The 124,012-nt window shown below is 42.6% G+C and overlaps 1 protein-coding gene across 12 annotated transcripts; it reads right to left on the bottom strand.

Moving 5' to 3' along the window:
• Window positions 1-6,265: 6,265 nt before the first annotated feature.
• Window positions 6,266-78,330, bottom strand: mef2cb (myocyte enhancer factor 2cb). 12 transcript variants are annotated; one of them, XM_050050599.1, is made up of 13 exons: window positions 78,075-78,330; window positions 69,778-69,907; window positions 68,924-69,034; window positions 45,859-46,072; window positions 35,804-36,007; window positions 21,071-21,214; window positions 17,988-18,177; window positions 17,083-17,130; window positions 11,580-11,752; window positions 9,994-10,123; window positions 9,474-9,609; window positions 6,451-9,154; window positions 6,266-6,324 (listed from the first exon to the last, which is right to left on the bottom strand). In XM_050050599.1, the coding sequence occupies exons 4-12, from the start codon at window positions 45,910-45,912 to the stop codon at window positions 8,809-8,811; spliced, it is 1,425 nt and encodes a 474-aa protein (XP_049906556.1). In that variant the 5' UTR covers window positions 45,913-46,072; window positions 68,924-69,034; window positions 69,778-69,907; window positions 78,075-78,330; the 3' UTR covers window positions 6,266-6,324; window positions 6,451-8,808. The 12 variants fall into 12 exon arrangements, with proteins under 12 accessions (XP_049906556.1, XP_049906555.1, XP_049906566.1 ...); XM_050050598.1 differs by lacking the exon at window positions 68,924-69,034; XM_050050609.1 differs by lacking the exons at window positions 68,924-69,034; window positions 69,778-69,907; window positions 78,075-78,330 and adding exons at window positions 20,741-20,878; window positions 67,563-68,160 and having other exon boundaries at window positions 17,988-18,174; window positions 21,155-21,214.
• Between the last annotated feature and the right edge of the window lie 45,682 nt (window positions 78,331-124,012).

Raw genomic sequence — 124,012 nt, 5'->3', positions numbered from 1 at the left:
ACCTAAAATCTCAGATTTCATATTCAAATTGTCGGGTAATGTGATTTTTGCTGCAGTGACGCGGCACCGGCGCTGCTGTGGTGTTAATTGATAAGATTTGCTTTAATCTGAATGATGTAAATCGCCGAAAGCCTTTGAATACTCATATGCAGCATGCATGAACAAAGAGCTGTGTGGTGGGCAAACAATAGAGGAGATTCAGAGGTAACACTGAGGAGGTGATAGTTTGAGATCGACGCGTCTGGCTCGTAACAAGAGCATGACGCGGGGCTGTGAGAAAACTAATAACCAAAAAGTCTCCTGCCCAGTTTGTAAGGAATCCAGTGACGCAGCGCTGACATTTAGGCTACAATTGCTCAGGCTGTCTCCTCGGTGTCCGTGCACGCGCGCAGTGATGCCAGGGAACGAGCGCGCGCATGCAAGTGCAGTGCGCTTAGAGAACTATATCCACACTTATCACCTTATATAAGATAGATAGAAGACATTTTCCACCCAACTATACCTGCTTTTTTTTTTTTTTACTCTTTTACAAAACTGCATCTGTGTGATCTCCAGCTCTCAATCAAACCTTTTTACTTACCTCCAATTAACACAATCCAGAGGCGCTGCTGCTGTTACGCGGTGTCTGGTTACGTGCCATGTTTCACATCGAGTTTGTGGGACGTTTTCCAGGAGGGCAAACTTTCTGGTATCAGCCCCAAAGCAGATGCAGTCCCCATAGGCTACTCCCCTCGTCATTGAACCTCATGTAAACTGCTCGTGGCTCAACACCAGTGGTCAGGCTGGTTCACGTAAATATATTCAAAGCCACAGGAGTCCGGTACCCCACCTATGCTGGGCTCCTCACTCTATAAGAAGTCATATTTGGTCTGTATTTGTGGAGAACATTTAGAATATTGGAGTTTAAATAGCCCACGTTTCCATCACCAGTACCTAAAATAGAAAGGGTACACACACCTTCGTTTACCTTAAAAAATGAGAAGGTCGTGAGGCATTAAGGGTGCGTGGTATTTCACAAAATCAAGCTATAATAATAGTTTATTTTTAACGATAGAGCAATGCAAGATTTTTTTTCTTATAGAAAGGAATCGAGAAAGTTGGTTGTTTGGAGACGATTTATTCAGCTAATGCAACCTGTTATTCTTTCAATAAGTTAGTGTCATCTTCTTATTAAAAATAGTCAATTCCAGGACCTTCAGCTTCAGCAGGATGATTTACGTGAGGACATTTATTTTTTAAATACCTCTCCTGAGCATAGGCTGCAAGAGTCCAAAGTGTGTAATGGGAGTTAGAGAGGAGAGGAAAGAGTTTGCGCTCTTCAGTGATCCTCATTTGAGTCATGTAAAGGAGGGACACAATTTATGGACACTGTACTCTTTCTGTGCGTGCTAATTAGAAATGACTTGGTGGCGTTTAATCTAACGGCGTTTTGTGAATACACAGCCACCAGGCCGCGTGTTCGAGTCCCAGCAAAACTTACAGACTCCAAACAGATGAGTTGATTTGGTTGACAATGGGGACAGACAAAACAGGACATCATTTATGTCTTATTCATAGCCTATTTGCATTTCTATATTGAAACGAGCTCATATGGAGACGCAATGTGAGCCATCATTTTGCAAATATTTTATACAACACGAGGATAGCAAAATACTTATGGGCCGTAATCCTCCGTCCATCGACACTCACCACTGAGACAAAAAGACACATAATAAAATATTTTCTGTCCCTCCACTTTGAGGCCAGACATCATGTAACGATGCAGATGTAACAGGCGAGCCTTGTCTGCCACAGGAGACATTATTTTAAAACTAGTGTAATGAAACACCTCCAAGTTAAAGAAGCAGCCATGATATTTTTTAAAGCGTACCTGTAGTTGTTAAAAGGTGTGAGGAGCCTCGTGCACCGTGCACTGATGAAAACTTTTCCCGCCTTTTGGTAAAAGGGGACAAACAGAAGTGCATGCATAAGGCTATATGTGAAATATTTTTATTATTATTATTAATAATTATCATTATTATTATTATTATTCTCATTATTACCTTCCTGTTGTTTTTACCTTTCATTTCATCGTATCCTTCTTTTTAAAATGTGGATCTTAAACAACTGTGTGTTTAACTGATGAGGGAGAAATATTCATATCCCATATTGGCACTCGCAAAAAGAACTGCTCGTGCTGCACTTAGTGGAGAGTACACAGGCTTTTTATGTCTGGTCGATCTACATGAATAGCTTTGGAGACTGAGGATGAGGATGAGGAGGGTGAAGGTTGAGGGGGATTCGACTACACGACTAAATGGTGACATCTAGTGGCGATTCTGGAGAATGTTAATGAGGAAGCTGTGGCCAGCCTGCACGGTCACTAAAGTGCATGTACACCTGCTGCTGGCCCGCCACCCCACCCAAATTGAAATTTCATACACAGTGCATGCACGTGCACGATCATAAAATACAGTTTGTGTTTTTGTTAGAGCCCAAATTACGTCAGTGAAGTTAGATAAGATGCTACACCTGACTGACGTTACAGATCCTGCAAAATGCGGCACGTGTAGCCTGAATTGGGACATTTTTAATGCATGGCCACTATGTTACTGCACTGATAAAACATTATTTAAATCTACTTATTTTTTATTTTATTTTTCCAGGCTATCACTTAATTTAAATATGTTGTCTTGTTTTTAATTCTTATTTAGATCGAGACTTTGCTTTTTCTTTCATATTTTCTAGCCATACTCTTGTTTTTTATTCGTTTTTTTATTGCATCTGTAGCGTTTAACACGATGAGTGGGATCAGATTGAAGCAACCTGTTTGCCAGCTGAAACGATGACGTGTTCTGCATCAGTCTGACCTTTTGAGAAACTGTGAGAACTGTTGTCACAATCGATTATTTCTGACAGATAATAAATTATATTGCGCCTCCGGTGACTTTATCAGCCTCCCCTCACCACAGGCTACTGGAATTAACCCTTCGAGTTCACTAAAAGCTTAATGCTGTGAAGCAGTGGAGGGACTTCATGGAGTGCGGCCTAATTAAAAACTGCGCAAACGCATTACAGCAACCCACAGGACAGTTTTGAGGAACTCATAAGCTGCAGGAATACTGTAGAGATTTAAAAATATATATACTATAAACTGTAAAGCTATAAAACTCGCTGCTTAGCAGCAGAGACACACAGATCCCTGTCGGAATATTGCAGTAATACAGCAAATAAAATATACCGTTACAGTAATGTCATATTAACTACTGAGTACCGTAAATCACAGTGTTATGGGGCGTTTTAAACAGAATCGTTTCTATACTGCAGCCTGCTGTAGACAGGATTTCAACACAATTATGATTTCATAATTTTCGATTTTGTGCGCACGTGTAATGATAAAAGTACGTGTTTGTGTTTTGTGTTTGTAGTTACATTACTTGTGAGATTTAAAAAAAAAAAAAAAAATCCAAATTTTAATCTGCTTCTTTGAGGCAACATTATTACACAGCCTTATAACACGTTTTCCAGTTTTGCGTGTTTAAAAAACATAAGAATTATTTAGGATGAATCCATTGGATGCTAAATATATATGGCCATTTACGTTCTTTCACATGGGAAATTTAACACCCAAATTAATAGTTTAATACACAAAAAGGCGCAAATACACAAAATAAAGATAAGGGTTAATTGGAATATATCGAAAGAATTACATTCCCACATGGTGGTGCTTTTACAATTAAAATCTGAAACGAATCATTGATGGTGAAACGTGTGTCCTCATCCTACAGGTAGGCCTCACAGGTAGCCTACTTTCAGTAAACGCATCATAACGCACTTTTCTTTTCAGGTTATTTCATCTAATTGATGGGCCTGACTTAATTAGAGAGTACACAAGTCTTTCTTTGTTTCTATATTTGTATTCCGGACCTGACATGATTTGATTCACGAAAAGATGGACGAATATTTAGAGGCTCTGCTTGACTTCTGGAGGACTCAGGCTGACAGGAAAGATTTGGTTTCGATCGCACCTTTTATGACCTGAGTGACCCTGGGCTTTTAAAAGAGTGTGTCAGTCCGAGTCTCTAACGAAAAATAAAATGAAACGAATTCCCCTTAAAATTATAAATATTAAATTAAGTTGCAACAGGGACACTTTGAAAAAACAGAAAGGGTTCGCAAAGCTCGCTCTGGAATTTCAAACACACTGGAAGTCTCCATATAAAACAGATTTTGTCTAACTTGCTTGTTAATGCCTTTATCCACTAAAAGAAATAAAGGAAAAGAAACACTTGATTATTTTTAGAGAAATAAAAATGAGCAAAATGAGCAAAACGCGAGGTATGTTGGAGATGGAAACGCAAAGAACAGAAATCCGCGCCAGCTGGACTCAAATGTGTCTAATATTTAATATCAGTGTTTGCGTGTACAATCACACCAACATCTTTTAAAAGACGTGCAACTCTTGATTCGGATTACTGTATTTCCAGAAACCAAAAACGGCTCATCTACTGCCATTATTATTAAACACGCAGCTCCACTGTGCGTCAGACATTCCCACATGTAACACGAAAAAAGAAAAGGAAATCGCTGATTTAACTGAATTCCTTCCTTTTCTATTTTTTTTTCTTTTCGTCTTCTTTTTTTATTCAGGAGTGTAAGATAGTCCTGGAGTAGGCCTGGACCATTATGTGTGTGTGTGTGTGTGTGTGTGTGTGTGTGTGTGTGTGTGTGTGTGTGTGTGTGTTAGGGGATTTTTTTTTTCTACATCTCTTATTTGTAGGAGCAGATCACTGTGTTTGCATTGTTTATGAATATGTGTTTTTCCCTGTGAATGTAAGGTCCCTATGTAGTGTGTAATGTATCACTAAGAACGATGATGCCACTGTGATGTTAAGTGGGATAAACCTTGGCTTTGAATGTCAAATAAATGTCATGAATACTTCTGTCAGAATGCCACATTTTTAAAAAATGTAAATGTAAAATGATGATGCTATTGTCATTATTTCAATGTCCTATATACAATGTGTTGTTTTAAAGTGAAGCTGCTGTATGGCACCATGCACTGACTTCATGTTGATTTTTTTTTAAGCTCTGCACAGTATGAAAGTATAGCCAGCATTTGGAGATGCATGCAGAAACAAGTCAAACACAATGAAATCACACCAAGTCACATCAGGATAACTAAGAAAGCCAGTAACTTTACTGAAATCTCTGCAAAATACAAATAGCCTTTCCCTCCAGCAGAGGAGACTTTTTTTTATTTCATCCCCATACGTTTTCACTACATACAGCTGAATCAAGTCCCTTGAGTTACAGAGATGTGGATTTAATTTAATACCATCTTAGTCTCAAGTGGCGACAAAGGCCAGCTTATGCCGCTGAAAGCCGCTCTTGCGTTCCAGAAAACATTAGTTCCAAACCTCCCCCATTTCTCAGGTTTATACAAGCTACATTTGATACTACAGACTGACTTTTTAAGCATTTTAACATATTACTCTTTTTTTTAAAAATCCTTTTTTTTTTCAGCTTTTGAATACAACTTAAATAAACCACAAACACGGTGGAGCAACAAAGAATCCCCCATGTGAATGCAGGGACCTTAAGCAATGGTATTACATGGTTATTACACATGGCTGTACAGGTGTATGGTCTCCCCTTTTTCACTGCAAGTGACTTATCAACACATCAGCTGAGGTACTGCTTGGGTCAATTTTGAGGTACCAACATTTAGTCTATTATAATAATGACAAAAGAACAACTGATCAACAGGTGATGAAAAAGAACGCCTTTCAAATTGAACAAACACAAGAAGAAGAAAAAGAAACAAAAACAAAGATATAAAGACAAAGTTTTCTCCGTGTCTTTGGTTCAAATTATTGTCAAAAAACTACAGCACTCGAATCAACCATCAGGACATGTTGGCATTATTTCAATCAGTGAGCAAGTAGCATGAGAATTAGTGTGTGTGGTGTGTTTTGATCTAGTGGACAGCAAGCATGCCTGATTCTGAGCGGATAACAAATTGTAAATACAAAAAAGGGTATTTCAATGCACAGGGGGGACAAATGAGCAACAGGTGAATTACTGTGGTTATTGGCATCTAAAGCTACATTTGACTGACTGCAATTGAAATGTGAAACCAATTGTACATTTGAGCAAATTCTTTTATTGTCTTGTTTCAATGCTTGCAAAAACCATAAATGAATGTGAAAATAAAAGTTGGGTTTACAACACAGAAATGCCACTGGCTTTGGTTTCTCCACACTTTGCTGCCTGAAACATCATGTTTATTTTCTCCACACTTTGCTGCCTGAAACATCATGTTTATTTTTTATTTTTCTCAACCTTTTTGTATTGAATTAAAAAAAAAAAAAAAAAAAAAAAGAGAGAACACCATTATAGANAGAAATGCCACTGGCTTTGGTTTCTCCACACTTTGCTGCCTGAAACATCATGTTTATTTTTCTCAACCTTTTTGTATTGAATTAAAAAAAAGAAAAAAAAAAAAGAGAGAACACCATTATAGAGGCTCTGCCCCTGTTTTACTACACAGACTGTATACAGTAACAACATAGTGAACCTGCATGAAATATGCACATAGAAATATTATAACACTTAAGTGACAGCAGATACGGGAAGTGGGAGGCAGAGAGAGAGAGATATGTGGCTAGTTTCATTGTTTAAAAAAGAGAAAAATCAAAACAGCTATTTATTTAAAATAAACAATTGTGCTTCTTCCATACCAGCATGATCAATTTATCCTCGTGTGTCTGACTTCTGAACTGTCGTGTGACATGTGGTAAATGATGTGGAACCCTGTTTTGAAGAATGGAACATGAGGAGCCACAGGACGACGACGAATCAAATTAGGTTTGCAAATGATCGGGGGGGGGGGTAATTAATCACAATGTACAAAATTATATTACATAAATATGATTCGATAGAAAAATCGTATAGATTGGCTCTGGGCTTGTGCAGCATCTCGAACACAAGCTATGATTGTGGTGATTGGAAATGGAGCTGAACGTCGCTAATGTCAAAAACATGTTTGATGAGATTAAGTGTATTAAATTAAATAATTAAGGTTAAGGATGAAATATCTGATGCATTCAAATGCATCCAGGCATGGATTGAGGGTCAGTCATATTTCCTCATCAGTGTGACAATCATGTACATCATGTGGCAACATTTATTTCTGTGTCGTCCCCAGTTCCAGTCTCGTGACATTTTCCACTAACAGGTTGTGTTCTCAGCATTCAGGCCTGTCTTCCCTCCGTCACACAAACCCTGGCAATGCTTTCCAGCTGGTTTTTAAGGTTAGACTAAATACACGCCCGAACAGCACTGTTCCAGGCTCAAATGAAACAAACCAGACAACATGTGCAACTGCACATAGAAACTCCACTAAGAAACCAACAAAAATCATTAGTATATATATTTATATATTAGAAAGCTATACACAAGCATGTTAATTTCACAGATTTTTTTTTTAAAGAATCTTAATATTACCATTATTATATATAATTAGAAATACACGTTTAAAAACAAACCTCTACAAAGATAAAACAGTTCAGCAAAGCATTGGATCTCAGTCTGTTTTTCATGGCTTAGGGCTGCAAAGTCCTTTCATTTCCCCTCTGGGCGAACTATCCATCTCTTATTAGCAAAGCTATCAAAAAACACATTCTGGCTTATAGAAACTACAAAAAGCCACAAAAATGCTTTGCATTGTATTCCTTTCATATGAAAATATAAGCAAGTGTATCGTACAATTGTTTTTTATTTTTCCGTTTTTTTTTCTTTGTTTATTAATACTGAATATTAATACTAGATCCAGAGTTTTCTTGATTACACTAACGTAGCTCTTAGATCAAAGGGTGGTCCTCGCTCGGCTCCGTTCTTTAAGGGGAGCGCTAACGTCATCAAAGGTTCCACACGTCTAGCATTGGGTCTGCCTGTTTACCTGTACAATCCTTCAAATGTTGCATAATAGCTTTTTCATTTAGTGAGTAAATAAATCTTGTAATGTCTGGCAACTTTTGACCCCTGCCCCTTCCCCCCTTGACCCTCTATTTACATAAATACGTTGAACCTGCAACATGACATCATCTAATGTTAACACACATTTTTGCAAGGGAGAACTGCAGAGAAGGTATATAGCAATGAAACCGACACTGTACACATGTATTGTTTGTCCAACTCAAGTGCTAAGGTGTTTTCCATTGGACACACTCACTCTCATGTTAATGTTTTTTTTTTGTTTTTTTTCTTTTTCTTGTCTCTAGTCACTGATATATCGCTGAGGCAAAGTTTAAGTACGTTTTATGAAACAGAGTACCTGACTATTTTTTTTTTGTTTATTTGTTGATATGCATATATGTACACATACACACACGTGTAAAGATATATGCATACGTGATTCTTTTTATCCACACACAATACAATTTATGCATAGTTCCCCAACAAAAATACCCCCGGATCCCATTCCAACCAACACCCACCCTCCCAAACCCCCATTACAACACCCCACTGGTTTATAATAATGTCAATATGTATAGCACACACACTCAGCAAAAAGAAAAAAAGGAAATAATAAAAGGAAAAGAAATTACAAACATATTTTCAAAAAGGGCTGTCCCTTTTCTTTCCTTCAGCGTTAAAGAGATAAAAAGGAGAGAGGCCATGGGGTTGGGTGGTGAGTGACTCGTGATATCGAGTGAGAGGAGGAAGAGGAGGGAGCTGACTTGGGTGGGCATCGTAACGCTGCGTTGTCGGGGAGGGGGGGGGCTCAGGGCAACTCGGGGCACTGCCGGGGAGAGGACAGAGCTATCATGTCGCCCATCCTTCTGACAGGCGCACCCGTTTGATGGAGGGGCTCTCGCGCTCGTCCAGGGCGGGCCGGGCCAGTCCCAGAGGTGAGTGGAACTCATTCCTGTGCTCATCGCGGTCGCTGCCCTCGTGGGAGCTGCTACAACTGCTCAGGCTATCAACAGGGGAGCGTCCCGAGTCCTGGCGGGACGAGGGGTTCTGGGGAGGTGGTACTCCACCGTAGCCCCCCGGTGTGCTGCTGGTGCGATCTCTAGGAGGAGAAACAGGTTCGGACTTGATGTGCAGGCTTTGAGCAGAGGGCAGGGAGAGATTTGAACCCTGACATAAGTGAGAGCTAGAGCAATTTCTGTAGGAAGGAAAGGAGACGCAAGGGGGTTACAGAATTACAGAGCAAGAGACAAAGTCAGTCTGTCACACGCAAACATGCATGCGAGCACACACACACACACACACACACACACACACACACACACACACACACACGTACACACACATTTATGTACATGAAAACAGGGAGGTGTGATATTTGTGTTGGACCTTGCAAGTGAAAGTTGAAAACAGTGAAGGACTCTTGGCATCTCAAAAAAATAATCTCCGGTGATTTATGTGTTACATCATGCATTTCACAACAACACAACACCTCAAATTAAGTTCAGTGCACTCACCCTAGCTGGCCGAGGGCTGAATGCTGCATGTTCTGAAGGTGTTGCTGTTGCCACCCGCTCATTGAGCCGAGGTGAAGGGAGCTGCCGCTGTTGAAGCCAGACAGGGAGGACAGGTCTGCACTATTCAGGGAATACTCTGTGTACAAAAAACACAGGAGATGGAAGAGGAGGATGAAGATCATAGGTCGTTCAAAGAAGTTCAAACAAAGTTGAAAAAAGAATGCAGCTCTGATAGATGCTGCTGCAATGTGCTCAGTGTTGGTTGGTGTGACAATAGCACCCTCTGCTGTTGGAACTGTTGTACAACACTTACATTTTGAGGTTTCAAAAGCAACACATGTACTTGAAATGAGTCAAATAATTATTTTTACTGATGCACCAAAGCTAAAACCAAACATGTTTGAAGAGTACTGGGCAAGTAAAACTATATTTTACAAACTGACATGTGTAAAAGGGAATTATTGAGAGTGTGTTAATGGACAAATGAGAATTTAATGTATAAAGATCACACAGTACATACCGGTACCATATGAAGTAGAGATGGCAGATGGGTAACCGCCCATGCCTTGTCCTGGTAGAGTGGGAGTTGCTACTGATACCACTGGGGTGGCCAATGACTGAGCAGACTGGGAGTTGTTTATTCTCTGGTTCTGTGACAGAAGACGGGAAGAGACAGAGAGCAAGAGAGACAGGAGAGCAGGCTTGAGAACATGAAATCAACTCCCAGACAAAACAAACAGAAAACTGCCATAAACCAAGAAAGTTTTTTTTCCCTTTGATTTTCTTTCATTTCTTTCTTTCACTCAACAGATGCTGAGAGAATGAATGTGATGCCAACTTCTGGGGAAATTAATCACTTGACATGCGGCACGGCTGAACCCTGCCAACCCTATCATTTACCACCCTTTCCGAGGGCCCACTGTCGCTATAGTAACACCATCGGTCTCCAAGGCAACGCAGGGTAGCGACGGCAAGGGAGAGGCACTTTACTGTAGCAGAGGGGAGGGCTTGGCAGAAAATAATGGAGGTTTGATGCAAAATGAAAGAGTACTCTTTTGTTGCCCTTCATTTTTACATTCCGGGTAATAAAAGCTGTGAGCTGTACGTGTGCGGCGCAAGACTCAATGCGCAAGCGAAAAAGATAAAAGGAAGGAAGGGAGGGAGGAGTAGATAAACAAGGGCTGAGGCGGAAAAGAGGCCAGGCAGCTTTTACTCTGACGCACCACTGGATGGCACTATGTGCTCTCACAAAATGTCATGAGAGGTGACATTGGAGCCTTCAGCAGAGTCAGCAACAATAAAGGTGAAAGTTACTTTGGAGTCTCAAAACGCTGTATCTAGCTGTAATAATCTCAGCAGTGATGGCAAAAATTGAATGCAAATCAAGACGTCAGACTCAGGTGACTGAAATGCTCTCAGCTCTACAAGGCACATTATGCTCTCAAGAACTATCTGGTAAGAAAAGCTTTCAAGTTTCAGATTCTTAAGGCCCGTCTGGGTTGTTTTTGAATTCTAAATCTAAATCTGAGTGGCAGTCTGACTTACCAATAGCAGATCGACATCCTCAGACTGATGGCATTGAAAGGGGAGGGTGATAAATTCAAATTAGTGAGTGTAAGTGAGAATATAGAGGTGGTGACTACGCGTGGATCTAGGGATGGAGCTGCTGTAGGATCGAGCCAACGGACACAGAACTAATGTGACAAAGAACTAAGAACTACTGTAACTTTACTAACTTAACACACCTTATCAGAGAGAGAGGAGAAAGAAATATCAGGGCTTCATGTATCAGCACCCACATTCAGACAGCGGAGGAAATACGTCTGACAGTATATCAGACTTGGGCCAAAAGTCAATTTTAAAGAAGGGTTTTAGTTTTAGAAGCTGCCAAGGCACCAGAGAAAACAACAAAAATGCCATGTGCCTAAAGTCAAGCTCATCACAAACATAACCTCATCAACCCAAGTCTGATATGAAGAGATGAAAGCAGCAGAGGGGACATGAAAGGAAATCAACAATAGCGAACCCGCCCCCCCCGAAGGACCCCCCTATAGATAGGAAGATATACAGTAGGGAAATGAAAAGAGGGATAGAGAGATTACTCACGATGGAGGGCATGTTGTTCTTGGCGCCAGGGGGGATGAGCACACGTAGGTCAGGTTTGCGGTTGTTCATGCCTAAGTTCATGGGTGGGGGAGACTTTGCCTGCATGTTCTTGTTCATGCCACCTGGAGAGACCAGCAGACCTGGCGAGTTGCGGTGGTTCCCATATCCGTTTCCTGAGAGAGCAAAGGAAAATGGGAGAGAAAAAAAAGAGAAACATGAAATATACTTTTATTTATTTATTTATTTATTTTTTATATACTTTATTATGGTACTTTATTTATGGTAATTGAACCAAAGACAGAGCTATATGGTATTAGACCTGTTTCTAAAGTTTAACGAATCTTGGAAATCCTGCTGTTCATGATAGTGTAGTCTAATGAAGAACAACAGGAATCCATTTTCACCTCTTGTTCCTTTTCTGTATTTCTGTCTCATCTCTACTTCCTGTGGTAGATATTTAATAGCTCAACAATCTGAAGAAGACACTTGTAAATGGTGTTTTATGAAAGTGGTGCACACTGGTGGGGACAGATAGTCAAACACCCGTACAGTTTTTTTTTGCTTTTGCTCTTGATGATCACCACTGTTTGCTTGGCAGTCATACAATGAAGGCACCCACTTAAGAGGACCTCACCCTCCACCTCTGTCACTGTCAGTTAAGGCTACATGTGCCCTGCAACAGCCAGCGAATCGTGTAAAAACATCTAATTACGGGTAGCAAGACCACAGAGGGATGGGACCCATCATTTGGCCATCAGAGCTAAACACATGTGTGGTTGTTCCAGACAAAGACCCTGCCTTGGGGTTGCCACTAGATCTGCGTTCCCTAAATAAGGAGGGCCAAGTGCAGCACCCATTTCCTCCTTAAAAACCGGTGGGGCGAAATCCCAGCAACATCATTAAAAAAACGGAGAGTGGAGCATTCTTGCAAGCAACATAGTCTTTGTTTCTAACCCAATCCCGCAGGCTGTTTTCCCCCTTACTTCTCCTTCCTTCTTCCAAGGGGTAGAACACAGGGCACTGTGTGGACGTTCCCACTTGAAAGACGGGCAGGAATTATACGTTAGACATAAATGAATTTCCTAATCATATACTCCAGGGGAAAATGAGTCGCAGATGTCTTCCTGGGCAATTTCCCTCGCTGATCTTTGTTTAATTTGAGAGCGAGGTTTTTGTTGTTTGGAAATGAAAAGTCTCAAAAGCTCAATTTGAACAATCTGAAGAGTAAACGACCGCTAGCGGTGAGAGAAAATGAGGCCGTCTGACAGAAAACGAGAAAAACAGTGTGTGTGACGGCTGGAGTGTGTGTGTGTGTTAGTGCCTCCGCTGGTATGTGTGATCATGTACAAGTTGATGTTAACAACATAGACTTTGTGTGTTATTGTATGTTTAGCCGCATACGATTTTGCCATGTGCATGATTCTACATAAGCACCATTTTTCTGCCACACTGAGTGTACATAAGCACAGCGCGACTTGAAACTTCATGCTGTACGACTGCTTATGCGCGAGCCATGCATATGGATGCACGTGTGTGTTTTGTATTGGACCCTCTTGGTTCCAGTGTCAATCTCACATTAGCAAAGAGGCAGCTGCCTCTTCAGTTTTCCCGCTCTCTCATTCTCATGGCTGGCCCTTTGTGAGATTGAGTGGGTGCATGTGGAGATAGATGAATGAGACCTCACACACACATAAAACACACACACCCAACACACATACGCACACTTTAGTAAATAACCCAGCAGGAAGTACATCAGTGTTTCTGTACAGATGAATGAAAAAAAGAGACGGAGCTATAGAGAGACATTAATACACACTTTGGTCAAGATGACACGGACTTCATCTCGGTGACAGTTAATCAGACATCTGTGTATTGCCACCCTGTAGAGATGGCTGCGGTCCAGTCAATTATCTGTTAGATGACTATGATCATGAGTGGCATAGGCCAGTCCTTAAGCACTTCAAAAGTAAAATCATTGGCTAATTAAGCTAATGAAGGAAGAACTGCGACTCAAGTCTCTCTATTCTGTAGCTTCATCACCCTGATTTTAGGACAGTTGCATTCAATGGGGACTAAGGGATGAGGGCTCGACTATCATATGAGCTGAAGACGTGATATCCAGAGTTCATTTCCACTCTGCTCTTCTAACGCTGCTTTGCACGGTCGAGCTGCGGTGCAGGCTGGCGTCAACCGTTTACAGGAAGTACCAAAATTAAACACAGCCCAGCCAGGAGTCTGTGTTGCTGCTGTACAAAACTCACGTAGAGAACAACACCTGATTTGAGATTCAGATAAACAGCTCTTTGCTATTTCTGAGGTGTGGAGGGGATAACTGAGGTCAAAGCTGAAGGATTGCAATCTGTCTCTAAAGGTGCCATGGTTACAACTTAGCGCACTTCGAGATCCATGTGTTTGACAAGGCTCCCCCAGAGTGTTCGCTCTCTCTCTTTCTCTTTCTGTCTCTGTCTCTGTCTCTGTCTCTGTCTGTCTGTCTGTCTGTCTGTCTGTCTGTCTGTCTGTCTGTCTGTCTGTCTGTCACACACACACACACACACACACACACACCAAGGAGAGGTGTGGTTAAACTCATGTACATTTTACTGTTACTGAACAAATTTCTGATGTCCTGTTGTGGTCTAACAGGCGTGCTCCATTCTATTCCCCATACACACACTCTTCCGTTGCGGTTTGGCCAAACGTGCATTCAACCCTGAATTCTCCAACTGAACTAAGGTGTCACACTCACGCTTACAACTTGTACAGTTGGTGTGAGGTGCTGCCAAGAATGAGACAAGCATTGTTTGATCTGCTGAACCTGGCTTGTTGTCAGTTCTTGTACGTGTGCTTTTTAAGCTTGTAGTGCAGTGTGATTTTGACCAGAGATGTCTTAAAGATGTAGCTGGTATGCAGCTCATTTGAGGGAGTAATTGGGGTGTGATCAAGGTGAGAGGTGACTCGAGTTTCCGTGTTAATTCCTCGCAGTGCTTTGGTGAGCAGAGTGCTGATCGGAGCATAGATGACAGCTACATAATTGCACAAATGGAGGTGGGAGGTTTATACAAGCTGGGGCCTCGGTCCGGAGCTCCCTTCATCAGCTCTCTTTCTCTCCTTCGCTCCTTCACGTTCTGTCTCTTTCCTTGCTTCGCACTCGCTCCTCGCCGGCGAAGGAGTTGACAGATTGAACACATACCATATATAAACGAGCGGATGTACGCATGCACGTGCACACTTCACACAATATTTCCATAGAAGAGACATGATGACTCAGCCTTTCAGTGGCGTGCCCTATTTGCACTGGACTAGCTGGGGACCCTGTGTGATTTAGACTTCACCCCCACGTCTGGGTTTCATGCGGCATATTTGCACAGGATAAATAAAAAGTCTGGGTTTAAATTAAATGTACCGGCCAGATCCCAAGGATTATCTGCAGATATGATTGGAACATAGTGCATCTTCACGCTAACGCTGCAATGAAAGGGAACTTTCAAGTTTGTATTTTTGACAAGGGAAGACGAGTGCACGATATGCTTGAAGTTCAAGTGGTTTAAGTCATGACAACAGTGTTGCTAGGCGACTAACAACAAAAATGGACTTTGCCTTGTTTCCTTAATATAAAAAAGTGAAGGATTTTGGGTTTATTGCAACTTCACAATTGTTATAACCAGTATACAGTATTTTTTGGAGGCAACTCTGGCATCTTTAAAAATTTAGACTCCTCTCAGAAAGGTGAAAACATACAGCTACATGACACTAAAAATGCTATCATATCTCTTATTTCCACTGTTACCCTCATCATTGTTTGTCCAGACAAGGCAGTTTACTGAGATGACAATTCACACCAAATTCAAAATATCTGAAGAACTATGCTTGGTAATATATGTTAGGTAAGCAGCAGTGGCAAAATAACTTTTCAGACTTTTATGGGATTAAGACTCAAACGACTTCTGCAATCTTCCCAAACTGCAGAAATAGCATTAGCCCAGGTAATACTAATTCCATGTGAGAGTGCTGTTTAAAAGCTGTCATTTTCTCTCGTCAGTCTCTTTACAGACAGTGGAACCATGACATCAGAGGCACAAAGGAGGTGTTGTGTTTATGTGCATGTCAGAACCACACACACACACACACACACACACACACACACACACACAAGGCACCTCCTATGTCACTTAGGCCACACCACTTAAGACACTCATACACGGGCCAGACAGCTACTTGTACAATCAGCTTATCAAAACGTACGGTGAGGAGAAGAGGAACATTAAAACAGCCTTTGTGGTGCCACAGTGGCTGGGCCACCTCACACTGAGTCACTTAGAGGAACATCATTAAAATGGCTGACCAAGTTCACAGAACACTTCCATCTGTGTTCCCCCACTGTTTCTCCTTTGCACACATGCTTCCACCATCAGTGGATATTCATCACTGGGGTCCCCCCCCCCACCTCCTTACACACACTCTTTCTCTCTCCCCCTAGTCCCCCTAGATGAGATTTAAGAGAGCTTTGAATGGAATCTTTTAGCTCCCACATGACTCTCTCTCCACGTCGTGTTTTTCGCTGCTGCTGAGCGACGCACAGCTCTCACAGAGCGCCTCTGTTCCTCCAGCGCGGTGACACAAAGGCTACATTTGAAGCATGATCTGCAGCACGCCGTCGACGGAACACACGCCACAACAAATGGTCCTGTTGTGTGTGTGATGAGTGACCAGACAGAGAAACCAGGCATTGACCCCTTGTGATGGAGCCCTAGGGGCCAGACAAGGCTGCCCAGCTGTACCCCTCTGACCCCCCCACTCTCCATTTTTACACTCTGCACTGTACGTCCAGGCTGTAAAATTTAACCCCTTAAACGGGAGTCTCTTTGCCATAAACTTGTCCTCAGGGACAAATCCATTGACACACAGAAGCTAACACATAAGATTCCTTACACATGTTCCTCAAACATGGGTCGCTCCACTCTCCACGGGATCATTATGGCATGGTGAGCCACTCTAAACATTAAATTAGTTTGGTTGCAGACATGTGATAGCAGTTACAGTGCAACAAGCTTATATGTGCTCCAAATGGGAGCTATGGGTGTTGTCATTTTGAATTTACATCCAAATCCAGGAGGCAGCAGAAATGAAGACACGACTCATTGTACAGAGGAACAGACAAAAGCCCACCATCCCTCCTGACTGCCCGTCACTCAATCTGCTGCTTCAAGTATTTAGTGCGATTTTATTTCTGTTTCCTCACACTTGTTGTACCGTTTTATAGCTGAACGCAGGCAGGATGTGTCACAGCCCCAGCACTGGGCAAACATTCCCAGATGAACTCCACGACCACTAACATCAACACATCATGGACAAAATCTCCACTTGGGGTTTGGGTTACTATTAGTCATGCATTTTATGGCCCAGAGTGGGTGAGTGGGTGCCATGTAAGTGTGTATGTGTGGGTGTATGTGTGTGTGTGTGTGTTAGCAGACAACTGTGAACGAGAAGAGGAGGCCATTCTTACCAGCACTGGTGCCTGCGCCAGTGGTGAGGTCAGCACCCATGAGGCCACCTGAAAGATGAAAGAGAGAGGAGAGCAAAAGAGAGAAAACCATTAGAGGATAGACACCCACATAACATCCACTATGCCTCATGTCTCTTACCTTGCTGGCCTTTCAGAAGCTAACTCAATTTAATCACAATCCAACTGTGTGTGTGTGTGTGTGTTTGTGTCAGTACGTCACATGTGTACTGATACCAGAAGTAATACTGCTTCCCACTCAAACCTTAACACTCTGAGCAACTGGATACTGCGAGTGGATGCATTAAGCTGCCGTCCAAGAAAAATGACACATTATTATTTTTAAGCCATGTGAGGTGGAAGAGTGGGAGGGTCCAGAACGTGTGTGGTTTGGTGTGGATGCTGCGAGCGCCAAAACTCATATTTAGTTTGTGCTAGCGCTTCTAGCATCCAGTTGTAATGACAGGGTGAGGGTGTGGGCAGCAGCCTTCAGACCAGAGGGACAGAAAAAGGACTTTGGACAACAATAACAAACCAACAGGCCTGATTTGCTTATGTCACCAGCAACTAAAAGCCTATACATAGGGCCAGACATCCCATGTGTAGAACCTCACACTAAATCAACGAGACTGTGGGCTGGGATTTAATATGATTTAAATCTTCAGGTTACTTTGAACAAAAATCCTGAGCAGGCATTATGTGAAAATATATGGGAGGGACTTTAGATCCATTCACTGCCTTTAGGTGGAATATTGCGGGTAGCCGTCATAAAATAAATCACACATTTAATGTGTGTGTGTGTATTAGCTTGACAGACGGGCACACACACACACACACACACAGTTGAGAAGATAGACAGATGGGATAACAGCATGTACATGGGTGCATGAGTGCGAGTGAGACCCTACCTGTGTTACCTGCACTGGGGGGTCTGTGTGTGACTCCGGGAGACATGCTGTTTCTCTGTAGGCCATGGTGCGCCAGTGGCAACAGGTTGTGGTTGCCTAGGGAACCACCTGGATGGCTGTAAATGAGATTGTTCTGGTTGCTAACGGGAATGGACACAGGCATGTCATAGTTTGATGGGGGCACGGCCTGCTGAGAGAGAAAGAGAGGGGAAAAGAGAGACACAGGCAGGAGTTTGATTAAACTAAAGATGCTAACGACTGCAGTGAGTGAAGAAAAAAAAAAACAAGGCCTTCGAGTAAAGGATACAGAAAGAGAGACAGACGTGACAATTCAGAAACACTCCAGGAACACAAAGGAATTTAAAATTGTTTGACTACAGTCAAAGCAGAAGAAAAAAAAGACAGAGACAGCCAAGTTCAAAAGGACAAATGGACAGCTAACAATAGACAGCCATGCATAGATGAATGGTACAACTTCCTAGAACAGAAGACTAAAAATACAAGACAGTATGGATGGTGGAGGGGAGCACTGAAATTAAAGGGTAAGCGCCTAGAAAACTCCTCTCAGAGTTACTCAAATTGCCCCCATGATGATAGATGGGTTGGAAATACTTTGTCACTCAAACTTGATCCAGCATGGGCAGGTTGCTTCGGAGGCTACAGAGAACTCTCTGTGAACGACTTGTGCTGCTGACATGTTGCAACATTTGTCATTGTGATGGCAAAAGGTTGACCTGAGGAAATACTATGTTGCGGTCATTACATTTATATTCCCTGAAATACATTCCTGGTTTATTATATTAAAGAAATAAGGAGGCTATGGTTTACTGGGAAGAAAGCCAATGGCATCCCACTGTTCTAAAAGAGCTAAAGATAATTCAGTCTGTCTTCACCTCACTTAAGAAAAAGTCTGCAATATTTCTTGCAAGAGTAGCTTCAAGACCGGAGAACTGAATGCAATTAGGAATAATTTATTTTTCTGCCACATGGAGCTAATGCAAAGTGTTATTAAGGGGTAGACTCAGATCAGTCAGCAGTCTCATCAGGAACATGAGTTGAGGTAGCCTGTCGGCCCCAGGCGTCTAGTTTGTCATGTTTATTGTGTCACTTGGCAGAGTGGCTTAACCTTGGGAGTGCCCTGGAAGTGGTTGATCCTGCATGTTAGCTTTAGGAAGTAGAAAATAGGGCCCTAAATTACTGCCATGTGTCTCAGCGCCATGGAGGAAGCGCATCAGGGGGATCATCGGCCTGGCTTACGTGGAAGTGGGATGTGTGCCCCGGCACTGCTTTGTCTTCTTCAATTTTATCCCCTTTGCTAATGTTCTTTTTGCAGGCCAAATATTATTTCATTGTGGGCCTCTGAACGTTTCGCTTTTACTGCAACTTTACACAGGAGTGGGCTCGCCAAAACGCCATGGAAGCTTTCTTTTATAACCAGTGAGGGACTGTCTCTGGTTCTGTTTTATTTTTTGAAGGCTTTCAGTAATTTCTTCCATCTTGGATTCCTTATTGGAGTTTTTATACCTCATGACTTCCCTATGTGGTGTTTTAAAGAGTGGGGGAGCTGTCTCTGTGCTCACATTTGCGTGTACACACATCCCTTTGCTGGGTGTAAGGGCCCCGTCTGTAAGCTGTCCTTTAACTGGTGCCATCCTTCCTGTTTTCACTCATCTTCCTCCTCCGCTTCTCTCCCCTCAACAGTCCCCTGCAATCCAGAGGCCCAGTGCTTGGCAGCCACCCTGACCACACACTGAACTGCCACTTGTTGTGTGCAGAGTACCCCCACCCCCGCTCCCCGAATACCACCACCCTTGCTGTTCCACCCCCCCATCCCCACCCAGCTCCGATCCCAAACCCACCCTACACCGCCACGCCATCCCAGCTCACCAACCCCAGCCTTGCTACTAACCACATCTCCCCCTGCTCCACGCGGCTTAGACACTACTGTTCTTCTCTAAATTATCTACCATGGAATTATCTCTTTCTCTGAAAGGCCAGAGCACTAACCATTCCAAGATGGTGCTTTCTGAACGAGGGGGCAGGCTCAGTTTACATAGAGAGCAGCTTTTATTTTGTGGTTTCTGGCAGCTGACTATAGATTAGATCCTTTTGTAAAACGAACACTATATAATATAAATCCAGCAGCTGACATGTCCTGACACATCTTTGTCTATTAACAAAGACGCTGTGAGGCTACCGAAGACTTTGCCTTCGATTATTTCGGCGAGGAGGAGAGATAATTGAGTTTTGTGAGGAAGGAGATATGCTTATGAGTTTTTAAATGTCTGCTGCTGTTTCATCGCCACAGCGCCTGTCCTTGTTGTTGCGGGTGACTGAGCACTGTGTTTTGGGGCAGGAAAAGGAAAAGCGCATGCAGACCACACCTCCCCCGAGAGCCAGGCAAGGCATTATGGGTAACGGGTTCAAGGAGGGAACCCAGTAAGGTTAAAATTTGTCATGAGAGAAAGTCTGCAATTACTACAGCAGAAATGCCTGCTAGTTATGGTTACAGTAATGTCAAATTAGAGGACCGTTCCTCAACTGTAATCAAGCAAAATCAAAGAACTGTCTTTTTTCTTTTTTCACTGTAAGTATACAATATCATTTCACTCTGGTCTTACTCTCACTCTCACTTTGTGTATTTAGTCTAGTGGCAAACAATGGTGGTTAGCTGGGTTAGCTCAACAGTTACTGGCCAGTCAGCATTTTGTTAGCCTGCTGAGGATGCGGCGTAGTGTCAACCCAGTACTTACAGGTATCTTATGAGTTTTAATCATGTGATCAAACTCCTCGTTAATCTGTTTGTATTTCTCCTCAGTGCGTGGGGTGAGGATGAGAGCAGACTCGAGCTCCGGGCTTTCGCCGCCTTTGTTCTCCTTCTTGCTTAATGCCTGCCAGGTCCCACAACCACAGAGACGGACGGACGGAGGGAGACACAGATGACGGGACGGAGAGATGGGTGGAGGGAACAGATGGCAAAAACGAGGAGATGAGGACGAAGCGACAGAAAGCATAGGGGAAAAAAGGGAAAGAGAGGAAAGAAAGGTGAGAGGAAGGTTCAGGGTTTAACAAAAGGTACTTACACACAGTCTCTGTCTGCTGATCATCAGATCAATGTCCTCGTTTATTTTCCTGTACTTGTCCTCGGACTCGGGGCTGTGGCCGACCGAGTCGTCTGCGTCGGGGTCTGGGCTGTCACAGCCGTTTAGGCCCTTCTTTCTCAATGTCTGCAAACAGAGTAGTTGCACAACATAGTTGAGGGGCTTTGGGGTAGGGAAAAGTGACCCAGGTGAACAGCTTGGGAAGGACAAATGGTGATGACCGGTGAGGAGGTACCCTTTAGAATCGATCCTGACAAAAGACCAATTTGAGGAAAGTCTGGAAAACCATTAAAAGGTTTCTCACTTTATTTAAAATGAACAGATTTCCAAAGTCATTCTCTTTTCTGTGAAAAAAATTTGGTCTGTTTCTGAGAAATTGTTCCACAAAAGAATTTAATCATTTTGGCAGGCTCCATTCTAACCTCCGTCAACATGGGGTGACACGAGGATACACTGGCCGCTTTGTGCACAAGAAAACATGCAGCTAAACATTCAAGATGGCACAAAGGATTTCATCGCATCCAATAACGAGACATAACAAGTGATCAAACTTTTGACCAGATGACAAATCATGGGACCTTGAAACCTCATAATTACACAGGAAAAGGAAAAGTCATAAAAGTAAAACACATTTTATAACCATAATCATCAGTGTGTCATGATTCATGAAATAGAATTAAAACTCAGTTGAGGTGCTTGAGTTCACGACTGTGGTATGTGTGCAATTAAATGTGGTAGTTTCTGTTTTGGCCACCTGATGGCCACCTGCCCCCATTAGAGTGGCCAGAAAACAGCAGACAGGCGGAAAAGCACACTCTCCACTGGCTCACCACTCCCTCTGAGTGGAAGAGAGACACAGACAAAGAGAGCGTGAGAGGGAGAGAGAGCTGCCTCTGTCCTTTTTTAGATATTGTTGACAACCATAACAACAGGGATAAGTTTCAGAGCACATTACTGTGTGTGATAGCACGAGGGTATGTTTGCTTGAGCAAGTAGGCATGTACCGATAGGTGCTGTGTTCATTTGCCTCATAAAGTGAGAGACAAAGACAGAGCGGAAGAGAAGAAAAGTACAGTAGCTGACAGTTAGAGATCTCATCAAAGGCACCCCACTCCCTCCTCCTCTCCACCCTGCTTTCACTCTCTTCTCCCACCCCCCCCTTCCCTCTCTCCTCCTGGCTTTAATAAAGGGAGATTAGTCTACAGGAGGAATATCACGGGCCTGCTCCTGTCTGTGCAGTCGTCGCTTCACACTGCGCTCTCCTACTTTCATCTGAAGCTCCATATCAGACAGACGTAATTAAATTTACTTTAGCACACCCTGTATTTGATGCTGATCAAGTGTGTGTGTCTCTCTCTGTATATGTTGTAGTGTGCGTACGTGTCTACTGGTGTGAGTGTGTGTGTGTGTCTCTGTGTGGGAGGGAGGGAAAGAGGGGAATGAGTCTGTGTTTGTGTGTGCATGTGTGGGTGTGTGAGAGTGGGTGTTAGCGTCAAGAAAAAAGAAAGAGAGACTGAGCAGGAGCAAGGAGGAAGATAGATGCTAAGATAAGTTAATCTCAGTGAACTTCTTCCTCTCATTTGTTTGTCTCCGTCAGTACTCACTCACGGAAGAGATACGAGTGCTAGCTACTCCATCACAACCAGCAGCACAAGTGACAGGGAGCGATCTGCCTGCTTAGAAAACAAATAACAATCCAGTCATCTCTCATGTCAGCACAACAAAGGCCTGTTTTGAGTGTGGTTTTAGTGAACTTAGAGGGCTTCTTTTGTGTGTGTGATAACTGTTTGATTCCTGAGGCGTCTCGTGGCGAGGCAGCTACTGTAAGCGTGTCAACATTTGCTGGCTCTCCTCTTCTCTCTCTGAATCCTCACTTGGCCCCCAGAGTGGAAATCTGGAATTCTGAATTTGAAAGCGTCTCTCACATCTTTGACAGTCTTCAGGAAATCACACCAAACAAATCAACCAAGGCGGTGCAGGAGATCTGACTTCTAAAAGACCTACAGTGAATCAGGCACTCTTGCTCTATCAGAGGTGGATGAGTCAAAAGAACAAAGGGGTTGCAGAGGTTTAGCATGCTGTCTTTTTTGGCAAAGGCGTGAGATGTAAAACTTTTCGCTATTTCTTTTGTGTAGTTTCATTCTGGCCTTGGCGATGCATCATATCGAACTGACAAGAGTTGAACCACTGGCCTTTTTCTGTTCACATGAGAATGCATGCGGAAAAAAAAAAACAAAAACAACAACAACAACTTTTCTTCCTACTTGCACAGATTTCTACCACCTACCGCCGCCAGCACAGAGTGCATGAGAGATTCACTTCCATTCTAGGAAGAATAACACTGGGGGCAGCGCTGGAAGAGGAGAACGAGGGCTGGGGTAAAGGTGACACCCAAATGGGGCGACTGAGCTGGTGGTCTGGCAGGGGGGTGGATTGGGTGTTGACTGGGTGCAGGGAGCCAGGACGTGAGTGTTATATGACTATGAAGCATGTGGCAGAGGCTTAGCTTTCCACCAGGGCTCAGCACATTGAGGGTGCGGTACAAGGACGGTATGCCGCTCATCCCAGTTATGCCCACCTGTTTTAAGACATCACACCTGTTGCCAAAGGCTGACACACAACCCAACAACCAATCGGATCTGTTGGAGTGCTCATATAGCCATAGAAGGGCCTCTCACACTTGCCGTCCTACTGCCACCTACTCTCGTCATCCTATATATTTTCCCCTTCTGTCATAGCCCATTGCTTAATCTCTGCACTGAATTTGTTATGAATTTCATGCCCCTGTGTCACAGATTCATCGACTGCTGCTCCAAACAAGGCTCTGAGTCTCTTCTTCAGTGACATCATCACTAAATAAGACACAACAAAGACATATATTTCAAAATGATGTAGAGAATAATGATCATTGGAAAAAGTTGCTGCTACCCTCTCACTGAAAGACACAGGAGTATGGGTATGAAGAGCTGGCATGAAAATAGAGTCTTTGGGGAATATGCTAATAGGATGAGGATTAAACAAAAACACTTTGGTGCAGTTCACTTGTGCCAAGAATTCTATGCACACAATATTCACTCAAATTATCATTCTCACATTGAAATTATTCAATTTCACAAGTGACTCGGATTTTAAGTTTCATGAAGAAATGCTCATTATTTTATTCTTACAAAATGACTGCTGGCATAAAATGAAAACTTTTCTGAGAGCAATATTTAAGTTTATTGCCTTTGTTTATAACATTTTTCATCATCATTTAATTCATTTAACTTAATATATTAAGATATATAAATTAATTAATTATTTACTTATCAGACATCGGTTTATTTCGAAATAAAAAAGGCTTAGAATAAAACTAAATTTTCTTTCATATTGCTACAAAAAGAAAAAAGTAACCATATGTGGACATATTATGAAGTTAAGACAGACTGATGGAGAGAGGGGGAAAGAACGAGACTACAGCGTTAACAGTCACCAGGCACGCTCCAGAAAGTGAGTACATTAAATGGGAGAAAGAAGGAGAGGAGGAAGAAAAAGTATGACGGAGAGGAAAGACTGCAAAAAAGCTGTGTATGCTTGCTTGGCTCTGTGTCTTTCTCTGTGGCCCCTTTGGAGGCTTGCTCCTAATTAAACTCCTTCTTCATGATGCTCCCTCATGACTCGACTTGTCACAGGGCCTGTGTGAAGCAGGCACAGCATAGACACGGCGTCCTACATATTTAGACACCCGTCTCATCAGTACCCTTCAGCTCTGCACCCTCAGCTAGGCTGGCCTAGACTGGGCTGGGCTACGACGGGCTACAGGACTACAGCGAGAAAGACTAAGTGAGGCGACTTGGGCTCGATCAAGATCATCGGGGGCTAAGTGAAGCAGGCGTGAGCTACAGGGGAAGTGATTCATATTGTATACTGCTTGGTGTTAGGACATCTGTCAGAGATTTGAGTCCTCTGATGTTTTAATTGCAGGGGAAAAAAAGTCCAGCCTTATATTCATTTCATAGTTTGGGGTGTGGATAATAACTTCACGTTGCTCTTGAGAGAAACTGTGGAGGGTATTTGGGTGTGAATTCTGGGTGGCCCCAGGGGGTCTGCTAGGGACAGCTGACGCCTGCCCAGAGCTCCTGCCATACCAGGATCCGTCTGCTCGGCATTCTGCCACCCTGTTCACCCTCTCTTTTCCTCTATCCATCTTTCTACCCCCATCTTTCTGTCTCAGTCTGCTGCTCAGTCTGTCTCCGTCTCCCTACCTCTGTCCTCTTCCCCTCGTTTCCTGCAATACTACCACGTCTCGACAGAAGCTTGAGTCAAAACACTGTTGGCTTGATGGGTACATCTTTATTTCTGATAGACTCGGGCTGGTTGATGGGTTGTGTTTGGAAAGAGCTCTGTTGCTGACCATTCCCCTCTGCAGTTATCTTGGCAGTGGCTGAAGGGTACGACACATTCAATATTGTGTTTATGGCTATTGGCGACAGCCAGGCCAGTGAATGTATTTCAATGTCTTCAACCCAATGGCTGACAGCATCCATGAAAAAAAACCTTCTACAAAAACAACCAGTTTATAATAGGCCTTTTATATCTTTGCCAACACTGTATGGTCTTCGGAATACACATACTATTGTGTGCAAAACCAAGACTTATGAAAGAAGATAGTATAGTACCAGAGTACAAAGAGCTCTCCCCAATAAATGCAGCAGTTTATGGTTCTGCAGTATATCTCAGCAGTCGATGGAAAACAAGTCGCTGACAGACGAGCACAATATAAAAGCATTAATAACTGTGCCACTTATGGTTAATCATGTTTGCTGTGCTGTTAAAATATAATAAAATTGTGCTGGAATAAACAGCTTTGCCTGGCAGGGTCTCAGCCTCTGTTTGTCACTATGTTAAAAATGGTCGAGAACAGATTGATTCACTCTGACTATCAGAGACATGACAGTATGCAAATTATACAGACCTGCTTTCAGGATGTGTGAGACTGTGTGTAGGTTGAGTGTGACCACAGGGTGCACCTACAGTATGCACTACAGTCTTTCCAGTAACTGGTTTAGGATCCAAAAGTGAATCACAATGGGATTTAAAAGGGCTCAAATAATCTGCGAGAAAATGTCATCTAAAGCTAGAGGCTGCAATAATTAAATAGGCTGTTTAAAATCAGACAGTGAAAACAAGTTTGAATGGAACACAGCTGGTTTAATGGTATCTGTGTACTGGTCTTGCACACTAACTCACAAACCCAATATTTAGATTATGTATTAGGGGGAAAAGGTGACTAAAAGTTTGGAAAACCACAGGACAACAGGGAGCTCCCTTGCTTTTACCAATTGACAAACTCAATTTCGTCAGAGCAGATTGGTAAAGAGCAATGTGGCTCGGTGTCAGTAGGGGTGAGGCAGTGGGGAGAAACACTGTCCCTTCCCATCACAAATAACAAGATGGAGGTGGTCATGAAGTGGACCCGCTGTGGATTAAGACCCCCCAGCACCGCTGCACAATGAGCACACTCAGGGTGGCCTTGCTGGCGGCAGTGATGGGGTAATAGTATGTTTGAGATGTGCTCTCATTCCCTTTATTTCTATTTCTTTTTCTTTTTCTGTCTGTCTGTCTGGCTTATTCTTACTTGCTCTCGTTTTTTTTTTTTTTTTGTCTCTCCCCCTCACTCTCTCTGTCTCTCTCGCTCACTCTTTCTTTCTCTCTGCTTTTCAGAGTGGAGGGAACATCAGAGGGATCAGGCTGGCTTAGCTTATTGGAAGCAGATGGCAGACCAAAGGCAAGAAGGCCACAGTTTCATGAAGCGTGGTTTGAACATGCCAGGACCATGTCGAGGGGCATGCCCATGGATGATGGCTACATGGTGTGTGCGAGTGTGTGTATGTGTGCGAGGGAGTATTTGGGGGGTGGTTGATTTTGTAGGTTACCAATCTGAGGAATGGGACCCCCAAATCACAGCCTGCCCCTGCCTGTTTTTTTTTTTTTTTTCAGTCATCATCTGTGCATCCCTTTGCACTGGTTGAGGCGACATTTGAAAAACTATGCATCAATGACTTTTCAGTGATTTGGTGGCTTTGAAGCCCCTTACTCCTAGTGCCCTGCTGCACTATAATCAAGAATCAAAGGCTGGCGCCTGGGATCCATCATCCCTGGCAAAGTGGTCGTGTGTTCAGTAATAACGCTGGCTAACTGTGTATGTAATTACTAGCTGTCTAGGGATTACTAGATTGACTAGACATAAAAAAGGGGAGTGAGAAGTAGAGCAAAAACTAGAGGAAAGTGTTAGGAGTAAGTGAGAGCGATAAGGTTCCTCCATGTGGCATTGCGATGGTGCATGTGCTAAAATCGCCATTAAGAAGAGCCCGCTGCAGACGAGAGCCCACTCACAGACAGACAGTCTTCGCTAGCCAGTACACAGCACAATACCAGATGGTGCAGTGTTTCCCATATGGAATAGACAAACACTAAGCACATGTCAGAATCCAACACTGTTTGCTACAGCAGCATCCCGGCCCTGGGAACAAAGTGGTCATTCACACTAGTCACTACACTGTATAATTACCCAGATAGACATTATGAGACACAATGCCAGCTCAGTGAAACTGGATAAAGAGGGCACTTATGTCTGCACCCTCAACATACCCATCTTTCATCCTGTCTATGCTCCAGTTGCATAATTTGCCTCTATTCAAATCAGAGAAATGAGAATGTGTCTTTATGTATTTTTGATTCAACATAAAAATCAATTTGCAAAATTGTGTGTGGAAATCACTTGTTCTTGCTTTGTACATTGTGATGCCACATGTGTGGTGTATTTCAGTTATTCACACATGTCCCCATGTGGCTGCACTGTGACATTATCAATAAAGGCTTTAATTAAATACTTTAAGTTATGATCAGATAGCAACAGCGTAACAGCCTCAGCAAAATGTCTCTTTCTCTTAGGGTGGCAAACTTGTAAAACTTCAAGTCCCCCCTCCAGACACCCTCTATTTCTTCTTTGTCCCCCGCACCAATCGTCACTTATCGTCTTTTGTCTCTCTGTCTCTTATCGCGTGGTGCCACAGCAGGAAAAGGGAGCCTGAGGGAGGCCTTGAGTAACAATGACCAGCCGGTTGACCTCTATACTGTGACCTTGAGTTTCCACACCCTGTCCAAAGCAGCAATCATGGCAGAGGAGGGGCTGAGGCCAGGGGGGAAGCTCCAGGCAGGGCAGGGAATGCCATCTATAAAAATAGATCTTCATTATTCTGAATTTTCCACAAATAGTTTCAAAGAACAAGGCATCATTTCATCTTAATGGCTGGCGTGAATTGTTTTGGGCTGTGTAGTGGAAAAGCCTTGCCTTTTGGCAGCGCGGCCTTAGAAGTGGCCTGCCTTTTTCACCGCTCCACACCACAGGGACCACATATTGGCACATTTCAAACATCTATTTTTAAAACCTCTTCTTGTTGTTGTGTGAGTACCTCAGACTTCCGCTTCGGCATATTGACCTTAAAAAACACCTCTGACAGAGATCCAAGTGCTACTTAGTTTCTTGTCTGGGGGTTCTGCTTTTCTGGGCAGCGGGCGTCTGATGTGGAATAAAATGCTAAGCCTGTAGATCATATACATTATCTGTCATCTTGCTTTTAGCCACTCTTAAGAAGTGGAAGAGGCATATAGTCTATAAAATAGGAACTCAGTAAACTTGGTCTCTTTATGTCTGAGGCTGGCGCCGCAGACAGATGTGTTCCAGCGTGCCAGCTTCAAAAGTTAGAGCAGATTGTGTGAGGAGACGAACTTGTTTGTGTGACAATGACACCTCTCAGGGTTCGTCTCTTGTAACAGAGGTAGATCAGCTGATTAAAATGCACTTAATTCTACTGACTATTAAATGTAGTTTCACTGTAATAGAAAAGTTCTCAAAAACACCCAGACAGGAAGCCTCTGTTTGGTAAAGTGTGGGGGTATAAAAACCAGTGAATTAAATAATAGGCTTCTTTATCCAAGGGATCAAATGTTTATAGGCACAGCAGGGCCTCAGATCAATGGTCTTATGCATGTGGTCGCCGAGGGCAACTCTTCACGGTCGGTCCTCAGAAGGAGAGACGGAGGCTGAATGAATACTCTGACACTTCGCTTACTCACTCCTCTGTTTCAAAAACAACCCCCACCCACCCTGTTTCAAACACAAGAAGGGGGGGAGAGAGGGAGAGAGAGATTCCATGCCTATTCTTCTACCCTCTCCCAGCAAGGACCGCCAGCAAGGCAACTATTTTTAGCCTCACCACACACTATTTTTAGACCACTACCACTTTTTGAGCCATTTATTAGACAAAAAAAAGAGCACATCAAATAAAAGAGCGTGATGGCGGTGGTTGTTTTGGGGGTGGTGCTTTATTTCAACCATCTAACGAACTAGTTTTATGTGAGTGTGTGACGGAAATGCAGAGACTAAACGTGGAGACTTTTTTTCTTTTGCTCTCTGCTCTTTGTCTCACCACGCTTCCCTATGCATTAGAACAACAATTTTCTATCTGATGCTTTAAGTCCACACCGAAGAGGACGGAGACGGGTGTTGACAGGAAAAGGAGGAGGACAAAGGCGCGCCTCTGTTTGTGGATTCACCACACTTTCAACACCGGAAAGATGTTACACATATGTATCATATGTGGTTGCTTGTTTGTTTTTTCCACCAACCTTACAGCTCGTCTGTAACTCTGCCAAAGACTTCCAGAGCCAACTTTCCCATTGTTAATAACGCATTAAGTATAAAGTGTGTGAAAAGTTATTGACAATTTCCCTCGCCCACTTGTTAACGTGTAATTTTCAACCCCATATACTAACTAGCATCGTTTTTTTTTTTTTGAAGATGCGCTGTGCACGACATGTCACCACTCTTTGTTTTAACAAACTGCGATGCTGCTAGCTTTCCAATGTCACAAGGTTAATTTACTTAGTCAGTCAAAGCAGCTTCAGACCTTAATCCTCAGCTCACCAGGAAAAACAAGCCGTGTTGCTGATCTCTTCGTCACTAGTAAACACTGAGGCACTGTGATCGCTGTGACAACCCCGCCCCTCACCTCCACCCCATGTTGCACCACACGTACCCTATCCTAAAGACCCTCCGAAAACGACTCCAAAGCAAATTACTGTGGACAACTGTGAGACAGGAGATATGATATGACTCCCTTATTTCTCTTGGATGCTGACACATGTCAAAGTCGTACAGGATAAATTAGTGAAGGCATTCAAGCCAGAGTAATTATACAGTATTTGAGAGCCATGAGAAGAAGTCATTCAGTGCGCTGATCAACACAGAAAACTCCTTAAGGCTAATGTTCTCCATGCTGTTTAGAAACCAAATAAGCACATAGAATAGCACACATGCTGGAAAATATTTTCACAAGAGCGAGGCAGAACATGAGCACACTGGCACTTCAGAGAGGGAGATCACATGTCCTGTTGACTTGAGAGAATATTATGAGAAAGCAGAGAAAAAGGTGTTTGAATTAATAAAGACAGGAATTTTTGAGGTAAATGACAGTGAAATCCGCCAAATTAGTCTCTGTAGTATTTGGAACGTGTGAAAAATCATGCGTTATTGCCAATTGAAACATTGTGCGAGGCATGTAATGATATGCTGCATTCGCTCGTTTTCTTTTTGCCATCTCCCAGACATACCTTCTTGATTTACTTTCTCTTTATGTTTCTTCATCTCCAACTCCACACCCCTCCTTACTTTCCCTCCCTCCCTCCCTCCCTCTCTCCCTCCAGTGGACTGTCACTGGGCTGAAATCACACCTGTGCTTCTCACACATCTCGGCACACGGGTGAAACATACGCAGGGTGAAACATGGTGAGGGAGCTTTGCTGAATCTCATTAGCCAAGCGGGTAGTCATTAACAGAATGACCTTTGGAAATAATTACCAGCCTTCCTCCCTCCATCCCTCTTTCCCTCCCTCCTTCTCTTCTCGCACTTATCCATCCCTCTGTCCCTCCCCTTCCCCCCCTCATTCAATAGTACCGTCTAGGTAAGGACAGAGGGAGAGAAAGGAGAAAAGAAGGGAGAGAAACGAGTTAAGGATGGGTGGTGAGGCAGGTCCCTGCTGCTGCTGTTTAAGATTACAGGGTGAGCTGAACTTTCAGATTAGGTTAATCTGCTGGAAATGGGATTGGCCAACGGCCTTTCCTCTGGCAGGTAGGCAGGCAGGCAGGCAGGCAGGTCAGCACAGCACCAAGAGGCATGTGCCATTCCATGTGATACTTGAGCCAATGGCATCAGAGTGTGCTGTGCTGGCTGAGGTCATCACAATGCCGTCAGCTCTGCAGGGTCCGAGCCAATTGTCACCGTGTATGTACACACGCATACACCCATGCAGTGCAGCCATTGCGAGCACACACTTAGACCAAACACACTTCCGCTGGTGTGTATATAAGCACAATACCGTGCATGCACATGGTACACACAAATATTACAGCAACCTTGCCTCTTTCCACTCAGGTATATCCAGGCATTGAGGGGATATAGCTCCCTATCACAGCTCACTCACTAACCCTTTAGTTGTTTCACAAACCTGTGTTCTTTGTTTCGACAGAGGGGAAAACAAACACATTGTGGAACAGGGATTTGGCACGGCCCAAGTGTGTTGTTGGATTTGGGGCCGTTCAATCACAGCAAGAACCAGCCAGCGCCGCTTAGGTTTGGGCTTGATCTGCAGTCATCGGGTGGGGAAAGAAAAGACTCTTTCATGTGCTATTGCAATTAACAACCCCCATACTGGCATAATAAATCACCAATAAGAGCTGCAAGTGATTGTTCTTACGCAGGAATAAAAAAGAGAGGAAAAAGCAGAGATAGATCTGTTCTCTTGTCATTTCCCAACACGGCTTCCCATTTCTCCTCTAATGCTGTTCGCATGTCCAGGAAACCGGCCTGGCAGACAGCAAGTATAGGAAATCTATCTGCATGTTTGACTGTTTTATCTGGAGCCAGACTCAGAGTGTACTGTAGACCTGCCAGGACGACACATTTGGACCCGGCTTGGACATCCAACGATGGGAGGATCCGCTTTCTGTGTTTGCTTTCATCAAGCTACGAGAGCCTAGATGAGCTTACATGTCTCTTTGAACAATTAGCAATTAATTAAGTGGACCTCCCCACTTGTTTATGTAACAGCTGATAACACCGTGTAGTGCATGTTTTATTACCATCTCTTGGGGGATTCTCAGCCACTTTAGATACCACTGTATCCTGCATGACTTACATGGAAGCATTCAGAACATTAAAAGTCCTACATTTGTTTCAGATTGCCACCTTCTTTTTGTAATTATTATGGGTTTCTGGATGTCATTTGTTGTGGATGTGACAGTAATAACGTGTAGCCATTCTGATTAGCAATGCTTCTTTTGTTTTACCACTTGTGCTCCGAAGAGGGTTAGCTTTGGTTTCTTCGTCTTTTGCTTTCACAGATATTTGTGGAAGTGTCATTCCCAGCTGAGACTGTTTTCAAGTGAGTCATCAAGACCTTCTTTACCACTCCTCTCGCTCCCTCTCTCTCAGTATCTCTTTCTTTCAACCCCCCTGTTTCGGTCTCTTACATGCATACACCCGTTGACCCCCACATAGATTCAACCTAATGCGGGAAAAAAAAATATCTTAGAGATTATACACGTACAAAAGAGAAGAGTGAGGGAGCGATGAAAAAAAAAAGCCCTCCAGCCTCTAGTAAACATGCTGTAGCTAGAGAGGCTGTGCAACGCTCTTAGTGCCACTCTCTCAACAACGCTAATTATCAACCAAAGACATGCTAATTACATAGAGCTTTATTGCTAATGTAGCAGGCCTCTATGCCAGCCGCCCACACTCTGAGCTCCGCTCCCCTACCTCTGCCTCTCCTCCCACTACACCTTCAGGCACAGCAGCAACAGAGGGAGAGGGATGCATGCAGTTTGTATACTTCTAAAGACAAGAGCTTTCTACAGATTTGAAATTAAATATGTCACATATCACATGTCATATTTAAAACCATATTGTTCCTCTGTGGGGGGATTTAATCTACACCCCTGAATCCAGCCCTTTATCTTGTTCTTGACCTCCTCCTCATCATCTTGCTATCACAACAGGAAGTCCGCTTCGATCCTGCCTCCCTCCAAACTCAACAACCCACCCACGTTCCTGCACCTGTGACGTAGCCTAGCAGCGGCACACAAGGCTCACAAGTCCCCCCCCACCCCCCCCCCGACACCACCACCGCCGCCGCCGTTCCCCTCACTCCCCCTCCCTCTCCACGCACCCTCCTCCCACCCCATGCTAAACGTGCTAGTGTCAGCCCTGTGGCCAATCCCGTTAGCACGCCGCAGCTAAGGCTGAAGGCCTCTTCAGATCGATTTCTCCCGCTGTGAGTCGCTCCGAGTCCTCCAGGGATCACAGTGTAGGTAGTGCTCCGCAGCACTCTCCCCCACTAGGCTCTTTAGCGTCTTCCCCTGACACGGCTGTTTACACGTTAGCCATCCTCTGCTCTCTAATGGAGACACAGTTAAAGAGAGAGCTTCAAAGCAGGGAGCTCTCGTCACAGGCACTTGCTGAAACATGTGACAACTCTCTTCGTAGGTTCAGCTGGGGCAGGGTAATACACTGACTACACAGTGGCTGAAGGGCTTGGTGCATAAAGGATATCAGTGCTTGCAGGCGCACAAGGGATATGAGTGGATGCTAAATGGGTTAATGTAAATGATATAATGCATAGAGGATTACTTTTTATCCCTTCTGATATACTTGGATATGATTAATTTTGCACAAACTGTGGCAATTCATATGGAGTTCTAATAAGACTCCAACTAAGCTTTGGGGACGCCGCATAGATGTAAACAGCTTTACTGGTTATTTAATGTTTTAGGCTTGCACATACTATTATAACTTTGACAAAACTGATCTCATGTTTTAAAAAGAATCCGAGTCTCAAAGCCTCAGCAACATTAACAATTCAAAAAAAGGCTCAATAATATGAATTATAGAAAGGGAATAAAAGCACACGCTACGCTGCAAAAAATAATAAGCTGTTATGCTTTATCTAGTGGATTTATTTGTGCTTCTAAATACTGTCCACGATAATGCACCCAGTCCATTCCCTTTGTTTTTGTCATTAAGGTTAGCCATACGTTGAGTGCTGTATCCCTTGATGTATGAGCTGCATTAACACACTACATATCTGACTGCACCGAACGGAAATGGCGATGGAACAAAAGCAATAATGACATCAGCGAACCACATTTATTTATGGTGGGGGTTTTTTTTAACCTCCAGACATGATATGAAGGAAGAGGTGATTATATAAAGGGATGGGAATAATGTAAGACGAAATCTATTCCAAAGCAAAAGACATTTCATACCAACGCGAAAATGCAAAAGGTTTGTAGTCAGGTGCAGAGTGCCATCTGGAATAGCAGGACTGTTCCCGGTGGGCCTGTCCACCCGTGGGCGGGCGACAAGCCCAGCAACACCCATATGATATAAAAACATGTCCCATGCTGTTTGATCCTGTGTTAGACTGGCCAGCCAGCTCCATAGGTACCTTGCTAACGATATATATTCATTATTTCTCACCAGGTCCCCACTTTTTCTTTTGTTTTCTTTTTAATCCTTATCTTACAATAACTATAGCGCTGCGCATGTTGCCATCAGGTGCCTGTTGAATTACCAATGTGCATGCACATATGGACACAGTAAAGGGTTTTCTGTGACCTTTAAGCTGCCTAAATTATACATGTTGGATTTATTATCATTTTTCTTTTATAACCATATATACAGTAAAAAAAATAAATTACAAAAAAACCTTCTATTAAATGTAATGTCGCAGGAATAAAAAATGCCATCTGAATATGCATTTTATCACAATACAGTATAACCATCATATTGCTTTTGTGTGTCCATGTAACAAGCAGACAAAGAATATTAAATGTACTGTATGTGATATTTTTGCACCGTTGAAAAATGTTATGTATTCAACACGACTTTGTGGGACAGGTGCAGTTTAATCATCGAGCACGGTGTGAGTGTAAATGTGTGTGCGCAAGAGAACGGGATAAACTCTGCATGAATGCATGCATGTCTGTGTGTGTGTGGCCCACCGGGTTTGCCAGAGCTACAGTGTGAATGTTGCATAACAGGTTCATGTTGAGAGCTTAAGGATCCTGGAGGGTGCCAGCGTCATTTCCTGCTTTATCTACCTGCCTACTGGCTGGCCTGACAGCGCCGTTTAACATCGCCTTGAGCCACACGAGCGACATGTGTCCAAAGCAAGTCAGATCAACATCCTCATCTAAGAGGCACATCAATGGTGACAAGACACCAAGGGCAGGGGTTGGTGACTATACACCGTAGGGGATAGTCTGAAAGATCCGGATCAATGATAAGCTACCACTTTTGCGTCACAAAGAACACACAACACAAGGAGGCAATTTAAATAGACATGTTTTCTTGAAACAGATGATACACTGTGAGTATTCAAATGCCTTAAAAGTGACTGATATTGGGAATGCATCTTCGGGGAAGACTATGAGAGCATTTCTGACACTATGTTAGGTGTAAAGACCAAAAGAGAGAAGTAAGGGTTGCTGAATGAGTCACAAATGCTGCAACCATCTGTCTGCTTGTGTGTTTGCATGTGTCTGTGCATGCCACCGTCCTCCCGTGCATCTGTGAGCGCATGCATGTGCGCCGTCCGCGTTTTCTTGTAACTCACCTCCACAATATCAGAGTTGGTCCTGCTCTCGTGGGGCTCGTTGTACTCGGTGTATTTAAGCAGGACCTTGTCCATGTCTGTGCTGGCGTACTGGAACAGCTTGTTGGTGCTATTGAAGATGATCAGGGCGATCTCACAGTCACACAGCACACTCAGCTCATACGCCTTCTTCATCAGGCCAAACTTTCGCTTCGTAAATGTCACCTGGGTAAAAGAAAGGAGACAAAAGATAATTCACAATGAGGGGGTGAGGATTTATGTGTTAACATATAGTGTCACTGAACTGAATTTCACCTACGTATCTACAAATCAATAAATCTTCCTGACTTGTAGTCATCATTTATATATCGAAAAAAAACATCCCCCACCCTCGACATAAATAGGAGTCTGACTGAACGACTTTTCCTTTTTAAAATGAGTAATTCACAGGGAATTAAACGAAAGTGAAGTCTGCTGATGGTTCAACGCCCTCTGACTGTACCACCCCTCCACCATACCAGGGAAAAAGAGAAAAAAGAAAAAAAAAGCTGGGCTTGTTTTTAAGGAACTGAAAATACTCTGTCTCAGACAGATAACGGTAAAGAAGATCAGTTGTTGCTCGTACATCAAAGAGCACAAAGGTTCATCATGGAACATATGTCACAATAAATCGGCCCTTTCATTGTCTCACTCCTACGTTTTTTTGCAAAAGAAATACACACACCTATTACTATTGTAATCTAAAAAAAACCAGCTGAGGCATTTTCTCAGAGTGACATTAACACACATTGTTCAGTTGTTTTGTTGCCCAATTAACCGCCTCTCATAGTGAATAACAAGCGATTGATATAAATAACGGATGGGTTCCCTGACTGTGCTTGAAGCTATTTGTGAGTGCTCAGATAGTGACGATGCACTCAACTTAAACCACAGAAACTGTCTTCTCTAATGGGGCCTTTTCTCTCTCTCTCTCTCTCTCTCTTTCTCTCTCTCTCTGGGTATCTCTAAGTGCGTGTGTGTTTGTGTGAATGTGTGGCCCAAGACTGGTACCTTTAATAACACACGCATACAAGTGCCCACATTGTCAAAATAGAGCAGCCTCTATTCCTCTATTGTTTGGATCAAAACTAGAGCAGTGAAAGTGAGTTAATTCCAGTGAGCTGCACCTGGTTTCTTTTCCAAGCCATGTGTGCGAGCTCTTTGGCTGTATGGGAAAACGAAAAAAAAAACCAAAAAAAAAAACCTGCCACTGCCAGCTTTCTTCTCTGAGCAACACTGCTTTTTTTATATTGAACTTTCTTTCATTTCCTTCTGCGAGTGTGTGTATTATTTACATTGGAGATCTGTATTGACAAAGCTTTTTTTTTTTGAACAGAGGGGAAATACTGCCAGAACTGTGCCCAGCTGGTAGCTAATGATCTCAGTTTGTTGATTAACTGCATGTTTGTCTATTCTCTTCTGACACTTAAGTGGGCCAAAAAACACAGAATGAAAACCTCCCAACACTCAGTTAAACATGCTCTGAATACAATTATAAAGGCTTTAACCGTGGGCTATAAAAACCTTTACAAAGAAAGCCTGTGTGTGTGGCACATCGGGGTAATGCATGAATAGATTTGCGGCATAAATCTATCACGCATTGCCCTTCACATTTTCTCTTTACAACTGCGAGGTCTGAAAGGGGAGATAGGGTTGAATGGATATTGATAGATAGTTTTGGATTTCCTGAAATCATATCTCCCAGGATGCACCAGAGAAACTGAATATCAAACTATCCCTCACCTCCACCCTGTCTTTCTCCCTGTCTCCCTCACCACTCAGAATGGGTGAAACCTTGCATGAACTGCTGTATCCTGGACCAGCTTCCCCCCCTTAAAAGTTTTCCAGTGATGTCATCGCGTCACGCCGAGCTGTGTGTCAGACAACGAGGGCTGAAACCAGAGACACGGACGGCATTCTAACTCCTTACAAACAAGCGTATGCAATGTCAGGTTCTGCACCTCGGTACAAACACGCATTTGATTCACCGACGACATCAGGAGAGAAAACTCCCCTGGGCTTTAAATACCATGCTGACATTTACACAGTCATACTGAAAAGTGAAAAAAATAAAACAAGTCTCATTCTTAACACTGTAGGATCAAAAGGCATCTTGTGACAATAAGATTAATTGTCATATCCAAGCCCACTCTGAGATGTACCGTCCAAAACTGAAACATGTGCACCCTAAAGAGCTCTGCCTGCCTTACAAGCACAGCGCCACAGAACAAATCGCACATGAGCGAGTGAATAAGATGACAGGACTGTAGGACATAAGGTCAAAGCAGACTGTTCAGGAACAGGACATGTGGAGTGTTGTCTTCCCCTGGTGTTTTGATGCAAGGGGCACCGGGGCGAACGCAGGACACAGCTAGCTGCCGGCCCAGCTCCGTTATCACCCACTCACTCAGTCACACACTCTGCTGGGGCCATTAATGTTTCAAAAGGTGGCACGTGGCGCACACAGTGGGCTGGGTGTGAGTCCCAGAGGTCCAGAGCAGCTGGTCTCAAAGGGGAGGTCCACAAACGCTGGCTCGGATCGCTCGCATATTAGCGGACCACTTGCAAACATCAGCACAACCACACACACACACAAACGCAGCAGTGTTTTTTTTCTAAGTTTTACTTGGAAGACACTTCTTCGCTGCTTCTCGTTTCAAAAGAAAAGCAGAATCCAATCAAAGTTGTCTCGAGCCTCACACTTTAAATGAGGAACTTTGCGTTCCCACATATTATGATTCGCACATAGACTGACTTTAACAACACCACAGGAAGAGAATGAGTGTGATTATGAAAAGCCTTAACTGACCAAACAATAACACCTACATAAATATCACACCGCACCCCCACATCTCAATCTGACACGTACAACCTGCTACCTCCAAATCACATATATTACTAATGCTATGCACATACATCCATAAATACACGGGCATGCATATACAGTGCAAGCTCGCCTGTGCAACTACACACATCTTAAACGACAGTTGGCTTGCACATAAATGCTGTCCTGATGGTAAATACTGGTGCAAAACATCATGTGGGATGTGCTAATTTGTGCTGTACCTCAGCTATGCAATTTTTATGTTCAGTGTTCAATTTCACTGCTTGAGGTTGCTCTGTCGTGACTCCGTGGCCTCACATGATGCCGTCATGTGCCCATCCACATTCAAGCTGGTGTTGTCACCACTGGCCTTTCCTGTGCTTGCTCAAAACAGCTCTCGGCCCACACAGCAAACTACTGTAGCGTGTTGGACTCATATTCGAGGAGTGACTGCTCTGCACTCTGAGTGGGTACAAACAGATGCTGTGAATGGCACACCTGAACCACAAACATTTACAGTTATCTGACAGTGAAAGAACCCGTGTTTCTGAGATTGTGTAAAGGAGCTAATTATTTTTTATATCTTATATCTAATTATACTTCGAATATGCTCAAGGCCCTGTTATTCTGATGTTGGTGTATAGCCTTTGGATTTACTTTGACTCTATCTTTTCTTTCACTGAATGAGGCCTCTGTCCTTGTTCAGAAAAAAAAAAAAAAAAAAACTTTGTAAACCACCCGTATGTCAGTGTGGGTGTAATCTTCCAGTTTCCTTGGTCGGTGGGTGCTGTTAGCCACACCACTATGTTAATAACAGAGAACATGACGTTACAGCACATGTGCAACTGTGCGTCCTGGTAATAGGGACCAGTGTAAGTGTGTGAGTGTGAAATCAACTGTGTCTTTTCACAGTAAATTGGTAACCAGGGTGTGAAACCTATCTTCACACGCACACACACATACAGACAGGAAAATTTTGTAGACCATTTTTGGCAGTCGCTGAGGTAAAGACCAAATCATGGCATAATGGGACACTTAACTTTCAAACTGTCATTGTTGTACGCGTCTCGGACAGTCTCTGTGTATTCCTGTGAAGTGGTCGCAATCTAAAATTCTCAACCTCACACCCACTCTGTATAAAAAAAAAAAAGATGCAATACATGTTTAACACTATGCATCCTGGCTCTGTGTCTACAGCAGAGGAAACGTTGAGAGTTTTGGCCTGAATTTATTAAAGTGTCCTTCAGTTTTTGTGCTAGGAAACATCTTAAACAAGCAACACAAAACAGTTTAACCTTCTAAGAGAGTACTCAGTTTTGGAAAAACTTGTAGCAACAATAAGAGATAGCACAAAATTTTCTTTCAAAATTTGAGATCCTTTCTTCGACCAAAACACCCCCACCCTCCCACCACCACATGTCTACTGATATTATATACATAAATGCCTTCTTTTTACATGCTACACAATGTAACTTTCACTTACTTTGGCACACACTCAGCACTCACTCATAAGCAGAAGCATCGTGAACATTCACTGTAGACTCATAGTGACACAAAAGCCTTAGTCGTTCACCCCTATCCTCCTCCACAACCCCATCCCAAGAGAGATTCAGACTCATGCACACACAAATGCACTCAGACACACACCCCTGTAAACACCTAAACGTGTTATCATCACATTTCCTTTCACAGCGTATTCCTCTTTTTTTGTAAATTTTCATTCAACCCCGTTTTTAATTAATTTCTTTCATTCTTTCTTTCTTTGTCTTCTCTCTACATGTGTAGTTTTTATGTGTATGCTATCACTGGAAAATGACCAATAAAAAAATATTTATAAAAATTAAATGATCAGTTTTGGGAGAAAAACGCCCAGGATAAACAGAGGGACAAAAAGAAAAGGAGGGATTGTGGCCGATTCTCTGCCACATGGGTGAGAGGGGAGAGAGAAAGAGGGGAGGGAGGGAGGAGGAGGAGGAGGAGGAGGGAGGGAGAAGAGAGGGGGCGGACGCACAGGAAGCACATTTGTATGCATTTCCTCTCATAACAGGAAGAGGCCAGTGGCTTCCCCTTCACAATGGCTTCGCTTCTGCTTCCCACCTCCTGCCTGCTTCCCTGGGGGAGGAGGAGGTGGAGGAAGAGGAGGAGTGGAGAGACAGGCACCAAAAACTGCTGGTTAGCAAACCAAACATGGCCGTGTGGGGACACACACACACACACACACACACACACACACACACACACACATGACACACACACACACACACACACACACACACACACACATGCAAGCGCGCGCACATACACACATAGATGTCAGTCAGCTATGGAGCAGCACGATTTGTCTTGAGACAAACACTTATCCCATTGTCAGGGGCCAAGCAGGAAGACATGGGCTTACGCAAAAGGAATAAGAGGAGCCCAAGACCTGGGTCTGAACTCTGCCTCACAGCCAAAGAAGCTGTTAAGAGGGGCATTACGACAAAAGAGGCTTTGTCCCACCTCTATGCTTTGCTCTTCTCTCTCCTCAAAACCCCACTTATCATCCTTTTTCAGAGAGCCTTCATTATACAGTAGGAACAGGAGGCAGCATGCTCCAAACATTTCTTCGTCCGGCTTCTGATTCAAAAGCGTCCACTTTGAGGAGTTAAAAGCTAACCTACGGACCTGATTGAGCGGTGTCTTAATTGTGCCGATTTTAGTTATAGGTGTCTTAAAATACAGTTTAGATTGTTCTTCTTAACAGAACTTGTAATTACACTTCAGGACATCACTGTAATGGCTGGCTAGGCTCCTTCTCTGTATGCTCCTGTTTATGCTGAAAAACCGCAACTGGAAAAGGATATGCCCACTGACTGAAGAAAAAAAAGTGGATGTTACATCGCGAGGCCCAAGTTAGTGGCCGGAATGACAAAAATAACTTTGTTGTCATCCATGTGAGGTGGATTCACTTTTGTCGTGGCACTGAGGCTGACACTGTATACTTAAGGCACATCATTTTCACTTTTTAACAATTTACACTTAAAAAAACAAAAAACAAAAAAAAACAAGAGTAGATTGGTTTAAACTGATTTTCACACAGATTGTATGTCCCCGCACATCTAATTGCTTCAGTAATTTCTGCTGCAGGAAGACCCTATTAACCCCGGTTTTCACTAAATGAAGTCTTCTTATGACAAGCACAGCTCAGAATTAGTTTCTAGTAGTAAAAAGGGAAGAGCAATGTGAAGGGGAGATTTAAGCGAGCTGTAGTGCAACAAATGTTTTCCAAAAGTTTCGGAAATTTTTGCTTTTTTTTTTTCATTCAAAATACACGCTGATAAATACCTCTATTTTGAAAATAAAAGCAACAAAATGAGCACTATACAAAGGAAAGGAATGAGAGGAAGCTATACAGACCATTAAGACTTGCAGTGAGAGGAAATTAGAGAGGTGAGGTGAGAGAGTGAAATGAACCATGTGAAAAACATGTGAATGAGAAACGAAACAAGCCATACGTTGAGGAGGCAAAGGAGAGTAAAAATACAGCAGAGAGAAGGTGAGAGCTTAGTGAGCCCTTTTCAGGTGAGGTCTCGAAGCGCTGAACATATGACAGAGAGGAGCGCCGCGCACCGTGGTACAAGGAGGAGATGGTAGAAGGTGGGAAACAGGGAATTAGAGGAGGGGTGCAGGGGTGAGGGAGCTACCCTGTGGGCCTCATTATTTTCCTGCTGTTAATTTCACTCGCACATTTTCTCACCCCGGTGCTGTTGATTGGAGAGAAGAATGCTTCGTCGCAGAAACAAAAAGACCCCTTATTTCAGCTGCAGCGCTGCAGTTAACATGGTGAGGGGAGAGAGAAGCGGCGCATGCAGGAGGGCAGGAAGATATAAAAAACATGTCTTTTTTTTTTTTTTTTAATCTCTTCCAGCCAAGTATGTGTTAGTGTGACTGTTGTTGGTGGGAGCTGGGAGATCCTGTTGTTTTACTTCCTGTCACTGATGACCTGATCCATGTTTAACCTTTGGCCCTGGGTCCCTTCCCCATTGGAAACCACATGTCCCACACAAACACACACACACACACATACACACAGATTTTCACAAACAAGTCATCCTAAATTAAGCCCACTGAGTGTACTGGCTGGAGAGGTAACACTAATTAGAGCCAGTTGCAGTAAATTAGTCGATCCCCAAGACCGACTCCAGAGAGATAGATGCGTTTTCGATGTGTACATGTGTTTACGAGCATGCATTTGTCTACGCTGCGGAAACAAGACACTAAATATACCATCTAAGTATGTGTCTGAGTGTATAATCTGCTATGTCTCAAATCTATGCGCACACACACACACACCTGTGCATGCATCTTGTACTGTAGGTGTGTGCCTATCTGTGTGTGTGCTAGCTGGGGCAGGAGAGTCCGCTCTCTGTGTGCAGCCCAAGAGTTTATGGCACAGGGGGCTCTTTCATGTGCCCGAGGCTGGGAGAGGGTCTGAGTGGTCGGGGGGCTTGGAGCCAGGGCTCACACACTACTGCCCACTGTCCAGAGCTCCGGGCAGCCAGTCAACGCCAGGGAGGCCTGGCCCTTCTGCCCCTGCTCTGGGGAAGTGTTTCGGGGCCTGGGGGTGGCAGCCCAAAGTGGCCGCCCAGAGAGAGCCAGGCCCTGTGCCCACTGTGATACTGCTGCTGCAGGGAGGGCAAGGGTGGGGAGGCAGTGTGGCCCTGTAGGTGGCAAGGTAGCGTTGACAGCCACACAGAGTGGTGCCACTCCAAAGTGGACTGCAATATGAAGAGTGGTTGTAGACATGTAAGAATCAGGGGGAATGTTACAATAGCTTTATACTGGTATATTCTATACTATACTATATTCTGTTTTATACATCTTAATGAGCTGTTGGATATTAATGTCAAACAACTATCACTGAAAACTATATTTATATTTTTAAACATCATAAAACCAATATCAATCTTTAAACACAGAGAGAAGCTTTAAGAAGACTTAATGCAAACCTTTTTAGACATAAAACAGTAAAGTATGTAAAGAATCTGAGGTTAAAAGCAACGCTATACAAATTCCTCTGGTGTTTATTTGGCTTGGGCTCTGGGACATTTCCTCAAAAAGGAAGTGAAAATATGCAAAGCCAAAGCTTCCGTTTTTTTGGTTTTTTTTTTCTTAAGAAGAAAATTTTAGTTTCTGTGTCTGTCTTGTGATGTCCGCCTCTACAAAATGCGGTGATGTCACTTATTTAGGCCTTAGGTTGAATGACACCGAATAGCATATGCTCAGCGTGCATGCGGTGCTTTCCACATGACTGGGTGACATCATCTCAGTAGGGATCGCTATTCCACTAAAACAAACAACTAAATGAGTAATCTATCATATCAGAGATCAAAACAACAAAATCCAGTGATATATTGATTTTCCTTTCCCTGAACCCTTTCTCCCTCCTCTCCTCTCCTCCCTCCTCCTCCTCTCTCTCTCTCTGTAAGTAAAGCCCGGATATCTCAGGCATCGATTCCCCTCAGGTGTCCTTCCTGTCTCCCTCTTTCCCCTCCTTATCCGCAGGAGCCGGAGTGCCTGGTGCAACTGGCGGGCCCAGTCTAAGGTGGGATGAGAGAGAAGGGCTGAGATAACAGTAAGGAGGAAGTGTGGGTGCTGCAGCAACACGATAGCTTTAGTCCTCATCTGAAACTCTGTGACCTCCTCCTTGCTCTTGTCTCTGTCTGTCTGTCTCTCTGTCGGCCTGTCTCTCTTTCAATAATAAATACATAAATCTGAATACAGAGCGTATAGGCGCACGCTGTCACACACCTTCCCTGCCTGTCTACTAAATATTTCCTCCTATGTATCTTCCTCACTTTGCTCTTTCTGTGCTGCAGTTGTGACTCAAAAGGCACCCAGTTTTCGAGACGAGCTCGCCGTGTATCACAGACAGTAAAATCACGATTACTGGAAGTTTCGTCTTGATCTCAGGCTCACTCACATCCTCACTCCCCTCTCACTATCCTCTTGTTACTTGCAATCACTCTCATTGAGATCAGTCATGACAAGGGTCGCAATCTGCTTCAATTACTCCTCCAGTACTGCCCAATCGATTCCTCCAGCCTTTTTATGTCACTTTACTCTGGCCGTAAATGACTGGTGTTTGATAAAGCGCGCTGTGAGAAACTGTTGTGGACTATTCTTGTGGATGTCAGACGATAAAGATGTTACAAAAGCGATGAAGTGGGTCTGTGTGCTCAGACAAGAAGGTGTGTGTGTGTGTGTGTGTGTCTCCGTTCATGTTTGACCTGTGATCCAGGGGCCACGTTAGCAGCGTATGGATCCAATTGGGCTGCCAGGAAGCTGACAAAGTGTCAGTGGTCAGTCGTGCCACAGGAAGTGATCAATTGTGGGCCTCGGGGGCAGAGAGAGAGCTCTGTCTCTATTTCCTGCCACAGACGGTAGTGTCTGCTCGAATCACGCTGTCTACAATTTATTATGTCTCTTTCTCTCTCAAGTGATGCCAGCTGTTGTTCAAAAATGTCTTGCAAGAAATCCATTGTTGCTAGGTTTACTTGATGAGGATTTTTAAAATGTACATCTTGTGCTATGCAAAGGAAAGCTACTCCTGGTAAAAGTACTGTTAGTAAATTAGCTCAGGGAAAAATACGGTTTCAGTGTTTGTCTCCCAGGCTGCCCTTCATCTCCGCCCTGTTGGCCCACTACAGTGTGTCACTATAGACCATCCCATCTCTGTTTGGTTGTTTGTTTATGTTTTCTCCCACCCTGACTCTCCGACACTACCACCCTCTTCCCGGTAATATTCCACTGCCAGTGAGCTAAACTGGGTGGCATGGTGTGAGAGGTTGGGTGTGTGAAGGGTGCTACAGTTGCGTGTAGGCCACAGCCCTCAGAGCGGGCAGTGATATGCAGAATGGTTTTGGAGAATTACAAATGTTCTCATGCAAATCCTTTTTTTGGAAAAATCCCAGTGCCCTCACACTGGTTTGTTGGATTGAGGGGAAACAAACCTGCCATTATAACCCAATGGAACTCTTCCACCCAAAGCAATAACTGTGCTATCCCCGCATACACCTCTCTGTCGCCCAGTGCACATATTGCCCAGACTCCCAGAAGACCTTCATTGTTGAGGGCTATGTGGGGTGTAGGGTGTTTCTCCTTCCTCCATCCTCCACCCCTCCTTTCCCCCCACCCTCATACTCATCCATCCTCCCATCCCCCAGGGACTTACCTGTCTGTTGCGTTCATCCATAATCCGCGTGATCTGAATCTTTTTCCTCCCCATCGTCCCCGTCTCTTTCTTTCTCTCCTCTTTCTAAAGAACTTTATGCTTTCTTCTCTCCTCTTTCTTCTTCTTTCTCTTCACTCTTCTGCTCTTCCTTTATCTGTCTTTTTTTTCTGCTTTCTATTTGTTCCAATCAACTCAAAGATTCCAGCATCTGTACCTGCAAGAAAGAAACAGGGAGGGGGGAGAGGGGAGGATAAGCATTAAATGAAATGAAATATGGCAAAATACTGAGAGAAAAAAAAAATAAAAGTGGCATCATGGCAGCCACAAGGGAGGGTGAAGAAAGACAAAGAATCTGTCAACAATGTTGTGAGAACCGCTGTGTTTTTCACTGTCGATATCATGCAAATCAGTTTTTGCATTTTTTTTTTCCCAGGCACCGACTATGAGAGGAGACAGCGCTGTCAGGATCTCGCTTCGTTCACAGAGAGTTTGACAGTGTTTTGGAAGTGCCGCTAACTTAAACGCTCTAATCACCAACACTGTAACATTACCTCCAGACTGAGAAATACATTTTGTTTCTTCCCACGAACTGCACTGTATTGACAGTGGAACTGCCAGACACAGCTTTTTCTACTCTATCCGCAGCTCATCTCCAAAATGGCAGACATGAGTCGCGGGATAGAATACAGATGTAAAAGCGAGCTCAGTCTTGCCATGTTCTAGCAAAACAAAGCCGAAAAACAAAAGAAGAAGAAAAGAGGAAAAAGTGCCAAGAGTGATCTTTTGAAACACGGTAAAAGGACGTTTCTTAGAGACAGAAATCAAACAAAATTCCAACATGAACTTAATCCAGCTGGAGACATTGCATGTCAATGAGAGCATCTGAGGAGCATCTGAATGAACGCACTTGTGCATTTGCTTGTGAGTGCACAGCGGAGAGTGTGTGTGTGTGTGTGTGTGTGTGTGTGTGTGTGTGTGTGTGTGGTGTGTGTGTGTGTGTGTGTGTGTGTGTGTGTGTGTGTGTGTGGGTATGTGCCCATATTCGAGGAGTTGAGGCCAGCAGCTGATGAGCTGGACTGCATGTGCGATGAAGAAAGCTGCGCTCCAAAAAGTTTGCGTGAGTGAGTGACTGTGTGTCCATGTGTGCGTGCACGTGTGTGTGAGTGTGAACATGTGTGAGTGTGTGTGTGTGTGTGTTCTTGTGTGAGCTTGGCTAAGCCAGAGCTCCAGTGCATCTCTCCAGAGTGCTAAAGTAGGCCAACCCAATCTATCTCAGGGAGGAGCAGAAGAACTGTTGTTGTGTTTTCTTTTGACAGTAGAGGTGATAACGTCCCTCGTTATGCAAATGAGCATCCCATTATTTAAGCTCAGTGCAATGCAGGGGAGCTGTCAGCGCCGTCACATAAAAAAAAAAAAAAAAAATCCTCCATCTACCCTGCCTTTTTTTCTCTATTTTCCCCTTCTTCTCTCTTCTCTCCTTTCTGAACCAGATTTCCGGCACCTGGCAGCACAAGCATCAGACATTGATGTGGAAGACGACACCGCTTCACCAAAAGACATGTCAGTCTCAGTCTCTCTCTCTATCACTCTCTCTCTATCTTCTCTCATACACCCATGCTCTCTTCCTCACTCTCTCATATTCTCTCCCGCACACACACATGCACATTGTAATGCACTTCCCCTTCTTTTTCTTTTTTTTCTTATCTTCCCCTAACCTGAATCCATGTATTTATTGAGTAACATGCATGAGAAAGCACAAGAAAGCTCCAAACCCCTGAGGTGAGCGCAGCACATTGCTATGCACTTGACCTCTTTGTGCTAGAGAGTAGGACATTGATAATGAAAGCGCGTAATAGGGACATCCAGGGATACGGTGTCTCTTAGTGACAGACGGAGGCCTGTAGCAGTAGTGCATAACTGTAGATCTTTTCATTTGCAACAGACAAAAAAAAAAAAGGCTGTGCACAACCTGCTTGGTTCTTTTAAAATCTATGGTACAGTAGTGTTTAGTTCAGTGAGACCAGTATGATGATGTGAGCGAATGTATGAGATTTTTAAGGCTAACGTCACATTGATTATTGTGTATATTATAAGATTCTCTGCCAAAAACTTCTATCAGGCAAAATGGAAAACAAAGTGAGACAATGCAATCTGAACAATGATGAAATGCATGACAAAAAACTTCCTGAGTTGATGGTTTGGAATACGCCCACCTCATGGAAGAAATGAAACACAAACATAAATGCATCATTTGGCAGTTAGGACAACAGCCGGACTGCACCATCATAATAATAACAAGATCTAAAATAACTCTGTGGCAGCTCTGAAGAGGCTATCCAAAACATTTTAGCATTGCTCTGCGCAAACACACCCATCCATAGACAGAAAAACAAAGAGCTGCCCTCTGGAAGAAAACAAAGAAGGATGTTGTCAGACAAACTAGGATTACAAGCCAACACTAAGGCGCTTGGCACAAGACAGCCAGACAAGGATATCAATCAAGCCGGCGTACTTCAATCACAGGCTGACAGCATCATCCCCTCCCAGTCTTTGTGCTCAACACTACCCAGCCCGGGCATCGCTCCAAACAAGGAGGCGTTACCTCCGTGATCCCTGCCTCCTGGCCTCCACCTCCTCCTCGTTCCTCCCACAGCCCACTGAGCAGAGCTGAACCTCTCAATGTCAACAACCGCTGGGGCAACACCTTAGGCCTTACGTAACATTAACGCTAAGACTAAGCTCGTGTCCTGAACATTTAATCCCTGCTTTTGGCTCCCAGCACCAGCCAACGCTCCCTGAGGTGAGGCTCTGCTGCCGCTTAGCCCCGTGTCGGCGCCTCCCCGCCTCAGCCTACCTCCCCCCTTCCCCATCCCTTCTCACTCTTGCCTCCTTTACCTCCTCCTACACAACCAGGCAAGTTCCCTTCCCTCCGTCTCCACCTCTACCCCCCCNAGAACTGAGTGCCCACCTCCTCATCGGGCTCCCTTCCCTCTCCTTCCCTTGTGGTGGATAGAGCATCAGTTAACTTAACAGATTACCACTGAATCACTCAATCCAATTTAGCCTCATGACGCCAAGACGGCGAAATGGAGCGAAATGCAGGAAACAAGCACCGCTCAGTGAACATGGTCAAGTGGCACAGGGCAGTAATCCGCAGCAGGAATTTTTCGCAGGGGACTGACACCGACACCTGACCTTGAGAGGGCAAATGAGGTGAGGAGGAAACGAGAGGAAAAAGAAGACACACAGAGCGAGACAGAAGAAAGAACTAACAAAGCTTGAGCACATTAAGCCAATTTACTAATCCCAGAGTAAGGCGCAGGGGGAAGAGGGAATGAGCTGGGGAAAATGAAGAATACACAAAAGAGTTTATTTATCTTCTCCGTAGAGTCTGACTAATGGTATGCCTGCATTCACACTAGCTTGGTAACTGGAAGGAGGCTGGAGCGAGCAACTGCTAGGGTCAGAGTGCACGCTGGCACCAAGAAGACAGAAGGACAACGGTTGCTCCTCTGCTTGTTTTATATCCTGGGTCCCAGCTCTCTGTGCATTTGAGTTGAGGAGGTGGCAATGAAAGAGAAGGAGAGTAGAGAGAGGGAAACAGAGAAATGGAGAGAAGAGAGGGAAATGGAGTGAAGCATAAAGAGGGATCTTTTGAACAGGCACCAGGCCTCTCCAGGGGGAGGGGAAGAACTGTACCCACGACCCTCCCATCTGTTAAGCAGACGGACGGAGAGAGAGAGAGAGAGAGAGAGAGAGAGAGAGAGAGAGGGATGAAGGTTGGGGGAGGATAGGAGAGATGGAGAGGGAGCAGCGATTCAGCACATAGATCTAATGAGCATTCTCTCTCACTCTGAGTCTCAGAAGTGGAGCTGAGAGGACGATGAGAACATATACACTCAGTGCACCACAAGGCTTGATTCTAGGTCGCCTCTCTCCCAAGTGTTTAGTCACTAAAAACTAATATACAGCACACGGCGCTTTTTCACATTCTAATAGACGGTCTGTAGGGTGCTTGTTAATGTGGCTTTGTTATTGAGGACAGGCACTGAAGACGACTTCTTTAAGTCGAGGTGGGGGTGACAAAAAGAGGAACTTTACCTTGACTCATGCCCGGGACTAATTCGTCACTTTGAAAGACAGCTGCAGAGTTTGTGAACGGGGTGAACCTAGAAGAAATGTATACCAGTCCAAGTTCCAAGAACAAAAGTTTCGCGACATCATCAGATTGTTTCTTTGAAATTGATTTGTGAGGAAATGCTCAAGTGAAACCGGCGCTCCTGTAAATGCAGCGTGTGTAGAATTTTGCTGATGCCGGTGTTCTTGAATCCTAATTCTACACATGTTATAGCAAATTGGGGAAGGTGATTTATCATGACAGGATTGGTGATGTTTTTCCAAGAAACCCCACCTCGGCAGCACAGCCTTGGCTCATGATACATCTGCAACACATTTGGTAATAGTATGTGTCCTGAAAAAAAAAAATACATATATATATATATATATATATATAACGCCAGTATCCCCTATCCTCCTAGGAAATGTGGTTGTGAGGATTTGAAATAACATATTACACTGCAGTAAGTAAACCTTTTAGGAGGTGTATGGTACATTAAATAAACGCTCTCTCTTTTTAAATAAACTCCCATTTCCTTGAAGAGGAGGATGAAAAAAAGCGCTTTAATATGGTTTTCCAAATACAATCTGAATGTCAGTACACACTCACACTGCTCCATTTTTACTTGAGCATTTCTGTCATGTAGAAGATTTTTTTTTTTTTCCTGGAGAACATTTAAGTTGTTTTTTTTTTTTTTCAGATGTGTAGATTTTCAGGTTTCGTCTTTGTGTATTTGATGTAGCTATTTACGCGCGTGCCGGTGTAAATGTGAATGTGAGCACATTCATGTGTGTGTTTGTGCTTTATTTGGAAATAGTGGTACACAGCACTTTATCTCCTGTCAGGATGGATGGAGATGTACCAGCAGAAATGAGAGGAGGGGAAGGATCAAGCAAAGGAGCGAGTCGATGGCCAGGCAGGATGGGAACAGAAAAAAAAATGTGTATCAGGTCTCATTGTGCCTCTAATGTCATTACAGGCAGTGACTCCTCTATGTGGCACGCCGCACTCCCCATCTGTCAGAGCGAGATAGGCAGGGTGACGAATGGCTATCACTGCTACTTCCCTCAGCACCCACCACCCCCACCCCCCACTCTAATGTCTGTATCTTTGTTGAGTGCTGGGGGAGAAGAGTGACCTAAACCTGGGCGGTAGCCCACGCGTAGGTGGGCCTCTATGGCTCTGAATCTCAGCAGATATTAGGGCTAATTTAACATGTTAGCGGCTAAAGAGATTAGCAACATGTACATCTGGGGATTAGAGTGATAGTGGTGGATCATCTTATAATGTGTTCCTTTTTTTTTTTTTTTCTTCCACTGAGCGTTCAAGCTAAACTTGAATTTGAGAGGCTGTAATGTGTGTGTGTGTTCTTATGTGTGTGTTGGAGGATATGTCTTCACCTGTCTCTCTCTATTAGCTCATGATTTAGTCGGATCATTAGTGAGACAGAGACGGTTTTACATGTATTCTATTTTCAATCTCCATGTGCCTTAGAACTGAGACACCTGTCTATTGATGAGGGGGGAAAGTGAGCCAATAGCCTGTGGTTGGCACAAGTTTCATACACACTGTCAAGTGCTCATGAGTCTGATTGACATCACGGAACAACGTATATTGTTATAAGTAGCAGCTCGAGTGCTACGAGATGAGTTCTAAAATTTCTGGCCAAGCCCAGTTCAACCAATTTCTCAACTTAAAACTTCATACTTCAACTTTAAACTTAATTGATTTTCATACTAATGAGACTCTGCCAGCACTTTCCCCTCTTATCCTTCAATCCAACAGCTCTGCCCCGGGGTCTTGGAGGACAGAAAGACAGGAAACGCGCACACACACATACACACACACACAAAGACAGCTCAGCGGAAGGATGTGACATCAGCAGGCACAGACAATCAAAGGTGCTAAAGGTGCTTCCTTCCCTAAATCACTCTGTTTAGAGAGCAGAAATTGGGAATCAAAATACAATCAGCGACAGCAGATGATAAGTGCAAATAAACAGAAGCAAAGCAAGCACTTTGACTTCCCTAAAACGTTGAATTCGCTTTACGTTGCCTATACTGACACTGACTTATGTATATTTATAAGAGAACGCCTCGATTAAATTAAACTTATCATAGAAACCCTAACTTTTTCATATTGCGGAAAAAACTGACAGGAAAACGGTGTTGAAAATAACAACGTAATAAAGTGCCTCAATATAAATTATATTAACTTTTGAATCAATTTAAAATATTAAACTTTGTATAAATTATATGTTTGGGTGAATATATCCCTGTGATAGTGGCACGATATGAGATCAAAATATCAGCATTAACAGAAGTAGTTTCATACTTTTTTATTTACTACCAATTGATTCAGCACGTTTGCTGCTCTAGCTTTTCATCGCAACAGCAGTCAAACTGAAATAGGATGAATATTTCCTAAATAAATTACATTGCTTCCGGTTAGAGAAAATTAACTTGTCTTTAAAATGCATAAGAAATAAAAGCACTAATACGGGAAAGATTATGGGTCCACAATTAGCTGTGATGCAACAGCTTTTCATGTAAAATCCAATCTAAAATTCTACATTTTCATATACTGACTGTGCAGTATATGTTTTTAAATTGTGAATTCAAACAGTCCAACAGCTTTATCAAAGTTAGTTGTTCAACATTTAAGTGTTTGTATTATGTCCTAATTTGGCCTCTGTAGCATTTTGTTGTGGGTCCAGAGAAAATCTATTTCCTACCAAAGGTCTGGTCTGACTGCAGCTGTAGTTTCATAGAAAACAAAATGCCCTCATAATTTCCTGTTGTTGAAGAACACTTGAAGTGGAGCACTCTCCATTAAATTTAATATGATTAATTAAAGATATGTATATCTAGATGTAGACACCGTATTGTTTACGAAGAGTTTTGCCAACTGTAGTGTGATAGTATAAGAGAGTGGGGAGAAATGGAGGTAGAGGTAGTATGGAGCCCTGCCCTCCGTTTGGGCAGCTGCACGTCTCACTCAGCACCAGCAAACAGGGGCCTTGGGCCATCAGAGCCGCAATGAAGGCAGGTAGCCATCCGTCAGAGCCACTATGGAGACAGGTGAGAGCCATCTTTCCGTAGCCCATTGCTGGCTTCCCCAAGGACAAAATGACTTGACACAATGCGTCAACCCCCCTGTTTGAAAGGAGGCCAAGGGCTGTAAAGCCGCAGCTGCTGGGCCAAAGGCAGACGAGCAAGAGGGCATACGTGAAAAGCCAGGCGAAGCTAAACAGACGCGGATGGGGAGGCAGAGTAGCCGCTGCGGTTGTGGTTAAAAAAGCATTCCCTGTCGATTGTCAGCAGCTTTGTGTTGTGACAGTGGCTTATAGCCATGAGTGATAAACAAATAAACTTAGAGCACCGCAATGACAAACTTGCCACACACATACCCTTGTGCCAAGCTGGAAAAAATGGTATCAGAAAAAAAGGAGAAGAGAAAAAAAAAGCAGAAGCATAGGCGAGCCACAATTTGGAGAGGCCCCGGAAAGGCTGGAATGAATCACCATTTAGCGCATTCAGTCTTTCCATGGCATGAGCATAAGGAGGGGCTTTATTCAAAGTTTAAAGTAGAGATAGAAAAGATGATAGAGAGACAAAAAAAAAGATGCAACTTAATAGAGGTGACACAGTACAAGGTGGAAACAGAGTGAAGTTGGGCAGAGGGGTTAAAAAAAGATAGGTTCTGAAAAATTTTTGAATATGGAAGTGGTGCAGATTGTGGTGATACGCAAACACAAATAGCTTCACTTAAGTTTCACTTTATCAACACTGCCACAAGTTATTTCACTTCTTTCTCTCCCTCCCCTCTCTGTCTGTCTCTCTTTCCAGTCATTGTAAAGTCATTTACAAAGCTCTGCCGCAGGTCATGTTTTCCAGTGAGTGTAAACCACTGTCTCAATTCACATGTTGCGCCGTGCACCGCAGGACCCAGGTGTGACCAACTGCTGACACTGAAGGGACGGGAACAGAAAATAAACACACACATGTACATGAATGCTTGCAAGTGTGTGTCTCGGCGCTGATAACTCATCCTTTGCTTATCTATTATGTTCATAAAACAAAAGAGCAACACTGTAATGAACAATGAACCAATGCAGGGGAATTGCAGTATAAACCCTTCAATGAGTGTACCCAGCCCCCACAGGAACAGCCGGGAGTCATGTCACTAAGAACACAAAGCACTGACATATTCACCCAATTATGTTCCCTGCCGAGTATGACAATGTCTCAGGATGTTAGCAATGTTCTCCAGTGGGGGGAGAAGGGCAGAGAGTGCGTGTATGTGTATGTGTGTTTGTGTCAGAGGTTTGAAACGGAGGCTAAGGGCTCACTGCTGCACGGGCCACGCTTACTTATGTTCGAGCACAGCAAACTTCCCAGTAGTCGTGTGCCCCTGCCCCCCACCCCCACCCCACACTGTATCAACACCAGACATCATGGTTAAGACGATCCGCTGATGATTTCATCACACCCCCACCCCTTACTCTTTCTCTTTGCCACAGCATTCTAATCACCCTAATTAAAAGCTTTGTTCATTTAGAAATCTCTGATGACAATTTGTTTCACTCTACCCTACAGCAGTGGTGGCTGTGAAGAGAGGAGAATTAAATTTGATCTTCTGACAGCAATTATTAAATGCTCCCTCCTGGCCTCAATTAAGGCCTGCAGGCTAATGCTAACATGGCTAACCCTCATGCAACCACGAGGTGCCGGCGCACTTCCTTTTTCTTCGCCAGCTTTGTTTTGTCAACCCTTTTCGGCATGTGTGTGTGTGTGTGCATGTGCATCCGTGCATGTCTATCAACTTGGTGGGTATGGAAATGTGTGCCTGCTAATGGGTCATTATCTGTTTTGCATACTTGCTGATGGGAAAGAGTAAATGAAATTATTTCCTTTTTTGGGGGGGCTGTTTGTTGTAACTAAGTCAGCATGTGGTAACGGGCAGCTCAACAGGGGAAGTTGTGGAATTTACTATTTTCCCTTGTCTCGCTTAATCAGCAAATTTAGATTCCACAATGAAACTATTACATCAAATGATTATTTTTGAAGTTGTGACTGTAACAAGCAAATACCGAGGCTGCTGGTGATCCCCTCTACCTCTCTGCGGTTAAGACTTGAGCTCAGTGGGGTGAGGGATTTAACTTATTTCCTTTAAAGACAATCTATAAAACAGACACTTGTCATAAAAAGCCTCACACAGCACTATACTGGGCACACACATGTTCAGGTTTGGCTATGCGTAAGCCTCAAAGGGAAACAAATTAACCTTTAAGAAGCAAAAAAAACCCTACAAATTACAATCAACACTCTAAAGAACTCTGCCTAGTCTCCCTGTAGTTGTGACACTCCAACAGCATTATGTGTCATGGTCGCAGCCTTGCTGAGCTGAAGTGAGAGCCACAGCACTGCTTTGAGTCTATGCACAGCGTGTGGGTAATTTGCAGAGAAGGTTGCACACTTCAACAAGGATGTCCTTCATAGATTCGACCTTCTGTTTTTTTTTTTTTTTTTCTCTTCCCTTCCTCCGGTCCCTGTGCTCTGCTAGGAAACCGAGTAACCTAGATCGTAGAGTATAGGGAGAGAGAGGGATTGTGACAGAGAAAGAGTGAGACAGAGAGAAGGAGAGACAGAGGTGGAGTGGGAGCCTGAGCAAAAGAAGCAGTAGGACAGATTGAAAGGAGACAGAATTTGACACCCCACCACCCCACCCAGCACTTAAAAAGATAAAATAAAATAAAAACAACTCTCTGCTAGGATGATGTCAGGTTCACTCCTCTTTCTTTTCTGGTTACCACAAGCTGATTGTGCTGATTATTGGTGAGCATTGTTTCCCTGTTGACGCTGCGCATCATTAAACAGAGATTGTTCCACTGTTAGTGTTTGTTTAAGCAAGGCTGGTATAATGTTTCCAGGCACTGTCTCTCCACCACACACACACATACACATACACACACACACAATGTAAACTTGAGACACAAGTTGTATGCATTGCATCTATAATTTATGTTACTCCCGTGCTTTCGTTCAAGTCAAACATACAAGGAAAGCATATTAAATCAAAAAGCTATATATCGAAAACTTTTCCAATCTTCACGGTGAAAAATCGACACGCACATTGGTCTTAAAACTATGAATCTTTTTCAGCACGTCGCCTGAACTACTCACAGTGCTTTACAGTTCCCACAGGAGATCTGGTGGCGGGGTGCATGAGGAGAAAGGTTGTATGGAGTGTGTGGAGGGTGTGTGGTGGCATACGGTACCTACAGATCAGCCTCTGTTTAGGGGAGTGGCCCCACCAAGGCCAGAGCCGGGCCAGACCCAGTCCAAGCCTCTCATTAGTCATCGGCTGGGTGCCGCGCTCCTTTTTGGAGTGGTTAAGGGGGAACCGGCGAGGGTCTGGCAGTTCTACTATACTCCACTCCCAGCACCATCACAACCCGACCTCATCAAAGCGAGCGCTCGTAATTTGTCACAGAAAGCAGCCAATTAACATATGTTAAGGGAGGAGGGACGACGTGAAGAAGGGAGGAGAGGAGGGGAGGGCGAGTGAAAAAAGATAGCGTATGATTAAAGAGTCTGCACAGCTGCACAAAATCAAGATGGCAAAGAGAGGTTTGAAAGAGACCTCAGACCCAGTAATCTGATAAAGCTTACTGTTACTTAACCCCCATAAGCAAGGGAGAGAGGGAAGAAGGAGAGAGGGGGAGAATGAAATAATAGAGACAAACAAATATTAAATTACTGCTGTGAAGCTACATGCTTTGGCAGAGTGCCTCTGCTCTCAATATGTGGCTACAGTGAAGGCCACTGTATCACACGGAGATGACCCTCTTGCCAAAGCACTACTGCTGTTTGACCACGCTCTATTTTTAGCCCAGCATTCACCATTGTGCTCGACGTAGTTCACAGTTGTGCTAAAATCTGCCAGGAACTTTTTTTTTTTAAACTTTTTTTTTTTTATTCCAAAATTTGAATGCCGGGTGCACCACAGCAATTTAGTGAAACAAAAAGGTGTTTTTTCATTTTTCATTTATTTTTCTGTCACAAAGTCTCAGACAAGTTGCTTACATTCTGACTTGTTTGTTTGCTTTCAAATTCTTGTTCCTCATGGTTGGTTTTTAACATGCTGTGTGTGGTTATTTATGCATGTGTGCACGGCTGCGTGCGACTGTGTGCCTGCCTGCGCGCGCGCGTGTGTGCATTTATGTGTCTGCTATTGTTGATGTTGTTGTTGTAGGAACATCTTGTGAAGTGAGTTGTGTGATATTTTGCCTTGTTGTTGGATATGGTGGCAGGCTGAATGCATTAGCAGTGCACGCCGGTGCCATTCTGTGTTCTGTCGTCTCTCAGCCACCTCTGCCTTGTCTCTCTGCAGCGACTGATCACACAGGCTGACAAGCAAGTTTGGGTCTTCGTCTGCCGCACCATGCTTCGCTACGTGGGCTCTGACTCTTTCAGCGAGCAAAATAAGAGAGGCGGGGAGGAAGCTTTAAACAAATTTGAGTGATTTTGGAATTGTACGTCAAGTCGTGGGGAAATCCCCCCAAACAAAAAAGCAGCAAACTTGAACAACAATTCTGTATTCCTAATACAGTTATTTGAAAATGAACATTATTATCAGTATTATTAAATGAATGAAATGTTATTTTGACTGATATCAGGGATGGAAATGGACAGTAAAGCCACAAATGGCCGACAGAAAAGCATACCCTACACTATATATAAATCATGACTGTTTCTTTTTTCCTCCTCTTCCTCTCTCTTGCACTCTTATCCTTGCCATCAAGCATCAATCGTTATTTATTTATTTTTCCTATTTGGGAAGTAAAGGGCTAGAGTGGAGGAGCGGAGGAGTGAAGAAGTGGGGGATGGAGGGATGGCGAACAGAGGGGGCGGCGGCGAGTTGTGTTTGGTTCACAAGGCTCGCTGCTCGGTTGAATTTTTCTCTTCTCTCCTCCTCTGTGTTGTGAGCTGGTGGTTCAGTGAAGGACCTGGCTGCCTGGAGTTCCCCCCCCCCCTCCACTCAAATCCCTCTGCTGCGAGCACAGCTGCACCGTTCACATAACCTCGCCTGCCCCCTCCTACTCCCCCCACCCCCCAGCTAATGATAGCAGAGCACGTCCCCTCCACAAGGCAACAGCTTTTTCCACTTCATGTACATACACACAAACTTGGCGTGCGTGCACACAAGAGCATCGGACACACGCGCGGACTGGCGGGCACAACATATCCCTTTTCCTTCTCTTGGTTCCTTCCCTTCATTTTTTCTCATATCATTCAATTTCTTCCCCTTCTCTTCACCCTGAGAAAAATCCCCTGGCCTTATGACCCAATGAAGGCCTGAGAACGTTACCCCCCTCCCCACCCACACACCAGACATACACACTCACTCACACACACACACGCACACACTCAAAACCCACCCCTTCAACTCCAAACTCCCAGTTTTTCTCCCTCTGTACAACCCTGCACAGCAAGTGACCTGCATCACAGCTGTGTGTGGGAATTTGTATGGGTGGGTGTGTTTGTGAGAGGGCTGAGTGTGTGAATGTATGTATTTGCACATACCTGCGCACGTCAGTGTTCGCACCGCGTATGCTCCACGTACATTGCTGTGTTACTGCATGTGTTATACATTCACTTGACGTGGATATTTCTGTTGCGCGTGTGAGTGTCTATGTAAGCAGAAGAGGAGGGAGGTGAGGGCAGCTCTGGGCTCCTGCTGCACCTACTGTGCATTATCCCAAATAAACAACTCATTACACGTGTACTTAACCAAGGGGAGCTGGCGAGCAGTGGAAGCTAATCCCCGTTATCGTTCCTAGCGTTTCTCTTCCGATTAGGCTACAGGGAATGAGGAGCGCGAGAAGGTAGGCTGCTCGGTGCAGGAGGAGGAAGAGCGAGGAGGAGACGAGAGGGAGAGAGAAGAAAGAAAAGCATTTGAGTTAACTTCCCACAAGTGCCTTTCTTACTTATAGTATCCCTCCTCACTCTATCTTTCTCTCTCCCTCTCCCGCTACCCTCTCGCCTTCTCTCCTTTCTTTTCCCTGTGGATTTTGCACTGCTCTTCCTTGTTTTCGACCATCTCTCAGAACTGGGTCATCGACAGGCTGTGCGGCAGCATTTTGAAGAACATGGGAGGGGAAAAAAAAGCGTGTTCTTTCTATGAGAACAATCCAAGGCTTCTTTAACAAGTAGCCCGCTTATCAAATTAAGCTGTCAAAAGCACATTAATAACAGGCAGCACAATTCCCTTCACAGAGAAAGAGGGAAAAAAGCACATTCGGTGGGAAAAAAAGGAATGATTTCTCTTTTGCCGTGTAGAGAGACAGTCCACCAAGGGCAGGAAAGCTTTTCAAAGATTTCTCCCTCTCTCTAACCCACTCTCTAGTTCTCTCTGTCTGTCCCATCCTTAATATGATTATTGGGCCCCTGTTATGAGGGGCCAAGATGTAGAGCGCCACTCATTTAGTGGGTGAACAATATCTCGGGTTGGGACGCAGCAGGAAGGATGCTCATGTTTAATGGAATTACAGGCTTAACATGCGCTGTTTTTCCACTTTCTACCAGACAGGCTCCACTTGTGCTGGATGACAGTTAAACAGATAAAAGAGCGTCTAGGGGTGATGATGTTGTTTTAAGACTGAATAATTAGATGGTTCAATGGAGGGATATGATGCCCTATAAACGGTAACAGGAAGAAGTAACAAGAGTGATATCTGACCACATGATTGAGACGTTAAATAAGAGCTTGACCCCGCATGATCTGAACCTTTTCATATATAAATAACTGCTAAATGGTAAAGCAAACAGGCTATAAGGAGTCATTTCTACCCTTAAACGTCATTGTCAGGGTGTTTTTTAGTTTTTATTGAGCGCTCCGTCATTCCGAAACTCAGATTATGCCATTAAAGACGTAGAGCCAGTTCATTCGGTAAGAAAGTGAGAGCAGAATGTGAGGGAAACAGTGTACATTGACGCAACGAGAGAGAGTTAACACTCTCAGTGCTGTTCACATGGCATATGCCTGAGACGCAGAAATGAAATTAACAAGACACCTCGGCATACAGATGGCAGAGAGGAGAGAAAACCACCCTATGACCTTACACGCGTAGACTGAGTGTCGAAAAAACACACTTCTCATTTTGAAGACGTTGTATTATGTTGCCATCTTGACACTCCTCTTAAAGCCTCATACCCTGCTCAGTGTTTGTGAAAAGAAATTAACTTGCTAGTTTTTTTTAGTTTTTTTAATCCGCACTTTACAAAGTCTGACAGTGTCAGCCCGGCTGCTCATGCTGAACTGCGAGCCCTTTTGCGTTTTCACTCCAGAGACTGATTTTCTCACACCCTCAATTTGAGTCCCATCCTGTTTGCTCTGCCCTGAGGGGCCTGCTCTGCCGTAGCCCGGAGTGGGCCGACGGTGGATGGATGTGACGTGGAAGGCACTGGGACTCTGCTGGAGGGAGGCTGGAGCCACGACAGGTATCCCCCGCACTTCCTCTGCTATTTATAAAACCATGAGTCCAGCACAGGGCCAAAAATAAGACGGAGGCCATTTTTATCCCAAATAATAAAGGCGGCTCGCTCCCCTGCTCACACACTGTTAAAGCTCACACACACCAGGAGCGTGGAAACATCCTCCAACACTGTACAGGAATTAACAACAGATACTAACAAAGTGAAAAACTCCTCACTAGACAATGAAACCATCTCTGTCCTCCTATCGAGCATGCTCAAACGTGCACACGCACACGCATACACACCAGACAAAAGTCAATATCAAGGCTGAGCTATTTCTGTAGAGAGCACTATTTAGGAAGTGTGGGCTGAGTGCCAGTATTCTCCTCAGTATCGTCTGGGCGTCATTGCACTGCTGCTGTTATACAAACTCACCTCTTTCCTCTCTCTCACCCCGCTCCTCACCCTTTCCACCCAGCCCCTTGCTCCATTGTCAGCGCTCCCTCTCTCCCCTCTCTGTGTTTCTCTTATACACACACAAGGTTATTTGTTTTTCCACTGGGTCGAACCACAGTGCCAGGTGAAAGCATCTATTGGCAGGATAAAGAGAGTGGCTGGTGTGAGATCACAAGGCCCCACTCTGCCCAGCAAACCTTGAAGTGAAGCGCCGGGCTGGAGTTTCAAACAAAGTGCCCCCTCATTCATTATACATGCAACTGCACTGAAAATCTCCTTCCGCAACACCATCTCTTCTCTCTGTCTCTCTCACTCTGCCTCCCTCTTTCTCTCTATCTTCCTCCCTCTCTCTCTCTCTCTCCTCACATCGTCCCTCTCCTTTTTCTCTCATTTTTTTCCAGACAGAGCATCCATAAAGTATGAATAAAATTAATGACATCACGAGCTGCACTTTGGAAGAGCCACTGTAGGAAAAAGCCATACATCACGGGGCAGAAGGAGCCGGGACCGAAAAAAAAAGTAAAAAAAATTGACGGAGAGAGAAAAAAGGGGTGTGTGTGGGGGGCGTCGCTTCACCCTTCTCCACCCTCGGGGAACTTCATATTGCTGTGTGTTATTGAGTTTTATTTCAGATGCACTTCAGCTGAAAAGTTTGAGCACAATTCATTTTTTCTCTCCTTTTCACATTTCTTCATGTAGCAGCAACACCTCCTTTTCTTCTTCTACATGTCTTTGTCCTGCTTTCTCCTGACTTTTTTTTTTTTTGGTCAGCTGAGTAATGTAAGTGTTCAGAACAGTCCTGTGCCGCGCATTCTTTTACAGGCTGGCCTTTGGTGTGGGAATGGCACAGATGACAGTGGAAAGGAACACTGGTGTGGACTTTGGCAGGACACCGCCTGGTTAAGCTGTGTGCTCTGCAGAAGAGGGAGAGCACTGAGCGTGGATTCTTCTATAGCTGTTTCTCGACTTAGACAGTGTTAACAGCATTTTCAACAGCACGGTCCCCTCGGAGTTGAGCAGACTTTGCCCAGATATCTGAGACGCGAAAATGAAATATAAGCACCGCATTTGAGACTGTAATATTCTTCCTTAGAGCAGAAAAAGGAGGTAGATTTATCAATCGCGCTGCCTATTAGTGGCAATTTAGTGTGACACTGTTCCATTACAAGAGCAACATCACACAAAAGCCTGACTGGGTAAAATCCGAGACCTTATTCCTCTGAATCTAGTGTGAACACAAGATCTGCTAAAAATACGCGATAGCAGTGTGAGGCTCGGCCGCAGCGTGGATGGGGAGCAGTGGCGGCAGCGGCGCAGATTGTGGCAGCCGAGTGAGCAGGGGTTTCAGATGGATGTGAGCTTGTGTGAGGCCAAGGCACAGAGCTACCTCTGTGCGTCTCACCGGACTACGTTGCAGAATGACTCGGCTATGTTGCAGTCGTGACAAAGATAAATTACAGCCACTGGAAAACATTTCGACATTTTTTTTTTCTCACTCTCTCCCCTTCTCCACACCTCTTTTCTTTTTCTTGGCATTGGGTGAAGTCCAAATGTGTGCCACACTAAAGGGAGATGGTGAAGGGGGGGGGGGGGGGGGGTCTCTCTCTGAAAATATATTAGGGGGTAAGAAGTTGCCCCTTTACATTCACAGGTCAGGCACTGTGTTTTATGATGGAACATGCGCTGTCGCTAGATTTATGCATATGGACAGCAAACACCTCTCCCTCCAACTAACCCCTAAAACTCACTGAAAAGGATTCCCAGTTAATTCTGGATTTACCACACGTGTTTAGAGCAGGTATTACAGATATACAGTGTTTGTGGTAATACAGACTAGGCTGCCTGGATTCTGTCTGTTACACTGATACTGAGTAAAGATTAAAAATCTCACAGGAAGGCAACTAAAGTAAGTATCTGGTGGGGAAGTTAATGGACTCTTTTATAAATGTGTTCATTCAACTCCCATTGCAAGATTGAAGTCTTGATGCTGAGGCATTCAGCCTGATCTGAACTATCCGGTGTTTAGACAAAGAAATCCAACCTCTGTTCTACTCTAAATGTTTCTCTTTGTCTTATCATTCAAAGTCCTCTGCTCCCTGCACTCCTCCTGCCTTCTCGCCTCCCAGGACTCTCTCCCTGTCCAAATAACTCAGGGAGCAGGCCTCAAGTATGGCGAGGTGTTTTGGGTGTCTCTTTAGGTGGGCCGCAGCTGACGATATGATTGTGTGGTCAGCACAAGTGAGCAAAGACCACCCAGCAGGCAGCTGCCGCCATAATGACCAACAGGCCCGTGCAGGAAACAGGAAACAGGAAGAAGAAGGCAGGACATCCTGTTCATCTACATCAATGTGTTAAGCATGACATCACAAAAGCATCACTCTGTAATGAAGAATACCTGATCATAGGCCAGACGCTCTGTCGCTCTGCTCTTAAGTCACCTAAGCTCAAATAAATTTCTATCTACGTTTTCTGTGTGTGTGTGTGTGTGTGTGTGTGTGTGTGTGTATCTGTGTGTGTGTGTGTGTGTGTGTGTGTGTGTGTGTCTCTGTCTTTCTGCGCATCTGTCTTCTCAGTTTGCCTTTTCAGCCCTCACACTGACACTGTTTTCCAGACTGCTCCATCATCCCAGACATCAAATCCTACCCTCCTCAGTGTGAGAATAAAGGAGAAAAAGAAAAATACACGCATTTTCATTTGAATATACACCAGCGACAACCTCACAAAACTCAGACAAAAAAACACAAAAGCACAAACATTCCGACGCGCAAACAGACGGAGACAAGACACAAACTTGAACGCACACACACACCTCCCAGACACACAGCACATACTGACAGACAAACACACAAAGAAACAGCAAACACAAAGCACAGCACAGCCAGAAGTCTACTTTATGCAGAAATATTCTAAAGTGTGTTTTACAATACAATTAAACATCAAAGGCTGATATATTCCTCTGTGATCTTTAACACCCCAGTGAACAAACCCCATACACCCCCATCCACTTACAGCGTACAGAGAAAGTTGCTGAACGTCACCGCTAATTACTAGATAGAGACAGAGGAAGACTTTGCATCATTATGCAAAAACCAGGACATATTCAAATATATGCATTCAATCCACCATAAACCATTCAAGGACTGTGTTATTTACTTTAGATGATTTTTTTTTTTTAAGTTTCATGAGTAATTGTAGCTCTTATGAAGATATACAGACAGTGCTCCGAAGGCAAAGAAACATTTGGGTAAACATTTCGAACACGCACAACAGTTAGGGACAAAGAAAGGGAGATCTGTTCGAAATGAGTAAATAAACACATGGTGAGGTTGAGCCCTGCGCTTTTCATTAGTTCTATAAAAATGTATGAAAACCAAAAAAAAAAAAGAGAGACTTTTCCTCCCATGTTGCAAAAAAGAAGGAACACCTGCCTTGTGCAATAAACAAGAATACAACAAGCCCTTGAGTTATTATAAAACTTAAGTATTTTCATCTGCTTATAAACAGGCAAGAAAAAAAGTTATTCTAAGCAAATGGCTTCACATTTCTACACGCTTTGTGTCAGATACATTTGCTAAAAAGAGAGTTTATCTTTAATCAACCACATCTGGATTTTTAGTGTTCTCCAGCATTTATTTGAAAGGACGTAAACCAAAGTACACTGTGTTATTTACAGGGGTGTCTCTTGACAGTTTAAGATATTATTTACTCCTTATATATGAGGTAAATAGGATTCTCTACAATTGACTCTTATATTACCTTCTTATTTGAGCCAAGGGGCATGAAGTCCAATTACAGTGCTCCAATATCTACCTGCAGATCTTGCCAACCTGCAATCTGCAAATGAGTGTTTTACTGAAGTTTAACTGAGCAAACTCTGCAAACCCCTTCCAAAATATTTGAAACCATTAGTGAAAAAAAAACTTTAAAGCATAGCAAAAGGGGCCATTAAATTATTTGCTTAAACATAAATGCTTCTGATGTTTCCATTAAGAATAATGTTTTCACAGAAGGAGGGAATCTTGAAATGTGCCTTCTGTGCAGTATTAAATGTCCATGCTCTGAGGCAGCACACTGGTATACTTTACTCCTTTTTAAAAAAGGCTTGATAGCACAGATTTTTGCAGCACTCAGATAAGCATTCACACATTAAACGGACGTAATATTATTTGATTAAAGATAGGAGCAACAGTCCATCCTGTGCTGGTTTTGTCTGAGCACTTTTCAAACACATGGCGAAACCCTGACCATGGCACACAATGTGTCCCTTCCCTTCACTTAACTAAAGCTCTACTGAGCCCCTGGTGTACAGCAAAGTGCCCTGACAATCGGCTCAATGCCCTGGCCAATCACAGGGACACGTGACCTTCTAATCCCTCTCTGTGTGAGGGGGTAAGAGTTTGTTGTCAGTGTTGGTTTTGTGAATCAGCGCCCAAAATCCCAAATGATTTGTCAAGAAGGAGAGGTCTTAAGAGAATAAGAGAAACAAAAGCAGCGCAGGCCAGATAGTGTGGGTGTCGGTGTGTGCGTGTGTGTGTGTGTGTGTGTGTGTGTGTGTGTGTGTGCGCAGCAGAAAGACAGAGAGGGAGAGAAAGGAGGCAGACCGTGCCTTCGCCTAGGCATTTGTGTGAGTTTGCGTGCGACTGCATGTGAGCGTGCATGCGTGTATGTGTGTGTGTTTGCACAGGGTCTCTGAGATTACAGAGCTTGGCTGACAGAGTCCTCTGTGTGTAATCGTGGGTCCACATGCGAGCGCTCACCTTCCTCTGAGCGGATTAACCTAACGCTAAATCCCAAGAGAGCAACAGGCCAGACAGGCCACACAGAACAACTTCATTGACGATGGGCAGGAGAGAGAAGGCCATGTGTAAAATCTTTTTATAGACTAATACACTTTTATATATTTTTTCACACGTAAACAACTCGTAGGAAACAGCATAAAGGATTATAAAAGTAATGGGACAATGCACAGGACCACTACATCCTCTCAAAGTGTAAAAAATGTATCTCAAATGTTGCGTACACTTTATGCAGGCGTTATATTTTATTTTCCAAATTTAACTAACTGTGAAATGCAATCAAGCAGTAAGTGAGTGTGTGCAGTACGCCTTTCACAGAGTCACAAATTAGGTTGATATGTTGAAGCAGACACATCACTTAAAAATGTACTTTGCCTTCAAAATATCTCACTAATAGACTACTTCAAATTTAATAGTTCTTATATATCTCAAAATGTGCTGTGAATATTAGATCAGTTTTATTAATTTTGAGAAACTGCAGCCATCTCTACATTAATAGCATTTTTTTAAACTTTTAAAATGAACTGTATTTATTTCCGAAGTAAAATTGATGTTTAACTTTAAAAGAATTTCACAAGAATAAGGGTATAGATGTGAACTTTTACGCTTGTATTAATGAACATGAGTTAGATGCACACAGCTAAGGCAGCTCCACAATCTGTCTTAATTAAAACAAAGTGTGCTGTGGTAAATTTAAAATTTCATAACCCACCCTTAGTTCATCTGCACATTTCATCAGTGGGCCTCACAACCACACTTTAAGCACAAAACAAACAAATCCAATTAGATTTCCAAAGCTGCAACCTGTGAAAGTTGCCATAGGTTAATTATGGTGTCATTATTAATCCTCTCACTGCAACAGGTTCAGTTGAGCCACACGAGACTGAGCTAAACTCACTGGATAAATATATAATTCTCGCTGTATGGCGAAGTAAGTCCGAACAGTCTCAGTCACAAAGTCACAGAGGAGAAATTAGAATTCAGCCTGAACACGCCAAACCTCTGAAACACTGATTTACACTAGCACTGTGTCTGTGGTCTGCATGAATTCACGTCCAAATAAGTCTGGAAAACTGTGTTCTCTTGTATTGTAGTTTGGGAAATATTAAAGTTTACATTAATCAGTCTTTTCTTATATATTTATGAAAGTTTAAAATGTGCAGGTTGTCCTGATTTAATGTGGAATAGCAGGATAATTGTGATCACCTCAGTTTGGCACATCCAAACCACTGCTAAAGAATTACATCTTCACAAAGTAAGGCCATGTAAAGTGTAGTTTCCCTTCATTCTGCTGCTTTAATAAAGGTAATTATCTAAAATTTTAAAACTTCTAAACTCTATGTATTTTTTATTTTCCATTGTCTTCAAGTTTTTTAAGTTTCCTATCATATTATTTTGTAAAACTGCATATATCAGGCTACATTTTAAACTAACTGTAACTTTTCCTGTGCCATCCCACAGCGCGGAGGAGCAGATCATACTGTATTGTTATATTAAGGAGGGCAGCGGATTCAGTAGCTGTGGCTTTGAGGCTGTGCGCCTGCATGTGGACATGAGAAAGCTCCACAAGGTCGACACAACACAGTAACCCTACCTAAAACACGAGACAGACCCTGACCCCCTCTAATAGACCATAAACAGCTATTTGATGCCGGCGTGTAATTATATGACATAGTTGTCACCGGCATAAGTCGATCAGGGTCACAACAAATCAATAGGCGCAGTTAGTGTACTTTGTTGAGGAGGAAGCGCGCGTCAAAATAGACCCTCAAGTTTCCCTCTGGAAGATTAAAAAACACAGATCATATGATGTCTTGTGGATGTTTCTGAGCGTGTGTGAGCGCCGGTACTTACTTTATTTCGCGTGAAATCTTGCCCGGGTTGAAGTGAAAGATACAACAAGCGCTCCGCCGGTTGTTTGGTCCGGCCGATTGACAGGAAGGCTGAAGCTTGCTGCTTGATGGGGACGGACTTCGCCAAGACGCACTTAAAATCCAGGAGCGCAACTTAGCTGAGGACGTCGCCGGGAGGAAAAAAAAAGTAACCTACAGTACGTGGTAGGAGTCTCTATAATGTCAGAGACAACTACACTCTCTCTCTCTCCCTCTCTCTCTGACTCTGACTCTTTCTCCCTCCCTCTCTGTGTCTCCTTCCCTCTCTGATCGGACAGTGTCTGCTCAGGAGGCGGCGAGGACGCTTCGCCTGGTCTCTCTGCTCTCTGCGAGGTGCCGGTGAGCGGAGAGGGACCCGGTGGAGCGGCGATGGTGATGGTGATGGTGTTGGAGGTGGTGCTAGTGTGCTGCTTGCTGGACGTCTGGAGCTTGCTGGTGATGTTGAGGAGGCTGTTTCTGTTCCTTCCCACAATCCTGACCGAGTCTTTCCCCAAGCCCTCTCCTCTCTCCCAGCGCGAGGAGAAATAATCGATTTTTTTTTTCTGTCTTTCTTTTTTTTTTTTGACTCCTGAAAGGGGCGGGCTCACATTTCCCAACTCTACTTTAATGAAAGAGGCACGGCTCTTAATGCTTTATTATCGCGCCAGCCCCGATAGAGTGGACGCACAATTAACTGCTCAGAGAGGACCACTAGAGGAAGATGATGGGGAATGTGTGCTTTAACTAATGAACCAACGGAGAGCACGTTAAGCATCGTTAGCTGACTTTAGACAGCTAAATCCAGCTGCCCAAAGTTGATGTTTGTGTTGTGGCCTGTTGTTTTGTGCAGGTATCATCAGAAAAAGACAGAAAAGGTAAATCTCTCCACTTTGGAAATGGAAGAAACAACATAAATTCTTTATTCTAACACTCATTATTTCAATATATGACACCCTTCTTGCAATAAAAAGTAGACCCGATTCATATATCTCGCTAACAATACCCACCATCATCCACTCTCCAACAGATTTCTTCCATGCCTGTGCAACACAAATGCTGCCTCCTCTCCGAGTTACTTACAAACTTTCCACCTCCTGCATGCCGCCAATCATTTTTCAGGACCCAGCTATCTCGTGCAGATAAGCCCTGACACAGACAGTAAGCATGGGGGAATTACCAAGCCTTTATCCATCCAACCAAATGATTTCAAAACATCCACTCTATTAGTGTGAAGATAACAATTAGAACAGCAAGTTTGCCACTTCAGATAAGACACAGACAGGCAGGCTGTACAGAGATGTATCCCAGATAGGCCTTGTAATACTGCGGGTCTATTATACTCACATTATATGGGTGCTGCATCGGTTTAAAGAGTGGCTGACTTGAATGGAGCCTGTGGTACTCCAGTACACCATCGGGTCTCACTCTTGAGTTTCATCGATCCATACTCAGGGACTGAAAGTATATAATCCTGGGTTTTGATTGACGATTGATGTGTGCTTGAATATTTTTTGGTCAAAGTTTTGCATACAGTTGTTGATCTTTATCACTTCCATGCTAAAAAAAATCTTAGTCTAATCCCAGTTAATCAACTTTTTTTTGTCTACATGTAGACAAACAGTGAAGCATTTCCGTAATGAGCTTTGCAGTACATGTCTGCACATACAGACTGCGTGAAGTGTAAGTGGACACCAAGCAGCGTCCTAATTTTCCCCTTCCTTTTGAAGTTCACCTGTGAAGCATAAGCCATGTATGCAGTCAGTCACCCAGTCAGTCAGTCAGTCAGTCAGTCAGGGTAGGAAATGGCGGGACATGAAATCAGTTAATAAATAAATCAAGCTGGCTAATCTGCCTGACGGGCGGACATTACAGTCTGTAACTGAAGCCGCTGGTGTCTGATGACTCGGGATACCACCTTCACATCACCTGACCCTTTAATCTTTAATAGCATTTCCTCTGCCCCCCCCCAGACCTCCACAATAATCAATAAGGTGTAGTTTGTTAGACACAGTGGGCTCATAAATGCAACATGGCACATATCAATGGCATCACATATCAGCGTGTATGAAACATACAGATCTGACACCCTTAACAGACAATTTCCTCCATTCATACCTTTAAGCGTGCGCCACCGGCAACTGCATGAAAAATGTCACCGGCATATGGACACCTATGGGTGCCTGCGTGCTCGTACATACCACGTTCAGTGTTCCTTCGTCTGCCGTCTTGCGTGCCCTCGGTCTCGTAGCTTTCTGCGCTGCCTGTCAGCAATTCATCGGAGAGGTCCTTTCAGTGTTCACAATGCTTGAGGTTGTCTTTGGTTGGCACCTGGGAGGGGAAGTAGCATAGGGAAGCGTGAGGAGGAGAAGAGAGAGTGAACCTGCCAGTGAAATGGTAATTGTTTGCATGCACATTGCACATAGTGAGCAAGATCCATGTTAACATCTATGTGTGGATGTGTGTGTGTGTAATGTCCACATGAAGTACAGAGAAATAAGTGGGGGGAGGTGGATTGAATATATTTGAATGGTGAAAAATCATTAAACGAGGCAAACACTGGCTCATGCATATTCATAAATGACTGTCTGACTTGTCTACAGGGATAAACTTATAGTGAAGGCATACTTACAGCCTCACACATTTAATGCAAAGTAGGGGAGACCTACTGTATATTTTGCTCTTGAGACTACCAAGTGGGGGTCTACGGTTAAATCTGAATATGATAGAAACAACTCAAAGCATTACAGCCAGATTACTGTTACATTGTATGGTGGATAAATTCAGACATAGGTACACAATAAGTGTATGCAAACCAGCAGAGTGTGTTGCTCGTTAAACACTGTAGGTTGTGGCAATCGAGCCAAACGATTTTCTCCTTAATTAAAATGAACTAGATTATTAGTCTCTTGCTATCTGAAACTTTTCTTGCTCAACTCATTAGCCATTGTCCATCCCTCCCACTCTCAGAACATGCAATCCTGAACTTGAGCTTTGGTGTGTGTGTGTGTGTGTGTGTGTGTGTGTGTGTGTGTGTGTGTGTGTGTGTTCAAGTGTGGGTTGACAGTCTCATCAAAGCCTGGTGGAGAAAAATCAACAGTTTGCCAAAACAATTATGTAATTTCAAATATGTCACACTGTGTACACACACACACACACTTTAGGCTTTTGGGTAAATGCAATTTCGTGAGGTTTGGCATCAGCTGTGCATAAAAAGAGAAGAGGGGAAACTGCGACTGCATGTTAAGTCAAACACATAAGTGCGGTTTGCTGATATTGATCTTGCTTGGATTGTTTCTTAAGCCTCTCCTGGCAGTCACTTCTCAGCGTGTGTCACACACACATATACACACACGCACACATGCAAAACAGCTCGCCTGAAAAAAAAATGTGTGTTTTTTTTTGTAACGGAGAGGGAGAAAGAAAGGAATGCCTCTCTGAAGCAAAAGATAAACACTAACACATTTCCAGGGCAAACAGGAACAGCCCGGGCTCAGTGCAATCTGTTGTCGATCACGCTCACGTGAAAACACAATCTGCCTGTCACAGTCGATGATGTTGTCAAGCACTCTGCCTCACTGCTCCTGAGAATTAGCCAGCTATTACAGAAGCACTACGAGACACATGGAGTACTTTGTTGCATGTCAGATATGTCTGCGGATGCTTCCAGCTTTTATTTGGTGTGAGTACTGCGTTCAGTCACTCTCCCTGCGTCCGTTCCCTGATGAATCTGAGAGACATTTGGTGTTGTGACACTAGATTGACGCCACATGATGTGACGACCAAGCTTCGCAGGGGGTACAGAAAGACCTGCAGGCCAATTTAACTCACAGGCTCAGCTGGGAGTCTATAGATCTTACCTCTGCACATGTGTGTGTGTGTGTGTGTGTGTTTGTAAGTGTTTGCGCATCTTCAGGATAGACCGATACAGTTGTCTGAGGGGCAGTCACAATACCAATATTTTTAAACTGAAGTCATAATACATCATGCTGACGTTCACCTGGAATATTGTAATGTTTTTTTCCCTGAAATGTTATTGATGACGGACTGGAAGAGCCACTGAAACAGCATTTACACCGTCATGTAGTTTTAAATTCTGACAGATATGTAGTTGTAGGAAATACTGGGAGCTTGGAGAAATAAACTGAGAAGTAAAATGACAAAATAATTTACAAAAATATAACAACCAATGCATTTATAAAATGTCATATCAGCATTATATGGCTCCTACTGGTCTAAATCCATATTTTTAAAGGCCAGTATGAAGCAAATAAATCATGCTACGTGTCATTTTTGTTTGGGTGCATAATATATGTAATATTCTCCATGAATTTTGGATAATTTACAGTGAAAACAATTATTAAACTACACTGTCTTGCTTTCACTCTTTGTTCACGTGAACAGATGACATTCTTATTGTACAGAACCTGATCAGCCTGAACATCTGGGCTCTGTTCACAGGGAAAAAACATACCTACTTAAGAAGTAATCTCACACTTTGTAGGAGAGATGTGAGACATTTCCCTGCCGATCCGCGCATGGTCTTTGTTTAAGTCATTCAAAGCGTTATATTGCACATGATTCGGAGCTCCTTATTAATAAGGCTTATAATGAAACTCAGAGGGCAATATCATCAGTAATTATAGTCGCAGGAATTGTACCACTGTACCGTATAATTAGGGGAGCAAAGGTGAGAAAATCACTTTTAATTAACTGAAATCATATGTCCTCATATTACAAAATATATAAAATAAAGAAATTCAGGATTTGGGTGAAGTATTTATTTGTACACTCAAATGAGCTTTTTCAGTATAAAGGTGACGTCGCCCTTCCTATATTTGGATTGCAGGCAATATTACCTTGATAATTCTACCACTGGAAAAAGCAGTTAACCAGTATCTTCACACTGCTCGAGTCAAGACCGTATAAATCAGTGGCTTGTGTTAATTATATTGCAAAAATATGTTATATGCAATAAGTAACCTTGGACATTTCTGTCAGTTAAGTCTTACACTTGAATGACAGCTCATTAAATGCAGTCATTGCACTTCTGTTCTCAGCATCACTTTGAAGAACTAAAGAAATCACTCCACAACAAACAGATTTTTGACTTGGACAATATATGACCCCACACGTCAAAAAGTCGCCTCGGTAATTGTATCTGTTACAGCACTGCTTCGCCGTAATTCTTGTAGTTTTCTAAAGCAAAGAGAGAAAAAAAGTTCTGTCTGCTTATCATTAGCTGATGTGTTCTATAATGGTATGGTATGACTCATTTTTCAGTGAAACCATACAGAGCCTTATTTTCAATAACACGGTTTTTCTGTGTGGTTTGGCCATTAACCGTGTCAGGTCGGCAGTAAATTCACTGTACCATTTCATATATTTCCTTGTTCTTACAGTTCAGTTTCAGAACAGCACCCTGTTGGATCAGAGCATACAGAACAGGCTTGAGTGCAGCAGCAACAGAGTCAGGAGGCCTCTGAAACTGCCACGGCCACATAAACGACCCCTCGCCGAGCAGTGTCAAAACGAGAGACAGCGCTGGTGATTTGCATGTGTCGTGTTTAACCAACAGTATTCTGTCTGTACACCTTTTATGCATTATGGATGAGGCACAAGCTGAACAACAAGCTCTCCCTTTGTTCTGCCTGATGCTCCAGTTACATCATAGGAAAAGCCCGATGGTCCTGTGACTGCGCTGACTGGCTGAGACACAGCGCCGCTGGGCCGGCCGTGCTGCTGATCAGACCTGTTGCTTCTTCACTTCGCTATACCACCACATAGCTGTGTGTATGTAGATACAGACACACACGCAGATGCACACACTCACACTTACAGTGGTGCCTGCTGGGAAAATTCACACCGATTTTTGTGCTGGATATATGAAACTTCAAAACATAACAACCAGACAACTCTTGAATCTTGAATTTAATGAATGATGATAAATGATTTCCACGAGACAAATATCCAAATAACATTTTGATATTTACAAGAAAGAGCAGCTGTTGACTACATGTATTATTTGATTATTCAGGCCTGATATCTGCAGATTAATTAACTTGATGAAACTGTCTAAACTGCTTACTGATTTTACAATCAAAATGCTTTAACACTGTGTGTGTCACAAATGTATACGTGACAGGTGCCGTCAGCGTGCCACCTGCTACATATGAACAGCATATTTTGCCTGTAGAGGTGCATTCAGGCACTGCTGTGTAATTAAGAGTGCTGCCTGCAGGGGAGCTCTGTATCCTTCCCAGCACATTTAAACTGGTTTACCCGCATTGGTTAGCTGGAGGTATCCCCCATACAAAGTTTAACCAGTATTTTTTTTTTTAATGTGGTGGATAGCGTAATAACATTTTCATTTAGAGCAATAATCTAAACATTTAAGTAATTTTATATTAACAGAAATTAAATATCAGTGTAGCCATTATCCAACGTCCTAACATTTTAATTATTTTTATTTCAATTTACTTGCCTTTTTTATTCTAATCCCTGACACTGGCACTCTAGCCTCCTCTCCTCCTCCTCCTCCTCCTCCTCTCCCTGTTTCTTCTCTACGCTCTAGCAAGTGTAATTGCTGGACTTTCTGTCTGTATATCAGGGGCTCAAAGTTCTCTTTGTCTGCACTAGATTGCTTCATGTGAAGGGGAAAAAAAGAAACTCACTTTCAGCTAATGATTTTTCCTCCTTTTGAATGGTTGGAAAGTAATTCCCTATGAACTGCTCCAACACAGGCACAGTTATTTCATTGTTCTCGCTGCCCTTTCTCTAATTGTGCCCATAAAGAGGAGATGCCAATGTTAGATTTTTTTATTTATTTTGTCTCTGTCCAAGGGGGTGCCCACCGGTGTTTCCTGAGGTGCACAAGCTGTGTCTGAAACATCATTAGAGTTAAATACGCAGAAATGGAATAGATCCCAAGTTCCACGATCAACATGTCAAAGTTTAAATGATCTGAAATAATGCAACGTTAAATAAGCCACTTTTCATTCAAGTTGGGTCCAAATATTCCTCAGCAGAAAAATGACAAGATTGGTTGTGTGTTTAAACGCCTAAAATGACCCCGTGTTTTCACTTACTTAACAAGGACCTCTGTAGCCAGGGACTTTGACACGGGAGACCGCTGTTTGTTTCCCATTTCCTGTAACTGTCACCATTGGTTTCCTTTAACCATGACCACAACAGTTCCCTAAACTTAAGCAATAGTTCTTTTTTCAAATTCAAATTCAAACCACTATCTTCCCCTAACCTTAACCGAGGTTAAGGTTAACTGTCTTGTGACTAAACCTAACCAAATTTTAACCAAAGTGGTTGCTGTTCAGAAAATAAGTGGACATGTTCTCTAATGCGCACTGACAAATTGATAACCGATCAGAAAATGCTAATGCAGTTTGTTTTAGAAGGTAATTACGATACATTCGGCCAGTTTGGAGGATATAAAGTGAATAATCTGTTACTTTACTTGTGAGTCCCTTTCTATTGCTTTTTGAGTCCTGTAACTGCCTCTTCAGTAAGCTGCATTCTCTGCGAAGGCATAGGGAAAAAGGGATTTCAAACTCTAACAGACTAAAGCTGTTACAAAAATTCTACTGTCTGTGTTTAATAGTAGTGTGATCTCAGTGATTTCTGTGTTTAGAGTACAGGTCTGTGCGGGGGATCTTTTGATCACTCTTTCACTGATAATGTTTAACACTGACAGGGACCTAACTCCTATGCTGTAATACATTCATCTATGGCACAAAAGCCTACAGTCATTACTGTTTCCAATTCCCATAGTAACCATTACACAGCAGAAGTCCCTCCTGCAGCTGTTGACCTCAGCCAATTCCCTTGACAATTAAAGATCACTCAGCATGGCTATGCAACTTCTCCCACACTCTCAACAAGCAGCTGATAGCATCTCACTGTGAAGAAAAGCAAGTGGAGCAGAATATAATGTGTGTCTAAATGAGGGTTTCCCAGCTCTGATGTGTGATAGCGAGGCCTAGCGACCATCGGCGCGGGCCCGCGTTACACGGTGGAGCTCGGCAGACGAGCGGCTGCGTCTAAAGCTCTTTGTGCCTCCAGGATCACCCCCGACTCATTCTTATTCAGACATGATCAGAGGGGAGGCAGGCAACTGAGATTAGCTGCAGATCAAAGGAGCTGCCTCGCGCCAGCACTCGTGTTTTGTAGATTTAGGCGGCCCCGGCGCACAGGCGTTGTATAGTGGCGGCAGAGCGTCATACTGTTTTCTGGCCTCGACAGTGCTCGGGGGGGTAGATGGAAAGAGAGAGTTTTCGCACAGGAGGCTGGACTAGTGCTGGAAATCTTCCATTATTAAATAATAAAGACAATAGAAGAGAATGAAGAGGAAAAATAATACTATGCCATAAGTCATTACAGTGGAACAAACTTGTGCTTTCCTGCCATCATAATTGAAACTGCTTCCACATGTGTAATGGGTCATGCTTCAGTGATAATTTGTTTTAAAAATGAAATGCACTTTCTACAGTAACATACTTAGGTAACTCAAGAGCATCTGGATCAGTGGTGCCCACCAAATAACCATGGAAACTAACTTCTACACTAACTACTGCTTCTGTCAGCGGCTGTTGCAGAATAAACAAACAGCAAATTACTTCTGTGCTGTATCCTAACCTTCCTTTTTTACACAAAAACCTTTTTTACACAAAAACACCAGTGGAAACCTCAAAAAGCATATCTGCATTGAATTACATTACACTAAAAACTAAACAAGCTGAACCCACAAGTCTTTGTCTTTGATACATTTCAGCAGGTTTCACCTTTTATATTATGACACTGAATGTGTGTCTCTTCCCTCACTTTGAATAAAATGTGATTTCATCTGCATTCACATTTCAGACATTACCAGTGAGGAGATAAATAAACACGCCTCTACTTTTCATGCTGCATAAAGAACGGCAACAATGAAACTAATAGCAGAGTGTGAAGGTGAAGTGACAGGATGAGGAGAGTTTCAAAGGCAGAGAGGCAACTGCGTAAGAGCGCTCGCCACCCCACAGAGAACGAAAACAACGCGTTTCCTCAACTCCGCTGACCATCAAAGCCGTGGAATTCAGGGGCAGAAAAGCTAATAAGTGAGGACTGAGCGGTTCCTGTAAACTGGGTCAAAGTTTCTCAGGTCCTGCCTCTTTGAGGTTAATAGCAAGAGAGCAGTATCTCTCCCCAGGTATGAAACAAGGGACATGAGTTCATTTCTACCCATCTACTTATTTTAATCTGCACATTTCCTCTAGTTTAGCTAATTACTGTTTTGTTTGCACGGAAAGGGTGGTTTCCATTTTTCATTATTACAGTAATGTTAATTGCAGTTGTGGTAGCAGATTGTGCAACAAAGGTATGGAATGTAAAATTAAACAACAGAAATCAGAAATAAAATTAACTCGAAATACAAGGATATCAAATTCAGGAATAATATTACTTCTTTTATTTTATCCAAAAGCTACAGTTAAATCATATGTCAAAGGAAAATGTCCAACGGAGTCATTCACCACTCATTAAAATCAAACAAAGCCTTTGCTTTAGTATGAAATTCCATTCGGTTGTTTTGGGAAAAGTGCCCTACAGTAGAAAGCCGTTCTAATGTCTCCATAACCCATTTGGTTGGGAATAAACCTCTCTCTGTTCATTTAACATGACAAAAGTTTTCTCCTTTGTTTCAAAAGTTTGCCCAATATGTCTTACTTAAACACTGAACTGTGTGACACATATTGCTACTGAAGTGCGTATTTGCCACTTAGGTTGAGGTTACCTTGAGGGAATGAGTCATTTCTAAAGCAAACAGCATGTTAAGGCCATGCTCTTTTCTCTCGCTGATAATTCCAGATTGTGCAATGAGATGTTCTAAGCAATTAGCCTTAAAAGTACCAGTAACCTAAACTGACTGTGAAGAATTAGGAGCAGAGAAACAACACAATATAAAGTTCCACTTTAGCGACTGAAACCATTTGTCTTGCCTTGGAGAAATAAAAATGTAGACTTTTAAAACTTAAACACACACCGTTCCAGGAGCCTCAATAAGCTATTCCCCAAGTGCTCCGTAGAGGTGATTGGCAACAGCTGGGACCTGACTCCTCCTTCAGCAGTGTTAGAGCTTCTCTGGTGTCTCTCTGCTTTGTCAAGAGCAGGAAAAACTCAAAGTAAACACCAATTATATCTATCTTTTGGCCTTGTTCATACTGGCTTAGTCTTTTCTGTATTGACACCTAACAAAGACATCATTCACTAAATCCAACAGGGCTATAATGAAACAATTAGGCAACGGCACTTCAAAATAAATTTCGAGAACAGCTGAAATTGAGCAGCTCAAATATCAAAATTATGGCTTAATCTGTTAAACATGTCATGACCCACTGTGCCGAGTATGGTTTGAAATCCTGACAGGCAGGTTTTCCACCGACAGACTGAGATCCAGAGGAGCAGGGGGAGAGAAGGGAAAGGGAATAGGTGTAGTGTGAAAACTCACCCGTGCCGTTTCTCTGCTTCCCCAGGAAGTTACACCCCGCAGCACCAGTGAAGGCCCAGCTCAATCAAACAAAAAAAATAAGTTTTAAAAAATAAAGTAAAGCAAAAGAGATAGTTAACCACAAGAAAACAAAAAAACACCAACAAATTGCCTAAAATAAATGTCCTGCATGTGATAAAGCCAGACCAGCTGGCTTTGAATAGAAACCCCCGATTTGGGTTGTGTGTTTGCCCCCGATCTCTGTCTGAACTGAAACCGGGTCTGGTTCTTTCCAACCACCCCCCCGCACCACCACCACCACCCCTACCCCACTGTCCCGGCTGAATCCACCTGCCCCTATCACTCCTGGGTAAATTTAGCCTTCTGAGGGATCAGTGACACCCCCCCACTCCCTTTCTGAGACACACACACACACACACACACACACACAAACACACCAGACCTTTGTCAGCACTGGCATATATGCCCTGGATTATTGCCCCCCCAAGAATGCTGCCATCTTCACAGTGGCAAAAAAAGACCACCCTTCCCCCTTTTCCCCCCTTCACACATCCACAACTCCAAACTGCAGACGACATTCTTCTTTTGAATCACAGCTGCTAAAAGTGGAGCTAAATATCCATACACTACAAACTTTCAATGTGTTTTCGTAACCCTACGGTAAACATTTGACAGACTAGATGCCATACTATAGTAAATGGGCCACATCTCTAAGAACTGTATTATGGACGATTGGAGATGAAGAGCACCTTTAAAACATTATTATTTCTTTATTTTGATGACCTATAAGGTATCACAGCTGCAAAATCACGTTAGATAAACTTTGCTGCACAAATACCGTTACTGCTTTCATAACCAGCATCAGCGTAATCTATGTCAATCATAAATAAATTACCCAAAAGGAGGAGATTAGCTGGCATTGATAGCATCTTGTCAAATGTCAAAATACCAGGTGCAATGGTATACACCTATAATTTGGTAATTATAAGCTCATTTAACTAAGTATATCTATGACTAAAATCCGCCTACATACTTGTTTTTCTCAAAGAGCCACAATGCTCAGGAAATGTCAGTTTTTCATTAATACCTGATAAAAATCATACATCTCCATCCAAGAGAAAAGTTTTCCTAAGCTGCTGGCATCCTGACTGTGAGCCATTTCTCCTTCTAAATGATACATTCAGTAGAATGTAAGTATCAACAAGCTTAAGTCGTAATATCCTCTGTGACTGTTTTCACATTAGAGTTTTGTGGGGGTGGCACGGGGGTAATTGCATTTTTATCAAGTATTTTCCAGTCAGGGTCTTATACCTGATGCCAAAATCTAATGTAGATAATGACACTGAATCATACATCCAAATTGGTGTTTTATATATCCCTCTTAAATCAACCAATTTGCGAATGTGGAGATTGATGATATGAAGGAAAGATGAGTAGAATATAGATTGATATTTTCCCAGAATACATCCAAAAGAGGAAATCCACCGTGAGACGAGATAAAACAGTGGTGTTCCCTTGATGATAGGTATTCACACCCTTCTGACAGTGAAATATACTTTGTATTGATCCGGTTGTATTGTTTACATGTTTCTGGGCACAGGTAATCAACTAATCTGTTTATTTTTAGAAATTTCTGTCGCCACAGCTACCTGCGCGCCTATACATTGAGGGATCGGTGTCTGGCCAGTCTGGTATTTGTGATGACCTCATGGACAGGAATCCAGTGATCCTTTAGGATGGAGGCGGGGAGCTGTTAATGGATGTTGGTGGGAGTTCATTTAATTTTGGCATCCCCAGATGAGGGAGGGATTCAGTGTCTTGATCAAAGCTTTAGGTTCAATCCCAATACGCCCCTTACCCCTACCACTTAGCCCATACCCCTCTGCTTTGCCCGTTCACATCTCGGGGTAAGGTGTCCCGATTCTTGTTGGGACAGAGCGGTAGGGTGAAGTGTTAGGACTACATGATCCTCCAAACAGAGGTTTTTCATAAGCCCCTTTTACACTGCCAGATATTCCGCGAATATCGGGCCGTTTTGCCGGCAAACTGCGAGCATTTAGACACACAGAGCCGGATTGGCGAGTTGATCCAAGGTGCCCAATTTTCCGCCTCGTAGGGCAGTCATATTGGCGGAACCCTTTTAGTTTAAAAAGACAGAGGTGGCCTTCCGCAACGGGAGGGGCTGTTGAAGACTTGTGGGAGGAGCTGTTGATGACACTGCACGTGCGACCCACTGGCGGTGGATAAACAGGAAACAGCTGATAGCAGGAATTAGCGAGCAGCTAGTAGCAAGAGGGAAACACAAACCTGACAGACACTGTAAAGATGAGCAACAGGGGAGACAAGGAATTGCGCGCCCTCCTTGTCCTCGCAAACGAAGAGGCCATTAACCATCAGATGACGGGGACTGACCAGCCGCGGCTTCCCTCCCACGTCACTGTTTACATCACACGCTGAGCTACACGTTTTGTTACTTGCTCACGCCCCCCCATTGCCCCGAAAAAGGCGCATTCTGTATAAACAAAAGTAGGTAGGTGGCATTTTGCTGCACTACCCGATTTTGTTTTTATACCGCCAATGCTGAAAAAAGACTGATTGGGCTTTCCTGCAAATTTGCACAATTCCTGCTAAGGGCTATAGACACTCTCCGAGTGTTAGGAGAAAGCTTTGGCAAGATAGCTGTACGAGGAACAAAAGAAACCCACAATCGTATTTTCCTTGTTTATAAAGATTTAAAGATTATGATAACCATTGAATTATCTTGGTTTAACGTCGTTTCAGTGAATTATGGTCCTTTTCTGTATAACAAGCATAACAAAAAATGCTAGTAGTGCATGTCTCGGTAGCAACATTACTTTTTTACTGCTGATTCATGTATTAGAGCCCAACATTTTTTCATATGTCTACGTTGCTCCCCTTCTTTGATGGCATATGACACCCACAGTTTAACTAAAGTCCAGCAGTGAAGTCGCTGCACCTGTTACTGCTTCTCTAATATTGGTGCAGACTGGCAGGGTAGAAACATCGGCTGCTAACATTAGCCTACGAAGCACCGCTAGTGGCATGGTAATGAAACATCATTCATTTTTATATGATGATAAACTTAAATTGTGAATGAATCGTGAGAATCCATGCTCTTCTATCTCCATTAGATAAATGGCAAATGTCAATGTGATAATACCATTACCGCCAAATTTACTTCTGCTTATGTAAATGCCATCCTCTATGATAACAACAATTATGTCATACCAGGGTCTTGAAGGGTTGTCTATTTCACAAGGGAAGATTTCAATCATTACCACCTGTAACTCTGCTCTGAGGGGCAAAGTGGCACTCGAAAACAAGGGGTTAAGGTAAAAATAAGAAATGGGACTGGGCCTTAATATGGTGTCATGATCTATGCTGTTCCCACAAAGCCAAATTACTGATTTTAATACCACAGAGCCTGAATAATACCCAATCATTTGCATGTGCACACACATTCACATTGTGCTGTGTGCGTTTTTATTGGCTTGTGTACTTTGAATAAAGACTTCCTCTGAATGCACTGCATTGCCAGTAGGGGCCTGGTGAGAGGGCATTTTTAGCTCTGTCTCCCTTTTAATGGGGCTTGTGGGGTGACTATGTAAATGGACAGAGGACTAAAACGTGGCTGTCTTTTTATGAGTGTGGCAGGGTCAAGAAGGGGAAAAACAGCGAGCAGCATGGCAGTCTGTGGCACACTGTCGACCACAAGAACCAGCGAGGCTGCAGTACAGTCCGTAAACTTTAAGAGTACATCCTGTCCTAATCAAACGAGGACCAGCCAGTCCACATACACTCTGTTTGGTTTGGGCGCAAGGATTTTGTGTAGTCAATGTATTTATGTGTGTGTTCATGCATGTGCATATGGAATTCACTCATTAGTGTACATATGTGTGTTCTTGCGCATATTAGTGTGCGTCCCCGAGGGGTGAGGCCGTGTGTCCGTGCTGTGGCTCACAACACTGTGGGCTATGCCAGCGGTGAAACACAAAGTGTTCTGTCAGCCGAGAGGTGACAGGAGCTCAACAGGAAACGTGGCATGGCGTCTCCTCTGAAAACTCCTTTCAGTCTGTTTTATTTTCTCTCTTTTTTTTGCTGTTGCTTTATCATTAAATCATCAACAGAAAATTAAAGTAATTATTGTAATGAACCCACTGACAGGTTTATGTAACTCTGGGTGGATTTATGAGCGCTTCTATAACAACTCTACAGTGGTCCAGGGCGGCCCCACAGTCTGGCTTGGAGCTGATGGTTATGAGAATCACTTGTAAGAATGCACGCATGTGTATGTTTGTTGTCTGAATCTCTCTTTAAATGATAATACTGCAGAATACTATGGTAGACGTTATGATTTCTTGGTCAATATTTGTGTGTGTGTGTAATCCAGAGGGGTAATTTCTTCTTTTGCCTACAGTGCACTGCATGGCGTGAGCTGACTTCAGCGTGTCTGCCCAGCCCTCTGCTCCACACAAGGTCGCTCTGTGTGTGTTCGGCCTCGGAGAATGAGGGGAGGCCACGGCGCACAATCACCACTAAGCACATACCTTTCTGCCCCACAGCCCCACCAGCCCAGACACAAACCCAGGGGCTGTATGTTTATCAAGCGTCTCAGGGTAAGACTGCTGATTTAGGACCACTGCTCAGGTCCCGTTAACCATCGTTTTCATCGCGAAATCACTCTCAATGAAAAGGATTTCAAGCGCTGACTTTACATCAGCGCTCAGAATCTGATATGCTCAGTAAATACCAGCCGAGGCCTTAACCCAACCAGGGCTGCAGTAGATTAACGAGGGTTGACCGAACCGGTCCTCTGGAGCTCTATCCTGATGAGCTCTGTTGGTTTTATAAGAGGCCCCCTGTGACAGGATCTGATAAAACACAGCAGGAGGAGGGTTTGAAAGAGAGCTGGAGAGTACAAGAGAGAAAGATTGGGAGAGACAAGGACATAGAGAGATTGAGAGAGCGCGAGAGTGAGAGAGCGAGTACACACCTCAATCCAAAAACAATATTTTGACTGAAACCTTACCCTCTCCATCTGGCTCTTTTGAAGGGTGGATTATGACTGGTGCCATGGCTAACTCTTTATCCCACACTGTTCCTTCTGTAAGTCCACTCTGACATTTTTCCTAAAGGACAGTTGTACAGGAAATAAATGAGTCCTGTGACTACTATCGGCCATTCAGAACATAACTGAATACAGTGAGGAATTTTTATTGAATGTGAAAGAATACAGGTAATATACTGAACATTTTCTGTATAGAAATATAATACAAAAAATATTAAAAACATATATAATATGGTCCTTTCTGAACTTGTAAGAGGATTGTAGGCGGCAGCACAAGCTCTCCTTTCCTCCTCTCCTCCCGTACTGTGATTCATTGGCCTAAGGCACCATCTTTAAAGTGGCGGGCGGTCCAATTGAAACGTCAGCCCCATATCTGCAATTTAGGGGAAACGTCAAAGATATTAGCGAAAGAGTAAGAAAGGGCAAAAATAGGATGACTTCTTGATTAGCCACATCTCATAAGCTTTGGACCGAGCTCACAATATCAAAAAAAAATGAGCACTTGATTAATATTCACGCTTTAACTTTTAATCACTGACGTCGGATAAAGTGTGACCACATCATTCAATTAAATCTCAGTGCATTGACTCTCATTTTCTCCTCATATTGCTCTTTGAGTGTTTTCACCCCTGAGTAAACCTCCATGGCAGATGTTTTGACTTGAAAGCCAATAGGAACGGAGACAGTGATGAACTTGTGATGCAATGTGAACCCAACTAAACTACATACTGTACCACATTCAATAATGCCATATTAACTCAGTATATGATCCCGACTTCCTTTGAACGCATGCCAAGCGAGAAATTGCCTATTAGTGTATTTTTCAAAGTAATACTATATTTAGCATCAATGCATAAAGAGTTGATCCTTAGCTTGTTGAATTAGAGCATTGCATACTATGTATGTTTGTCATGTCAGTGCATTAAACCATGTAGCGAATCGTCGTTTAATGAATCATTCATTTTTTAATGTAAACACCTGCTGTAGGTGATTGAAATCAAAGTAAGATAACACAGCACTGAGGAATCGTTTAGCCCTATATTTACCTAATGGGCTGTACATTAGTGCACACGGGTACCATTAACGCTATATTGCAAACATTATCATGGTCTGCATAGTACTTTAGTGTCTCATGATTACTGGTGGTCCATATGGTAAACCAAATGAAGAACACTAAAATGTATGGAAAATGCAATTCTCTTAAATTAATCTGTGGTTTTGCATTTTGAACAGGATGGGGGAGACACATGTAATGAGAGATTATGGTTCTTTTCAGACACTGCTTCCATGAGCACAACAACCCATGTCTTCACATTTTGGCTTTGCTGCACCTTATGCGTCATTCAGCTTAACTTATGCCCTCTATACACTGTGTGATTTTAGCAATCTTATAAGACCATTGCATGACACGCTGTGAGACTTGGATCTAATAAACTTTGGTACGACAACACGTTTGATGTGTGCAGATTGTATGATGGCCATTTACAACTGAATCGCAGGTCACGACGTACGTCAATATGCAACGTCATCAGCATGCACTGCATCAGTGTACGCCATCCATCTGCACCACCATAGGTTGCTTGCTTACCTGGAAGTTGCAGTTCCTCCGCAATTTCCTTCCATGCAGCGTCTTTTTTCTTGCGGCCATGATAGCAGCTGGAGGAAACATCAAATAAACAAGGCTTCTGCTGCCACAGCTCCACCAAACTTTCCTCTCTCTGGGAGTTCCACAGACTTCTTTTTGTTTGTATTACCTCCATGGCAAGCGATCATTTGTTTGGGTTTAGTGCCAGTGTCGCGGTGACCAATGTGTCATTTCGTGCTGCATTTCTATTGGTTGATTAGTAGCGTAGGTCGTAGCAGCTGTCACACTGTGAGATACTCATCCTAAATTTCTGACACCGTCAGAATTTTATCTCAGATTATCTTTGGTCGCAAGACATTGACAACGGCCGTCCTTGAACCTGTCTCACAGTGCGACGTAAGACCACCGTTTTAGAGCCACGACCAAAGATATCGCCACGTTTCTCCCACGATGGCCGTCTTTCGTCTGGGACAGCCCAAAATCACACAGTGTATAACGGCCATTAGACCTGCTGTCCTCGTTCGTGGACACTTTTATGTGCCGTCTAGTGGTAATTCATGTAAAAACAAGACAGCAACCATCACTGCCAAATCAGCCTACAGCTGATTCAGAGACAAAAACTGACAAGGTGCAAAACCTGATCAAATTTTATGGTTGTATGTGTAGCATTTGCAGTTTGACATGGCATATGTATTTGACCAATTTTAACAATAGTAACAAGCTTAAATCCTGTTAATTGGGAAAGTACTCATTTGAGAAAACAGACTATTGAATTATTGCAACATTTCACACAGGCCAATTAAGTGTGACAGATAAACGGATGTTCCTAGCTTGGAGTATGGAGCGAGGAAAACTCATACAGGGTTACAAAAAAAAAAAAATCGCAAGGCTTTTAGATACATAGCATTGTTTGCAATTTGTTTTTTGCACAACAGCATTCAGGTACTGAAATAAACAGTTTAATACTCTTTCACACACTTGTAACTATTTGAAATAAACCCATTGTCCCCATATGAGGACGTAACTGTTTTTGCAAAACTACGTACTGACAATGCTTCGTTTTTTAAGCTCATTATCCCAAATAACTAGGAGAAATTATAAATGCATACTAAACAAAAGCATGGGTCTTAGAGTATCATAGGTTAGAATGAGGAGAAACTAAACCATTGGTGATGTCTTGGTGTGTGTGTATCACAACATTCCACTTAATTTATTGACATCCTCTAAGGTGAGGTAACTCATTTGCTTTCTTCATTCCTCCTCATTACACACCTCTTTCATGTTTTACAACTTGTTTTTTGTAAGTGTTAAATCACTTTGATGGCTCATTTTCAGTTTTTATTAAATGTGGATTCACATGGTAAATAAACAACTAATATCAGATTAATATATCACTTTCAACAGCTTAGGTTTTTATTGTTTCCTCCGACTATCTATTTTGGATATTTTGCTGCTTTTGTTTGCAAACCTCACAGCTCAAGTATCAGAGGTCTTGCTTCAACTTTGGTTTATATGTAGTCTGGTGTGGATGAGAAATTTCAGTTGACCCAAGGTCTCTTGAATCTTATTCAAACTTTGGATAAAATATTGAACTGCACCCCTGTCTGAAATTCTGAAATTTTGACTTGATATACTCGTTGATGTGAGCTGATTTTCAGAATTTTTTTTGCTGTTGTGTCCTGGGTAGGTTTGGTGTCATATACAGCGTGGCTCTAGGGTCCAGTGGGCTACCCATTAATACAAATGAAGGCATGGTAAGGTCTTCAGTAAGGCATGCCCTCTTAAAAATACAAGTTTGATTTCTTTGGATAATATTAGATAAATCCCATATTTTAGTAGTAATTTCCAGATGTAATTTCCAATTGTCCCATTGGAACATCTGACGGTTAGTAAGTCATAAAGAGATATGACAAAATTTCTATTCTTGTCTTGCACACACCTTGCAATATCCTTTGTAAATTTCAAGAAGCTATTGTCAATATCGTGCTTGCAGTGACATCTGGGTAAAACTATATGACAGCTGAGGTATATCCATACTTGGCTACACCCTTTCGGATTATGATGACAAAGGAGTGTTACCAACGCTTATGTTAAATGTATGACATGAGAGAGTACAGTGAAGCAGCCACAGCCTGCAGCTCACAGCAGACGAAAGCCTGAGGGAGTACAGTGCTTTGGTGCCCAGGGAAAACAAAGTCTCAGGCCAGAGGTTTAGGGTGTTGCCTGGCTCCTCTGTCAACTGCATTTAACATGACAGAACACAACTCTGACTCAGACCACATAGATAGAAAACTTCTGACTATGTCAGGGGAAAAAGTGATATGTCAGTCGTTTCATTGCGGCATATTCTGTATGACTGCCACGCATGCAATGGAGTGGAAGTCGTAACTTGGTTAAGAAATATGGAAAGGCTTTTTAAAAACCCATTGTTGTTTCTTTATGAACAGTAGAAAGGGGTAGGAATAATAATAAAAAAAAAACTTTATGTTGTGGTGAGTTATCTGCTAAAAAAAACTGTTCAATATTACTAAATTACTTCCCTCACATATCAATAAATTATGACTATAGACTTGCTATTGTTTTACATATAAGAAATCATTTATAAGGGGAAAAAAAACTATTTGAAGGGCATCATTAGATAGAATTTAGTGTTGAATACAACTTAATAAGGTGGGACATCCCTGTGTCAGGCCATGTCTTCCCTCCAACGTTGCATCTTCGCCTGATTTATATTTGTATTTCTGATTTATATTTCAGAGCACAGTGTGATATTTCTTAAATTAGCGTCTTCATTAAAAGGTGTCTTGTTTCTTCCATTAGATGCTGTCATGGTGGCAGTGCTGTAATCTGTCTGATGTAAATCCTCTCTGCTTTGTGGTGGCTCTGAGTAAGGAACTCCGCAGGGCTTATACGCATGCCCGCCAGCCATATCACACGCACATTCACACATCCTGCAAAGACGCACAGAGAAGTTTATGCGGAGCACACGAACCCATACACAGTGAGTACAAGCACACACACACACACATACATACATACATTGACACTGTATGCATAGGTTCACGGAAAGGAAAAAAAAGAGAGCGAGACTTGTCATCCACCTGTCAGGAGCAGTAATCATTTCAAAGTGTTTCTCTCTGTGGCCTGTGCTCCACGCCCTCCGTGTTGAACACTGGAGAATAATCATTTAAATGTCTCCCAATCAGCCCTTTTGCCATCTTCAATTACACCTTTCCACCCTTACATTTGTATAATTTTCTAATCTAGCCGAGGCGTGGGGCTGTCAAATGTGCCAGAGAAAGCAGCATAGCACCGCCAAAGACTGACAGATGGATCCACCAAGATGGTGAGGCATGTCTCTGGATCTTCCATATGCCCTGGCACTGCTGGTGGATTATGGTCACATCCGGCTGGATTTTCGCTATCATTATTGAAAGGACTTGTGGTTGTTTTCTGTCTGTTGACAACCATGTATTTCTTTATAAAACAAAAGCAAAGCAGATATACAAGCTTTTCTGGAGGTACAAGGCGACTCAGGATCAAAAACAGCATGTTATAAATTCAGACTAAAAGCGACAGAATAAAAAAGTCAAATTTCTTACTAGGTTTTACAGTAGTTTAGCACTATACAAGTTGACTAGTTATTCCGACCTAAGTACAACAGAGTGATTACTTGTGCTCGCAGTAGCTCTGATTCTACTCAGTATTGATTTTCTGCCATTTCACAAGTCCAGAACTCACTGCCTTTGTGAGGAGCCACTGAGGGGTAAAAGCATTTTGAAAGGGCAGCTCTTGGCTGAGCTCAGGTTCTGGTAGTGCTGTTCTGAGTGGATGGATGTGGAGTGCCAGTATAACCCAGAGTCATCACCCATTACAGTGTTTTAGGTTAAAGTGCCCAACTGCCCACCACTCTCCGAACTGAAAAAAGCACCTAAAAGGACAGTGAATGGTGCATTGGACCCCTTGCTTTCTTTCTTTTTCCTCTTTTATTTCTGGAGCTGACTTAATTGGAAAAACTGCATGGCTAGATACTTTATAGTCACATTTGCTCTCTTTCTCATTTTTATAGTATTTCAATGTAACACTCCTTGCACATATATATATATATATATATATATATATATATACATATGTATATGTATATAGACTATAAACATAGACTATATGCCATAGACTCCTTTCCTATTTACAGTAGACCAGAGCTGTGTACATGGCTATGGCTACACGAGTATGGCTTTCTGTTTTTGTTTTTGTTTTTCCTGTAGTGTCACGTTTGAAACTAGCGGCAACCTCTAGAGTTGCAAAATGATGAAGCCAACATGGAAGTGCCAAAAACTGCAGTTCCTTGAATGGCCACTTGAGGCTGGCTCCAAAGACACCCATGGTAAAATGGCCAAATTTACAGCAGAAATAAACTTGTTCACTGCCTGATAAATAAAAACTGTTTTTGTCTCTATAGCTAATTTCCCTCTTTGTGACAACTCAGCTGTTTACATTTCTTTTAGGCTTAAAGTCACACATGATTAAGGGCAGGCCACTTTGACTGACAGCATCCACCCCTTGCTCCTCCATATACTAACCTCTGGCTCCAAACAATCACGACAGCAGTGATAGAAACTCCAGGCTTCAAAACGGGAGTCCATAAACCAATCAACAGTACATTATTTTTACAGTCTATGGTTTGATGTAACAGACAGGCCGGAAAACAGGTTAGTAAACAGTAGAAAGCAGCATGGAGGCCAGTGAAAATGTTACGGTGGTTTCTTCTTTTTTATATCCCCTACTTACACAGTTTCTTTCTAAAACTGGTGCCGACTAGATTTTGAACAATATTTGAGTGCTGCTTGGACAGAGATGGACAAGATTTTGTGATGGCGTGTCATTTTATTGCGGCAGAAAAAGGGCTAAAATTAGCACATCCACCAGGGTGTCATATTTCCATCAGTGCAAATTGGAGGTAAATGAAGCTGGAGCTGATAAATACGTGTGACTATTGCAGAGTCATTGGTAGATTGTAATCTTTCTCATTTAAGACAAAAGGCAGATGTTAGTGGGTGTTTGTAGTTTTTTTGTTAATTGGGAAAGGGGCTATACAGCCAATAGGTAGAACGCAAAAGTATCTCATGATTGTGTCTACAGTCGTTACATGGAAAAAAGTTAGACTTTCAGAAGCATCATTAGGAGGAATGAAAATGTAATCAGTGTGATTGCCAGGCAATGACAATGTACATAAATAACATAAATAAACGCTTCTCCGATGACAGAAATAAGAGATCAGTGGTAATCACTGCCACAGTGATGTTCAAAGATTGGTCAAACACACACACACACACACACACACACACACACACACACACACACACACACATACACACAGACATACACCCACACACAGACTGATTAGTTAATGCAGATTAATTATGAACAAATGTGATGCTTCAGTTCTCCTGGCAAACTAAACAGCTTTGGCGTGTGATTTCTGACTCCTTAGAGTAGATTTAAGGGATCTGTTAAAATGGAACATGTGCCCTTGGTTTTGACTCAAATACCTGATTCAATCCATCAGCTCTCAGAGTGAGCCGGAGCCAAGGCCAGCACATCAAGTCACATTCATCTGCTCTAAAAGTGCGGATAGAGAAACATACAAAAGGTTTCATTCCAGTAGAAAAATGCAGCACTTTTTATAAAACACATATCTATAGTTTAATATGCATATATGCTATTTAGGGATGCACAATAATACTGACACGTCATCAGTATCAGCTGATATTGGCTTTAAAATGAAATATTGGAATCGGCCAACATGCTTATTTCTGCTGATACGACAAACCAGTATTTTTTTATTCAATTTTTTTTTCATTGACAAAATGAACATGTACCAAACATCAGGTAAATTATACAGCACAGGTAACAAAACAACACATCTGATAGATACACAATATGAAGAGAATGAATGACAAAAATGAAAACAGACAGATAAAGACAACCCTTTCACAGTCGGCTTGTACAGCGTTAATTACCACCAGAGCAATTAAGCCGAAAAGATAACTCTGGCATACTTGTAAATGACGGTGAAAGGCCCATTAACCAAAGATAACATGTCTTAAGTGCTTATGATTTGGTTACTAACTTCCCAAGGAAAAAGACTGACAATATGGTACGAAATGCTGATACCCCTGTGTGAAGATAATATTCACGATCACCCAAGACACCCAAATCAGTCTGTAATGTCAGTGTATGAACAAGCTGTTATGAGTAAAAGGTAATGAACAGTAAAACAGTTGGGCCCACAAATAGTAAGTCTGTGAAAGTCTATGTCATATGTATGTTGTAGCTCAGAGGAAAGAATCCGTGCGCCGAGAGTTACGTAATTTACGGCACTGCAACACCCTGACCACAGTAAATCCAGAGGTCCCTACCTAACAACATCATTCATAGAAAAAAGTTTTAAATCCAAAGGCCAATGCCAAACAAAAACACTACAATGTCTATGGATGAGTCCTGCAGTGCTGTGTTGTTGTCTTCTGACATAGCGTTATCCTCTCTTGATCCACCAACTGAAGTAAACTCAATTGCTAAGCTAGCTAAAAGTTAGCAAGGTATAGTCCACCCTAGTTTAACGATGCTAAAGTAGCTAGCTTGATGCTAGCAGGCTAAACCGTCCACACAGTTCTTCCGATACACCACTTTGTGGAAGCAGTTTTTTAAGGTCACTGAACAAAAGCCCAACACTCCGTATGCTCCCGTGCTTACAGTCAGTTCTTGTCGGCTCACTATTTAGTACTTTTTCCTTTGCCACATGCTACCATTACTCCAAGGTTGCCAGGTCTGACCCTTTTTTTCTTTGCTCTCGTCACAGGCTGACAGCTTAACAAGCAAACTACCATGCATTAAACTTGAGCTCTACTTAGTAAACTCTATTTTACAAATGTCTTCACCTCCACAAGGTAAAACAACACTTTTAGAAAACAAGAGGTTGTAAATTACTATTTTCCTGAGGGCTTTTCAAATTCTAAAGGAAATTATCTTTATAAAAGCATATAAATCAGACAATGAAATATTAGTATTACACGAAGCAAACACAATAAGCTACATGGTCTTAAACCAAGGTAGGCCTACATAAATGAAAAAAATAAAGATAAACTGGAGTACACTGGAGTACACTCAACTACACTACGACTCAATAAGAAACAACGCTCAATACAACTCAGTTTTAGCTTATTCAAGCAGTCTCAGCTCCACTTTAAGTGTCTGCCTTGGTCTCAAAGTTCAACCCTGTCTCAAAGAAATGACATTTGTATGTTACAAAACAGAATTCTTAATTACAGTGTTGCGGTAGCGTAAAATGCTGCTGGATTATGTTCAGAAATTTCTTTTAGTTTACTAAAAACACGGTAGATGATTGGGGAGGATGGTAGGGGTATAAAGTGCAGGACCTTGACACCAGAAGCTTGTGTTCGCGCACAGACTCCTGTCTCATGTTCAGCTAAAAAAGTACTTTGGTTAAGGTTAGGGAAAGATGATTAAATGCCGTTAAAATTCACATTGTAAAAAGACTGCCTATTTTGGTGAAAAACAACTGACTGTTGTTTACGAACATTTTACTGATATGTTCGATGTCAATGTTCTTGCCAGATACGTTAATAAGCAACAATTCTTCATTATGTTAATCGAAAATGTACTTTGCTTGGCATTATGTTTGCCTTAGAAATGTATTTGCTGTTTTAAATTACTTATATAAAAATGTCATCTCCAGGAGACAGGGCTGCAAAGTTTTGATCGCAGGCTCTTGTATAAGAATAAACAAACAGTATGTTGGCTATAACTGATCACACCCTTATTACTAAATTAACTAAATCAATATTGCTCACTGCCTATCTTTCATACATGCAAGAAAAAAAGAAGGATACAAACATGTCATGTTCTATCCTCATGTGTCAAAACATATACCAGATATGAAACCTGATAAATTAATCATACAACACCTTGATGATAAGCCATTAGCAAAATCTGAACTAAGTTAAACACCTTATGAAAACACGTAAAGCTGTCATCTGCATTCCCCTGTCATGTCAAACAGGTCAAAATAAATTAATTGTGTGTGAATGCATTTTTAGAACTTGCAATTCTATCACTTGTGCAATTACAAAGTGTCATTTTTTTGGATACTCCTCATCTGGTTAATTTGCCCTCGGCAGTAAACATCAGAGAGCCACTGTAGCTACAGCGATGGACAACTTAAACTTAATATCTGCCTCTTGTAAACATGTTTATTTTTTCTCTTTTATTCAGCGGGGTCTGTGTACCCTTCTGAAAGTGGAGGACATCCACTGATATTCTTTCGTCTTTCATTTTCTTCCTCTGAACTCCATTTCCTTCAGCGTTTGATTAGATTCCAAGGAGCACGTTTGGCTGCAGCTTTACAACACAGATGTGACAATTTAATAAGGCAAACGCGTGGTCTCCTCATCAGAAAACAGTCCCTCTTTTGTAACCATCTGTTTAGAGCAGTTTAAACCAATGCTCCATGTTATATTTAGTGTCATTTCTCATTTCTCACAGGCAGTTTCATATTGCTGAGTGACGAGAAGGATTTGGCCAAGATCTGTGTTTTGGTTGAAAAGTAAACAAAACTGAGGGTATCTTTACCTTTGGCTCGATATAAAAGGTAAAACAGGAATGAATGAATGGAAAAAAAGTAATTTGTTAACGTAACACATTTTCAACAGTTTTATAAAATGCATCTATGGCTTACAAAAGAGAGACGGAGAGAGACAAACACTGCCTAGGGCTACTTTGCACAAAGCCCAGGACTTCATTGATCTCATCCTCATCAACACTTTTTCTCACAGTGGTACTGTCCTCACATCGCGTACACATGCTGGCTTGGGTTATCGGATAAATAATGCTTCCTGTCATAAGCCTTGCAGGTTGAACAGCTGTCTGTTTGAGGACAAGTGTAGCTGTTCAGATTTTTCCCAACTGGACTTCTGACAGACACTTAAACAAACAGAAATGCAACACCTCTGCATCAGATTCCTCACCACGGCTGAAGGAAGGAGTGAGAGATGGATTGTAAGACAGGGGAAAACTGACATAGTGTGGGCTATATATATATCAATATATATATATATATCTATATATATATACTAATATAAGATAATGTTGTTACCTGTCTATTCAGAAAACATACCGAATCAGTGCAGTGATGAACATTTTGTTCTCACACTGTTCAAAACACCCTCTGACTGGCTATGAATAAGAGTCATCTGTCAACACTATTTTCAGACTCACTCTCCTGCGAGTATCAAAACTAAACCGGGCTTTCCTCTAAGAAACCAGGAGAGAAAGTCGACACAAATCACACAATATAATCTTTATGTTTAAAGACAGCTGTTCTAAATCCTTAATTGAAAGTAGGAACCAAATGAACCATGAACATGAGCACACAGAAATGTGAAGTAATCCAGTGGAGCTGTTTTATGTGTTAAGGCGTAGCGAGGCACTTTTATGCTTTTCCAATAATGTAAAATGACACTAAAACAGCAAAACCAATGTTTAACACTGACATGTGGAGGCAGAATATTGTTCCTTACATGAATTTTGCATTGCAGGGTAGTCATAGTGACTCATCAAGCAACTCGGTCTCCTGCTGTTTAGCACAAAACCTGTCAAGTAGTGTGTTTTTTTAATCCATATATTCTTAAATCTAAATTACACTTCTGCTGCTGTGCACCTATGCACTCTGTGCGGGCTGGTGCAGGCACCTTGTGTGTGCGCCAGGCAGATAAATATATATATATATATATATATATATATATATATTGCAGCAAATTGCGCATAGCATGTGATTTCACACATGCTTACATATAACATGCTACATACTAAAGCTCCATAACTGCCCTCCCTTTCCATTTGCTTGAAAGGAAGAAGTCAGGAGAGCATTACATAAAAGGCCACCCCCCATACTTCTGCTTCCATTTTTGGGTACACTCTGCAACGTTGAACTCCAGCTCTTCAGTGGTCTCCTTAAATACATTGTGAATTGAAATTAAGTATTTTTATAATCTGTCAAAGAGGGGTCATACTAACTTTCTAAATGACTAATAGGACAGGATAGATTGATTGTCAGTGACTTTCAAAACGATTTATATGACCAACCCCCAAACAGCATGTACTACCATTCTGACGGTCGCAGTTTTCCTTAACGTCATGAAACAAACGTAGTTCAGCTCAAAAACTACCTACTTAGGTGCTGGAAAAACAACACGGTTTGGCATTAAATAAGCACTTTTGCCACTAACGTAACGTGATGTATATCACATACAACATGTCACATATGTCACTAGCATGGCATGCTACACATAACTGCATACTAGACTATGTTGTTAATTAAACTCAAGGACTTGAGTGAAAGTCCTGTGTTTGTTTGACCCATCCACCACACCTACCGCCCACCCTATAGGGGCTTCTTTGATATATTTGCAACATTGTATGGATTTTATCACTTTTTATGCTATGTCACATCATTACCTTCTCTGCTCCTGTAATCATTACTAAGGCCACTAGAGGTCGTATGGGTCATAATAAGCTGCTTGCATAGTCGACCTGTGTGGTTGTTTTTTTGGGTGACAGTAGGCTGGATCACACAAGTGACAATATCTTTTAACTTGCTCTGCGAGCCGTTCAGTCTTTGCTTGTTGTTATTGTTGGATGTGAGGTACTTTTTCGGAAATCCCACCTCTCAGCTCAGATGTCCAATCAAAATTTTGTAGATTTTGTAGAAAATTTTGTAAAATTTTTGTAAATTTTGTAGTCAAATACCGCCATTCTGTCAGTGGACATCGGCGTCAAACACCGATGCGCAGAAGCACCCTTGTTGGCAGAATGATACACACCAGCAACTACTAAGAGCGAGAAAGTCCGTACAGAAGAGGTCAGGGAGAGGGGAGGTGGATGGGTCAAACAAACTCTGGACTTTCACCCAGGAGCCCACTGATCATTCCCCATATGAAACCAAAAGTCAATGGCATTATTCTAATAACAACGTAGTGTGCTACTATGTGTAGCATGCAATGCTGGTGACATGCGTCATGTGGCAAACGCCCTTATTCTTAGTCAAACCGTTATGTTTTCCTCTCGACCTAACCATGTGCTTTTGTTGCCTAAAGCCTAAAGGAAATAGATCGAAAAACAACATGTTTTACCTTCATTGTAAGTTTATTTTGAAAAAGACTGTATACATGTAAGAGCAGAAAAGGTGCATTTCCTATGAAAACAGAAGTGTATTTTGAAAAGACATATTGAATGTAGCAAGTGTAAATTGACAGGCTGTCTTTGAACATCCAAAACTGACACAGAGGAGTACCTTACGCATCATATTTTGACAGGTAGGTCCACTGACAAAGCAGAGTTGGGATGAAAACATGTTGGCGAGCTCCACAAACCATCTATGTGGCTCTGCAGAAATTCTGCTTTAAGTTTAACATGCAATTCAACTCAGTAGCAAAACAATGTTCTATTTCCCATCCAGTGAAAAGGTTTAATGATTCAGTAATGTGTCCAGAGATTTTAAACATAGTTTTTGTCTTGTAGCAATCACTTGCTCTCTCTCTTCACTTTTAATTTTAAAAAAGTCAAATTTAGTTTAGTTTGTGCGAATAGTTAAAATGGTGGGTTTGCATTGCAACCATAAGAAAGTGTGGCGTTTAACTGGCTAACAGAACTTTTGATTTTGGATTCTGGTTCACCATCACCAAACACACCGTTCAATCCCAATCAATACCATGTAACTATATTTGCATTGTAGATTTTCATTTTGCCTTTATAGAGTGTCGCCAGATTTATTTTGATAAACACTTGAGATGGCTGCTCCTTCAATGCCTTACAAGCTCCTTCATGCACATACCCCTGCAAAATGGGGTGGAGGCGGAAGTGGGCATAGTTAGATGTGACACTAACTGTCCTGCTCCTCTTCCACCTCAATTCTGTTCCACTAACTGTTCTTACTCAGTGCAACTTCTTCTTTCTCTCTTTCTTTCTGAAGAGCTTAAACATGCAACATATATTACCAGAGTACATTACTGTCTATATTCTTAGATCAATTGGAATTATGTATAACTCTGTTGTACTAGGATTCAGGGTATATAAAAATAAATATTCTTTAATCACTGTTAAAATGCATTGTATCTACTAATCCAAGGATTGTAGCTTATTAAAATGTTTCATTAAACTGTTTAGGAGATCAAATGTTACAGTTTATGGTTTCATAACAGACACCTGTCAAACACCATGCAACCAAATACAATAGCTCTGCCACAAACACTATCTTGATGTTGTGACACTGGGTTAGAGAGGTGTTAATAAAAGTTATATTTACATCTCTAATCATAGTCGTAGCACACAGTATATATATTAGAAACAAGATTACAAGAAAAAAGTTAGGATTTTATGAAACAACAGACTCAATAACATTTTTCACGTAACAATTACTTCACAACATGTACAATATTATGGAATACAGGGAAGAAAGAAGGGAGGTGCTGTTTGCAACCTGCACCTACTGGTATTGATGTACCGGCCCTTCCTTGGCTCACACATTAAAAGAGAGAAGCGATCACAAAAGGAGCTAGACTGTGCTACTGTGTACACAGTTTCTCTATATGTTGGCTGTTGGAGCGTAGACACACATCAGGGATTATTGAGTGAACTCAGTGCTGACTGAAAAATAGAGAATGCCTGTATATGCCTTGCATGAATACCATGGGATTGTTAGATTACAGTGTGATTATATATATTTTAATATCTTGAAAACTTATTGGATAATGCTTAAAAAATACACATGGAGATGCATTTCTTTGTAAGATTATAAAACTCTAGTTTTAGTGTATTTTGATGCTAAATGTGCTCATTAAATGTTTACCATGGAGCACATACAAAGAGCTCCACATGCACAGACTTCATATTGCTTGTATAACAGCAATATCACAAAACAAAACATGCAGGAAAAACAAGCGCACAAATAAATTACCATTCTGCACGGATTCAAAAAGCTGAAAGAGCAAAAGACGGGGCGGAAATCATCTGCTGGTAATTGTCTCAGCAAAACTTCCTTCTCCAGCTGAAAAGCAAGGGCCTGGACCTTGGACGCTGCAGCTGATAAGGCTTTGTGTGGAGTTAGTTATTTTTTGGGGGAGTAGTGCAACCCGACTAAGAGACTTTATTGATTCAAATTAATTAATCCACTTATAGAGGAAGGGGATTCTGTAGCTCTGGAGCGACTTAAATAGTCCACACAAATTAAACTGTAAATTTGTTGCCTTTAATGATATTCCCAAGTAATTGAATTGCAGGAATGCTTCAAAATATGTGGCATTAGCATGCAAAAACCATGTGTTTTAGCAATGGATAACCCAAATAAATTTGATATTAATTAATTTTTGATACGGTTCAAGCCTATTTAGTGTGATTGTAATTACCATCTCGGTGGTAAAGTAAAAGCATGTGGGTTTAGTGAGGAAGAGCAGATAAAGCTAATACAAATTCATGTTTCAGATGTGAGCAAATAATATAGAGGAAAATGTATGTGAAAAGAGGGTTACTTGTGCATTTATCACTGGAGTACATAATTTCAATTTATATAATAATCATTATTAATGCAACATAACAAGATGTGTGTTGTTTAATAATTTCACTGCTGTGCACTGAAACTGCAAATCAGTATCTGAGGCGGTGTTAAGTATTTTCTTAACTTTTTCTTATATATATATTCTGACTTTGGTCTGGCAGTAAAGTTGTAGGTGTCCCATATTGCTCCAGTTCCTCTTTTTCCACCTCTAATACTTTGTGACAGCCGTACCACAGCATCCTTGGCTAATCCCAACAGGAAAAGCATAGATTAGACATTTTGTACCTGCACAGATGATTTTACATGCACTCCATGACAACTGCCACTACCTGTGCCAAAAAAAGAAAAAGTGAAAAAGACAGGCACGGTAGAAAAATAAGTACGACATAATTATCCCTTTCTAATTTACTGAGTGAACTTGGTGGGATAATTGATGCAGCGTTGTTCCTCGCACATCTGTTTTCCGTGACACATGCCACAATGTGTATATGCATCTTTGTGCACGTGTGTGCGGCGGTTTGGCATGCTCCTGGCTTGAGACAGGTGAGACTGCTTTCACACCTTTGCTGTAGATGTTCTTTGTCTCACACAGGAACACACACACACACACACACACACACACACACACACACACACACACACACACAGAGCAGTGGCACACACACTTTATTTGAAAAAAATATCATATCACCCCCATTGTGTTTGAATACACTGTGCATTGTATATATTGTGAAATTCACTATATACTTCTCAGTAACTTAGACCTAAGTTTATACTCTGAATACAGCCCTTATTCCTACATATGACATACTTCTGTTTTTTCGCAGCCCGTCACTCATATAACACAGATTAAGCCATTATGTTAAAATCATATTGATTGCAAATAAGTATGTATTATTAACAATATGAAAGAACAGCAAAAAAAATTGCCATTTACAAAATTTTATAGTTGTTTTTTTTTGGAAACTCATCTCAGAGTAGGCTACAACAGCTTAAGGGCAAGGTTTCCCAGGAAAGTGCTTGAAATCTGGCTTTCCCAAGTTAAGAATTTAGCCAGTTAAACTACTTGTGTGTTTATAGCAGCAAGGTTGAGTTAGCTGAAGTTATGAGGTTCCGCTATGTGGACGGTCTCTTGACCACTGTCACATTCAGAGCTCACACCGTCTGAGCTATAGCTTCATCTTACCTCTTACCTTCCAGTATCAAAGCAACTGCCATTTTGCACTAAACCTGACAATCAGAGGCTGGACCGTCATGTTACCGTCAAAGTAGGCTAATATAAACAAACTTAAGATGTGATCACTTGAATCCTGCATACCATGAAAAAAGAGATAATTAAATAAATACACTCCTACATATCTTGGGTCGAGTAAAACACTGGAAAAAATTTAATTATTTTTGACATGTCTAATCACAGAAACTTGTTAAAAGAAAATAGTTTGACCAATACCAGGAAGCTGAGTGCTTAACTGAATGAAATGATATAAGGGGACAGAGTACAATATAGTCCTGGGTCATTAAAGACCCGAGGTTTGCATTTAAGGGTAAATCCATCACTGAAATCTTTGTATGTTTCCAACAACACACCCTGCAACAACCAGCACAAGGTATCGTAAGAAAATAGTTTAGCATCCAACTGATGACAACACTGCTCCCATGAAATTAGAAAGAACACAAAGTGCAGAATTCCACATCATCTTGCTGACAAACTTCAAGCCTTTTCATGGCTGCAACAAGCAGCAGCCTTATAAAAAATGGATCCCCTCCAGATCTACATATCGACACTGCATCTCAAGCCACTTACTGCACCTGCACTGAACGTTCATTCAAAAGAGCGTCATTAGCATGCCATAAAATTGTTAATATTCTCATTTAAAGTATAATTTTTATTCAAATGGAGATCTTTACTCCTAGAATAAATTAATCACTCATAGAAAATCTTTTTTTTTTTCTTTTTTTTTCCTCTCCATGCGACCAAAATCCATTCAGAAAGTTTAATTTTGCTAGCTGGGCAGTCATTAATTTCAGGGCAGGCAGGAAAGTTGACACTTTAATGCAGCTTACACTTTTAATGTTCTCAGCACTCAGGTATGATTGGTTCGATTTGAGTGTGTATTTTCTGAAGTAAAAGTGTGGTCCATATCTTTCTCCATTAGAGTATAAGAACGTTTTTTATAACCCTTATTGAGATGTTGCAGTTTTCCCTGAAGGTGTTGTGCCTAACATATTTATCGCCAACAATGCTGAATCACAGTTGACGGTACACCATTATGGCAGACGCAACAGGATGACCTCCCCCAGTCAAAGCATAACCCCCCCCTCCCCTTCTTTAAAAGGACCCTATGGTGAGGGCTAATGAAATGCAACTCCTCTTCAGCTCCCCAGTGAGTTGAAGAGGATTTTTCTGATTGAAAACTTCCTGGAGGTGTCTTGCTTGGTTTGTGAAACGTTGTAATTACTGCTGGGGGTCTCCTCCCCGCTCTGTTTGCAGGGGGGCTGAGCAGCGTTTGCTCGCGCTCCAGGGTTCTCCCTCAGTTCAGCACACTTAGGCCCGTCTAATTAGAGTCTCTGCCACGTCTCCGTACTGCTGTCTCCGTGCGCAGCTGGGGACAACCCCCAAATCAAGCTGTGGCACACAAACGCACACCGGCCGATGTTCTGTGAGCAACAACAGGCGACACTCCCAATGCGATGTGAACATTAGCTCCTTCCCTCTCCCTCTCCCTCTCTCATTCATCCCCTCCCTTCTCCTCTTCATCCACCACCACCTCAGTCCTCTTTTCTCCATCCTTCTTTTTTCCCTCGCTTTGTTCTCCCTGTTCTCTTCACCAAGCTCAGGCACAGCAGCTACAAAGAGCCCCACATAGGAAGATGAGAGGGAGCAGAGAGTGAAGAGGGTTCAGATGCTGCACAGCGCTTGTGTGCTCGTACGTGTGTTTGTGTTTCCATGTGTGTGAAAGTCTGAGAGTGTGAGGCGGCAGGAGATCGCCAGGGTAGTGAGAGTCGGTAGTACACCCAGAGGCACTGAGAAAGAACAGAGAGAACACTTGCCCCCCCTTCAAGAGCAGTTGTTCAACCCCCCGAGGCGAGGTGATGCAGGGATGGGGGGGAGCAACGAAGGGCGGAGAGGTGGCAGGCAAAGCTACACTCGTCTGCTTTTCTCTTTCACCTGTTCACCTTTACAGTCTCTTCAAACTCTCCCCCAACCGTTCCTTATACCCAGTGGGTTCATGGAGACTGGTGGTGTAGATTTTTTTTTTCCACTTCTCCTTGTCTCAGATAAAGTTGAGAAAACACCAGCTGCCTGTATACTTGCAAATCTATAAGATACAAACAGATGTGCTAATCTCTTGTACAGGTGAAATTCCCATGGATGTGTGAATGTGCGTGAGCATCAGTGTGTACATGTGTGCGTTGAACACATTCGACACACCTGCAAGTACTCTCCATTGCAACACAACTACACTCTTGTATTGTCCATTTGCTTTTTGGAGTATTTAATTATACTCTGTGGCTTTTGATTCTGGCTGGGGGAAAAAAAAACGAGGTTTGTAATAAAGCTCACGTTCTAAACCCAGAGAGAGGATGATGATGTCGTCCTACTCTCAGGCCCCGTGTTCATTATGTATACTGCTTGTATGTTTCCATGTATGCATGCATGTGTTTGTGTGCGAGTGTGTTTGCGTCTAATGAGGCTGTGTTTGCTTCGATCAAGAGGGAGGGATGCATAAACATGGACGGGAACAGCAGCGTTTGAGTCACATACAATGAGGGATGAAACAGTGTGCAACACAGAGCATGATGTACCCTCTGGGACTCGTTCACACACATACACACACACACATACTGTACTCAGAAAAACACACATGTAGGCTGTGCATCGTGGCATCAATTGGTAAAAACAACACAAACCAAAGAGCGACCATGCTTGGAAGAGGCCCTTGTTCTGATTATTTGGAGCAATGTACAGCCTTATACATTCATTTTTCTCTCTCTCTACACACACACATATATATAGATAAATACACACACTTGTATATATAAAAAGAAAACGAGAGAGCCTGGGAAACACAATCCTGCACCTGGAGAGACGAGGGAAGTGACCATATCTACCAAATACACTCTCAGTTCTGCTCTTGATTTTCTTCCATTTCTCTCTCCCTCCGTGTCTCGTGTTTGAGAACACACACCTGCAGCCAGCCTCTAACCACGCGCCATGCTTCAGTAATCTGCTGACTCCCTCTGATTTACAGCTTTATGTCTGGTGAGTAGCCAAGGAACTCTGGCTGGCCGGTAACTTGACACTGTGCACCATTTATTAGACCCACTCGCCTACCATACCAAAATGAGGGCAAAAAAAACAACAATGTGTATGTCATGGCTGGCATTCGTGAAAGACTATCTATGTGTGAATGTGTGATTTAGATGACAGGAAACCTGACAATTACTACACTTTCATACTTTGTGTACAGTGCGTCCAACTTGGGAGTGTCAGTGCTTCCAGTTGCTGGAGATGCAAACATTTCTTGGATGGTTTACTTTCAATGTTTTCCAGTATTTCTCTGAGGCATTTTTATCTCCGCCAGGCGTAAGGTCGGGGGGTGTGCATGTGTGTATATCTGTCCTCAGACAATCAGTCGCATATTTTGTGTACACACTTATGACTATATGCTTACGGATCTCTTGCCGTTGCTTTGATTCACAAATGCTGAAGAACCTTTTTTTATTGACAGTTTTATACCATCATTGACTCCTCACACCTTCAAATCAGTAGTGGCCGCAGGGGCGTAACTATAGACAGTGCAGGCAGTGCAGTTGCACTGGGGCCCATGGGGTGGAGGGGCCCGACTGCCACCTGGAAATACGCCCGTGTTCAAAGAAGAACTCACATTAAAACAAAAATGGTGCTATTTTCCATACATGCCCTAAATAAGGCAAACACATCTCCATCATGGCTTTCTGGTTTTGTAAAACAGTGTCAATCTATGACAATTTATAAACTTATTCTACATAAACTATTTAAAAAACTATAATTTACCAATAAAAAACTATCCAGTTAAACTAATAATTTCCTATTTTCTTTTGTAGATTTGTCTTATACAGATATATAATGATGATTGCTGTGTAATATGTATGTTAATGTGGCCAATATCAAGTATCTGCAAGTGGATGTAATGTAAAAGCAGCAGTAAGACACACTGTTGCTAAAATATATACACCTAAAACTCTGTGTGTGTGTGTGTGTGTGTGTGTGTGCTTCATAACTTGTAACTAGGGCGTAATAGGGCCCCTCATAATAGCGTGCACTGGGGCCCATTATAACTACCTTATACGCCACAGTGTGGCCACAAGGTTTCCTGAAATCAGCTAGACTAAAAACAACAACACGTTTTGCCTTTGTCGTGGCTCAAAGCTGACATCTGTAGACAAGTTTGGTCTTATTTTAAACCAGAGCATCTGCATATAAATGATCCACTAAAGTTAGGCACGATACAAAATAAATTAGTCCCTGTTTTTGCTATCTTCACCTCAATCTTGACTATAAAAGCTGTGCCGCATTCCGGCTGTAATGGCTGCGACGCGTGGTGTCATATCAAACCGAGGTTGTTTCAAAAGCAGCATTTTTTAGACTTCAGTTTTTGTTGATTTGGTCATTTTTTCTTGATATTTGTGCTACTATCTCAAGTAAGTAAGTAGGTTATGTAGTTTAATGTTTATTGTTTTTGTCTGTGTTCATGGCTGTTATTTAGTACTTTGTGTGCTGTAACCTACAGCCAACATTTGAATCATTAAATGTCCAGTAATGAATGACATGGATTAAAGATCTGTAGCTGTGTTTTTCTTATTAAAAATACATTTATCTTTTGATAATGATATTGTATCTGTTTTTGACATACAGCGCCTGTTAGCAGGAGAACTTGATCTGCTCTGTATATCATGCTGCAGCTCCATCAAAAAATAGACGAGGTGCGTATTTTCATTTGCTTCTGGGCCGCGTCTGAAATGCACTATGGCGCGTCTGCTGGAATTAAAAGAATTGTCTAGAGTGGCCACAAGCGGCTGCCTGGCAGAGATGTGATCATGGTTGTCGTAATAGAGGCCAAAAGAGAGGGAAAGTTTGATATTAACCTGTAGATTGAGCCTAGCTAGCTAGCATTACTATAGTTAGCCAGCTGATAAATAAAGCAGCTTCTCCCTTCCCCCATCTGCTCATGTTACCGAGTCTGTGAGACAAGGTGAGCTCAGCGGTGACTAAAATATATATGTTGAGCAACCGTTTGCAGCAGTTTACACTGAGAGGAGATTTACATCTAAATCAAGGGCGATTCAAACTTGCTTGTGCTGCAAAACGTGACTCCTGGGAAGTCTTATTAAGCTGTTATTAATACTAAAATACAGTCATGCTTCCTCAGTATAAAAGGCAGAGACTGTCTTATACCCAAGCCAGCTCTAGAAATACAGTTTTATATTCATCTGTCCAAGCAAATAAAACATCACAGAGTAACTGTTAAATTTTAGGTTTAAAAAGTTAATAACTATTTACTCTAACATCCACAACAGATGCCTGTGTTTTGTTGTTATTCAGTTATTTGTACATGCATATTAAGAGGGCAGGTGGGTCCATCATCATAGCACATCACAGGGCCCCAGTTTTTTTTGCTGTGCTCCTATTTTTGATACCAAACAGTGGAGAGGCAACAGGAAATGAAAGGAGAGACAGGAGGGATGATGTGCAACAAAGCTCCCTGACTGGACTCATATGGTCAACATGACAATTACATGGTTCTTCAACCCCTAAGCCACCAGGACATCCCTTAAATCATTAAAATCATGTGTTGAATCTTTGCATTATCAGTAATTAAAATGCAGATTATGCTGGTATTAATGTTTAACCTTTTCATGTTTTGTATTTATGAATTTTTGCTTTTCATTTGAAATTTTGATCGTATTAGTGTGAATATTAAAACACTAAAAATAAAACAACAAGAGTAAATAAAAGCAAATGATGTCTAAAATGATTTTTTAGCCCAAACACAACTCCCACTCCGAGAGCACAACATACTGCTTGGACTCTTCTCCCTCATGATTTCACCAGTAGCCTAACACTGTCATTAACACTGTCAAGAGAGCAGCTCTTAAAACCAAGCGTGTCTTGCTTTTTCCCTCCACGGTGTAGGCCGTGCGGATGGAGTTGTCATCAGTTTAGTCCTCGCCCTTGTTTTAACACATCTCCAGGGATCACTGCTTCTCGAGCAGACATTTACATTTACTCTTTTTTGCGCTGGTATTTTTTTTTTTTTCCTCTTTAAACTTGTTTCTTGGCAGGTTGACCTGTCGAGAGGAAGCCCACGGTGCCTCACAGCCAGTTGAGCTGCGTTCAAAAGCTGTTAGAACTGTGTTCAAAAATGCCTCCTCTGGTTTCAGCCTCTGGGGAGCTCAGAATACTCCAGAGAGCAGCTTTTCTGTCTGTGGAAAACTTGATAATATAAAATATAATAATAAGGAAATAAATAAAAAAGTTTTTTTCAACAGCAGAGAATGCATTTGAGGATTCTGTGTATTAAACAGAGCACAAGTAAGTGATACGCCAATAAAATCATGACTTAATTATGACTTATGAATGAGCTATTTTGTCGATCATATCACCACCTCTTTCATCTTGGTTTTAATGAGATTGTGTGTTTTGGCTACACAGAACTGAAATGTATGCTTTCTATGAACAGTAAATGAGAGAAGTCTAATGTAAAGCACATCTGACAAAGTCCTTGATGAACAATTTGAGGCAAAGACAGACTGCTGCAACAAGTCTGTCAAACTGGCCCTAAGCAGATACTGATGTAAATGGCGAGTTTCTCAAGGCTAGAGAAATGAAAATCAGTCATGGTTTGTGAAAGAGGGAGTATCTCTATCGCCTTGTCCTCAAAAGCAAAGATAATTGCATCCAGGCGATCATGTGAGCGTAATCTTAAAAAAGAAAGAAATGCATGTGCAGTGTGTAGAGCGCTGTATATCATACGCACACATGTTCATGCAGGCAGTGTAGCTGCGAAATACATACATGTACAAACACATGTTAAATTGACAACCAGCTTAACTAAGCAATAAAATGGGTGTTATATGATTGTATGTGTGTGTGTGTGTGTGTGTGTGTGTGTGTGTAGGTGTGTGTGTGCGTGAGACAGAAAGTGAGAGTGAAAGAGAGAAGCAGACAAAGAGAGAGCTGCATGGCCTCCCATCTCAAGGAGGGAGGGTGATACAACTGAGAAAGCAAGAGGACGTGGGAGGCGAGCGGGTGGGTGAGGGGTGAAGGGGAGCCCATCTAAACTCATTTTGAAAATCAGAACTTCTTTTCTAAAGTCAGCATTTCAAATCAGAGCGTGTCCCCTCTCATTTAATGCATCATTTTGCGAAGTGATAAATTTGTGAATTAGACATACATCCTTTTTGCTTTTAAGATACTGGGCCTCATAAGGGAGGGAGCAGTGTGGAGGATTTAAGAGCGTTTCGCCGTGTCAAACATTAAAACCCACAGGGAGAGCATCAGCACAATTAGACTGGGGTGAAGGGAAGAGAGAGAGAGAGAGAGAAAAAAAATCCACAGACAAAATCAGGATCTTAAGAGCAGCGGCGTTATTCGTCTGTACAGTAACGTGGTTATCTGTCGCGGGTGATCCTTTTAAACGCTTCGTTTGCAGGGATAAAAGCAGAGCGGAGGAAATAAACTTAGTTCTGCCTCCAATCTGCAAATCCTTGGTGGTCATGGAAGATGATCCCAATTTGCTTCTGAGCAGCACTGTCAGATCTCACAATAATAAATAATTTAAGACTTTAAGCAGCAATTATGCTCGATAAATGTGGAAAGCCTGTAGACCACTGCTTGCCGTAGCCAGACGATGCTGAGGTTCCTACAAAAATACACTAGTCGCTACTTATGTCATAGCCAATAAATCAAGCAGAAAGGTTAATGAGAAATATTTGATATAATATCAGGTACGTTCCTAAAAGCTGCTGCCAGTCTTTAAGTTTATATAATATAACGTCTATACCTATATATATTTATTCATCATGAGTAGATGATTTGTTTGGTATGATAAACCATACCATTACCATTAACTATTCAAATTCTGAATTTCAGTGGGTGTTACTCTCAACCATTAAGTTCTGTTCAAAGACCCCAAATGTAAATTACAGTAGATTTTCATATACTCTTTATCCATGACTGGTGTTGGTGGTACTTTTTAACGCACCTCCAGAATTGCAGATAAGTCTCTTTGCGTTGGTGTTACTGGAGTTTTGTAACACATTGCTCATAAGAGGTCAAACAGGAAGTTCGACCTCTCTGAGGTCTAACTGACCTCAAACACACTCATACTGAACATTTCTTTGTTGGTGAATAACTTTTTGGAAAAACAAAGTGAACATATTTTTGTGTATTGCTGTTCAATAAAACATATAAAACATTTATCGAAAATTTGTGCCAAAACAAATACTTTAATAATTATTTTCTACATATTGATTTTTTGGCAGATCAGAAGAAAAGAAAAATATCTAAAGTTTAAAAAAAAAAAAAAGGATGAATTTGCAATTATTATTCCTACACATATATTCACGGGATCTGTGGGCTGCAACTAATGATTATTTTCATTATAAATTCATTTTCTGAGTATTTTCCTGATCATTTGTTTGTGTCTAAAAACATCCGAAAATAATGAAAAGTGGCATCCCAGTTGCATTGATTTCAATGTGATCATTTCACTTGAAATGGCAAACACAAATCTGCTTAAACAATTAAGCGATTATCAAATAGTTGATTATTTTTCTGTCGTCAGTCAATGGACTGATTGTTTCAGCTCTAACCCCAAACAATGAGGACGTAAAGCCAAAGTGAACGAAACACAACAAAATCATTATGCATGTGACTGACTGAATCCCAATCACACTTACAGTACAGTACTGACACTTAAACCAGTGATGTCATACAGCTGATAAAACAAGCAAGGCTGAAATGTAAATAAAGGTATTTGCACACCTGAGGATCCACAGGCGTACCTACTATAAATGAATTAATTATGCAGCATTGATTAATAAATACATGCCAGAGCGGCATTAAAACAAACTTTTAAGTACTGGCAAAGACTCTTTGAAAGCCATGAAACGTGTAACTTCAGATCATTACACTCCCAGTTTGGACTGCAACCAATAAACCAATCAGTCAAACAGCCAAGTAAACAATAAGTAGAAACAATCTGCGCCAAGGCGTGCAGGGAGATAGGGCTGTCTGGTTTCAGAAGGCTGTGCTTAGGTTTGATTTCTCTCTCTGTGGTGTGGTTTGTTCTCTCATGAGCTGTCTGCCTCTTCTGTAGCCCCATGTTTGCCTTTTGTTTCTGCTAAAAGTTTGCCAAATCATCAAGTCTCCTTCAGCTTCCACAGCTGCTTTAGATGAGACACTAAATGTAGAACAATAATTACACAATTTAACAATAAAGGATGAGAAATTACTCTCTATTGCTTAACATGTTTGTTCTTTTTTTACAGTGTAATATCATTCGATTAATCTTTTTAGAAACGTAGATCTGAAGTAAACCTTCCCCCAAATCATCATTAGTTCCTTTTCGCGGAAGAAAATAGCGCCAACACAGCATTTACATTTATTACTGACTGGGAGCATTTAATTCCAGGATGTGAGTTGTGAGGTCTGTTACACAGCATGCTCATTTTCATTTTTAGGCTGGCAAAGGCTGCAGAGGGAAACAAAGCCAGAGAGCAGCAGAAAATGAGACAGAGATACTTAGAGAGAAAGGCAGGCTATAAGGTTTAGATTCTGGCTCGGGCCGATGTTTACCTAGAAGAGTCACTGTGTCCGTTTGGGCTAGATATTTCGGTGGCCACTGGAATCCAGTTTGTGAATACCTGCATTGAGCCACAGGGGCAGAGGCAATGCTGTGAGGCCACGGACAGGCAGGAGCCACTGGTCACCACAGTTTGAACATGGTGCCCTCATGCTGTTTGCTCCTCTGCCGCCTCCTCTCCTGTATGGCCAGCACTGTGTTTGCTCATGCGTGGATATGAAATAGCAGCAAATATGATGTGATGTGTGGAAACGAGTGCCACCTTGCCGAGACCGAGGTGCATGTTTATTTTATTTTATGAAGTTTTTCGTATGCGTCTGTGTTTGTCTATCTCCTGACAATCTCGGTAGAAATATGAGTAGAGACGTGCGTCCATAAATGCTTAATCATAAAAGCTTGAGTGGTGATACGTAGCTGAATGAATGAATTTTCAAATCACGCTAAAGTAGTGTGTAAACATTCTGGATATATGTCTTGTGCCAAGCGGTGGCACATATAACCTTAATGCCACTTATTTTTCAGGTTCTGAGGATCATTTGAAAATAGGGTTGGGCAATATAGTATTGTATCGATCCTGTGATATGAGACTGTGTTAGATTTTAGACATTGCAATATCATAAGTATTGTCTTTTCCTAGATTTAGAGGTATAGTGTAAAGGATTTAGTAGCATCTAGCAGTGAGGCTGCAGAACTGAAACTTTTCCTGTGACTACGGTGACTGACGCAAAAAAGCAAATGACCCCATCTCAAGACAGTGTTTGTCCATTCTGGGCTACTGTAGAACAACATGGCACACTTTATGAAGGAGGACGTGCTCTGTATGTAGATATAAACAGCTTGCTCTAAGGGAGGGGTGTCAAACATGCGGCCCGTGGGCCAGAACCGGCCCGCCAAAGAGTCCAATCCGGCCCACTAGATGATTCGACTTAGAGGTGCCAGGTTTCAGGAGCAAGTTAAACAATGCATTGCCTATTTCACGTAAAATTCTGCTCCAGAGGCTTTTCTACCCCGACCAAAATACAGTTCTCTGATATAACAATTAATGCTTACGGTGACCATGTTTAAAGATATTGAACATTGTGTAAAATATTGTCAATCAGCAGCTTCAGTTCAAAAGAATCTGTATCAGGAAATGTTTCAAGACATCTCAGGCTGTTCATCTGTTCTGTAAAAGGATGAACGTCTACAGAATGTACTCGTAATTCTTTACACAAATAAAGGGAAAATATTGGAGCTGATGGTACTTATTGGTTATTGTGCGATGGTTTTATTGGTCCGGCTCATAAAAATGGAAATCAAAATGAAATCAAAATGGGCTGTATGTGGCCCATGAACGAAAATGAGTTTGACGCCCCTGATCTAGGGTAAAACACAACAATTTATATTTTCAGGTGATTATAAATGAATGAAAACATATATAAATGTTACTTACCATCTCTATTATTTGCCTTTACCCGCTTAGACCTTACATCCGCATTACTAGAGATAAATCAAACATCTCATAGCATAATTTTTTTGTGAAAGCATCAATAGCCAACACTACAATTCATTTTCCAGCTCTAAAATGCAATAAATGCAAATAAATAACATCTATATGTCATGCAGTTTCTCTGTAATGTTCACCATCACTAGCAAAGACATCTGGCATATTTTCCTCACAGTCATAAAGATTTTTTCGTGATTAATTTGTCTAAAACAGCTGTTGTTTTATTGCACAAAAAAGCATCAAATACATTAATTGTTGCCAGACAACAAAGGCTACATCAGCTGCAGAAGTTGCACCAGTATCTTGCACTAAAGGCTGACACAAACGAGCATCGAGCCCGAGTATTCCAGGAATACTGTGGATGTGGCCACAGGGGTATGAAGAGAGCGGAGACAAGAGGAGAGGACTAGAGTGTAGGGATTTGAAAGAGAGACGAGGGAAAGAGAGAGAATTCCCAAAGACTTAATTCTCCTCTGTTCTCTTTTTGAGGCCAACAAGGTTTCTAGTTTCTCTATCGTTAGTAAAGCTGGAATCCTACGGTGAAAAGTAGAGAAATGAAATGGCATTATATGAAATGGCATCCTGACACCATGCGCTGTCGACAGAATCTTTTAAAGTTAACAGGCCATATAATTCATCCACTAAAATATTAGTCCCTTTCCCACAGGCTGGGGTTAGTCATGGAGAGCTGGAAGGGCTGTTTGCTGTGTTGTGTTGTGTTGCGGTGGGGGCTGAAATAAGCTTATTATCAAATTTCACTCTGAAACTGCCTCATTTCTTGGATGCATGAAATGCCCTGTCTCTTCTGTGAGGGTGGCTGGTAATGCTGAGTGGCAGGTACTCCAGAACAGCGCCAGAGTCCAGTCTGTCGCCAAGGTGATGACGTTATGGCAACCAGCTGTCAAACGGCTGGATAACCGCCGTCGACGACAAAGACGCTCACCAGAACCAGATGCTGCTAGCATTACCACCAATTAGGAGTCAGGAGCTGGGTGCCTGTCAGAGAAGAAGGAGGCCAACAGAGAACGGGGAAACAACACCATCACTGTCAGACACAGGGCTGCGACCAGTGAGGGACAACAGAGCTGTGGCGGGAGAAAAAAAGAATAACAGAGGAAAGACAGCAAATGAAAAGAGAAAATGAATTCCAGTGACTGTTGCTTGTGGTTACTAATTAATTGGGGAACTCTGTCGACTTGTTCCATGAATGAAAGTGAGAAAGGGGAAAGAAATTAGATAGAAAAAGCTGAATCTGCCACATCGGCCCGCTGATGTTTGCAATTTAGATTTGTTGTCCTGAAACACCCCAAACTTTGTGTGACAGTCCACAGGACAATCTCCCTTCTTTTCATCTGACATTTGACACTAGGATTATTAAACAGACAGACAGATAGACAGACAAAAACAGAAGCCTACTACCTGAGTCATCAACAGTGTGGTGTTAGGCGAACATCGACGTAATGAGAGGGAGCAACAGGAAGAGACTCGCAGTCTGGCTTTTGCACAGAATCGTTACAGCCGCGTAAATGTCCTCTGAACATGAAGAGCTCTGTTGTCTAGTCAAGCATGTTCTGAATGGAGAGTAATTTCATGTCCTTGTGTAAAAGTATACCCTATTGTTTGAGAATTAAGCGCAGCATATAGGCCTGTAATTATACCTCCACAATAGCGGGTTTTCAGAAAAGGGCTGGAAATAGCATTGGAGGGTTCCGGTCTGAGCTTCGAACTACAGAGCTACTAACAGGCTGACAGACTGTAAAATGGCAGAGAGCAGAGAATAGAATCAGAGACATTTTACTGCCTGTGGATTGGAGGGGGCCGCTGCCATTGTCCAGCAACTTCCTGAGTTGCACTGTGGTGCATGGTTTATAAATGTGGGTACAGTGCTACGAAGGCTATTGTTAAAGGCGAGACCATTGTAAAGAGCGTTTAAAGGCAGGGACATGGGGAAGAGAAAGAGAGAAAAGCAAATAAGATGAAAGCGCATCGAAGAGGCGACGATTAAACGAGGAGCAGAAACAAAATGTAGAGTCCAAGTAAGATTCTCTATCAGTCCCACTCCATAGCCATTTCGTATCCTGAAATAACATTGTGCTTTTACCCCAATTTCATAAGTGAGCCGCCTGGCATGGTGCCTAACTACCCAGCAAATAGAGGGAATAATATCATTATATCATATACAATACGGGGAAATCCCAGTGGTGAGCAGACTGCATGAGCAGCTGTCTGATAGAGACAGTAGGCATGCACACGTCTGTGTGTCTTTATGTGTGTGTGCATGTGCTGTGTAAAAGTGTGGGGAGAGGTGTACAGTAGGTGTGTGTTTGTGTGTGTGTGTGTGTGTGTGTGAGCGTCGTCATTGACTTTGGCTTTATAGCAGGCTCCCGGGCAGTGCTTTACCTGGGACCTAATCAGTCAGTGAGCCTCACTACCTCCCGGGACCTCCCAGCTGGAGGGGGGGAAATGTGCGCATGTGTGTGTGAGAGAAAGAGAGTGTGTGTGTGTGTGTGTGTGTGTGTGTGTGTGTGTGTGTGTGAGGGAGTGAGAGAGAGAGGAAGTCTAAAGAGGGGCTGCAGACGGCTGTGCTGAACAGAACGGCCTTCTGGGAGCCAGTTCGACCCCGCCTTCTCAGTTTCAGTGCCCACGGCTCTCTCTGACTGGCCACAGTCAAGGTGATCTTCTGTTCCACAATACACACCTCCACAGGTGCACACGCAGACACACACATGGACAGACGACACAATACAGACAGATTGAAATGTCACTGTTGTACTGATGTATCGGAGGGAAATCAAACTGTCATGTACTCCTCATTCACGCCCACACATACCGCACACACCCAAACAGAGACTGCAGAAAATTACTGAATGGTGGCAAATAAGGTCATATAATTTCTTTCCATAGGCAAATCTGGTTTACACCCAAATTTTTAAGGGGAAATGACCCACACAAATTAATCAGCCATCAGTGTAACGCCTAACTGCTTCTGACAGTATTTACAGGACATGGCAGCCTTTGTCTGGAGCTGGGAGCGTTAAGCGTGGCCAGGCGGCGGTCTTACTCGATGAGGAGATGCTGGACGTCAGCCACGCTGAGCTGCGAGAGCCCCCTGGGCCTCAGTCCCTGGGGTGAGCGCGGGTTCAAGGAGAAACCGCGTACCAGTCAACTGCCAGTCCACAAGCTTCCAAATGGCCAACCTCCACCTGGAGAATCACTTTACATGGAGAGAAAAAAAAGGCTACGAGGTGGAGAGAAGGCGACCGGGGAGAAGAAGGATGGTGAGGAGGAGAGGAAACAGAGCAGGTTGCCATGACGAGGAAGCAGGGGAATAAAACACAAACAGAGGCGGGTGGCACCGGGGTTGTCAGCAGTGAGAGCAGTGACAGCTTCCCTGGCATGCCTGGCACCCTCCGTTTGCAGAAGTCTGGTGGACGGAGAAACTCAGACTCCTCTCCTCTCCTACAATACAGTCCCACATCACACCGCCTCTCTCTCTTGTTTTTATTGAAACTTAAGCTTCTCAGTCTCCCGTCTAATATAAACTGTGTTTTGTGGTACTGTACCTTTCCAAACTAATCCTTCACAGTCATGGTCCACTGGTTGTGACAGGAAGACCACCTGTGGCCAGGCAGACTGTGACCTAAATGGAGCTTATGGCAGGTCAGCTATAACGTGTGTGTATGTGTGTGTATGTGTGTGTGTGTGTGTGTGTGTGTGTGTGTGTGGCTTCAAGGGGGGGAAGGGTGTGATATGTGTATCTGTGCAGTCTTGTATTGTTTCAAAGCGCCCTGTATGTTTGCATGTGTAATGTGTGTAGTGTATGTAAATTTGATTTTCTTTGTATATCACACTCTTTTATCAAATCTGTTCTCCCAGCTCACAGATGGGCCTGCCGGATAATGTTGGAAAGACAATAACTGTTGAGGACGAGCCGACATACTGTGGAGGACCTGGCAAAGGAGAGCCCGCTATTTGTAATGGGGGGAAAACAAAGATGATATAAGATTTATTGAACCAACACAGCAGAGCAAATGAACAACAAATGAACGGAGCTCAGTGAAGGATAAAATAACACAGTGGAGAGGAGGCGTCCACAAACAGCAGTAAAAGCAGTCCTGTATCGATCCGGAGCAGTGAGCCTGCCAGCTACTGCTACCTTCCTCTTTCCAGGAAGACTCTGCACATACAGGATAGACCTTAAGGCATCTCATTGTACCCTGTTTGGTTGTTTGTGTGCGTGTGTGTGTGCATAAAACACAAGCTAAAGAATATGTGCATATATTGCCCTCAGTCTGTGATCTCAGGGAAAGTCGGTAGGTCTTTTATTTCACAGATATGTACAGTACATAACTCAAAGGGCCAGTCTATATTGTATGAATGTAATAGACGTCACTTGCAAGCATTTTGTCCATAATGAATATCCATCACTGGATGGGCCTGCACAGTATTGGTTGACACACAGTATAATCCTGATTGCATATGAATTAAGTGGAAGTGGGTTGAAATGTCACAGTGCACACAGTGACTCAGTTAACCACCTGGAATATATGACACCACGTCTCCTCTGGTGAAGACAGGACATCCCTAGCATGGGGGAACTGGGTCAAGGCTGAAATATTCATGGTGTAGACTCCACACACACACACACACACACACACACAGTCACACATATTCACACTGGGACAGACCTCAGAACTGGGAGCTGCCAGCCTGTTGCTGGGGTGCAGAGCCAGGCAGGGGCAGCTAAGCTTCCTGGTTTGTGTCTGTGTATGTGTGTAAGTGTGTGTGTGTGTGTGTGCAATGTGATCTGTTGTCAGGAGATAAGGTGACAGCAACTGGGTACACAGACATATCCATTTTGAGTCTGCTTGCTAAAATATAGTCGCAAACACGACCCAAACCCGACAGAGCCTGAGGTTATTTACGTGTCCGTGCCAGTTCAGGCTCATTTTCGCGTGTGTAGTGAGGGTTTGGGTCAGGTTTGAGCCTTTTACATAAATATTATCATTAAACATCCCATGTCACAATTAAACTCACTACTGTGGTTTTACTGTTTTGAAATATTATAGGGGAAGGTAATAAATGCCAATATATTAATAACATTGTGGAGGGTCTGGCTTAAAAAAAGTGAAATACTACCTTCACTGACTTCCTCCTCTAATAAGTTCCATACCATTCAACAGTGGTGATTCCCTTTATTTTTGGAACTAGTTTTTATTCAACCTTGCAACAGTAGCCCCTTTTACACAGCCTGTTCAAGGCTGAAAATTTGCTTTTAGAAAAGTAGTGATCGTGGAATGGGGGGGGGCAGCGTTGTCTCGCCTTTAATCCAGCAGTGGGGGAAGTAAAAACGCCAAATGTGTCTGTGTTAAAGTGACAGCCAGCAGGACGGGACCATGGACAGGACAGGTGTGACATTTTGATGACATGCTATGCAACTTAAAAAGGGACTTGAAAAGCAGCTGATAGCAGTTAGCAGCTAACTCAAAGAAGAAGAACAGTAGCTGAAAATATCCACAAATGGGGGAGACAATGAGGTCCGGGAGCCCCTTACCTTTCCAGCAGAGGACGAGATAGTAGGCTACATGATTGTTATTTCCATGTTATACCATTGTTATTGGTAATGAAGCGCTGCAGACAGGTACGTCATCTGTCTCACTACACGGCGACTTTTTGTGTCACGTCATGCCCATCACACCTCTTTTGTTTCTGGAACATCGGCACGTTGTCTAAAATCACACACTGGGGGGCAATATGCTGCTGTTGTTTGGTGCTGTTTGAAAAATCAAAGGCGACGTACTGAAGGGACTTCATAGCAACGCTATCGCGTGATCTCTATGTAAAAAGGGCTAATGATTGCTTGTACAGTCGCTGTCTTAACCAAGAGTAAACATGGCTCTTTAAAAGGTGAACTCTGTATAGCATGCATGTAGGCTGCTGCTGTTCCAGGGTCCCCGCCTGTGTGAATGACGGCATGTCACAGAAATACTTCCCATCATCATTGTGTGGTATATTTTGTCAAAGACAGACAGTATACTGTACAATTTAAAAGCAATTCCCCCGGTGGAGTAAAACGGACAAATGGTTAAATATGACTAGAAATGAAACTTTAGTAAGTGAAACTTTGTACTGTTTTAAGGTGAGTGGTGCTTTCACAGGAAATACCCATACATAATGCTACATATACAATGTAACTGTGACACACTTTAATGAGACTACAGTTCTTTCTCCCACACATTTCATGGCCTCTCAATGAATCCCTTACAATGTGTCAATCAGAGGGCTTTTAAAAATGCATTTATGTGGATGGTTCCTGCTGTGTAAACTTTTCCTATTGCAATATACAGACAATGTGTAATGTACTTACAGTACATGAGAAAATCCATTCTGAGTTTCAAAAAAAAAAAAAAAAAAGAACATTCATAAAAAACTCCAAAGATGGACTTTAATATTTTTTCCCAACTTGATTTTATGGATGTAAAGGGCGTCAACAAAGGGAAGGACAGAGGTCAGTTTGAGGTCACAGTGGCTTTTTATTTGCCATTTTCTAGTTTAAGGACTTGACAAAACATTTGAATATTGCCAGGTTTTTGTTTTTATTAATAATTAGGTCACCTCTCATTGTTCAGTGTCAAAAACAAATTATCCCGAGCACATGTTTGTCTGTGCTATACTGTCTACAACTATAATAAGAAAGTGGGTTTGCAACAAAGTTTTGAATCAACACCATCTACTGTACCATCACATCCTTACATTATGCAGTAAGATTTTTTAAACATCTTGTTGTTTCACCTCGCCTGGTGTTCGGTATGTTCAACACTGTAAACAGATGTTATTGCTATACAGGAATAAAGTTTGCGCTTCCCAAACGCCACGGTGGAACAGAAAGAATCAGACTCAGCACTGTTCCTACCTCTACTTTACACCCAACACGCACACATGCCACACACGTACACACACAGACAGACGGTGAACCGAGAACACAGCCCCGGCACAGCGGCACAAACAAACACACTAAAAATACAAACTACGCATATCCAAACACTCCCACTCCTTAATGAGCTAGCACTTTTAAGAAAAGACTCCGCCACAACTCTATACCACACACTGATACCTTGAGGAGAACTTGCGATCGGAAGAGACGAACAGAAGAAAAGAAGCACTCTGGGATATGAAAGAGGAAGAGAAAAAGAGGAGGTGAGAGGAGAAATCAAAAAGCGCCTGGAGAGAGGGAGGAGAGCAGGAAGAGTAAAGTGTTGCACCTCGCTCCTCATATCTCTAAGGAAGATGATAGAGGGGATAGGAAGAGGGGGGAAAGGAGCTGGAGCGGAGGGTGTCTGGGTGGAGGGGGGGTGGCGGTGTTGGTGGAGGAGGGGTGGTATGCTGTCGCTCTCGGCAAACAAGCGGGTGAGTAAATAGACTCATGGGCGTAAGGGGTGGTGAAGGTAGGTGAGGCAAAGGGGAGGGGGAGGGAGATGCACAGATGCTGTTGTGCTGGGGGAAACTCAGCTGTTAGGGCTCCATCTAGAGACCCAGGCCCTATATGTTGATGAGACTGGCGTATCTGTCTCGTTTACACACACACACACACACACACACACACACACACACACACACACATACACACATATCGCCCGGCCCTCGTATCCCTTCCCCCCTTCTTGCACTCCCTGCATCGCTTTCCCATCAGCACTTCCCCCGCTGTCTTCAAACATCCCTAACAACCCTCTTCTCCATCCTCCAACCCTTTCTCACCCACTCCCGTTCTCCCCAGCCCTGCAGGCCCTTAACCTAGCTCTCATCTCCCTATCCCTTAAACCATCCCCCTTCTTCACCAGCCTCCTTCACCCCCCTCCTCTCTCTCTCTTTCTCTCCTCTCTGTCTATCTGTCTGTCTCTCTCTCCCTCACTCCCTCTTTTCACTCCCCTCCTCCCCTCCGCCGATCATATCCCTTGGGTCTGTGCACTGCTGCTCGGCTGATGAGGGGGAGGATATCGCTGCCAGTGCTTTGATCCTATGAAAGCTGATATCCAGAACAGAGCTGCAGATCCCGCCACTGGGCACCCTGGCATTTGAACGACATGGCCCTGTGTAAAGCCTCAGTGAGGAGGCCATTCCCCTATAGCTTGCCAGCTGGGAACGTTAAGTCTAGACAGGTGGAGCTGGCTGGTATAGAGCCGATCATACCTGAGAGGTTGTATGGAGAACATAGCACAGTAACCTGGGCAACATGCAAGTAGTTGGTATCTACTGAGCTGCTTTTACAGAGCGCTGTCAATTTGAGCGTATATATGGTGCCATGTAATGACTATAATGCATGTAACATTGCATACAAATTTTAGAAAATATCAGAATATTGAACTATGTTTAAAAACTACACAAGTGCACTCAGAGTGCAGATCTCCACCAGGCGACCGCCAAAGCTGATTGTGGCCACTCTGGATAAATCTTGTAATTTCAGCAGATGTGCCATAGCACATTTGAGAAGTATCCCAGAAGCTAAGAAAAATACATGCTGGTCTATTTTTGACTGAGTCACGACATGTTGCACAACGCACATTGAGCTTTCTGCTAACAGGCACTAGGCATAAAATATAGATACGCTGTAATTACTGGGATTGTTGTATTTTTAATAAGTTAAACAGTCACAAATTTTTGATCCATGTTCATAACAGCACTTTTAATGGTATTAACTCTGTCTGTAGGCTACAGCACAACAAAGAGGAATTGACAACGATAAACAAGACAAAGAAAGAAACAACTATGTAGCCAACTTACTTACTTATGTTAGAAGCATAAATGTCATGGAAAAATAACCAAATAAACAAAATCTGCAAGTCAACAAAATTAGGTAAGTAATGCTCGCTTCCGAAATGCTCCCAGTGTGGCGGACAGAACAAAACCAGGTGGACCGCAAAAACCTGCAGCTGGTGGAATTGTTCCTCCTGTGTCCCTAACAGTCAAGATGGCAGTAAAGCTAACAAAAACAGAGACTAATTCATTCCTTAATGTACTTAACTTTAGTGGGTCATAACATACTGGGTATGGAATTCATCTGCAGATGCTCCCATTCAAAATGAGACCAAACTTTCCTATGGATTCAGCCACAGTGAAGGCCAAAATGTGGCCTGCAACAGACTAGGTAAGGCTTGCTGTTTTTAGCCGAGTCGAAAACTTGCGGCCCCAACTGGGCAGTTAAAGAGGAGTGAAGAGTCAGCAGTCAGTGATGGTACAAAACACTCAATAAAATAGTTTTTTTCTTTGCAAATGTGAACCACTAAAACCAAAGGAGATCCTTGAGCATACAGTCATAAATGCGCACACAAAAATGAGGCCGATTGGTTTGGTAGTGTGCGAGAATAGCTGCAGACCGCACACACGCACACTCATGATCTCCTGAGAGAGATTAAAAGATTGGTGTTGATGAAGTTGTTGCAGTCAAATCACTTTCTTAAAATGCTCTTTCTGTCAAAGTCTAAATAAAGTTCCTTATCATCACTGACTATAGCAATCAATTTACATTTACTTAGACTGAAATGAAATTCATACTGTGTATTTAGTAAAAAAGGAATTGCATCACCAGCTTGGGAGACTATGTAAACAGACAACTGGGTGATATATAATTACCCTCTTTGCAAGTTATCCAGTAGCTATTTAGTGTGATTCAGAACAACAACAAACTATAGAAAAACCACAGTGGGATCACTACCACTGTTCCACTAACTATCCAATAGCCCAACTCCAGGGCATTGTATAGGCATTTAGGATCGGCAGGGTGCGTATACACAACCCTGCCTTCTTTTTATGTTTTATGTTTCCCTAATCTAATTACAGGGGGCTGTTTTCTTTGTTGCAGTTTAAACCGATTTTATGACCATTTGATTTCTTCTGCGGCTTGGGCGTCCGCTCCCACCCTAAACTTCTCTAAATACTGCAGAGTGCTGATCAGGCAGCTTGAGACGTAATGTTAACTGAGGAATGTGCAGCCCGCTTAATTACAGAAAGCCCCGTGAAGAACACAGCGCCTTCCGCCCAGCTCACTCAAAAAGCAGTTTCTGTTATTTTACTCAGTGCCAGGCGAGTGATTTCTCTATTTTGTTTTACAAGCGAAACCAAAGGAAGTAAATGGGTGCTTACCACAAAGTAGATAAAAGATAATACTGCCCAGCAGTGCCAGGGAAAGAAAACTAGAAATATTTGTCAGGGGAAATAAAAAATTTGGAATATACTTAAGAAGAAATCACGGTGGCACCTTTTAGACCAAGACATAGACGATATCTATTTAATCTACTCAAACCCTCATGTGGGAAACACTGCACTAAAATAAACTTTAGTGGAATGACACATAATAATCATATCTTAAAAGAGTGTAATGGAAAATATTCAGCTTTCGACAGACTTCTATAAGTGTCTAGCTGGTTACATCAAAGCAATTGTGAAGAAAATAAACAATTAGCCATGGACTGGGAATATGTTCATAAATAATGGATTTCTTTTCTCTCTTAGAAAATAAGTTCTGCAATGAGTAACCTTATATAGATCTAAAAGTTTCATGCTGTGAATTGACACACAAGATATTAGCCTTTCCCCCACAGGCCACCATAAGGGGAGAATAAAAGAATGCCAATGACATTTGTGAATAACCAAACAACCACTGGAAACTTAGAAGCAAGTTAAGCAGCAGCATTAGAAGTTGTGATATAATTGAGAAAGGAAGAAAACTGCTAATACAAAGGAAAAAGAAAGAGGAATAAAAAGGAAAATTAATTCGCATTTCTTATTAAAAGTTCTTTGTTTTATGTATGGATGATTTTTTTTTTTTTTTTTTTTTATCCTGCTGCTACGAGTTTCAGCGACTGTTTTCTTCATTTCCAGGATTCATCAAGGCACGATTTCAATTTATAATGTACTTTCAAATAAAGTCCAACCCCCACCCAATCCTGCAATCATAAGTGCAAGCACACGCACACACACACACACACACTAACACACACACCTCTGAGCTCCATTTACAGCAGGTTGTCATAGTGTTCAGTGGGGGATGGGGACAGGAGAGCAGAGGAAAAAAAGTTTCCCGCCTGTCCATCACTGAGCTATCAGAGTGTTATCTGTGCCAGACGCCCACCATCCTCAGCAGCGATACTGAGACAGCATCCAGGACCTCAGGACGCCGCGGGAAACACAGCAGGACACCAAGAGAGGTGTGACAACGTCACTGGATGCAGCAGGCGCAGAACACTGAACACACATGTGCGCGCACACATAGACACACGTACGCCACACGCATGGCCACACAATGGATACACATATTCATGCACACACACAGAGACACAGTCAGAAGGGAGACACAAAGACAAGCACCGACACCATCTGATATTGCAAAACTATCACGCCTACGCAAAACAGACGCTAGGAATACTGTAAGACAGATATCTGCGGTGCCATATCATATATGGGCATTAATTAAAACTTACTGGAAAAGACAATACTTCTGAATTACAGTATATAAAAGCTGAAATGTATATATTGTCAAGGGTCATATTTCCCATGTTTCTACAGCAGTAAACCTCTGTTAGCATAGACTCTGTCAGCACAGGAAATGTTACTCTATTAAAAGACGAAAAAGGTAAATAATTTGAAGTGCATAGCATGAGATGAACATGATTTTTTTTTAATCTAACAGCGTTAAAAAGAGCCATAAAAGACAGAGAGAGACTTGTTAAAGCCACCCATGTCCTGCCAGTATTGCACCACAAGAAGAAGACGAAGAAAACAGAGACATCGAGTCCAAAAATCACTTGGAAAAAAAACAGCTACTGCATGTTGTTCAATATTTGGAAGACTTGGTGACTGTCTGCTCAAATATTGCCCCGTGGCTGTTGGGCTTGAGAGAGGAACAGAGTGGCAGTGAGACTGACAGTGAGATCTCTGTCAGTAGCCAACACTCTGTTTATCCGTCTGTCTGTCTGTCTGTTTATCTGACTGTCAAATTATCCCTCTCAGCAAACAGCTCGCCATGAGCCGAATGTAAATAACACGGTCGACGTCGGTCACGTGAGCCAGCTGGTCGAGTTCCTCTTTGGTCAGCTGAGCCGTCGCACTGGCCACGTTCAAAGGAAGCACGCTCGGTTGTAGTTGAAGTGGTGAGCTGATTTTGTGAGCAAATCTGGGGCTATTTTAATAATGTGGTCAGTGACATGCTGTTTGAATTGCATATTAGGGGGTCAATTTACATTACAGGTACACTGTCTGCTCTATGTGAGAAAGGTATATATTGTAAACAACAACAAAGAATGACTATCTACAAATTTTATGTGTTAGTACGTGTACATGTTTTACTTCCTCTCAATGCTTAGTCCTGAAGTCACCTGAACATTACAGGCCTGTTCGTCTGCCATTTTCCCTCAAGCCAGAGTATACACAACAAATTACACAGGTTGGCCCAGTGAGTGACAGAAGCTTTCAATAAAATCAGATCATCCCGGATGAAAATATCCTCTGTTGAAAATCTCGATTCCATGCGGATTATGCAGCAAATATACGGCGCGCAGACATAAACAGACACATATCAGTGCATTGATTCATGAATACCCTCATCATTGTCAAAATGATCTCTCTTTACATCAAAAAAAATCTACACCGACGTCTCTCTCCTCAGCTTTTGAGATAAATGGCTTCAATACACGGGGTGCCAGAATCCATTATGAATGCCTTTTATGAGTGATTGACATGGATTTAAAGCGCAGGTCATATTCAAAGAACTTAACATCAGTTAAAGGCTTTGGAAAATATGTGTAAACCGGGGCTATATTATTTATATACTTAAAGAAATAAAACAGTTTCCAGCTATATGTGTACGGAGCACTTCCTGAAGTATAAAATTCCCTTTCATTTTGCTGTAGAGTTTTTACTGTATGTTGACCAAATGCCTTCTTCACTCAGCTATTTGGTCTTGAGTTGGGACTCTTTGTCTTACCCACTCCCCGACAAATACACAAGCAAAGGTTTTGACATGTGTAAACAGACACCCTCTGTACCTCTCTAACAAAACTTGTCCAAATCACTTAAAAAGCCAAGAGGAGTTTCCACCCATGGCAGTTGTCCTCCAGGTTTAATTGGGTGTATCAGCCAAACGTCTCCAGATCCAGACGTACCCCACACGCTAGAGAGAAAACAGTGTGCAACTGTCAAGCAGGCATTAATAAAGTTGCTCTTTTGAAAACTGAATACGTAAAGTGTTTTACAAATGCAGATTGAGAACAATTTCACAATACGCTTGTTCAACATTCATTGAGAGCCAA

This window comes from Epinephelus moara, chromosome 8 (genome assembly GCF_006386435.1).
Source record: "Epinephelus moara isolate mb chromosome 8, YSFRI_EMoa_1.0, whole genome shotgun sequence".
Lineage (NCBI taxonomy): Eukaryota > Metazoa > Chordata > Actinopteri > Perciformes > Serranidae > Epinephelus > Epinephelus moara.
This window is presented reverse-complemented; position numbering and strand designations above follow the sequence as displayed.

Coding starts and splice junctions, on each gene's coding strand:
- mef2cb (XM_050050609.1), bottom strand. CDS start 45,912: ATGGGGAGGAAAAAGATTCAGATCACGCGGATTATGGATGAACGCAAC. Junction 21,215..35,803: donor CCAACTCTGATATTGTGGAG/GTGAGTTACAAG, acceptor CTCTGTTTGCAG/ACATTGAGAAAGAAGGGCCT. Junction 10,124..11,579: donor AGAACAACATGCCCTCCATC/GTGAGTAATCTC, acceptor CTTCTGTCACAG/AACCAGAGAATAAACAACTC.